This window comes from Diadema antillarum, unplaced genomic scaffold, assembly GCF_040938485.1.
Source record: "Diadema antillarum isolate AM-2024a unplaced genomic scaffold, OU_Dant_1.0 seq00000068_RagTag, whole genome shotgun sequence".
NCBI lineage: Eukaryota > Metazoa > Echinodermata > Echinoidea > Diadematoida > Diadematidae > Diadema > Diadema antillarum.
The window spans coordinates 601,614-745,483 of NW_027271167.1; the positions used below are offsets into that span (position 1 = coordinate 601,614).

Below are 143,870 nucleotides of genomic sequence, written 5' to 3' on the forward strand. Positions count from 1 at the left end.
TTATTTTCCATGTCTTCTCTTTTTTTCTTGAATCAAATTCAGTAAATCATGTTTGTACATACAAGTGTTGTAACTAAAGACATGTACATGTACTGTTGTGAAACAAAACGTTAGAACAGATAATTAAAAGGTGTTTTCAAAACGCTAGTGGTGTGTTATGTCATGTTATAGAGACCTTTTGAAGCCTGACGTTATTGTCCCTTTTTATGACGTCATGATTGGGATAACACTTGAATATTTTGTTATACGTTAACTGTATCCTTATCACGCAATTTCTGACGGTAGATTTTCACAATATTCTATTCCTTTGTGTAGGAGACGAAGTTACACTCACAATTATGTCACTGGAAGAAAATCATCTAACCTATTCAAAGCGGACATAAATTATACTGTATACAATACACAGAGAAAAATAATCAATGACAGAATTGCGAAAACGGGTGGTAAGTTTAAATGATATGTAGAGTTTAGAGATGTTGGAAATATCAATTGAATATGGTCGGAGTTTATTACGTTTATCTTCTTCAGTGCTTGCCACAATTTGCTGTATAACAGAAAGAGACATTTCTTAGAAACATTTCAAAACCATGTGCCCTCCGGTTAGATCATAAATCTCAAGTTTGCGTTGGGCGATTTGACGAGACAGTCCAGATAATCAGACTTCATGGTGACTGTAGCCGCTAAGTCAAATACGCTCAGCAAAAAAAGAAAGTAAACACTCTTCCAGTTCATATTTTTCACAGAAAATTTTGATGAAAATCATTGTGTCACATACCATTTTATAATGAAGATTATTTGATTGGCTATCACCTGATAGGTTTATACAAAGGGACATTTTACGCATGAGTGAACACATTCGTTTTTGCCCTCCAAGGCACAAAAGTAAAAATTGCAGAAATTTTCATACTGACATTAATTTAGGAATGCCCTTCAAGAAAATGATAACAAAATGCGATTTTAACACAATGAGACACATGAATGTGTGTGGGGAAATTGAAAAGAGAACAAAAGAATTTTCTGTCAACTCAATCTTTAAATGACATGGGAGTAAGGCGCAAACGTAATAAAACGAACAGAATTTTGTTATTTCATTCTTTAATAAAGTAATTTAAGAATTTCCTGAAGAATTCCTGAAACAAACTCAAGAACTAAATATTATTTCAAGTTTTCTTAAATTGGAATAACATTTCAGATTTCTAGCATTTTTGTTACCATTGCTTCTTCTCTTCTGTTTTTCTGACAGAAGATTCTTAATTTTTCTCCATTATTTTTTTCTTTATTTATCTTTGGAGGGTTACAGATTTGATTTGATTTCATTTGATTTATTTCTGTATTCAATTCATTCAATCATTAGAAACATTATTGAGATCATAGGTTGTTTTTTTTTTTCAAATTGATTTGCAATTCTTAACGTGTTGAGTTTGGCTTTTGTTCTCGTTGTTATATGAAAAAAGCACATACCCATGAATAACCACTTGTCCATTTTTGCATTTTTTAAAAAAATACTTTTGTGCCTTGGAAGAGAAAAATGAACGTGTTCACTCATGCGTAAGGTTTCCATTTATATTGACCAACTAGGTTAATGGCCAATTGAATTACCCTTTAACATGGTGTATAAAACTTTAATATTAGCCAATTAATCTATGAGAAAAATGAACTTGAAGAAGTGTTTACTTTCTTTTTTTTCTTTTTTCTTTTTTGCTGAGTGTACATTTCACAACTTAATTAAAACAGATGGCAAACCGGATCGGTGCACTTACATGAAAAGAGGTGTTTTGATAACAAGGAAGAAAAGAAAAGGAATTGCATGAGAAACAGTTAAGGAAGTGACGTCGAGATTATGAAATGAACTTTAAAAAGTTTCTAGTCTAATGAGTTTGTGTTTAACTACTTCTAATACTCTTGGTCGCAATTTTGTATCTGATCTCCTTCAGTGAGGCAGTGCTTATGTCCTGAGAGACCTGACAAGCCATAAATATTTACTGTTTCATATATGTTCCTTTATTTATGATTTTTATTCCTAACTGCTGCAAGGATGTATATCAAAATGGTTTTATCGGTACAACTGAAAACCAAAATTTGAGTTGACGGTTATTAATACATACATGCATTTGTTATCGCTTTACGAAATTCGGGGTTTCTCATTGCGTATATGAATGGATTCGCGCAGGAGTTGCAGAATGCGAGGACAATAAAGGCTTGTTCAAGTGGCGAGTATAAGAACGATTCCAAGTGAGGAGAAAGTAGGTGAACCAGGTTGCTCGTGGTAAATGGAGCCCAACATATTACATAAACAGCAAAAACGATGACAAACATGTGGAACATGCGCTTCCTAGCGACGACATGTGTAGACCTGGGGTTCGACTTCTTGAGTTCTTGAAGGTTGAGGCTGGACTGACGTTTGAGCGCGCAAACTGTCAGGGCTTGGCTCGTCACCATGGTGATAGTCGGGATTATGATGTAGAACGTGTACAATATCAGGGCTAAAGCGCGTTGCATACTGACAGACAAATAATTTGGAACACATTCCCCTCCTTCTACTTTCGGTAAGATAACCATGTCCAAACACATCGCACCTGCACAGAGCCATATGAGAAGGATGGAACGCATAACCCTCTTGCGCGTTACAATCATTTTAAACTTGAGTGGAAATGCTATGGCAAGATACATCTCGAGTGGTATCAGAGTTAGAGTAAGTATTGATGCATTGATAGAAATCCACATGAAAAGTGACGTATATATCACCTTACAATACAGATTTCCGAGCCACGAGGCAGGAACTCTAGACGCTTGAAACGGGAGAGGAATCATGAAGACGGACGTCAAAAAGTCGGCGACGGCCAGCGCTCCGACCAAGGTGTCGCTTGAGCGACGTTTGTGTCTTCTTCGGAAGACGACGTAGATGACTAGGCCGTTGCCAATGATCCCCAGCACGGCAGTTGTCATCTGAGCAAGGGTGATCCACGTCCAGGTCAATGACTGCCACGCCCATGTTGGCTCCACCCCTTCTATGTCTTCAGACTCACGAAGATTAACCTCATCTGTGGGGGTCGTTAAGACGTCTTTACTTTCGTAACTTTGAGTTACAAGTTCTTCCGTCAAAGTTGTTAGAAACATTTCTCCCCGATTCTTAAGGAGATGAAGATGATTTGGATGAGGAGACCCCACCGGAACGGTAGAAATCTTGACCGGGATGTCCACTGACGTGATACCGGCAGACGACAGAGGAGCAAGCGATGCACTTTCCTCCATGGGGTGTGTTTCGGTGTCCTTACCGGTGGCTTGGTAGTGTCCTCTTAGCAGCATAAACATAATGAAAACACGAACGATGCTCCCCGCCATATTCTACGAATTCTACGAAGGCACGCAGGAGTGATTACAGCTGACATGAAAATCAGAAGAAAAAAATATGATCATCAAATTTCATCTAGAAGAGAATCATAGTATACGTATTTGTGTCATCGTTCAGAAACCACATTTTGAGATAACTATTCGTATGTAAACAACAACATAATCAGCCGCCAAACGTCGACAGAAAAAAAAATCAACAACAACCACCGAAAAAACCCTTTCTTAATTCAATTCAATTCAATTCATGCTTTATTTCATTTTTCGAAAAGAACATAAACATTTCACTTTCTTTGGTAACAGAGAATAAGGTTGCATAGTCGAAACAAAGTAAATTGAGAAAAAAAATAATCGAGGAACCTTTGGATAAGAAACACGTTGTAATGAAAATTGACTGAAGTCATAAAGACGATATAATACGTAAAACATCGGAAGATGGAGGGACCCACTAAAAAGACAATGCTTGTAGAATGTGGGCCCCTCAAGTACAGAATTTCGATAGAAATTGATCTGATGCAAAAAGGGGAAGAAAGACTGGGAATAAAGTCAGGAAAAAAGTCTGGAAGCCCACTAAGAAGATAGAGTATCAAACAGACACACATACTCAGGCGAATAAACATAAAACGAGACTGGGACGACGAAACTAATAAAGAGGGACTCATAGACAAGACTAACATAACAGGAAGACAATACAACGGACAGAAAGGCAAATAGTAGACCAGCCAAACCTCAAAAAAGGCTCTAGATAAGGATTCGACGGCATTTTTTGTTAATGCTCCGTTCTCATACTGAAAGTCTTGCAAAAATACTAAGGAATAGCGTACGGCCGGATGTCAAGCGTACTTTTGCCGAAAAATGTCATTTTTAGCCCAAAATTCAGAAGCATGTAAAAAATCACGATTTTGATTTTTTGCTTGCATTAAATTCATATTTGAAAGATCATGAGTTTCAATTGTCCCTTTTAATGAAATTGCAATTTAAATGTGTTTCCTTAGCATTTGAAAAGGTCATTTTGTACAGCCATATATGGGGCTCTCAAATGTTTGGGTGTTGTTTTCTCGAAATAATATTCACAGATTAATTAACGTTCTGTAAAGTTTGTTTTTCCAAGGTAATTAGATGATCTTCCAAAAGTAATTTAATGTTTTATAAAACTACAAATGCTTCTTTAATTGAATGTGTCAATATCATTTCTAGTTTTCTTGAAGAAATTTTTACTTTTAATAAAAACTCTGAACATGTTGGAACTCAGAAAATGCATTTTCGAGCATTTTCCAGTAGCCCCGCGCGGCTTGTGTGCGCGCAAATACTTAATACGTGTGCGTACGTCTATTAGCTACAGGTAAAATCTCTCGCGCGAGAGCTTGAGCTGCATGCTTCGGTCGTTGAGTTGGAAACGTGGTGACTGAAAAAGGGACTATTTCCTTCGAATGTAAGTATAAATTAGTAAATAAATACATAGTTCTTTATTGCACTGTATAAGGGAACTTTAAAATCTGTTTTGATCTAACAGTTAGATATACACCTTTGATCTGAGACTTAGTAAATATCAAGGTTCGAGCGCTAGTAGAATTTAACGTTAGGCCGATGTCTTATGACTGTTTATAAAATGGGTTCAAGAATGTAGCCAATAGGAAGCGCTGAAATGAGACACACCTCCTTCCTTTACTTCAGTACAACTGCACTGCCTGTAATCCTGTGGTAGATTGCCGATCGTCTGTGCGCGCGGCGGCTCCTTTGATGAATTGCATGCATACGCGTACGCGCTGTCAATCCTGTAAACAACTTCTAGTTCGGGCTGCCGGCCGCGTGTTTTTTTTAGACGGCGCAGATTGGGGAAACTAAAAATCTATCGGGGACCCTATCCCTAAACCTAACCCTAATCCTAATCCTAACCCTAACCATCAAACCCTAACCCTAACCCTAACCCTAACCCTAACCCCAACCCTAACCCTAACCCTAACCCTAACCCTAACCATAACCAAAAACCCTAACCCAACGTTTTTCCCATAGGTTTAACACGCGCCATGCCCCAATCTGTGCCGTCTTTAAAAAAAACGCCTGCCGGCCGGCCGGCCTGTCTTCCCTTGTGCATAACATATGTGGCGTACGTACGTACGTATACTGTACTATACGTACACTTTGTACAGTACAGTAGACCAAGCGTTATGGGACCGGACGCGTACATGGAGTCACTTTGAAGAGCAAATCCAACGATTTAGCAGGTTAATTCTCACGCCGTTTTCAGAGTATGTTGTCTAGTAGGCCTATATGAGGAGTCTATATCAAGTCTTTAAGGTAAAGGGTGCATATTCTATGCAAAATAAGTAAGTTTTCATGCGGGTGTCCGGAAACCCAACCCCCCATTATACTTATACTGTATGTGCGGGACTTCCGCGAGTGCGACGTGCGTAAAAGTTAGGGACGAACATCTTCGGACGTCTTGACCCACAAAGGTACGTGAAAAACGCTGAAAAATGATGTTAGTTTTCGAATTTTCGACCCATTTTATAAAACAAATGATGCACAGGATTATTTCGTGGCGTTAGTGTAGGCGTAGCTCACTCTCGGGTATTTACAATGTAGTGCAACATGCACTCGGCTTCGCCTCGTGCATGTTTCACAATTGTAAATACCCTCGAGTGCACTACACTAACGCACTCTATCCTGTGCATCATTTGTATATTATAAAATGGGTTCAAGAATGTAGCCAATTGGAAGCGCTGAAATGAGTCACGTGTGCGTGCATTATTTTCTTCAGGTAAGCACTAAGAAGAGTCTCTCTTCCACCTCCCTGGCCTGACGTACGTCACAATGTTTTACACTAGCAGTGCGCACTCAATCAGTTGTTACAAGTGCGCCACGCGCTACTATACGCGCTGTCAATCCTGTAAACAACTTCTAGTTCGGGCCGCGGGCTGCCACAACAGGGCCAAAACCATTAAAAATGTACAATTCAGGTTTTGAAATTTTGAAAAAGTAAAGTTTTCTCAAAAACATTCCGACAACGAAAAATTGCTAGAGGATACACTGAATTTCAACTTAAACGAAAATGAGCAACAAATGTTGCAAACTTTTTATGTTCTGAAATTTGAAGCTGAACATGAAAATTTCACCACTGTAACTTACGCTACTACGCTTATTTTTCTTTGACCATATTCATTCTGTTTAGGGATGGACAATGCAACTATCCTTCTATTGGTGGATAGTTTCGAAGATATGACCAATCTTATTTCAATGTGCCTGCTATATTTTTCATTCATTTGATGAGTTACTGTAACCGTGAATTAAGATATTGATAGATATGATGGAGGTTGTTAACTATGTAATGTTAGATTGTTTCCTATATTTTTTTTATTCGTACACATAGAACTTGCAGAAAACTGCCAAATGATTTTAGATGGATTTGTCCTACACATATTCTCAAACAATCTCAGTAACCATATGACAAATGAAAATGTGACTGTTTAAACCTTGGTAACGTTTGTTACGCATATGAGTCACGTATGTTACATAAATATATTAAACACTAAAAAAGAAGATAAATTTTACGAGTTCTAATAAATATCAAGAGTACCAGCGTTGCAAGACCTTCAGTACTTCTGGAAGCAGATTTATTTAATTGCCGTCTGATGTTATCGTTCTTAGAGTATAATGTACCATACATTTGGCCTAATATGAAAAATTGGAATAAGATATTTAAATTTCAAGAGTTTATTGTGTCTGAATATTATGAGTTTCACTGCAAAATTACCTGTTGAAGTGCCCTGTTTAAAACCAAAGGAATGCATTTATATAAGAGTCACTAAAGACATTGTTAAGAACCCCTAAAATGTATCAGTGTGTACTTTTAAACAATTGTAACGTATGTTTCAAATGTTTCCAGATTGAAATATTTATCACTCGAAAGTGGAGATGCATTGGAAAGTGCATTAAAAAGGAATGATGCATCGCTAAACAACATTGCACAGTGTGAGTGCACAAGCTGGTCAGCACTTAACTGTTTAGCATATCAAAGTTTACATCAATAAGGTATATCAGGCATAAGAGTGAACAATGTGAAATAAATCACAGCGAGCCCATGAAGTTTAAAATGCAAACACCAGCACTGCTTTATGATTAATAATGCATGATTATCACGAGTTTCATTAATGAACCAACCATGCATTAGTGTTGCTTAAAACGTACAGATTTCTTGGCACATTATTCAATACAGATTTCTTAGCACATTATTCAATAATGTGCCATGGTAAGTTTTAAGCAACAATAATGCATGGTTTTGGTAATAGTCACAAAAATACAGAATTATGAACAATTTAAGAGTGGTCACGTAAATAGACAGCTTTCTCACGGTTTTAGATTGAGAGTATAACTGACCTATGACACACTAGTCGATAAAGACAACAATGATAAACACAAAAAGGCGCACCTTTCATAATTTGGATGCCCCCTTGTTTTGTTCTTTTTTTTGGGGGGGGGGGGAAGAGGCAATGGAAAAGGCATAGAAATGTTAGAAGAACAAATTGCAATTCTTCTATTTCCATTACATAGAATAAAAGTTCGGTGACATATAAAATGTCTTCAATGTATATTACATCATTGTAAAAGACAACTGTAAACTCACAATCTGGTATTTTTCTGCAAAAGGCAACTCTCAATAAAAGGTATAGTGGGTAAGCCAGTGTAGGAGAGAATAATGCAAAAGTGGCGAGTTGTATTAGAGTGAAATTATATAAAATTTGGTATAAGAGCGTTAGTATGACGCTTTCTTCTATTTTCTTGGTTAAACATCATATTTTCATTAATATCTCGGAAGAGTTTAGATTGGGTAGAAATTTTTATGAATGATTTTCGATGCATAAACAAGGAAATTTACATACATTTCATCCTTTCAATTTGATATCTACAAGCCAACACATTTATCCAGTACCTTTCATTGTAAAGCATACATAAGTATACATCATTAGCAAATTTTTAAATTTGTGAATCAATTTCCTTGTCAATCCTTGTCAATCAAGTCGACATTATCACCTTCCCTTTGCTGAGATCGGTTTAAGTCTTCTTTTATTTTCTTGCCGAAGGCTCTGTGCTTTTTAACTCTTTCATTTTTTGATCTGCGCTCTTGTTTTTCCCAACTCTTAAGATTTTCCTCAGGAACGTAATACTTTTTTACACGTTGTTTCTCGGATTTACTCTCTCTAAAATAAAAATCAAGCGAAAGTATTCACTCTTAACGGGGTGAATAAAAAAAGAGTGAATTTAGAGTGACCTCAGGGACCACTCCTAAATCTTCGAGTGATCCCTGAGCTCACCCCAAAATGAGTGAAAATGAACTTTTTTTCACTCAAAATTCATTCCAATTTTACTCGAAATTCACTCTTTTTTGTATTCACTCCATAAAGAGTGAATATTTTCACTCAATTTTTTTTTAAAGAGAGTAAGGAAGGCTTCTTCTCCAATCTTTTCCTTTTTCCTTCTTCAGTAATCGGCCTGAATCTTGGCTCTTGATTTTCCCATTTTGACTCCTTGGAACCCAAGGAGTAATGATAAGATTCCCTTCACAGAGAAATAAGAAACTCCGTACTGCAAATCAGTAATAAGATATTCTTACATAATTACGTAACCTACGTTACCTCTAATTTCAAGGAATGAAGTGTCACATAATGAATTTGGTAGACTACAATCACTATAACTTTGAAGTAAATGATATGATAATTAAAATGAAAACCATTATTTTCATCATTCATATATCATTAACATACATATTGGATTGATTTTGATAGAGTGATTGAAACCTACGTTACAAGGGTATTCAGGGCCTCATTGACAATGACTATCGCCAAAAAGAATGGTTAGTTCAAGCCTAAAAGTTAAATATGTTTTTCATCTGTTTATTTATGGATATTAGTCTTTTTTAGGATAAAGCTTTGGTGAAAAGTACGACAGTGTACATGCAGATGTAAAATTGAAACCTACGTTACCTTAAGTGAAACCTACGTTACAGCATTGGCCCTATGTTTAGGTACCTTAATGTTGTATAAATATCTGAGTGAGATGTAAACTTGTTATTCTCCTCGACAAAACAAACACCAAAGTACTTGCTTATAGTAAAATTGTACCAATATTTGAATTTAATTACGCTAAACATGACTTTGAAAATATGTATACCGTTCGCTCAGATACTGAGACAGATCTTGTGCAGTCCATTCCCTGTGAGTCGTCAACGTGATGCGCCATTTTATCGCAAGGACTGTTTCTAAGCAACTATGGAGTAAGATGGTTCTAGATAGCACTTTTTATCGATGAATGGTTGCAATGTTAGTGAATCTAATTAAGATTATTTTTTCGGGGGTGACGTATGTTTCAGTAACGTAAGTTAAATCTGACCTTCGATGTGACTTTTTCAAGCGATTAGTAATGGCTCATAATTGAAAACTCAGTGGAGAGATTGGGGTACCGTATGCTTATGTTTGGTATCTTCCTTGTAACATTTTCATTTTTAATTTTCCATAGCGGTGGTAACGTATGTTTCATTTCTTAACCATACGGTCTGAAACAGGTTAGTGCTTGAAGCTTTTTCTCTGCAGCAGATAACCAGGTGACACAACTATTGTTTACAGCATTGGACGAGACATTTTCTAAGTTTTTAGGACAGATAATTCACAATTTCAACCCCAGGGAATGTTTTAAAGGAAAACTTGAAATCATGGTAACGTATGTTTCACAGGCCTTTGCGACAATTTTGACTTGTAAAATAATTCAACTGAATAGTTTTCAATTACATTTCTTTTTATTCTAACGTGTAGGCAAATGGCTTAATTTGCCTTAGAACAAGTTTTAATGAAAAAAATCATGCTTTCATTTGCATAATAGTAACATATCGGCAAAACTATTAATTTGCGACATGCTGTTTTTGGCGGGTTTACCATCTTTATGAATGCATAACTTCCGAAAGAATCATAACTGGATGTTCACATTCTCGGCAGTTCTAGTTAACAATGTACTAACGGTAACTATTACCCGAAACTTATGACAATCGGTCGTTGCTTTATTTTTTCTTTGGTAAAACTATTGCGACAAGTATTTCACCAAATTGTACATATTTAGTGGTTTTGAACCAACAGCCGGCGGCCTTTCTTGTGCATAACAGTACGTGGCGTACGTATACTCTTATACGTACGTACAGTACTACATTGTAGGTGAGTGTGCGGGATTTCCGAGTGCGACGACGTGCGTAAATGTTTGGGACGAACATCTTCGGACATCTTGACTTTTGAGCGAGTGCTACATGTAGCTGACTGGTATTGACCCACAAAGGTACGTGAATAATGCTGTTAGTTTTCGACCCATTTTATAAAACTAATGATGCACAAGATTATTTCGTGGCGTTAGTGAAGGTGCGGCTCACTCTCGAGTATTGACAACGGTTGCAAACATGCACTCGGCTGCGCCTCGTGCATGTCGCACCATTGTCAATACTCTCGAGCGCGCCGCACCTTCACTAACACACTCTATCCTGTGCATCATTAGTATAATATCGCACCGATCCCGTGGGCATGCCTACCAACCCCCGGGCCGCCGCCCGACCGTGCCGGCGGTGCTTGTTAGTGGAACACCGATTACCAGTATTCCGTAAGGCACGTCTTGTCACGGTGCGAAAAGAGGCCTACATTTATCAGTCTACGTCTAGATTTAGGTGTCTTGTTCGTTCGATCTAGGTTTCTAATCTATGGCCTCATCACATGTAGTTAGACTGAATCCTCGTCTAACGTTAGGTCTAATCTATCTAACGGTTACACTCTCTCTAACTGTCGACATTTGCTATCGTTAGGGGTTACTGTTCAGTGTTAGATGTACATGTAGGCCTACGGCTACGCCTGTTATGCCAAACCCAAAACAATTATTCAATCGGGCTAGGCCCTAATCACAATAGCACTAGAACTAGTAGTTGTATAGACAGTACAGGCCCACTACTACTAACGTTAGATGTATTTGTAGGGCTAGAGCCAGGTCCAGGACCAGGGCAAGGGACTGTACGTAGTCTATACAGAAGGTGTACTTGACTAGATCTGCGAACGTTTAGAGTCTAATCAAATACCAGACCTGTATAAAATCTAGTGGGTCTGAAGTATAAATAGCTGGCGTCTAGAATTAGGATCTAACCTTAGTCAGGATCTGGGCCTCTGATTCTACCTAACGTTCTACCTAACGTTCTACCTAACGTGTCCCGGTATGCAGCCTACTACATTGGGATAAAGAACCCTTTGTTTATAATGTGAACAGTCATGTATTATATGTATGCATGACTGTCCCATTAAGTTATCCAGTTAAGTTTTATTCCCACTACATATGATTCTGATTACCTCACAATAATCAAGGAATATAGTTTGATATATTTGATTTCTTCCCTTTTTTGCGTATACATGACTACCTTTTCCGTGTTTGCTACTGTTTACTAAAAAAAAACCCGTTAACGGTGTTTAGTTGTCCTTTTTGTCCCCTACTTTGAAAATTTATCTGATTTGAGACTAGCAATGTTCAATTCTCATGTTACGACACGATTTGCGTATGTATGTATGTATGTTGTCTTTCTGTCCTTCTTTCTCTGTCATCTTCCTTATGTTTGTCCTCTCTCACCTATCTTCTTTTTCAGAATTCTATGTTTATGTGTATTTGCCTACTCGCTGTACGATTCGCGAAACCGGAATTGTTTGTGCTTCACCTACATGTATGTCAAAATATCTTTTACCTCAACCCCGGCAGTTGATATGCTTTCATTTTGGATTTTATGCTCCTCCTTATGGCTAGTCAACTCAATTCAGCGTTTGATTCCCTTAATGATGATGAACTCTATGATTTGTTTAGATGCTCCCCTACAGAATTAAGTCGGATAAATTCACGTTCTTCCGCTACTTTTGATAATCTCATTGCCAATAATGTTAATTTATCTTCGAAAGATTTATATGATGATTACGATTGTGAATATGATTCCTCCCATATTTCTTCAAAGTATGTTACAGTTGATCAATTCACAGATCTTGTCAAAAGTTTTTCAGAAAGTACATTTTCAATGTTACATCTGAATATCAGGAGCATAAATAAGCATTTTGATGATTTACAGATATTATTAGGTAATCAAATGAAAAAACAAATTTCTGTAATAGGTTTAACGGAAACATGGTTATCTTCTGATATTAATTTACCATACGCATTAAATGGTTATGAGTTAATTGTCAATAATAGAGTGAATAGGACGGATGGGGGTGTTGCGTTTTATTTATCACAGAAATTTGAGTTTACTGTTTGTGAGGAATTACAAATTATGAATGATACTATAGAGTCCTTGTTTGTGGAAATTTCCATTCCGCAAAATAAAAACATTATTGTTGGTATTGTTTATAGACCCCCAAGTTCTAATCCTAAAGATTTTTTGAGTTGTATTGTAAATTTATTGAAAAATCCCCTGTTGGTAAATAAAAATATTTGTATAATGGGTGATTTTAATATTGATTTGATTAAAAATGACGATAATACGTCACAAGAATTTTTTGAAATATTTTTGTCAGCCTCATATTTGCCATTAATTTCGAAACCCACACGTGTTACAAATCATTCCGCCACCCTTCTTGATAATGTTTTCACTAATGTATTGCAAATTTTAAACTCTTCTATTATTTTATCTGATATGACTGATCATTTCCCTATTATAGCGTGTTTTGATCTCGGGTATTCGGTAGATAAATTTGGTTTTTCTCCAACCAGACGTAGAGTTACACCAGAAAATTTGGCTAGCCTTGGTGCTAGCCTAGAAAGGACTGATTGGTCTAGTGTTTACGATAGTGATGACGTTAATATATCATTTAACAATTTTTCAGGGATAATTAGTAATTATTTAGATGAGTATATACCTAAATCAAAAGATAAGTTAGTTAATTATAAAACATCCCCCAGATTTCCGTGGATATCAAAATCTCTTCTTCGTTCAATCAATAGGAAAAATAGGCTATATTATAAATTCAAAATGGAAAAAACTGAGAAGTCAAAAGCAAAATAAACTTCCTATAGAAATACTTTAACTAAGATTATACGGTTAGAAAAGAGGAAATATTATATGTTTCAGTTAGAAAAATATAAACATGATATGAAGAATACATGGAAGGTTTTGAACCAGGCCATAAATATATCAAAAAAGAAATCAAATATTACAACAATAAGATATGGCAACAAAATATATGAAGATCCAAGTGACATAGCTAATATTTTAACTCTTATTTTTCAATGATTGGGGAGAATTTGGCTAGAAGGGTACCACAGTCAAATACGCATTTTTCAACATTTTTAGGTCAACCAAACCCAAGTTCTATCTTTTTTGTTCCAACTACGAAATATGAAGTTATTGATATTGTTACTGCAATGAATGACAAGCGAAGTGCTGGTTACGATGACATAAGTAATTTTATTTTAAAGCGAATTATATTTTCAATCGCTGACCCACTTTCACATATTTTTAATAGATCTATATCATGTGGTGTTTTTCCTGATTTTATGAAAATAGCTAAGGTTTTCCCTTTATTCAAAAAAGGCGATAGTTCTGATATGAGTAATTACAGGCCCATTTCTTTGCTTTCATCTTTATCTAAAGTTTTGGAAAAATTGATATTTAAAAGAACAATTAATTTTTTAACTTTTCATAACGTTTTTACAAATTCTCAATTTGGGTTTCGACAAAAACACAGTACCATTCATGCCCTTTTGAAGTTTATCGACCACGCAGCGCATACTATTGATAATCATTCCCATCTTATTGGTATATTCCTGGACTTCTCCAAGGCCTTTGACACAATAAATCATGAAATCTTATTTTACAAGTTGTCTCATTATGGGATAAGGGGGAAGGCCTTGGAGTGGTTCAGGAGCTACCTGCAAAACCGCAAACAATACGTATCTCTGAACGAGAACGTTTCAAGTCTCGAATTCATTAAATGTGGCGTCCCACAAGGTAGCTTATTAGGTCCTTTACTTTTTATCATTTATATCAATGATTTTTGCAGATCATCCGACGTGTTGTCAATTATACTTTTTGCTGATGATTCAAATGTTTTCTTTTCACATCAAAATCCAGATGAACTCGTGCACATTGTTAATTCCGAATTAAAAAAAAGTGACCCAATGGATAAGAGCTAACAAATTATCTCTTAATCTTTTGAAAACTAAGTATATGTTATTTAGTAACTCTACAGAAGTTTTACGTAAAGAGATTATTTTTGATGACATTCAAATAGAACGCGTATCTCATATAAAATTCCTGGGGATTACAGTAGACGATAAATTTTCATGGAGGCCGCATATTATTAACATAAGTACAATAATATCACGTAATATTGGAATCATTAATAGACTTAAGTTTCATATTCCATTGTCTTCTTTGCTGACGTTATATTTCTCTTTAATTTTACCTTATCTTAACTACGGTCTTTTAGCATGGGGTAACGCTCATCAAACTTTACTAGATAGATTACTGGTATTACAAAAAAAGGCACTTCGTGTTATTTGTGGCGTCCCGCCACGTTCCCATACAGATCCATTATTCACTAAATATAAGATTTTAAAAATTAAAGATTTGTATTTTTTTCAGCTTGGACAGTTTATGTTTAATTTCAACACAAATGCACTTCCCTGTATATTCAATTCAATGTTTGCAAGGAATCAATTTTTCCATAATTATCCCACCAGACAATCTTCTGAGTTTCATCTACCTCTTCTGAGAACATTATTGGCTCAGAATACATTTATATACACAGGCCCTAGATTCTGGAATTCATTAAGTAGCGAAATAAAAAATTCTCCTTCTTTGTATTCCTTTAACCGTAAGTTGAAATCCTTTCTGTTAAACCCTCTCTGATGTTCGTTTTTGTTAATCAAGTTCCAACAACCACAGAGTTTATCATCCAACCATCAATCAATTGATTTCTGAATTCATTAATTTATGAAATAGCCATTATAATTTCTACACAGCTGTATGCAACCACCGGCTGTTTAAAGAATTTCTTCAATTCCCTCTTCAATTCTCTCTTTCGTTTCTTTGATCAGCGTGTAGGCATTCTCCTTCTTTCTTCCTTCATTTCATTTTCCACCTTTCTGTCTAGTCGTGTCATGTTATTGTGTGTCTCCCGTTTGTTTCCGTCTTGTGTAAATCATACTTGTGTCCAGCATATACAAATAAGTATTTAGTTAGAGTTTCTTGAGTGGTTCACAATCTACAAGCTTGCTTTTTAGTGGACCTCTCAGTTCTCCTTTTTATCAACTGAAACAAAGACTTATATTATTTTGCGTATACATAAAATGTTACTTTATTATTGTATCATTTGATATCATTTGTAAGTTGTGTATACGATTGTGATAATAACCTAATTCATACTGTGTTGTGTTTTGTTGGAAAAAGGAGAATGAAATAAAATGAAATGAAATGAAATGAAAAACGTTAGAGGTGTCTAGTAACCTACTAGATATCTAGGCAGTTTTGTTATAAAGACCCAGCTAACAAGGCCTAGCTAGACCTAAGTTTAGACATCTAGAGGTTTCAAAATCTATGCATATGTTTTATATATCTAACGTTAGGCTAACTTTTGATCTAAGTAAAAGTTCACGTTAGATCTAACATTTCTAATTCTATCTTGATCTAACATTAGAATATCCTAACATTAGCTCTAACATTAGCACTAATACTAGTCTCTAGAGCAGAGTTTAAGGTTGACTCCACTCTTTATGGTACTGTAGACCTACATGGGTTTAGAAAAAGAGTCTAGGATTTAGGCCTAGGTGTTTTATATATAAAAGCTAGTCTACAACAAATAAGTCATCTTGCCATTTGAATATGCCCGAAAGAGAGAGAAAGAGAAAGTGTTCAGTCCTGACTGCCAACCCTTCCTAATCTGTGAATCATTTACATGTACTCTTCTAGTTTACAAATAGCCCGATCAGACGCTGTAAGTACGCTGTCGCGACGTACCTACGCACAGCGACTGGGCTGTGTATAATAGTTTACAAATAGATCTAGTCAAAAAGGAACTATTTAGAAATGTCTTTACTCATAAGTACCAACTTCTCATGTTAATATTTCATAGAATAAAGGATCATTTGAAAAAAAAATGTAAATATTACATTTTTAACGGATCGTTTATACTAACTCAATGAAACCTGAATATCTTTCTTCTTCTTTTTTAAATTTTCAAAAAGCTAAACAAAAAAAATCACATCTCAATAAAAGATATATATCTATAGTTATAATTGATTTGCGTGGGGAATAAAGAAAATTATGTCAATGCCAAGATGCCTTTTCAAAACAATCAAATTTCAGATTGTTTTTTTTTTGTTTGTTCACTGTTAGCTTATAATGCTCTGCTTTAAAGATGAAAAAAAAAATTATTTGAGTCATGTTGATTTCTGTTTTCAGCTAGATGTACCAACAAGTGGACAGACTGAGTCTTGTCTTCAAACTTCGCCAGAGAGAGACATATCCTGACTTGCCAAAATCTAAGCTCTTTCTACCTGCAACAAAGTGCAGAACAACCAGAAGGTAAGAAATGGTAAATGTGTGAAATATCTTTTAAATACTAAGTTACTAAGTGTTTGATTATCAAATGTATCAGTTAAGTGCCCAGTTGAAAATAATGCCAAATCTAAATACATTGAGTATTAAATATTCCTATTCCATTTGAATAAATTGTAACAAGCCTGTTTTCACTTTGACAGTTGCATTACAATACAATGTACAAGTACTTTGCAAACAAAGAGAGGAGAAGAATTTTATATCTCCATTTATATACAAAGGGGAGCAAATCTATGATCAAATGTGTACTCTTGTTTTCTTGTAAATTCATTGCATGTTCTATTGCAGAGGATCATATGAAAGAACAGTATTCTATCCACTGAAGAGGAGATGATATAAAAATCAAACATAAATGTAATCAAGTAAGATATTATATGTAATGGAATATTTCTCAACCATGTCAATTGGAAATGGCGGTGGCACAAGTGTTTAATGTGTGCACAGATGAAAATACGTCTGTAGTCTCAAATCAATTTACTTTCCATTATTATTATGTTGCGTAAAGTATGACGTAAGGGTAATATATGCTGTGATCTATTGTTCTTTATTTCTATCAAGGTGTCAGCAATAAATGGACATGCTGAGTTTGAGATCACATCCACTAGAGTGAGGGGGAGATAGAAAGATGTCTTGACTGCGATGTAAATGCCCTTTCCAGCTCACAAGTAAGTGTCAACGATTTGAAATTAGGAATATTGTCTCATGAATTCAAACCGATTTATGCAAGGAAATCATATCCTAATCCACATACAAATGAGAGCATGATACAATCAAATATGTGTGTACAGGAATTACAGGTGTCAAGATGACTTCCATCCTATATAATTCATTTTCAGTAAGATATGGCTTTAGAGCATCAAAGATGATAATAACAATGACATGATTAATGTATTACATGTAATACAAATTAATGTTGACAGTGACCTGAAGATCCAAAATCTCATACTAAGGGATTCATGAGATCATGATGATTAATTCTCTTTCATGATGAATGTGTTTGTTTTTGGTTGCAGTATAAGTACACGTATCTTGTTTCACTCATAAAAATGATAATTTATTTAAGTTTTCATTAATTATATTTTCGACCAGAATTAGCACAAAGTGGGCAAAATGGACCCTGCAAACCACAGCCAACTACGGACAAGAGAGAAAAAGAAAGACAGATGTCCTGACTACCAACTTCTAATCTGTGCATTCTGTACTCTATTTCGAAAAAAAAATACGGGAGGTAAGCAATAATGCATGTAAAATGTAAACCTCAAATAGGTTGGAATATTTTGTCAACCCTTTGACATCTTCACCAAATTTTTGACTGTCGATCGTTCATTGGGCAGAAAATTAATGCATGTTTTGCTAAATGAATGCAGTACTGCATCTGCATGTAGTCAATCACTCCAACAACCAAGATTCACATGAATTAACGCTGATTATTTATTTATTTTTTTTGCCTCTGTAAAAAGGGGGTTGCAGGAGTCTTTATGTTGTTGCAGTCATCCATTCCCACCGTGGCACATCTGTCCTATTCTCATCTTGCAATAACTTAACATGTACTCAGCAGATCATCTTCAAATTTGGTTTTATACAGAAGAGATAATTACCTGGACCTTTTAGCATTTTAGTTTCTGTTGTGACTTTGCTGCTGATTGTAAATTACATGGAAACCCTGATTTCTATTGACTGTAGAGCATTGCTACCATGGTATTGTATTTACCTTTGGATGGCAAAGTTACCATAACCTCTAATCAATTTGACTTTCATTAGTTATGAGGGTATTGATGTGAAAGGTCACGGGGTTATTATATGCACGAAAGTGTTGAATGTATCCAGTTGCAGTATCAGGCAAGCACTACCTTGAAATTCTTTTGAATGGAATAAGAAAAAAAGAAGAATTGGATATTTGGATCATGAAAATTTCCTACATTTTATATTTCGTTTTGTACTCACGGTTAAATTGCTACAATTAGGATCTACTGTATAAAATATACTTTACCGTTTTAAGGACACACTACATATGGAGGAAATCAAGTAACCGTTTATCTTTAGCGTAAATGTCACTGTGTCTTCACCAAAGATTAAAATGCCCATGTCACTTTCCTCATCAAGTAAAGACAGATACACCATTCTTTCTTTCTTTCTTTTTTTTTCTCTCTCTCTCTCCAGAAACAACCCTGCCAGGCAATCCGGTCGGCATCCAGATTCCGTATTAAGGATGTCATTAGAACCTGAACTTACATGTGGAATGCATCCATCTAAACTTCTCAAATGTATAATCACAATGTGCTTTCAGGACTATTATAGAAGTTGAATACATCTATACATATGAAAGACTTGTGTATATATTAGGAATTTCTACTAATCCAGATTAAATGCTTCTTTTCTAATCTTTTGTGTTCTTTTTTTCTTTAGTGATGAAGTAAAACAAGGCCTGATATCAAAATGTGCACAACACTACCTGGCAAACAGAATTTACAATATGATTTGATATAGATCTTCTTCCAATTTTGATTGCAGCATTATAGGGATTAGGGATGGTCTAATTTTGGTTGAGATGGGGGCTGAGATGGAGATTTTGTTAAATAATGAGAACCCTGTTATGAAATATTAAAGAGTAAACAATACCAAGAGGAATTCCAAATTTATTTGCTAAAAATTGGTTTTGAAAAGGCTGAGATGTACAAAAACAAAGAGGTCCTAATAAAAGGTGGCACCCACTTTTAATTATTATCATTCTGTGTCACTTATTTAAAAATTTCTTGGCCGTTTCAAAACCAACAACTTTAATCAAACAAACTTCAAATTACTCTAAGAATTTGATGTTCTTTCATATTTCATAAGTTGTTTTTAATTTGCTTGCAAAAAGTTAAAGTCTGAATCTCCATCTCAACCAAAACTATACCATGCCTTCGAGACTAACAGTTACAAGCCGCATACTAGTAGTTCATGAAAATTGATCTGTTATTTCCTTTGGAGCCCAAACGCCAACATTTTAATCCTGTCAGATTGGAATGTCTTTTGCTTTTGTTTTTATGGGGGGGGGGGGGTCAACAAAAGGGAAGTGAACTTTGCCTTTCTTCATCAGATGGAGGAAAATATAAGACATGTTGGTCAGAAAAAAGAAAAAACTGCACGTTGAAGTGCTTAAAAAGAGAAAACTTCACAAAGGAACAGTTGGTGAATCTGAAGGGAAATAGCACAGAGCATGTTTTTTCTAGGTTAAGATATAAAAGACACAAGTAATAGGTTTCAATCCAAACACCAAGTACAAGAAGTAGTGAAAAGAATATGATCTGGTCAAGATGTATGTTTAGCCAGTTTTTTTGTTTTTTTCACAAGTGCCATAATTGTCATGACGTTGGTAATACTGTAATATATGTTAGCTATTCAGGGCCCCAGCAATGTATTCTGGTACTTGGAATAAGGGAAAGTATTAGAAGGAAGCATTACCCACGCGTGTTGGAGAAGTGATTTCTTTTTTTCTTCACTGAGAGACGAATACTCAGTACAGATATCTTATCACACTGGTCTGCAGAACACAAAAATAATACATGTATCAGACTAAAAGTAGAATTTAAAAAATGTGGCAGTCATCATTCTAATTCAGTTGTACAGTGACGAAAGTTCAATGCAACAGTATACAGTCATAATTAGCTAAGATATGTAACCACAAACTGTGAAAAGATAGAGATATTGAAATATTGCCTAAAGAAAAAAATTAGTTTTTCCAGCTGGTGTAACGTTTGTGATGGTGGACACATAGTATATGTCACATTAAAAAAAAAATTGAGTTTATTAATGCAGTTAATGTAGTCAGCGCAATTTGTATTGTTGATTTTCAAAGTCTTTGGATGTATGTCACAGAGACTTGTTCATGATAAACATTTTCGCTGAGGACTCATTCTTTTTTAATGCTTTTAATCATTTTAGAAGATTGCTTTCAGATGGAATTTTTGTTTTTGTTTAAAGATATCCACAAATCGACCCTGAGGTTCTTTACCTTTCAAAACGAAATACTGTTGAAGACAAATGATTATTTATATTTTGCAGGATTCAAGCATGTTCTTACTGTGTATAGTATTTTTATCAGCATTTTGGTAACCAGCAACATAGATGTCAAGATCTGCTATTCTAGTAAATGTACGCTAATGGCAAATCATCATTTTAAAAAAGAGAAATTGCCTCGTTTACTGTTTACTGTATTTCATTGTGTGTTGATATAGTCCGTGAACGCTGTTTGAGACGGTGGTTGCGGGCGTGTGCACATTGTGTAGTACGTTTTGTTGGTTGACTGGGAATTTAGAGTGTTGGTGATAACTAAAATGATTTTTTTTTCACAAAGATGTGATAATATAGCAAACAAAAAAATCGAATTGCAAACAACTCATTTGTTGTACTTACATGTCTGCTCTAAGGACATAGAACTTGGCCAAGGATAAATATAATCTGCACTATAGAATGAATGATTTAACCGACTTAATGATGGGAAGGGGAAATGAGGCTGTTTGCATTGTACGCATTTCAATTCTACTTCCTTTTTACTTCTTGTTTTCTTTTTTGAGGGTGATATTTGCCTTACTTTTTCACACAAATATCTGGGATACATAATATTCTGATGTCGCCGAATAAGTGTGCGTTCCAAACAACGTTCATGTAAACAATCAACCATCATAAAAGAAACATTTAGTAAGTCTTCTGCGGGAGGATAGATCAAAATAAAATGCAAACACCTCGCCTTAGAACATTATAAAAGTAAAAGTGATTTAGTGCCTATCCCTTGCAGGGCTGCGTTTCAGGGCCTAAGAATGCAAACTATAGCATTGTATTGATAACCATGAATTCCCAAGCATTCTCGGGGGAAGGGGTAAGTATGCAGGATGGGAGATTTGGTATCGTAATTTCTCCCAGTAAAACGTGATTTGTTATCACGGTTTCCATGACAACCATTTCCAAACACAGTGAACAATATGTATATAACTCTTAGGTTTCATTGTTAAACATAGATTAGTTAGATGGATACATTTCTCACACACACAAACACACAAAAAAAAACATGTTTTAACACTTGCACGTTTTACAATCATGAATATTTGAAATTTTCAGGGAGTGACCTAATAATGATCAGTTGCCATGGTAACAACATTACTGACCACCCCTCTTTGTATTTTTTTTTTGGCAAATAAGCGCATTTCAGTCATATCAAGGTGCCACAAAGGGTTTTTGCAGTCAGCTATCCAACCTGTCCACTGACTTCGCCGATTATGTAAGATAAATACCTACACTCACTATAGCATGTACAATATATATGGGCCTACGCTGTACACTCGATTTTTCATTCAAAATGCGCGTCCAGTAAAAATACATCGTCCCATTTAGGATAACATAAAACGAGTTATCTTTCGCCTTATCGCATAATTTCTTTGCTGCATAAGATATCAGGACATATATTATATTTCGAGAAAATAAAAACTTTTGAATAGATTGATTTAGGTAGCTTAAAAAAACTTTGAAATATTGGTAGATTTTACAAAGTACAATTTTGAGTAAATCACGGTTTTATGTTTCATTGCGCCATATATGTGCGTGTAATATTCTACATTCAAATGTATATTAGTCAGGTTTTAAACTTGAAATGGAAGATTTCACATTTCTAGTTTGAAAGTTACTTATCAACCATTACTTATTTCGATAACAAAATAAAAATCGTGATTTTTGACATTCTTTCAAATTTTGGGCTAAAAAAGGCATTTTTCGGAAAAACGCGCTTGACATCCGGCCGTACGCTAAACTTCAGTATTTTTGCAAGACTTTCAGCTGGGAAACTTAGCATTAACAAATTTTGCCGTCCAAAGTAAAAAAAAATCGTCTTGGCTGGCCTACTAAAAACAGATCCAGTGATCCTCGACAGAATTCATTGAAAAAAAATGATGGGATGCGTGAAAAGGATACGGAAATATAGAAAAGTAAAGAGAAATAGATGCAGAAATGACATAAACGAAATCAGATCTACTCTGTAAATGTCTCAGGACCAGAGGGACGAGAAAATACGTGACAGTATATTATTTGTAATCCAAGTTCTTCGAAAAGGAATTGAAATAAGCCAACAGGCTACTTCAATTCTGTGGGATCAAAATTGCAATAAAGAAAACTTTAATCTTCTTTTAAATGAATATATAGAGGGGGCATTTTTTATATCATTATTCAGGGAATTCCAGTAATTTGGGCCAGTGTAAATAATTGTGTTCTTAGCAAACATCGTTCGTAAAAGAGGTAAATGAAATTCATTGGAGCGTCGAGTGGGATACTTATGGAATGATTGATTTCTTTGAAACATAGAAGCGAAAATGGACGGGAGTGAGTTGTTGCCGTACATGTACATAAATTGCCAAAATTATATAAAAACAGATCTTTAATTTTTAATAGCTTATTGGGGGAGAATAACAAATTTGAGTGGGAGGGTATGGAAGGATAACAGATGACACGGAAAGCTTTCTTTTGTAGAAGGGACACTCTATCCAGTAGATTCTGATGAGTGTTACACCATAATAGATAAGGCAATATCAATGAGGAATAGAACATAAGTAATGATTTTTGTGTAAGATACAAATTCATTCTATTTATAACGCCTATTACGCGAGATTGTGTTGGATATATTATAATCAATATGTAACTTCCAGGAAATTTGTCGTCAACAATAATTCCAAGGAATTTAAAATGTGAAACTCTTTCTAACTACATATCATTCAAAACTATAGCTGTACTCAGAGTTATATCAACAGTATAACTGAAAATCATATATTTCGTTTTGGGGGCAGTCAAGGATAATTCCTATTTATTGGCTCTTACCCAATCACTTACTTTTTGTAATTCAGAATTAACTTTTTGAACAAGAAAATTATCATCATTGTGGGCAAAAATACATTGGTATCGTCAGCAAAATGAATGAAAGAAAGTACTTCAGATGCCTGACAAAAATCATAAACATAAACAATAAATAGTAGTGTCCCTAATAAACTTCCCTGCGGAACACCACAATTTACTTCTCTTGTTACTGAATAATTGTCTTTGCTTGTAACAAACTGTCTTCTATTTTCCAAATAACTCTTGAACTACTCCAAGGCCTTCCCACGTTTTCCGTAATGTGATAACTTGTCGAGTCGAATATCGTGATCAACAGTGTCGAAGGCCTTGGAGAAGTCCAAGAAAATACTAAATAAATGAGAAAGATTATCAATATTGCGTGGGCTACTTTATCAATGAAATATAAAAGAGCATGAGTTGTACTATGCTTCTCTCGAAAACCGAATTGCGAATAAGTAAGAATATTATGCAACTTCAAATATTAATGGTTCTCTTATAAATGAGTCTCTCTAAAACTTTGGACAACGATGATAATAATGAAATTGGACGATAATTACTGACATCGGATTTATCACCCTTCCCAAATAATGGAATTACTTTAGCCAGTTTCATCTTATCAGGAAACACACCGTTAGAAATTGACAAATTGAAAATGTGAACAAGTGGATCAACAACTGAAGATATATAACACCTTTAAGAATAAAATTATCTATATCATCATACCCAGAACTCCTCTTGTTCTTAAAAGAAGATACAATATCAATAATCCCATGTCTGTTAGTTGGAGTAAAATAAACAGAATTGGAATTACGCTGGCCTAAATATTCAGTAAAATGATGCTCTGAAGCAGGAATATTTTGGGCGTAATTTTCACCTATCTTTGAAAAATAAGAATGAAAGCATTTGCAATGTGAACAGGGTAACTGATGGTTTCATCATTCAACTTGATATTGTCACTAACAGATTTTTTACTCTAAACATTCATAGCTTGCTTTAATACATTCCAAGTATTTTTCATATTAAACTTGTATCTTTGCAACTGCTTAAAATAATATATTTTCTTTTCAGAACGTCAAATCATAGTTAGAATATCTTCATATGAAGTGTATTATGTTTTGATCGCTCATTTTTTTTCCAATTTGTATCTATAATACAATCGATTTTTCCTGTTAATCGACCGAAGAATTGATTTTGTGATCCACGGCAACCTAGGTGTCTTTTTGTAATCCGGTTTATTTTTTTGTTTCGGAATGACATTATCCAAATGATAATTAAATGTCTCCACAAAATAATCAAAAGACAAACTAATATCATCACTTTCAAATACTCTTGACCAATCAACATTTTCGAGAACCGCATCAAAACTAGCCAACTTTTTGGAAGGAAAGGAAAAATCGAGGTCGATTTTTCCTGTTAATCGACCGAAGAATTGATTTTGTGATCCACAGCAACCTAGGTGTCTTTTTGTAATCCGGTTTATTTTTTTTGTTTCGGAATGACATTATCCAAATGATAATTAAATGTCTCCATGAAATAATCAAAAGACAAATTAATATCATCACTTTCAAATACTCTTGACCAATCAACATTTTCGAGAACCGCATCAAAACTAGCCAACTTTTCAGACGAAACTCTACGACTAAAGCTATAAGGGAGATGAAAAAGATTTAACATTATTAACTGAGGTTTTAAGCGCAAAATGAGTCATAATTGGATAATGGTCTGTCATGTCTGAAAGAATTATATAGGAATCAATAAGGGGTAGGGTATTACAAAACATATTGTCGATCAGAGTAGCAGAGTGATCAGTGACACGCGTAGGTTTCGAAATAAGCGGAAGAAAAGAAGAGGACAAAAATGTGGGAATGAAAGACATGTCCGAATGGATTTATACTTGATATCTTTCAATCATGTGTCATGAAGTAGATGAATTTATGCAAAATTACAAACAAGAGTGTTCTTGTCGACGGATTGAAATAAAATATAGAATGATGATGATGTTCGAGTAACTTGCATACTTATGAAAGTGTCATATTTTGATATGTATAGCGTTTATCGATGAAAAATTGATTAGAGTTTCGGGGTTGAAGCTATTGATCCCGTAAGCAGCGCAATTCTACACCGACATTTGTTATACAATTCAATTCAATTCAAAGTTTATTTCATTTTTCGACAAAACATAATTCTATTATATATTATTTCACTTCCTTTGATAACAGAAAATAAGGTAAACAGAACATTGAGTTATGGAAAGACTATACAATAATTGAGGACCTTATAGTAATTATATATTGTAGTAGAAACAGAAGTGGTAGAAATGAAGTATATATATGTATAACCTTGCTTAGAGTGCGAAAAATGGAGAGAACAACTGTAAAGACAGAGCTTGTAGAATGTGGGGCCCTCTGGAAAAGAACATCGATGGAAAGATTAATTGAAGCATCGTAAATACAAAAAAAAAGAAAAAAAAAGAGGAAGAAGTCTGGAATACAGTGAGATTCTGGAATCCCATTCACTTTTCTCTATGACCCATCGGGCGCCAGTCTCCGTAATGAGCAACGTGGGCCGTGAAGAGCCCTACAGAGAATTTTATCTAGCAGTCTAGTAATTTGGAGTAGCATAATGTCATTGTATGTTCTATGACAGTTTTTGGACGTAAACATTCCTTTCCTCGAGTACCTTTTCCAATTAAAATTTCGAAGTAAATAGTGTATAGCATATACTTACCGAGAGTTTTTGGATGCAAAGCAGACAGGTCCCACGGGTACACCGATGTAAGTTCATACTTACTTGCTTGGGTTATCGTATTTATACCTTTCGTCGGCTAAAATGAATGAATAAAATGAAATAGAAAAAAAAAATCTCAAAAGCGTTGTCATCATTGCGGAAAAACACACTGCGCCTGCGCATCAACTGTCCTGATATGAAAATTTTAAAGATAAAGTTTCCTTCGACGTTTGTATAACTTCACTCTTTCTTCCTTTTTTTTCATTTTTTTTTTTGGATGGCAATTAGGATAATTTTTGTGTTTACGTCATCATGAAGACAGTTTCATATAGTTTTCTTTCTTTTTTTCTTCTACTCCGTCCTTCCTTTCCACCTTTATTTCAGCATTTTAGGATTTTTCTTCCTTTTGCCACTCCTCGATATCTGAACGCCGCCTTTTCAAATTTAAGTTGACCTGATGTAATCTGCTTTCCAATTGTTTTCCTGCCTGATACTGTCTTTTTTTTCTTTCGATGTTTAAAACAAAGCAGATGTAGATATGCAACTACAAGCGTCTTAAAAAAGGTCAAGAGCAATCTTCACCTCTCAAATACTATTATGACTAAAAACGACCACTGTCTCCTTTGATCTATAATGCGATTAAATTCGAGCGAGGCAGCCGTTAGCTCGCTTTTGGCTTTTGTGATGGCAACGGCTTTGCAAAGATGATTTCCTTCATTATTTCCACGTGAGTCTAGCACAGCGGGTTATCCACTTTTTTTCACAATTCTGAAGTTGACCTTACAAAACCGAGAGTATATACGGAGAGAAAAAGCATTGATAATCTGGTTATTAACCTTTCTTATCCATTATAGCTGCTTTATAGAAATAAAGTAACTTCACAAATTACAACGTGACGAAAGCAAGTGTGAAGGATAAAAAGGAAAATAAAGAATGAAATAAAGAAATAAAAATTTTCATGATGACAGATTCAGATCCACCTTGTTTAGAAGCTACTTTTTAACGACATAAGGAATCTTTGTGTCGGAGAGTGGAAGAGGTTACATACTTACTAGTAAATGCGTGTGATGTACAAATCAAAATACAATACAAATGTTTCCAGACTAAACCATGTACAATTACGGTTTATTGAGAAAAATAGTGATATATCCTTATATTTTAGGTTTTATTGCAAAATTCGTATATGTATGATGTTTCGTGATATAACTGACCTACACATATGCATCAAATGTGATATCTTGAAAATTTTTTTAATCACTGTTCCCAATGGTAAACAAGACCTTTAATGGACATATAAATGAGAAAAATTATATGACAACATTCAGAATTGATTGAGTTGATTCTGAGCTCAAAATGATATGAAAAATATGTATGTAATGACTCTTGATCTGTCTGATATTGTTATCATTATTATTGTTATTATTATTATAATTCTTATTATCATTATTTCTTGTGTTTACACTACTACTACAATCATTATCATTGCCATCATTATTAATGTGTGTGTGTGTGTGTGTGTGTGTGTGTGTGTGTGTGTGTGTGTGTGCGTTGTGTGATCCTACGTCACAAAACCAGCAAAAGTCGTCAGACATGGATTTTCAGATTTTTAATGTTATACACATAATACGTAGGCCCTACAAGTGCTGCCCCATGCAGCTAACGGGGAGAGGGTGTATTATCATAAGAGAGGATTCCTAGTCGATTGAATACGTGGTCAGTGAGTGAGTTGACTATTTAAAAAGTTCACATTCACATAGCTTTGATCTGAGAGAAAGAAAATGGGGGGGGGGGGCGGAAACAAGGAAAAAATTCTCTTCTCCGTCTATTGACATATCGTATACGTACGCACACTGTTTTTCTATTGACACTTAATTGGACTCTGATTTGCTTGCATGATTCTAACAGGCAGTCAAGTTCACTTTGACATAAAATCAGTTGGAGGGGGAAAAAACACTGGCAAATCAACTTAATCTGACCCTTTATCAGGGAGAGATCAGGCGAAAAGATATGGAAGTCTCCCACGTAATGCTCTTCTACACTCGATGTTTTTCGGATTGTTCTTTATTCTTTGTTACGAACAAAGTAAAGTTCGGATTAGAATTGAGAAGTTGTGAAACTGTTCAACACACTCGCGATCGATTTCAAAGACTCTTTAAAGGCCCCCTGAGCTCGATCGGAAATAATCCACTCGCTTGAAAGACAGTGGGGTGCAGGGTCACCAGCTTTCTCGTATCAAACAACAGAGGGTGTGAGGCGCGTACAATTCCGTGTCGCACTATTGCATTTATCACATCACGGTATACTGCTTGCAGTTGCGGCTTACCAGATCAGAGACTGCACAGACGGAGTAAATTTACCAGGGACATGGTGTAACTACACTTTCACCATAACCTTGTATTCATTTATCGAGCTTTTGGATTAGAATTTGGGATGGCGACAGCAGACGATACAGTTAGTAAGTAAGAATGTATCCCCATACCTCTGATGCCATTAATTCTAGTAAGTCATTGAGTTGTACTACATGCCTGTACCAATGGGAGTGCTTACCTACTGTATTGATATACGGGCAGAAGGTTTGGTAATAATCATTCTGTTGTAGGCCTATATATCATACCTATTATGTTATGTATCATTTACCAATCTACGTGGTTTAAACAGCCTTGGTCTGGCCAAGATTTAATATGCCTTCCAAGTTGTTTTGAACTTGATTGTCATCGGTGGCTATGTGCGAAAAAAAAAACCAGCACATAATTAATTTTATAACTACCTATCGCATGTGCTTCATATTCCTATATGATGCACAGAATAAGATGTGAAGCATGAAACAATATTTCCTTCATTAAACACCATCAACGGACATTATACCAGACGACTCTACCCTCACAAACCACACCGTGCTTAACAGTGGCGTCATGAATACGCTTCTGGCTTTTAAAACAGAAGGTCTGGGGTTCGAATCCCGTCCGGTGAGTTCATCCGCATCCCTCTTGGCACAGGTATATATAAATGGGTACATGGCAATGCATGGGTTATTATAATAACAATAATGTGAGTGGCTCTCTTAGGGAGCATGATATTATTCACATTATCTTTAAGAATGAGGCAGGTGCTCATATCTTATAATAATTGTCTCCCGCTGACAGAAGTTTTGGTGACGGGCTCGTCGGGCTACATAGCTACCCACATTGTGAAACAGCTCCTGGAGGCCGGATACAAGGTTCGAGGGACTGTGAGGAGTCTAAGCAATCCAAAGAAAGTGACGCCATTGAAGGAACTCTGCCCCAATGCTGCCCATGAGCTGGAGTTGGTGGAAGCCGACTTGACCAAAAAGCAGGGATGGAAAGAGTGAGCTACTGCCATCATTGTATGATTCGTGTAACCACTGAGGAAAGCGCTTTTGACTGGTTATGATGCATTTTTTTTTGTGGGTATGTGCGTTTGTGCGTGTGTTGTGTTTGTGAGCGTGTGTGTAAGGGTGCGTGTGTTTGTGTGTGTTTTTCTAAGATTTATAGATTTATATAACTTTTGTACATATGGCATAATTTTTTGCAAAAAAAAATGTATGTTGAAAAAGAAAGTGATTCAGCAGCTCTCAAGTGTTCGTGTAATGAAGCAGATATTGATTGGCTTGATTAAGTTGATCAAGATATCTTTTTCTGAGATTTATGCAGAACTTTATATCAATTCTTATACATGGTATGGTACATGGTATTTTGGTTCATATTGATTTCATTGTAAAAATGAGCCTGATAGAATGTAATTCAAATTTTTAAAAAAGTCATTAAAAGTGTTTTAATGTGGGAGAGAACAATTATTTCATATTGTGAGTTGGTAGAGATATATCATCATTATTATATTACGAGTATCGAATAATATTGGGTTTGAATATTTTTGAAAAGTATGAGTGACGAATTTGGTGTTCCAGAGAGGTAGCCATGAGCACGGACGAGATTATGCCGAAAGTTTCCAATAACTTTTCTCCACTGGTATACGCTACACATGGTGGGACCTGAGTAAAAAACTACCGAACGTTACAATGAGGCAGATTGGTTTAATACACGATAGGAAACAAAGCGGGTTTGATATGACATTAGTCTATAGTACCAACAAGAGGGTTCAAGGTTTAAGTGGTTTATCAACAATTTTCCCCAGTCCAACCAGTGATTATGCGATGCAGGAGGTGTTTCATGTCTTCATAAACTCAAAAACTACCTGATTAGTTTAGTTACATATATATGCATGATAGGTGGTTGTGGTAGCAGTGATCAGGTTGAGATCTAGGAATATTCCCTCTTCAAGATATTGTCCATCAAGAGCAAACACAGAACACAGAATTGTCACGCACTTGTTGGCAGTGTGCATAGCATTTTTTTTTTCATTATAGCGGCTGCTGGTACCATAAAAATACTGCTCCACAAACAAGATACACAGTACGCGACCTCAGGGACAATAGCTCTCTATCGCCACTCGCTGTGACCGTGGCTTTGGACGTCCACTTTATAATCAGGTGCTATTTAGCGCGTCAGGTAGCAGATGATATTTACACAAAATAAAATAGCCCCCCCCCCCCGAACGTTTGTTTGCTTATTTTTTTTTTTTTTTTTTTGGGGGGGGGGGCGCTGATGGACCTGGGAGAAGGTCAAGTCACTGATACCCCCTTCCCTCCGCCTCCCCCTTTCCTACCCCACCCCCCCCCCCCCCGTCTACACGGGTAAAATCTAAGGACGGAATCCTTGAAATTGGTGGTGGGGGAGGGGCTGCAGCCCCCAGCACCCCCCCCCCCCGGTTCCGCAGCCGATACACACTTACACACCTACCCATTTTGAAGTATTCACCTTTGGTACACACCAGGCAGCCAGTGGTGTCAGGAAACAGATGCATTTCCTCTGCCAAAGGTTGCATTCATTGAACTAAGTTTGTATGTTGTTGTTTTTTTGTACAACACTAATGAAACCATACAACACTAAACTATACCTATTAGGCTGATTTTGTTGAAACTGAAATCAAGTATTTTAAAAGGTGTGTTTTGAATTTGATTAAATATAACTTACAAATGCCAAGTGAAATGATACATTGTATAATGATAAATGGGTCAAATATTATATGCGCTGTACTGGACTATTACACTCCATTAAATACTAAATTATCCCTCATGCAGTTCTATTTCAACACCACAGGTGGCCTTTGATTGGTGAAACAAAACGGCATTCGGGACAATTTAGTGTTTGTCGTTCTACAATCCAGTGTAGTGCATGATAGAGCATGCACTATTGTATAATACTAGTTGGTCACGTATGCGTTGTGACTGGTTAGTTTGTATATATCACGTGATCTGCTAGGACCTATAGACCTACGGAAAATGCATGAAGATGGAGGGGAATTATTACTAAAACAATTTGATTTTGATATAGCATAACTTACAGACGCCAAAAAAATAAAAGATATGATAATGGTGATAACAGAAACAATTAATATAGTATAATTCTTATCATTGTCATTGAAATGATTATTGAAAATACATAAATATCTGCAGTTTGTTATTTATCATTATATTCGTGTTTTATATATTTACATATATGCATATATATATATATATATATACATTGTATGTATAATCATATATATATATATGTATATATATATGTATAACTATATATATATATATATATATATATCTGATATCATTGAATAAGAGTTGATTACTTCTGTGGGACAGGAAATAGAATAAATTGATCAATTTGTTATACTTGTAATATTTATTCATATAGCTATAATGAGGTGGTGAAAGATGACATCATTGTCTCATTCAATGTACATCCTCCTTTAAAGTACATTGTTTGCTGGAGTTAAAGTAACTTCAAAACTTGTCATAATACATACAGTGTCATGCCATTTTTTCACTGTTTTTTTATACTTCGAGTTAACTTCATGCTAGGAAGGAATTTTCAGTCAAATTGCAAATAGGTCCTGCAGTAAGTCAGTGTATCCCACCAGAAGAAGTGTGATGATCTTATCTACTTAATTAAGAAAAAAAATCATTCATTTCAACCATTTATTGTCATATCATGAATATTAATGTTTGTATTTTATATACACCTCACTTCTGTATTCTGTACAATTTTACAAAAATTTTAACAAAAATCACCTTGTCTTAGCCATGTCTCTGTAATCCCTATTGCACTAAATTGAAGGCGTGAAGAAGTGTATGACATAATCAATATTTTTTCCAATACTCCTTGTATTTATGTGCATACAGGAGAATCTATCACTCTTTTCATTTAATCTCAGCTGTTGAACAGAATCGTTTAATTCTTCACGCAAGTAAAGACATTAATCAATAGTATCACTTTCAGTTTTAAGCAAATCAAATGACAAGCAATTAGTTAATGCAGTTATATCTACACCATTTACCAGGGAGGGATCCAGGAATTCCGTATAAAAGGGAGGCGCCTTTACAAAATTAATGGGGGCCCACGCGCCCCCCCCCCCCCATTTTTTGTTCGTTTTTATTTATTTTGTTTTACAAAAAAAAAAAAAGAGGGGCGCGCGTCCGTTGCGCTCCTCTATATCCGCCACTGATTTACAGTTGTTTGATGGTTATTGATGGAAGGCATATCGAAACTTTGACGCTAACCACACATAATTATAGGCCTACACACATATGCACACGCGCACACACAATCAAGCTCAGGCAACAATAGACAAACTAATGCACTCATTAAATTTGGTTTTAAAATGATGTATCAATGGCGTACAATGGCTAAAACCGGAAACCATAAAAGTATGAGTTGCAGACAATAGACAAGCTGTATTTATGTTACAGCATGCTCATAATTACGTTTCAGATGGAGAGCAGGGGGGGGGGGGGTCGGAGCTCCGGATATCTGCGGTTTTCTAGTTTCCTAGTTTCACGACCGTTTGAGGCTTTGGAAATATTGGCAAATATACTCCCATCTACGGACCATGACGAGGATACATGTGGATGTTTGGAAACTTGATGGAGGAGATCTCCATTGTGCTTGGTCAGATCCTCAACTACTACAATACCTTTCCCTTCCAATTTCCGTCTGTTCTTCAGGAACTTATTTTTGAATTTGTATTAACGGGGTTTTACAATGACGGGACATGGTGAGGCCTTCTATGCAGCACCGGCATGATAATGTGCTGGTGTCGGAAGATTGCTGATTACTTCGTCCTACTCGATGACACCTGTCGATATCCTGAGGGGAAAAACGGACATCGAGACGAGAAGCAACGTCGCACACAATGTTTTCAGTAGCTTCGTTAGGCGTTTCCTCGACTCCAAGGATCCTGATTTTGTTTCTACGGGAATATTGTTCAAGATGATTCAGACAACGTGTAAGGTCAGTGACCTTTTCGCTGGTGATCTCGACGTTTTGCTTTTAAAGCCTGCTGGTGGATGTCTTGGAGCTTTTCGTCGAGAGAAAACTCCAGTTCGTGTAGGGATGCCAACTTCTCTTCCAAAATTCCTCGAAAGCGATTCTCTCTCCTCTACATGTGCTGATCAAACTTTAGTCGTTTTTTTCCATCGTCATGGCAACAACAGACTCGACAACACTCATGGATTTCAAGGTTACTATCGGCAGAGGGCGCAAGGGTGTTTCCGCAGCCATTTTCTGGTTTCGTTTGAGGTTTTGTTGCTCCCACGAGTATCTGGCATTTTTATGTGTTTCCGTGGAGTAATAGTTATGAATTGGTAGCGCAGTTCAACTGACCATCCAATAATATGTAGGATATAATTGTTACAGACGCCTTGCACGGAATAAACATTCACTGTGGGCCCGTAGAAATACGGATTAAAGTCAAGACAGTCCGACAGATAATTGATTAGGTGGGACTAGGCAAATGTCCACATCCTGCCTTAGCATTTTTACGAAGGTATGAGGTAACTTCAAAATTCAGCTTAAAAAATGGCATGCATAGTGATTCTTGGTTTCTGGTTTAAAGGTGAATGCTTTATAATCAGACTACACGTTGTACATATCAAATATATAGGCGGTAAGATAAACATTGGATAAAACAAGTAAAAATTTGTGGCTTTCTGTACTCCTTCAGACTTTATACTGCACCACCGATCCACGTAAATTTTCAATAATGAAATTGTTTTTGGAATAAACAGTTATGGTTTATTGACAATTTTTTTTGATATCTCCTTATATTTTAAGTTCTATTGCGAAATGTTTGTATGTAGGATGTTTTGTGATACAACAGACCTACAGATATATGCATCAGATGTGATAAGTTGAACATTTTAAAAAAAAATCACTGCTCCCAATGGTAAATAGTACCTTTAAACTTGCCTCTTTCAGAGCCGTCCGAGGGTGCACGCACGTCCTGCACACCGCCAGCCCTTTCCCTTCGCAAAACCCGCGAGACGACGACGAGATTCTGAAACCCGCCGTAGAGGGCACGCTCACTGTACTCCAGGCGTGCGCAGACGTTGGCGGAGTTCAAAGGGTGGTGATCACGAGCTCTTGTGCTGCAGTCACTGGTACGAGAAAAAAAAATAACGGTGTTTTCACCATGGTTCCGTGTTGGCAGATGACATCTAAGGACTCATTTTTTCTACCTCAATCAATGACATCAGTGGCGATACATAAATATCACGATACCTCGATAATAAATCAAAACAATGTGATTATAGCTGCGATAAATATTTTGTCACGTGACACGTATTTCGAATAATTAATCATTAATGTGCCTCACTTAGAATGCAAAAATACGTAAGTCTTTGTTTTGCCTTAAATGATACGGTACTTTTCGAGCGGATATTACAAACGAAAATTCTTGGGAAAGTTCATGAGGACATCTCTTTGGTACGTGATAAAAGAATCAAACAAAACCAAGAAGCGTCTGAATCTATAGTAAAGTATTCATAGTCAAGTATCACTGTGTATTAATTTAATGACGTTTGTATGTGCGGGGTTTTTCGGTGGGGAGGGGGTGTTTGTTTGTTAGTAATTCAAGAGGCTAAGCCAGAAATGACCTGGCGTGATATCTCCTCGTTGTTGTTGTTGTTGTCTTGTGTTTGTGTGTGTGTGTGTGTGTGTGTGTGTGTGTGTGTGTATGTGTTTGCCCTTTTTTAATGGTTACTGATTGAAAGTGTTTTTTGTTTTGTTTTTGTTTTTGTTTTTGTAAACCACAGACATGGTGAATCCTAAGGGAACAGTACTTGACGAAAGTAGCTGGAGAAATCTCGAAAGCCCACTCAAGGACACGTACGGAAAGAGCAAGGCTTTGGCCGAGAAGGCTGCCTGGGACTTTGTCGAGAAGCTGCCAGGTGCGAGCTTAACACAGTCATCCTCGCCGAAGTTGATCTTGCATAAGTCGGAGATTGGCTAAGTCGAAGAAAGATTCTACCCCGCATGGATACTAACATGTTATGAATTCTATTGTGGAATTCGAATTCGAGAATTTTCCTCCGCTCCCGTGGAATTTGATGAAGGAGAGGTTGACTGTGCCATTTCTTCTCTATCGAGAATTAAGGAAGCACATTTCCGTGTATCTTTGTCACACAACTAGGCCATTCAAAACAGTCGCACATGGGAAGTTTACCATTGGTGCATGCATAATTGATATCAGAATGTATTTGATTTTTAGATGTACTTTTGAAGTCATTCATTGGCGAAATCCAGTTCTAGATATGCTGTCCCAGGGTAGAGGGACAGCTGTTTTAAAAGTTTTATGATAATCATAATTATTATGATAGTCAGAAAGTCTTATTTAGCAGAATCAATTTCTTTCGTGTCAGCACTATTCTCCAGAATGTCTTGCCATGATGTTAAATAGGACACCTAATTTTACACACCTTCATCCTCTGCATTTGCCTAATAGCTCATGATTTTAAAGTTATTTTCCTCCAATCTTATAGCAATCCAAAATACGAGAAATATTAAAATTATCTATGATAATTTTCAAAATTTACACATCATGAGCTAACTGTTGCTCCTTCATAGTATAAAGTTTGGGGACACAGCCTGACTGAAAATGTAAAAGAAAAAGGTCACATATTTATAGTTAAAAACCCAAACAGTTCCATAAGACGTCAAATTTTAAAATTATTGCCGCAATCTTTCCCGTGTCAGAGGGATCCAAATTTGAGCTGGCCACCATCAACCCGTCCCTGGTTCTGGGACCCGTGCTGTGTGGTACTCCCGGAACCAGCGTGGATGTCATAAAACGGATCATGGAGCGAAATCCACCCCTGCTCCTCAAGTTCAACTTCCCCGTCTGCGACGTGCGCGACGTAGCCCGAGCCCACGTCGTTGCCATGACACTGCCAGAAGCAGCGGGTGAGTCCATGCGTGGATAGGGGTATCAAGGACGGGTGATGTTTTGTAGTTCCGAAGGTTTAATAGTTAATCCGAAAATTAGATAAGGTTCGTAATTGCGAAAACTCGTTCGTACGCACCTTCTCTTCATTTTTAGAGTGACGAACCTCATTTGTGTTCTGATTTACGAACCTTCGGCATAGCGAACCTTATTTCATTTTCGGAATTTTCACAGACCTTCGGAATATCGCACCTTGGGAATAACGCTACAAGCAATACGACATATATTGATATTCGTATTAGCGAACCTTTTGTCATTTCTGGATTAACGGGCATCTAAGTATAGAGAATCTGTGTGTTTCGGAATAATGAACCTTCAGCATAGCGAACATCATCCTCCGGGACACAGGGCACATAAGAGTATGCCAGAGGAGACATATATTGTAGACAAAAGAAATAAATTGGGAGGGAGGAAATAAATTAGACCGTTAAAGTGCAGAAATTGAAAACTTCAAGACTACCAGCGAAGACAAAGGTAAGTGGGGAGTTGATGATAAAATGAATTTAATTTGGTTAGGTAAGGGATAAATCAAGATTGTTGCACGTTAAAAGTTTGTATAATAATAACAGTCTCATTATACACGCATATTCGAAGTTTGGAAACAGAACACTTTTTGCAGACTATCTTTTCTTGCTCAAGTTGGTTGTCCCCTGTTTTAACCATTACGTTTGTGAAAAAAAAAACTAGTGTAAGTAAAAACCTGACAGAGCTGTAATCGAAGTTTATACTTTGTTGTAATGACCTCAAAAGAATGTTCTTTGAGAGTCAGCGAAGTTTCAGGGAAAAATTAGAAATAAAAAAATTTAAAAACTTTTGCTGCGGTTGCCATAGAGTTTTGAATTTGTTATAAAACGATAGCAGCTGAGGACACAGTCGATCGCTGTTCCTTTCCCCCTCCCCATTATCTCTGTGTTATGTGTATCTGTTTATCTCTCCCGCTTTTCTTGATCAACTGGTACAGGTCACCGGCACATCGTGTCTCCCTACACACTGTGGTATTCGGAGATGTCGGATATTCTTGCCAAGGAATTCAGAGACAAAGGTAAAGGGGTCTTATTTTGCTTTACTCGTTTTGCGATTCTGTTCTCGAATAATCACATAACAATGCTTTATCGACAAGACAACAGCGACAGCAATTCAGTAGGTTTAACATCTTAAATCATAGCTTGCAAAAGCTTGATTTATAATTTGTATATTAATATACACTGTAATAACATTATAATAAATTTGCAGTAACGAATGTCAGATAACTTATCATTCATTCAAATATCACAGTGCGATAATCTTCAAAACTTGAAGCTGCACTCTACCTGGAAGAAGAAAGGTCATGGAAGTCAATTTGACGCGCCGATATCTTATTCATTTCTTTGCCAAAGCCCATTATTTAGGGGGAAAAGGTACCACAGATAAGCACGTATAAATTCTATGTTTTATCAAAAGCAATACACGACTTATCAACAGTCAGCGAAATATTCTCCCCCTTCCCCCCCCCCCTCCCCAAAAAAGGAAATCGTTTACTGATATGTGACTTTGGACAATTCTTGTTGTTCTGTTCCAAAAAAGCATGATTCCCCACTGTTAACGCCGAAACTATATTAGCTGGTGTCGTTTTATTTCTTTTTTCGGAGCTTGAACTGTTAGAGAAATTTCGACAGCAAACACTTAGCCTATATGAACACCAAAGGGGTAATTGTTACTTCTTCTAATTCCTGACATAACTTGAATAGGCCTTGTTGTCAATTCAGCATTTGAATGAATTGTTAATTTCACCAGAATCAACGCAGTAAAGGTGTTATAGAAAGTTCCATTCTACTCAGCTGTCCAGTGACATTTTCCTTGTAACGCTATATTGATGGGAATAGGACAATACACAAACTGATTCTCAAATACATGATACCAACAAATATTTCGTCAAACGGTCATCAGAATACAATCTGGAGTGAATAGTTATTGGTTCGATTTGAGAAAGTTGAGGAACGTGTTCAGTGTATCAGCATGCACGCTACACTGACCAAAGGGTAACCTGCAATGAGCAATACACATGTATATAATATAGCGTATTAAAATGTACCAAGTTGTGTAAGCCTACCAACATGCACATTGCATCAGCAAATTGCATCAGAAAAACAGGAAAGTGACTGACACCTTTGCTTGAACTCATCGAACCCACAGGTTATAAACCTCCGACGACTACGGCCCCGAAGCTCCTGCTCCAGGTGGCCAGCGTGTTCGACCGGGCCCTCAAGTACGCAGTCGCACTCGTTGACTGCAAGACAGAGTTCAAGGACACCAGGGTGAGAGTGCTATCTCCATGGTGATGACTATTATTGATGACGGTGGTGATGACAGTGGCGGTGGCGGTGGTAGATGTTGTTGGTGGTGGTGATGGTGGTGTTGTTGGTGTTGGTATATTGATGGTGTTGGTGCGTGGTGTTGGCTGTGCTGGAGGTGGTGGTATTGTTGGTGGTATTGGGGTGGTGTTGATGGTGTTGCTGGTGGTAGTGTTGTGGTGGTGGTATTGGTGGTGGTATTGGTGGTGTTGTGGTGGTGGTGTTGTGGTGATGTTGGTGGTGGTGTTGCTTGCGGTGTATTATGGTGGTAGTTTGTATCAATATCACTGAAGGGAATAGATAATGATGAAACGAATGGGGATCGGAACAATGATAATGAAAGTGATGCACAAATATTTTTGGTACTTATATAGCAAATAGTGTTCGAAACAACAGTGATAACCATCAGACTTACGATACTGACGATGATGATGATATAAAAACAACAATGAAAACAATAATAAATGCAAAAACATGAACAAAAGAAAACAATCGCTTTTCGTGGTGTTTTATAGTGGAGACTGAATTACAAGACATAAAAGTATAATCAGGTTTTCAATGTCATTTCAGTTCAGCACATCTTATCACTATTACGTTCTTCCATTTCTGTGCTATATCTCCCCGTTATTTCAGTGATTTGCTTCTCAATTTATGTATCGCAGCTTCGACAGGTTCTCGGCATTACCCCATACGACCCCAAGGACTCTCTGATCGACATGGCCTACTCCTGCATCGAAAGGGGGTTCATCGTCCGCAAGAAGGGTTACTTTAATCCCAATGCAGAAGGGGCAACCTCGAAATAGGAGGAGCATGAGACAATGTCAGTTACGAAGCGGAGCGCGCCAGCGGAGGACGAGAAATGAGAACCTTTGATATTATCAATTAATCTCTGTCGCCGTGTAGCTCACACTTCTGCTGTGTAGTATTATATATATTGTGCCTTACGAAATCGTGAAACTTGGCCTAATAATGGGTACTGTCTTTGGGAGAAGAAAAAAAAAGTCTCTGAGAAATAGCTTGCAACACATACAGAATATCTTCGAATATTGTATTATATAGAATTTACTTTCACTATGTACATGCAGGGTTTTATTAGCCAACTAGACGACTTGTTATGATCGACGTATGGAATTACAACGTTTCTCCTCTGCTCACAGATAACATAGTGTATACTCTTGAACCTACATAGTTTTATCATGGCATTTATGAATTGGTGATGTGTGATCGAGATTCGTGTGTGTGTGTGTGTGTGTGTGTGTGTGTGTGTGTGTATGTGTGTTTATTTCCTGAATGCCTTTGAAAAATAAGTCAGACCTTTTCACCCGCTGGTATTCATCAAAGGTGAACGCAACATTTTGGGAATCGAGTATTCAGCGTCATCTTTAGTGAGTGTCACGAACGCCATATGGATATTAAAGTCATTATTTACCGTTAATTTTGCAGATGAAACAAAAACCCAGCTCTAGTGCCTCAAACTAGTTCTAAAATGTGAGTCAGGGATAGAAACAACCAATGTAAAAAATTTGAATCAGTTCAATCAATGTAAAGTATTGATGAATATACAAAATGTGAACAGTATTTATAAAAAAATGTATCTAGACTAAACCGTCTACAGTTATGGTTTAGTGAGAAAATAGTGTTTACACTTTAGACTTTATTACGAAATTGCTATATTGTAGGATGTTTTGTGATAAAACTGACCTACACATATGCATCAAATGTGATATCTCGAACATTTTTTAAATCACTGTTTCCAATGGTAAACAGTACCTTCAAGATAGTTGTATACATTGTAAATCCTGAAAAAAATTTAATCACTTGTTAATGCAGTACTACAAAACATGTTTTTATTGTCCCAAAGGGACTGATAGTTCGAAAATTCAAGGGTCATTGTTGACTCTTTGTCAAGTGAATTCGATTTAAACTCAATTCAATTCAAATCTATTTCATTTTTTGACAATAATATATCAATACATGTCACTTTTTTTCGTAACAAAGGATAAGGTAAGCAAGACAATGTGAATGAAAAGAGTATGTAGAACAATAGTGAAACCTTATAGTAATTATGCACTGTCCTGAATACGAAAGTGATCAAAGTGAAGTAAGCAATATGCAATGCGCAAAAAATCGAGGGACCCAGTGAAAACACAATACTTATAGAATGTGGGCCCCTCTGGAGTAAGGAACATCTAAAGATAGAATAGTTTGAAACTATGATGATGTGAATCATCAGCTCCGCCGAGCCGCTTTCTTGATCATCCTTGTTGAGATTCCTCATTATCAGCTAGTAGGCATTAGCATTTACATCTACATTTACAATCACAGATATGCCATATTGTTGTGCTTCTGTGTTTGTTTTTTCTTCTGTCCTTCCTGTCTGTCCTGTACTGTCTGTCCTCTTTTGAATTTCTATATATTTTACTTTGGTAATTCAGAAAGTCAAAGATTTGGGCCGATGGCATGAGTTTTCACAGCATACGAGCACTGCTTTTTAGCGGACCAGGGAGGTGAGTCTCTTCACACCTCCCTGAGCGGACCCCTCATTTTTTTTTCTGTGAACATAGATAATGCAACAAAAGTCTGGTTTAAAACTATGTTTACATCTGTACATGTTTTCAATTCCTTAATCATTTTGAATTATTACTTTGCAGGCAACTATTGTGAAATCAAGATCATTTGTAATTCTCTTATGTTATGCTTTGGGAAAAAAAAGAAGGAAAGGTGAGAGTGAATTACATTGAATTGATTTGAACACGCGCGGATCATAAGAGGACTACACATTACAAAGTATCTAAAACTAGAGGATGAACAAGTGCGAAATAGTGAAATCGAATCAGTGCCAACGCGTTGTCTACATTATCAACACATTTGTATGCATTCAGAAATGTTAAGATTTTGTCGTTATATGGAATAAATACAAGTGGATATTGTGTTTCCAACACAAACATCAAAATAAGTTTATTTTAAAGTAGAACCTGTATAATTGCAAAAGTAACAGCATCGTTATTCGTCCGCATATTACTTGAATATATTATTTTTAGTACGACACTACTAAAGAAAGTTGAAATGTTCCAAAACTATTTTCAATGTAACTTCACGTGATGATGGTATCTCGAAAAAAAAAAAATGAGTGTACCTTTTGAATTCCGTATTTTCGTTTGTATTATGATGTATCTATGTACAATTAAGCATACTTCAGATTAGTTTAATGTGTCATTGATTTGTGTTCGGATCCCCACTTATTGTGGTCCGCAGATGGTAATCTTGGTTTAATTTTTTGTCTCTACCCGCATTGGAAAAAATAAATGTCTTTACCTTTCCCCTTTTTATAGTTGTTTTGAATTTTTCGAGTTATCTTATTTCATGTTCATGTAGTTATTTGCTTGGAGGGGATGGACGGAGTTGGCGTTGATGGTTAGTTCATAACGATGAATTAACAATTGATAATTCTGTGCCAATTACCCGTGGCCTTGTTCTGGAAAAAAGAAAACAATGTTTATATATCATGTTAATATGATGTGAGCGCATATATAATGTGTGTGTTAGTGTGTGTGAGTGTGTTACAAAGAAGGGTAGACCCAGAGAGTCTTATGAAATACTCCCTTCCCCCCCCCCGGAAAAAAAAGTACATTCCAGGCGGACATCATCATTTCCTTGTTGCGCGTCGTCAGAAACCAGTTCGTTGAATATCGATGCTATAAACCTCATTATTCCAACCAATCGGTGTATCGCACACTTGTCATTTTGAACCGTCAGCGTGTGACATCGCGAAATGGATGGTGCCGTGCTCTTTGGATCTCTGCTGGTAATCATGATGGGCTTGCTGTCCGCATGCTTCGCTTCTTTAACAGGTGGGTTAGATTTTATATGAAGAGTTTGATCGCAAAATGACTTAAATCCATTCTCGCTAAATTGGGGTATTTGCGATTAAAGTCGTTAAAAATAACAAATGAAATAAGAAAATAAGAAATATTCTTACTCATTACTCCAAGAATGTTCCTTGTAATGTAAACAAGTAAGGCATGACTGGAAAGGTTTTTTATTTTTCCGTATCTGATGCTGGATTTTAAAATGCTTGATGATAGCGCTTAATCCGTGTTTTGATTAAACTCTTCATGTCTTCTCTACATTGTATTTCGAACATTTAAGAAACAGCAACTATCCATATCTTAAAGTAGCCAAAAACCATTAACCGCATGTTTCGCTAATGCTGCTTTCCCACTTTCGTGCAATCCGTTAGGAACGCCACGATTGGCCATTCGTAACTGATTGAGGGAGTTTTGTTCAACTCATCTAAACTTTTTAACGTTTGGATACGAGGTGATGGGAGTCAATACGGGTTCGTAAGAGTTGGTACGCTTGGATGCGATATGATCACGATTGATCTATTTCGAGCAATGCAATCCGTCACGACCTGGTCTCCCGTTCAAATACGATCCGATATAGGATTGTCCTGATTGAGTGCACAATTGGTACCGATCTATTAAACACGACCATTACGATCGGAATCCCCGATTTGGTAAGTGCAGCTACGTTCTTATACGTTCCAATACTACTACCGCAAACCAATGTGCTCTGTTGAGATATGATACGATTATCTTTTACGATCGTTATCGAGACCATTAGAGCTACGATTGAACCCGAATGGGAATGTTATAGTCCGGCTGACAATGGATTTCATTGTTTCCCTAAAATTCTGCAGAGTAATTACAACCCACAACCATTGATGATGGTAAGGGTGACAAGTTAAGGATGATGACAACTCGACATTTACAGTATTGTGTAATACTATTACATTATCATCAGATCATTAGATCACATCATTGCCCCCTCCCATTCCCCCCCCCCAAGAAAAACCACCTAAATTTTAAGACAAATGTTTACACCTTCCTCTGAAATAGATGTGTGTATATAATAAGGATGAAATGGAATTTAAAAGGAGGATGGTATCTTTTTGTATGCGAACATAATAATGATAATTAATGGTTAATATACCCTCAATTAATAAGAAATTTGGCCGAATTGATAGTATTGCTTATGTGTTTAATTTCAAATTCGCATTGTAGTGTATCATGATGCCTTCTTTTTTCAAATTGCCTATCTCATGTCTATCTCCCTCCAGTTCTCTTAGATATGGATAATTGATAATTCAATTAGTGATAATGTTTAAATTACAAAAAAAAATCGATGAATATGATTTTTTTTTGTAAAGCAAAGAAAAGAAGCTCAAGAGACGTCAACACAGTGAAGTAAACTTGCAGAGAAAAGGACAAGTTCGGGACAGTCCATTCTCAACTTCTAATTATGACTATCAGTGACTTTACACGCACGACGCTGGAGTCGCCCAGCCATCTAAACGTATAGCACATGATTATCTTATGACTTGATTTCAAAACAATTATGGCGCTTAAGATGTTTTGCTTGGAATGATTCTGCAATGCACTTCAAATCAAGATCGCGGGGCGGGTCCTGGTTTGAGGACCTGGGTTGATATCAAATCTCCATCTCATTCTTAATTTAGATACACTTGTCTGGTTTGTAATTGATCCTTACGACAAAGTACTCTCTAAAAAAAAAAATCGAGTGAAAATATTCACTCTTAAAAGAGTGAATACAAAAAAGAGTGAATTTAGAGTGAAATTGAGTGAATTTTGAGTGCAAATGTTCATTTTCACTCATTTTGGAGTGACCTCAGGGATCACTCGAAGATTTTGGAGATATTTCGCGCCATGTGCTCCCCCCCCCCCCCCCCACTGTTCCTCTTTTAGCCCTTGTGAATGAAATATGATGGCATAGGTTCCAACAAATAAAGTGTAAATTGCGCGCATGCTAGACAGGACAAAAAGTTGACGAATGTTCTTCAGACAGACTGTTCGGGACGTTTCTTTTTCTGAAGTGAGCTCAGTGTTAAAGATATCTTAATCTTTTTTATCACAGTTATACGTATCATTACTGCTGGAAAGAACACAGTATCCCACAGTGTGAAACAACCTGTGAAACACAGTGTGGACCCATTGTGAACATCGTGTGCTAATCTGTTCACATTGTTAAATCCGAGCGTTTTAACACTGTGGACACATTCTCAATCATCAATTCACAGTGTGAAACCGAATGTTACTTTGTGAACACTCTGTGAAAAACCACACCACAGTGTGAAACCGAATGTTACTTTGTGAACACTCTGTGAAAACCCACACCACAGTGTGAAATCATCTTCACACTGGTAAATTCGAACGTTTTCACATAGCCAACAATAGGGAGCTTTAGATTTTGACGCGCGGACGTTTGAGCCGACGCTTGCGCTGGACGTTCTCCTCTCCCTGCGTCGTGTGGAAAAGTAGCTTTAGATTACGCTGGGACGCAACGTATAAAAAATAAAATCGCGCCCCCATATGATCAGTGCATGAAGAAGCTCTCTACGTCGCAAACTGTGCGGACGTGAAAATAGCCCAGTACGCGTAGTAAACAACTCAGGCGACGCAAGCTAAAAATAGATTGACTTTACGCGCGCTACTGTGCAAGCTCAGAACATGTTTTTTTCCTTTGAACGTCCGCGCGTCTAAAATCTAAAGCTCCCTATTGAACACACTGTGCGACCCTGTGTTCTTTCCAGCAGGGTCATTACAGCACGACAGGAGGAGACGAAAGAAGAGGCAACGCTGTAGAAAAAATATTATGAAAAGAAGCATGTATACATACGTGAGAAAAAAAGAGCGCTTTTAATAGAGCACCAGCGACTGAATCGTCCATATCCTCAATCTTTATCAAAACTCTTCAATTGATACTCAGATCTGTGTCCGGTTTGGCAGCCAGTGTCAGATAGTAAGCAATTTAACTGCACGTGAGTACCTCAAATTAAATAAGTACCGGTAAGTGTTACACTCGGCAAATGCTCCAATGTGTTCTTCCTTGTCTTTTTTTAACCCGTTTGTATCAAAGTTTTTTTTTCTTTGAGAGCAAAGTATCTTGGAAAGTAATACCCTTTGTCCGATTCCGATGCCTCTTTTATAAACTGTATGGATGGTAGTATATATCAACAAAGAAGGAAAATAGTAAAAGCGAGCTGGATCATCATGATCATCAGTGCCATTTTTTTCTTAGTTTCACTTGGTTACATTAATGAACGATGAATCGCTTGAAATAAAATGTTCAAACAAAAATAAACAAAGAAATGAAGGAACCTCAGAGCTATGAAAGATTCTACTTGAAAATGCATGTGAATAAAATTGTTTGTTCTTTCTGTCAAGCTGTAAACTATTCAAGGCCACTGTTTTTACATTAATCTCTTTTCTTATAGCAGTGAATATAATCCTTACACACTATCTTCCTTATAAATAGTAGTAAACGTGTTTAACTCGCTGAGATTTTGATTTACACTATTTAAGTACAAAAATCAGATGCACTGTTAAAATTTCACTTATTTTCGATACAATGACATGATGACAACAATCAAGGTAGACGTAACGATTAGTAGTTGAAATTATTTATAGAGCAATCGGAATCAAATGCGCTGGAGCGCTACTTTATAAAGTAGCGTAATCTTCGGCGCATTTGATTTGCTCCCAATATCTTCAAGTCCGATTGCTCTAAATAACTTCAAGTAGCGTAATCTCCAGCGCATTTGAATTCCGATTGCTCTAAATAATTTCAGTTACTAATCATTACGTCTACCTGGACTGTTGTCATTGTGTCTTTGTATCGAAAATAAGTGAAATTTGTCCTGCTCCGTGATTTTTATTGGTATTTATGCAGAGGTAGCTTGAACGCCAGCGTATCAACAATAGACCGAGGGGCATTGCGAGAACTCATCGGGGTGATTTCTTTTACAAGTCTGTCGTTAACTTCCTTGAAAGTTTAACAGCATCGGGCCGGTGTTCATTCTAATCCTATCGAAGTCAGATCTTTAGTAACTTGACCTTTTTTTTTCCTTTCAACCAAGTCAAAACATTTAGTAAAAGTCAGTGTTTCAATTGCTCATATAAGTAATTATTTCACTGTAAAAATTACCTTAGCAGAATGAATTCCTTGTAGAATCGAATTCTATTTGCAATGTCCAATCAATCACTATTGGTGAAATTAATTGCTTATATAAAGGAGAATGAAACCTCAATACATGTTGATTGAGTGAATGTAGCAATGATAGTAAAATACATCAGTGAAAAGTTTGAGGAAAATCGGATAATCCATTTAAAAGTATTTTTTAAAATAATTTTGGTGACGAGACCGTTTGATCAAAAGACTATTGCAGATCATGACATCACATATGCACTACGATATAAAGAAAATATAAAGAATATTCAACATATTTTCACTTTTGTAGCACAATGTGAGATCACTCGACTTACCTCTTACGTCATTATTTGCAGTAGTCTTCTGATCCAGCGGTCTCGTCGCCAAAATTTCAAAAATTCATAACTTTTAAACGGATTTTCCAATTTTCCTCAAACTTTCACTGATTTTTTGTATTTTACTAATATTGATGCATTGACTCAATCAACTTGTATGTTTTGGTTTCATTATCCTTTGCATGATAGAAATGAAAGAAATTAAAAATAAGTATACAATTTGGAGAAATGACACAACATGTGAACGAATTATGTCGTTTCATAGGTAGGACTGCCTGAATAATTGATTATCACTGGCAATATCAGCAAGTACTTTCCTGGTATATGGACAATAAACTTATGTTTCCTGTCGAAGAATCCAGCAATGGTGAACAGTCGGATATTGGTTTTTAATAATTTTACCAGTCTGATTATATAAACTGAAATAGTCAAAGTCCTATTTGATATAAGAATACGACTATTACTGTAAATCTATACCAAGTCTAGCAAAATAGTACTTATTCTGTTAAGTAATTTGATAAACCACCTTCCCCCGACTGAATTCTACAAGAGCGTGATTACAGTGCAGTATACTGGTAAAGGCGATGATCTGAAGTGTACACCTATCTTATCTCAAACTGTTTTCCTCTATTTAACTCCACATGAGCTTTGTTAAAGCGTAAAAACCCTACAGAAAGCCTGCACAATTATATTGGTATTTTAGTCTATATCATATTTATTGTTTATGCAATTGTTTTGCCTTTTGTTCTTTCTATTTCCATTTAATAATCGTGTTAAAAAAGTTACCTAAGCAACAACGCCATCAAAGTAATCGAAAAGGGCGCATTTGACGGACTTGGTGGAAGCCTCACAGCACTGTGAGTACGGAGAAGTTGATTCATTAAAAAAAAAACAAAGTTTGTTTGTTTGTTTTTTGAAGGAATAAAAACATTACGATACTACATACAACAATATGCGTTACTTTGTACTTTTCTCCTCCATTATGTCCACGATCTCATTAGGCTCTCCGAGACATAGGAGCGGTGGTAACTGATATATCGTAGGCCTTTTCTGTCTACACATTTTAAAACCAATGTAGTGACCACCAAGGCCTGGTAAATAATTAATTATTACAGCCGTCAAGAGATATTTGATATTATTAATGTCATGGAAAATATCAACACGCCTCAAAGAGAGAGAAAAAGGAGAATTTCCCATATAGGATTTGTTTCCTTTCTCTATTTTGTTGCAGCCGTATAGAACGGGCTTGTATGTTGAAAGTGGATGTTTCCGAAAGTATGAAATTATCATTCAACTCAAAGACTGGATGATTTTTTATCCAAGCGACATCATCCATGTATTAGATCATTGCAATTTAATATACAGCTGATATATATATAGAAGTTGAAGGACCAAAAGACCGAATTCATTGTTTGTGTGTTTGCTTTATCCATAAAGGGGATGGCTGCTAGTAACCGATCAGTGGGAATCAGTGGGAATGCTGAGGGATGATTGTTCCAATCCTTGTGGGATTCATTTAAGAGTACATTATATCATATACTGTTGTGTGAAAATTATTTGCTTCAGAACGGTCTCGTATTCAAGTAATGTGCAGATTAATGCCCCGTCACTTACCAGGCACGCTAACCTGGAAACATTAAACTGCACATTATTTAAAAATGAGACCATTCTGAGGCAGATAATTTTCACACAACAATAGATATATAATGTACTCTTAAATGAACCCCACAAGGATTGGAACAATCACCCTCCAGCATTCCCACTGATTCCCACTGATCAGTTACTAGTCATCCCCTTTAAGTTAAGCGCTCCCTCTTTCAAATCGGCCTTGTCATGACATATTGTATGAGTTTATAATATCTTCTTTCCCCGGGATCACCAGGATTATACACTGTAGGTGTCGCATTCGATTCCGTTATGAAAATGGACAAGCATGTTACATCATTGTGTTTCAGTTTTATGATATATCACGTACATTAGGCTATAAAAGCATACGGACAAATTGTCCTGACCCTTAGGTATTGTGCACGCATCTGTCCAGGCCCTAATATGAATAAGGAAGCATGTCCGTTTGCTGTTCGGACGCTCATATTTACGCGTCTAGACATGCCATGTATAAATAAGGAAGTATATCGGCATGCTGCCCATGTATTTATATCTGAACTATGTAAATTTCTTACTTTTTTTTTAAAATCATGGCCGTTGAAATTCTACACCTCCAACGAGCTCAGAACCGAGCGGGAAAGTTATTTTTTTTAAAATTTTTTTTTGTCAGGTTGGCAAACGCGAGCATGTCACTAGTCTTCTTGATGCGTTATACGCCGGAGCACTATAGAAAGGAAAACTATTTTAAGAATGATTTCGCTGTCTTGTAATAAAGTGTATCCATCAAAACTCATCTCCTTATTGGTGGGTGCACGTCACGAGTCCACCACCCACGAGTCCAACACCCACGAGTCATGCAGCCCATGAGTCCGACACTATATAGACAAACAAGGCCCACGAGACTGACGTTGCATCACGGGGCTTAATGCACGCACTCAATATGATTTTAACCTGGAGCCCCCCCCCCCCCCCCCCTTCTTTTTTTTCAATTTGCAGACCTGTGCGATTAAATGGTATGTAGACTCGTCCTGATATATCTATATATACACTCAGCAAAAGAAGAAAGTAAACACTTTTTCAAGTTCGTATTTTTCATAGAAATTTTGATGAAAATCAATGTATAAAAAATTCTACCATATCAAAGGTAATCTAATTGGCTATCAACCTGGTAGGTCAATAATAAATAACAATTTTACGCAAGAGTGAACACATTCGTTTCTGTAATCCAAATCACAAAAGTAAAAATTGCAAAAATTTGGCATGTTGCTTTTCATTTTCATATACCCTTCAAGATAGCAATGACAATAAAAGACCAGTTTAAGGCAATAAGAGACATAATGAAATAACAAAATAAGTTTTCGTTCTCTTTGTCTCAACGTCAAACAAAATCATAGTGGGAAATTTAAGGGGGAAAATCAAAATTTTCTGTCAATTCAAGCCCATGGCTTCAAATGACACAGGGAATATGAGCACAAAGATTATGAACATAATATATTTCTTTCATTCATTTAATCAGTAATTTAGAAATTCATGAGATAAATTCAAGAACCGAATATCATTTACAATTTCCTAATTTTGAAAAATCAGTCGTAATATTGCTTTTTCTCTCAATTTCATTTGAATCTAGATTTGACAGAAGATTCCTCATTCACCTCCATTATTTTTAGCCTTTATTGATCTTTTGGGCTTCAAGGACATGCAGAGATGATGGCTTTATTTTTGCAACTTAATTCATGTTTTTATTATGTTGAATTTATCTTTTGTTCTCATCGTTACATAGAAGAGCACTTAGGCATAGATGATAACTTGTTCATTTTTGCAATTTCTACTTTTGTGCCTTGGAAGAGAAAAACAGAGGTGCTCATTTATGCGTAAAGTTTCCCTTTTTATTGACCTTCCGGGATGAAAGTCAATGAAATTACCTTTCATACTGAATATAAAACATTAACTTTTAGCCAAATTTTATGTGAGAAATATAAACTTGAAAAAGTGTTTACTTTCTTTTCTTTTCTTTTTTTGCCGAGTGTTTATGGTATGTTTGGGGGTAAAACGTCTACTTTTTATGAGTGTACAGTTTTCAATACTTACTCATGTTTTACACTTAACCGCGCAGGGACGAAAAGTGCAGATATTATGCTTGATGATATATCCTCGCCTTCCCTTTGTGCCAGAGACCTGTCGAGTAATAAAATCAAGAAGATTGGAAATCATTTGTTCCGTGGCCTCGAGAACCTTCTGTGGCTGTAAGTATAGTCCTGCATTACTTTGTTTCTTTATAGAATTTGATTTTTTTAAACGTATCAAGAAATAAAAAAAGTCCGCTTCTTTAAAGGACAAGTTCACCTTCATAAACATAAGGACTGAGAAAATGCAACAATATTAGTAGAACACATCAATGAAAGTTTGAGGAAAATTGGACAATCGATGCAGAAGTTATGAATTTTTTAAATTTTTGTGTTGGAACCGCTGGATGAGGAGACTACTACAGCTTGTGAGTCATATGCGTACAACAGTATAAAGAAAATGTAAAAGAAAATTCAACATATTTTCACTTTTTTCGCATAATAAAAGAGCACTTGACTTGCCTCTTTCTAAAGGCAGGGGGAATAATATTACCCATAACATTTGTCGGTAACAAGTCAGGGGAATGTGTACTTTTTTCAAAAGATGGAATTTTGTGAAATTCTCTTTGTGTTTTCCTTATATTGTTGTACGCATGTGACATCTAAGTTATTCATACACTGCAGTAGTCTTCTCATCCAGCGGGTACTGCACAAAAACTTCAAAAATTCATAACTTTTGAACGGGTTGTCTGATTTTCCTCAAACTTTCAATGATGTGTTCTACTAATATTGCTACATTCTCTCAATCCTTATGTTTATGAAGGTGAACTTGTCCTTTAAGGATATAATGTAGAGAAACGGAAGATGCTCTTAAAATGGTATTTGATATTTCCACTATAACTAACTGAATTGACTGGGTTCTTTGAAACGCCATCACCCTCTGACCTACGAGAACTCTGTTTTTAGACCGGAATTTGCAACACCAAAATGTGACCCAGCTTTACAAAGCCCATGTAAGGTCGCAAGGGGTAATTTTCTAGTAGGCCGGAAATATGCATATCCAATTAACTTTGGCTACTTTGGGATGAGGTGTTTTCTGAAACAATTAACATTATAAATGTACATTAAAACTTTGAAAACAGTAAGCAGTAACTTTGAAACTTTGGCATCATCACATTAAATTATATTGTGAGCGGGCATAGGTCTACTATTAGCTAATATTTGCTTCTGTTATAACCTAACATTGATTTATTGGAACCCCTCCAATATTCCTCGTGCAATGAAAGAGCAGAACAGCGCACCTAAATAAATGCTCAACCTGAAATGTTGTTTGTGTTCTTTCATGTCTTTTCCATGTGCATTAATGTTATTGCGTCGTTGTTGTTGTTGTTTTTCGGCGTTTCCTAAACATCCAATTTTCATGAGTTTCAAAGCAATCCAAAGCGAATATATATATATATATATATATATATATTTTTTTTTTTTTTTTTTTTGGGGGGGGGGCAAAATTTGATCAAAATCACAAATTTATTTTTTTTTCGAATTTTGTAGGTTTGATGAAACATATTTCCAATAATGCGACATGTAATACAATTTAGGCTTATGTGCCTGTGTTTGAGATTACCATTTGTTTTGATATCCATTGACATTAACTGAAAATCTTCTAAGGCTCGGTTTTTACTTATGATTCAAAGTTCTTGAAGGACATCATCTCGTCAAGAAACTTTCCTATCATTTCATTACAAACCCATAAACAATATTCGGTGATAAATATCAAACGATTCATTCTTTTCTTTAGCTTGACAAAATAACAATCACATCTATAAATATGATAGTATTTCATTTCGAAAGTTTGAATTCATGATTGCTTGCCTTGTTTGTTCATCATTTACGTTATGTATTTTGTTCTTCTCAATCATTCTATTTTCTTCCGACTTTATTTTTACCGCCATAAACACAATGCAAAAATAATATTAAGTGATTTAAGATCACTGACGAGATGTATATTTCTAATTTCGAAAATGTATCGCAAAAGATTAGCGCTTGTGTTGGTGAATCAATGTGATTGTCGTTATGTAAAACTACTGTGAACTATTTTGGTTAAAAAGTGGAAATAGAATAATGACCTTTCCGGGAATAAATGGAAATTCACAAGTTTACTAATGTTTTTGTTGTTGTTTCCAACATGAGGACGCTGGCGAACAATGGTATCACACTAATAGAGGATCACGCATTCAGTGGCTTGGCACTGTTACTCTTGTAAGTAATTCATAATAATTTTGAAATAATGTCAATTTCTATATTTGTGAGCATAATGTGATCTTAAATTCTGTACATGGTAGTAAAAAAGATGACACTGACACTACTTTGTGAGTGAGTGTATGTGTGTGTGTGTGTGTGTGTATGTTGATAATTTCTTTGCTTACCATTAGGGCAACGTGTCCTAATTGCATCAATACATTTCGATTCTATGTCCCATTTTAAATTCCTCTGACTAAAGGGATCTTTCGGACAATAATATCCAAAGAATTGGTGGCAGGGAATTCGCCGGTGCCAAAAGAATTTCTTTCCTGTAAGTATTAAAAAGAAAATGCACAACGTATGTATACGTACATTCATATCAATATACGTGAACATATTTTATTCACATTCGAAATAACTATAAGGGGTGTAGTTACCGTCTGAGGTACATTTAGCCCAAACTGTCGGTAATTCTCTCCTGTGTATGTGTGTTTTTCCCCCTCTATTTCCTGACATGAAGTATATGTGAAAAATGTGCATGCAACACTGCGGAAACGTAAATAACGATCAGCAGTATCTTTGAAATCTTGGCATAATCATTAAAAGAACATCGTTGATAGTCTCGTCAAAGTTATCATACTCTGAAGGTTATGAGGCCGGGGCCCCGTTTTATGAAGAGTTAAAATTGATTATAAAGTTGATTTCAACTGTAAGTCTATGACAGACCGTGTAGTAAGGAAATTCAAAATCGATTTTATCTTTTGATACAACGGGGCCCTGTACTGCTTTTAAGTGACATAACCATGCGATACATTGCACCGTACTTAATGCAAACTTGTTTAAATAAACAGACGAAATGAAGTGGGGAACAATGTTTAAGTATTAAAGAAGACAGACAAAAATCACTGAATTAAACATTGATGGTTTCTTTCAAACGGAAGGCTCCTTTTAAAGAACTACATTACATCATTTGACTTCAGCGCCAATGACGGTCTTTTGGTAGAAGTATTGTAAGTATCCCGGCTGTATTTGTTTTTTAAAGAAATCATTGTCACGTTGTCATATGCTTATCTTTAGCACATCAAATTTTGTAAAACTATGGGAAAACGGATTATTGCTTTAAGAAGATTTAATATATATATTCAAAAATGGATCTTTTTACTTGCGCTTGTGTTTGTTACCTTCAAAAGTTGGGATAACGCAAACAATCATATATGTCAATGCGGACACCAGTCCCATACGCATTCAATTATAGTATAGAGTGTCTTTTTTTCTATTTTTTTAATAACCCTCTTATGAATGACCGCTTTTTCGAACCTACATATTAAACAAAGATATTCCATAAAGATTTCATCATAAAGATTTTCGCTGTTTCTCTAATCATACGAAAATAATCCTTCTCCTGCGATAAAAGACTGTATGTGATAATGGTAATTATCTATTATAATTATTCTACACTAATACATATAGTAACCGAGTCTTCTCTATCATCAATTTGAACACAGGGATATGTCGCATAATCGTATTTCATCTTTAGAGAGCGGGACGTTCAAAGGCCTGGACAGCGCTGTGGCGATGTTAGTATGTCTGTTTGCTTTAATTTGTATACTCTATCCAAACACACACAAACACACACACACACACACACACATATATACACATACACACATATATATATATATGTGTGTGTGTGTGTGTGTGTGTGTGTGTGTGTGTTTGTGTGTGTGTAAATATAAATGAAAAATACACACAACTGATTATGACGACTATATGACGTTTGATTACGTAAAACGTTGACATCAGGGTATTGGCTTACCTGGGTAATCTGTGAAATTGAAAACCTTCTGTTAATTTTCATGTGCATATTTATGTCCTCATTCATATAAATGTATAATTTATAAGGGCCTATCTCTTCTTTTTTATTTTCTCATCAGCTTTCTTGCAGATAATTGCATAACAGAAATCAAACCGGGAGCAATCCAGGGCTTAGGTAGACTGAAAGCACTGTAGGTATCAAAGATTTACATCTCCACACCAACTATACTTCATGATATGTATATTATGTTGACCCTATACAAATATGGTATATATACATATATATATACATATATATATATACACATATATATATACCAGGAAAGTGCACTACTAGTATATATATATATATATATATATATATATATATATATGTGTGTGTGTGTGTGTGTGTGTGTGTGTGTGTATGTGTTTTATATAAATAGATCACACCAGGACAGCAAAGAAATCAATATCTAGGGCCTATTAGAATTACCTATACTTAAACCAATTAAACCCGCGAGTATTTCAAGACTGTTATCTATAAAATTAACATCAACATGTGCATTATGTTTATATTTTGAGCTCCTCTTGTCCCTGCTCTAGAAGGATTCAAATTTTCGCCCGTAGATCATGTAATTATTTTGCAGAAGTCGGTTTGATTTGATTTGATTTTGATTTGATTTCTGAATTTCTTTTTCATACATAAATGAAATACAAAGTCAAATGAACGAACTAATTGAGCACAGTATAATTTGAATCTGACAGCTAAAATATTGATCTTTGATTCAGTGTCGTTTATAAAAGTCGCAACACCTGATATGTGGTGACGGTTACTTTACGTTGTACTCACTTCATCGTACTCTAACACGCAAGATCCGCACGAACACATGCCAGCGCAAACTTAAGTCTTGCATTGCCCATTTTTATCAAGCAAAAGAAAAAAATAAACAATCCGTACTTTTTAGATTAGCACGGAAATTACCTTAAACCAAGGTATAAGGACTATGTTTTTGGAACATGACAGACGCACTAGTAAAAATAAATAAATAAATAGATATAAAAGAATATCACACCTTTTTCATCTAAAAAAAAACGAATCATAACAACTCCACAAAAGAACACCAATTGCAAAATGTGTCAAATTGCAAGGTTTCGTACTGCTGGCAGTCCCATACGTTGTATTTGGTTTCTCGTCGTCAACTGCCATAATTTAATCTCAGTCATTAAGCGGGGTTCCCACTATCACGATTGGCGCCACGATTGAAATCGTGGTCTTAATCGTGCAGCAAGCGTGATGGTCTTATCAGATCGTATCAGATCTTAAGGTCAATCGTGGCAATCGCGTTAATCGCAGGAAAATTTTGGACGGTTCAAAAATTTTCTACGATTAACACGATTAGTTTTTGATCGTGATCATCGCATCAGATCGTCTAGGATCGTATCCAAACGCAGCAAATCTCTTCTAATCGTGCTTCTTAATCGTGTTGATCGGGATCGACTTTTTCACTTCACTTCCGCTTATTATCATTATTATTTTTTGCCCATTTGCTCTTATTTTACTCATAAATTGATTTATTTTGTATTCTCATAGGTGGTAGCCTACATCTTTAGATTATTATTTCCAAACGGTAAATTGTATGACGGTGTGGGGTTAATTGTCGTAATGTGTAAGGTACATTATCAAAATCATTTTTTATGACTTCATAGAATGAAAATTGTATTACAGATTTTTAGATGTTTTCATAAACTATGTTAATGATGTTTTCATTAATGAGTTGCTATTACCATTATACAGACACACAAAACAGGATATGGGATAACTTTTGTAACGAAAACAAAAAATGAGCAAAAATAAAATGGCAATTGTATGTCTGCACGTATTGACTGACGTCAGTACAAAGATGAGAATAATTTAATGAATCGTGCTTGAATGGGTACATATCAATGGCAAATGATTAATTTTTTAAAGTATATTACAGAGTTGTTGGTTTTTTTGGGGGGGGGTGCAGTATCCTGCTGTTTGTGTATTGTACATAGCATATAGTAATTAAGAGTTGTTGTTTCATCAGCCATCGTTTGACCCCTTTACATCTATTTTGACACTTTTCAATGTCTTTTTTGTATGTTTGGTAGAGCATAATTTTAGAGGAAAATTTTTATTTTCAACTCTCATTATTACTGCAAATGTAAAAGTGACCATTGTCGTGGATGTGAGATCACTCGTATGATTATGACAATGAAGATCACTCTTATTATTTTTCACAGTTAGTTATTCAATAAGTGTAGCAATATAACCCCTGCGAAATAATTTTGCGTAAAACCTCCTTTTTTGTTAAAAAGTGGCATCATTTTGATTAGGGAGTCACTTTTCTGTTATGTGTGTGTATCAGTTATGTTAAACATTGTTAAGTAAAACACTAAATCAAGCCGAATAAACCAAACTTTTGATAACCCATGAGATAACGACATTTTGAAATAAAAAGGCATATGATACATACACTTTGCGAATGTGAAATCGAACACATAAGCAATACTATCCATTCGGCCAACTTTCTTATATCGAGCGTATAGACATTATAACACATAATACTATGTTACATGATATTCAAAATGATCCCATCCTCTTTCTTAGCTTCCATTTCATCATATGATTATTTTCTTCATGTATTGGAGAGAGAGGTCATTTTGTCTTGCTGTTTTTTTTTTTCTGGGGAAGAGGGGCAATCATCTGATCTTATGTATTTGGGTTCGTTATTTCATTTTTGTGAGGGGGGAGGGTGAGCATGTCGATTTAATAATCTATTAATTTCTTTACGTTTAATATTAGACGAGGGAATATCTGAGGTTATGGCTGGCCTGGGTGCTTCTTTCTCTCTGATAACATAATCGTCATAAGCAACACTGCAAAGGTTACGTTGTCATCATCGTCAACCTGTCAAGCCTTGCCATCATCAGTGGTTGTGGATAAGATTAATAGGCCTAATCACTCTGCATAATTTAATCGAAACAATGAAATCCATCGTCAGCCGGACTATAATATTCCCATTCGGGTCCAATCGCGCCTTAAATGGGGGTCGCTTCTGATCCCGATCGTAAAAGATATCGTATCTTATCTCAGCAGCCCGTATTGGTTCGCGGTATTCGTAGTGGAACGTATCAGTACGTTGCTGCACGTACCAGATCGGGGATCCTGATCGTAATGGTCATGTTAGATCGGTACCAATCGTGAACTCAATCAGGACAATCCTGTCGGATCGTATTTCAACGGCAGACCAGATTATGACAGATCGTATCGCTTGAAATAGACCAATCGTGACCATATCGCATCCAAGCGTACCAACACGTATTGACTCGCATAACCTCGTATCCAAACGCGAAATTTCAGACGAGTTCAACAAATTTTCCACGATCAGTTACGAATGTCCAATCGTGGCGTTCGTAATAGATCGCACGATAGTGGGAACCCCGCTTCACCGATTGAGTTTACTTTGGCCAAATAAATGTTTGTAAGTGACCAAGATGGAATAAAGCACTAAGATACTTTCCCTCGAACATCTTGACAATCTGAGCCTGGATTAACATATTTGTAATGGACCTATAATGATTGATACGAAATAGGGCAGCCACAATGGGCAGTGCATACTATGAAAGTCCGAGTTGTCTCAATACTTTGTCATCTAGGGCACACGAGAGGAATGAAACCTGGCCACAGGCGGTTTCGTGTACAATGCGGAATGACAAATGGGTTTTCATCTAAGAATTGAAATAATGGCAGTAGATAACTTAGTGAGTTGAATGAACCTGCGAAAGCTGGTCGAGCCAGTCAATAACCGTGAATGGGCAAATGATAACAGAACATATAGTACCTTGTTATTCAGTGGAGAATTTCTGTCCGCTTGTCTGAATAAAATCGTTTACCGATACCAAAGATATGGAACAGAGCACAGAACATTCTCAGATGTACATGTTGTCTCTAAGGTCTCATTGGATGCTTCTTTTCACAGGCCTATGTAATAGATAGGGGCCAGTCACAACGGGCAATAGATGCTAGAAAAATTAGAATCATTTCACTACTCTCTCAAGGAGAGGGGCTTTAAAAAGTGGAATCCTGGCTGCAGGTGGTTTGGTGTATACGTATAATGCAGAAGACTAAACAAGCTATCACAAGGAAATCGGAATGTTGCCATGGTTGCTGGCAGTCAACAATAGTATTTAATGAGTTTAGTGAGTTGATCCTGCCAAACTTGGTGGACCCAGCGTTATCAACCTTGGCCCAAGTACGGGATGTATAATCACAATGTATTGTCATTTTAATTGATTATTCTTATGTCAGATTCAGTGGAATGTGTGTAAATAGGTGTTTGCAGAAACCAAAGATGAAATAGAGCACCGAAAACTGTCAGACGTCCATACAGTACCATACACAAATCGATATTTACAAATACCAGGGATGGAGTAGAGCATTGAAACACTCAGTCACATACTCTGGCTAGTGAAGATTCAATGAATGCATCTCAAATACGCTTACAATTTTTGTTGCGAAAGAGGGGCCAATCACAACATGGGCAGTTCAGGCCAGGAAAATCTGAATTGCTTCGTTTTTCTCTCAAGTATAATACGTATAGAGGGGTACAAAGAAAGGAAATGGAACTCGACTGCGTGTGTTTTTGTGTCTAGTGCAAAAAACAAGCAAAACAAGTTATCACCTATAAGAACTGCAATGTATATAGCCGGCAGGAGATAACAATGTTGCGGCGGAACTCGTTGGACCCAGAGTCGCTGACCTTGGGTCAATAGTAAAACTCCTGATGTGAAATCAATTCACTGTCCTCCAGCGGATTATTTCTGGCCTATTAAATAACTTTTGATCACACAAAAGATGGTTGGTTTCAATGCTAGCAGATACCACAGATAAACTCAAGCACTGAAACACCGTAAAAGTGTCATTTGGCAGAAATATACTTTGTAAAATCAATATAATATAACGGTTACTAAATCACTAGTAACAATCTGTCAAAATATTAAAATATATATTAAATGATTCTGCAATGAATCGTGCAATTTCCCCCCACGTTAGACCTGTTGCAGTGCAGTGTTGTCATCAAGAAATGTGGTTTCCTACCTATCGAAAATAGACAAGAAGTGGAACGTTTTCTCATTAACCTATTAAACTGGTCTTTCAGGGCTCAAAACAGGTACCCGGTACGCAATTCTGATGTAAATGTCGTTTAATCAAGTGTCAATTGACGACGCGAATTTTTACCCGAGCCTAAGTGTCGAAGGACCGAGTTTCGACTGATTATAACGTCAACTGGAATGTTTTGCGAGCTAAATAGGAGAAGAAAATAGAATGTGCGATGCACTACTAATGCTTCGCTCAAGTAAGGCATCTGACTATAGCTCAGGGCGAAAGTTCTGTGTATGTGTGTTTGTATGTGTGTGCGTGTGTGTCTGTGTCTGTGTGTGTGTGTGTGTTTGTGTGTGCGTTGGGCATGTCTAGTGAACTTAAAAACGGACATAGACGTTTGAGGTTACTGAAGAATATGGTTTATGAACAATAATAATGGCTTGCAAATCTATACTGCTACATCTACGATAAAAAGTACACCAATTTATCACTGTTTAAGACGGCGGCTACGATGATGATGTTTACGTGGATCAAAAATCGAATAAGATTTTTCGAGATAGCGTATTGTCATTCAGGAGACCCTGCATTCATTGCGTGACCTCCATTTTGAGGGGTATTGTGTCGGGGGCGACGAAACAGAATGGTACTGCATGGACCTGTAAGCCCAGACACAATCCATCTCATTGAAATACTAGCAGGGTGTGTGAGTTGAGTCCTCAGAGGCCGTTCAGTTTCCGTGTGAGGATCGCGCGCACGCTGGTAGCTCCTCGGGAAAACGCCTTCATCGCTCTCTTCGAAACTGTTTTTTTTTTTTCTCGAGGAAACTTTGAGAGAAAGAAGAGTTGATAATCATCATGGGCTTCGCAGACGACCGAACCACAATTTTTACGCTGGTCCTCACCATCCTCGCCGTGATAATCGCGGTAGTGGGCCTGATTCTAGGAGCAGTGAGTCTCTCCGGACAGGGTGGGGGTAGTCCGGTTAACATCTACACCTCCCAGTCAGCCAGCAGTACTTCTAACGGTAAGCTGCGGAACTTATGTTTTCAGAATAGCTGTGTTTCCCCCCTTCTAATCCTCAAGTCACCTAATAATATTTCACAATGTGAGTTTTAAGAGGACATGCGTTTTATAAGGAGGATTTCGGAATTCTATAAGCTATGAGTTTTTTCTTAAGTTTTTTTTTTTTTTAATTGACGTTAGACTGTTGGATTGTCCTGGTAATTCTCATCATAAACTGACCATAACTTCTAAAACTCACTCCGATGTCTGAAAACAAAGTCTGAAGGTTTCATTTCTTTCTAATCTTGTCGACGGACATGGTTGTGTGTGTGTGTGTGTGTGTGTGTGTGTGTGTGTGTGTGTCCAAAAGTCCTGCGTTGAATTTGCTTTGGGTCTTTTTCTTTGCCAATTTCGTCATTTGTAGACTGCTTCATGTAATATAGGAAAAAACGAGTGTTCGAAAATGTAAGAAATATGCAAAATGTTTGCATAATACATTTTTCTATCTATTTGATTTGTTGCTTTCTTTTCATCCCCATCACGGATGATATTGGGTAAAACAACATAGAATAATTGTGCAATCTCATGGCATGCATTTCTTTTGGTGCTATATGTGATAAGGTGAAATTAGATGAAACGATGCTTTAGACGAAGAGAACGGCTACAGCTTAGACCAATTAAGCTTGATGGTGTTAGAGCATATCGTGATGCTAAATCAACGAAGTTCAAGGGTTTGAGAAGAAGAGGAGGGAGACAGGAGGAAAGACTGATTTTGCTCAGCATAGATACGATTTCTTTAACCCATTTCTGTTCCAATGAGTCATATGTGCATACACTTTACACACACACCTATGGACAGGTAATCAATGTGGTATGCAGAGGGTTAAAGCCAAATCACAGTGATGCGACGTGATTTCTTATACATCGCCGTCACTTGTAAGTTGAGGAGCCTGCTATAGCCTTAGATTATTCAGTCGTGAAGTATTTTGATACCACCTATTCATTATCTCAATCTTTAGAACAAAATATGCAGAGCAGGAAACTGAGTTGGGGGAAATGACTGGACCAATGGCGCCAAGCTGAACACAAACTTTGTCGCTCATAGGCCAATTTAGCTGAAAAATCACGTGTAATCGTTACTCGTGTCCTCCATATAGTACTGCTTTATTCTTCCATCATAATCACTATATTGACAGTGCCATGGTCAGTTTGGTATCATCCTCATTACAACCATAGAAATTTAATCAGTATGATTTGCTTATAATGACTTGACACTTTAAACTTTTTCTTGCTCTCTCTCTTGTCAATGTCCGACAGGACAAATATGCACCACACATGCATTTCTTCTTTCCCCCTCATGTTCCAATGCTCTCTTTGTAAATACCCCCCCCCCCCAAACTCTTATCAAGTATCATTTAAACTATTTGCAAGCATATAGATTGTGTGCACGGGGGTTGCAACGATTTTCAAGCTTTAAGCTTATGTTGCAATTCCTTTGCGTGTTCGTTACCTTGAATAATGTAGCTCTCTTAGTGGAGTTGTATACTATCCTGTAACTGCTTCTTATCAATGTATACTTATTGTATAAAATACTGTCTTGGCTATATGAGATGTACTTGCATACATTTGTATGCATTCCTGTTTTGTGAACACGCATGAAATCTTCAATAAATAAATAAATAAATAAATAACCATTATCATTGATGTCAAACTTATCAATTTTGTGTCTATAATCATCGCTGTTGTCATTGCCAATCATTAATCTTATACTTATAATGGATAGATTGATATGACTGGCCTGAGCTCTCGAAGCTTTATTGTGTTTTCTTGCCAGTTTTATCGCTCCTATTGCAAACGATGGATGGACATGCATTCCTGTGAGATTATGACTTTGTATGTGTAAAGATGTACAATTCTAGGTATCGATCAATCTCCCATCCCCCTCCGTGTACATAAACACACACACACACACACACGCACACACACACTCACAAACACACACATCTATACATACATATCATAATTATGTGTGTATGGCCGTATATGTGATGTGCTGGTGTGTCTGTTTCTTATGATTTATGTATTTTGTATAAACGCATTTTAATTTGTATCTGAGGTACAGAGGGAAGAAATGAGAGTTCTAAAGCTTCTCTTAACTTCTCTGCTTCTCCATTTTCTTCTGGCTTCTAGTCTGTTACACAAAATAAACACACAGGAATGTGGAAAAGCGACAAAAAAGTCAAAGGAAAGATGTGTTGAATGCACCAAGCGTTGGGGCGAGACTTCCTTGCGAAGTCCCCTCCCCCTTCTTGGGGGGGGGGGGGGGGGCAGCTAAATGCATGCTACACCCTGTCAGCGAGATCAGGGAGGTGTGAGTTGTAGTTGAGTTGTAGTTGTAAGCTTTTCACCCCCTTATTTCCCCCTTTCCCTCAGAGGTACCCACATGATACAAGCCTAGTTTTTTGAGTGGGTACCTCCACTTTTTTTCGCAGAGTGTATATAGAATGTATGTATCTTTTTTGTACTGATCATAATGATGAACATGAACATGTTGTTAATCCTGTCTGGTTATGTATACTTTGTTACTCCCATGTCAAACTCATGATATTGTTTCTTGTACATTCTGTTGGAAAGAAAAAGTGAAAATAAAGTTTTAATTTGAATTAAATTTGAGAGTATCTCTCTGGCGAGAGGGAGCTCCAGCACAGAGGGTTTTTTTTTCAGATGTTGCATTTTACCATAAACGCAAACAAGTTGTCTGATGAAAAGGGCCTCACCCTACTCACTTTATGCACTTATAAGGAAGTACAGACAGGCCCTTTACTATAATACATTACGATTATGATACTTATTCATTCTCGACGATTAGACACCGTCGCACGGAATCGGGCTGAATGCCATTTCAACTTTTTTATCTTTTTTTTGTGGGGGGAGGGAGGGGGCCATAAAAGGCGGGTGCATTACAAAGGCCAACACGTCATGGTACGGTGGTTGACAACAATGAGCACGAACTGGTGTGGGAGAGAGATGAACAACCGCGGCGCACATAACACATCTGTCTATACAAAGAGCTGCAGTTATGTAAAAATTTCAGGGCTTCATCTTTCGTGTACCTGGGAGGAAGGATAATGGAAGCAGTCTTTCTTTGTTTGGAAGGTCACAGGGCAAATAGCAACAAAGGTGACGAAAATTCACCATCGGGAGCACTGAAAGACTTCATGCTCTCTCTTTAGCGAGGAGAACGGTGTCTGAGCATTTTGAATAGACGGACGAGGTCTGTATGGAGCTCGCAAACCAGGAATAGGTGTTGTGAAATAGAACCACTGTTGTAAACATGCATGCATCCAGTCAAGGCAATAATACACTTTGTATCGTTACCTATAGGAACGAAACGGGAAACGAAACATCACGCTCATATACTTTTTTTTTAGTATTCACTCTGCGTGACTATGAATTCATTTTGGTGGAATATGAGGCATTATTCACAGAGACAAAGGGTTCTAACAGAGGAAAGAATGCAGTGTGTGCTGAGAGCCTTTTGAGATACAATGATGCCAACATTTGTGCCCCCCTTCTTTTCCTGATCATCCCAAAGCGACCTGGCTCTGAGCCAGAGTTATGCTGGTAATTATGATAATAAAACAATAGTAATTGTAATAATCACAATAATTTGTCGGAGCAAATGCAACTAGGATGAAAACGATGAAGACAATCATTTAAAAAAAAAATGTTAATGATTGTAATAATTGTAGTAAATATGAAAATGATAATGGAAGGAACGGTTAAAGGGGCTGGCTAGTAACTGATTAGTGGGAATCAGTGGGAATGCTGGGAGATAATTGTTCCAATCCTTGTGGGATTCATTTAAGAGTACATCATACAATATATCTATTGTTGTGTGAAAATTATTTGCTTCAGCCATCCCCTTTAAGAGTTCAAATTTGGCTGTTTTTTTTTAGCAATTCCACATCGTCGTTAACTGAGACCGCACGCTACGCATTAATTTTCTTCACGTATTTCTGTATTTCAGACGACGATGCCAGCAGAAAGTGGTTGTTTGCCATCGGACATTATGACAACGTCGTCGAGTATCTGTAAGTTTTGACATGGTCAGAGTGTACCATCAATATCATCAGTTCAGACGCACTCACACACATTCAGGCGAATAGGATGTCATGAGCTGTTATGAACAATACAGTACCGTGACATTTGGACATTTTCTAATTCCTCATGATGAATTTCGATATCACTAGTCTCCAATCTGAACAGAACTTCTCTTCATTATCAACTGATTGTTCCTTTTTTATGATGTTATCAATAAAATTTGTCATTGAGCAGAGACAACTTTTGAGAGAGAGAGAGTTGTATGGTTGCCAAATTGTGGAACAAAAATTGGATAATAATAATCTGGGAGAATTGTAAGGAATTATGCTTATCATCACCTTAAGTAATTTCTACCGGTTTTAAAAACATGTTGAAACTGATTAATGTCCACGTTTGATGAAACTTCCCCAGTTCTTCTTGTTTGGCTTTATTTTATTCACCGGGGACAGTGACAATTGTGACAATTCACTGTATGCCATAATGGTTTTGCAGCGGGCGTTGAGCTAAACCCATCATGCCTTTGGACTGAAAGAGAACTATGTAAAATGAACTGCGATATGTTATTTCTGGTTTTTGATCTTCGGAATACGAGACATAACAGAATCACGTGTCGTCTCCCTAATTTGCATTGACAGTGACACCGACTCCTACCAAATCAAAGGTTACAATGTTGATGTCATCGATGCCGGTAAGACTGAACTTTCTATGATGATGGTGATGATGGTGATGATGATGATGATGATGATGATGATGATGATGATGATATATATATATATAACGGTCCATAGGGTGAATATAAGTCTGAAAACGAGGTACATGTATCTAAAGGGGAATTCGCTCCAAGGGGAATTTTTTTATTCCCCTTAAAGGGACTGTATAGTACTGGTTGATGTAGGGATTCATGTTTTGAACATTCCTAAGTGAGATAATGAAAAGCCTCTGATGAAATATGAAAGAGCATGTAATTTTAAGAAGGATTCAACGTTTATTTGATGAAAATTGGTTTTCAAATGGCCGAGATATCCCAAAAAGTGCTAATAATAAAAGGCGACATGCCACAACTTTATTAGGATCTCTTTGTTTCACCTTGTTTTTGGATATCTCAGCCATTTCAAAACCACTTTTCATCGAATAAACTTTTGATACCCCTTAGAACTGCAGTCCCCCTTATATCTCATGCGGAGTGGTTTCTGAATATCTCGCAAAATGTTAAAAGCTAAATCTACACCTCGACCAGAACTGTACACACCCTTTAAGGTTTTGACAATGTTTTTCAATGCCTTATCAGTGATCTGGGGCCTATGGGACTACTCCACAGTAAACACAGATGGTGTAGTGTGTGTAGATTGAGGACTGTACCACCAATACAATTTAGGGGAGATTGTCAGCCATGCCAATAAAAAAATAAAAAATAAATAAAAATGGCTTTATTGGATGTGCATAGAAAATGGGTTATTGGGTAGGTGTAGGTTATCTGCTTTTTCTCAAAAAAGTTGTGTTTTCTCATTAACATACAGTAGTGACACACACCGTCCGTACACGTTCACATTCGTATATTACATGAATATTACGTTCATATTCGTATATTACATGAATCTTTTGCAAACCTTTGAACAATATTATTTCATGAAATGTATACATGTACTTTGTACTATGTTTTTGATTTTCGATGATTGGAAATAAACTATGATTGAATTGAATTGAATGAATTGAATTCAGCGTTCCTGTAAATAAACGTTCGTTACAAATACTCTCAGCATTACCGTCATCACAGAACAGGAGGTAAAGTTGAAATGACGATGACGACGATAATGACGATGATGATGACTAAAATGACAACGGTGTGACCATTAATCACGATTATTTTGATCAACAATGCATTAGCCGCAGCGCCGTTGACTGTTCTCAAAGCTGTGCATGCATGCATGCCTGTAAACAGCAACAGTCTCCACGTATGATCATATATTTATGGGGGGAAAGTAACCAAAATATGATAAAACATTTTACACTTTTGTTATATTTCATCGTTTATTACGTAAAGTCTGCGATATCGCCGACAAGAACTGCGAGCTGGCGTGGGACATCTACGAGAACTGCTGGGACTCCCAGGCGGGCCAGCGCCCACGCGGAGGGCAGGGTCTGATGGGAGGGTGGTACGATGCCTGCACAGGTGAGTTGAAAAACAAATTAACAAACCAACCAACCAACACACTATCTCCATGACATCAAAATTAAGTCATCGACCCCTCTTGGCCACTGGCAAAATGGTTTCAGACTTTGCATAATGATTTTGTTCAAAGTGTTGTTAGAGTTGCTTTCCTAAATCAGCTTACTTACGATAGGCATGGATTTGAATAAACGAGTTTTCAATAAATTCATGAAGATCACCTATCTATGAAACTCGAGACTCATAAACCATAATTACCCAACGAAAATTCTATTCAGATCTCAAGGAACACGAAATAATAGTAAAGATGACTCTCCCATGACCCGGCCCAAGACTTAATGTATACTTGCATAAATTTTGTGTTACCGATTTACCTCACTTATTGATAGATTGAAATTGTGCTAAATCAAAAAGCAGTTTTTCTTTAAAAAGTTTTAGACATCAGTTGTCAGTCAAACGATACTTCAGTCATCCAATTTGATGTTCATTTTTTTTTGCAGTAATAGAAGGAAACGGTTTGTACGACTATAAGGAGGAGCGTAATTTGAGTAGTGACAAAAAATCGAATTAACTTGTAATGAGGATCCTGTAAAACATTTTTTAATGCGTGTGCGAGTATGGCTGACGTGTGCGTGTATGGCTGTTATATATTATCTATGTTATGTATTATGCTTCTTTGCAAACATTACATGCAGCCAAACCATACCTGAGGTCCTGTCTGATCTACATATGATAATATTATGAATGATTACGAGTACACCCCTGATGATATCGATAGATCCGGGCCCCGTTTCATAAAACTTGTTATCAGTGACAAGTTGTTATAGTTGTGACAAGCTACTGAAATCATTGTATCTGATTGGCTGAGGGCAAATTTGTCATAGATACCTCAAAATGTGGCAGTTGTCACTGGTAACAAGTTTTATGAAATGGGGCGCCGATCGTTAATTGTCTATTGGTGTGAATTCTGCAGGATGGTGGCAGACCAATGATCGTCTGCTGACGTACAGTTTCACCAGCCCGTTCTCCAAGCAGCGACAGGTTGGTGTGTACGTCAGACAGGGAAACCCGTCATCGGTTGCTAGCAACCCAATAAGTGTGTCAGGACTCAGGGTCGGCTTCCTGGACGGCTGGTTCTCCGACGAGCTCTGCCTGGCTCGGTATGCAGCCGCCTCCTCCGCAGTGACCGTTCAGGTATGATCATGGTGAAAGTTTGGTTTGGTTTGGTTTGGTGTGGTGTGGTTTGGTGTGGTGTGGTGTGGTGTGGTGTGGTGTGGTGTGGTGTGGTGTGGTGTGGTGTGATGTGATGTGATGTGATGTGATGTGATGTGATGTGATGTGATGTGATGTGATGTGATGTGATGTGATGTGATGTGATGTGATGTGATGTGATGTGATGTGATGTGATGTGATGTGATGTGATGTGATGTGATGTGATGTGATGTGATGTGATGTGATGTGATGTGATGTGATGTGATGTAAACATAAATACCAATAAAATATGCGGGTTATTACAAAACAGCGCTACGTTTCTTTTGAGATACGTAATGCATAAGCTTGCCCAACGTATAGCTAAATTTTTTGAGATATTTGCATATTTGATCAAAGAACGAACTTGAGTATAGACCCGGTGACGAGAATTGTGTCCGTCAATTTTTCACACCTGGGTAAGCATCCATTTTAGTGTTTGATATTGATTGCATTAACAACATCTTTTTTTTCTATCAATATTGTCAATACCAGTCTTGCTGTAAGGCTGATGTGCTGACAAGAACCAGTTATGATGACTGCATGAATAATCATTACATCACAGGGAATTGTCTCACTGAATTTAAAAATCAACATGCCTGTGTTATAGTGCAATGACCTTTTTCTACTAATGCCCAACGAAGAACTACGAACTGGCTTATTACTGACGCCTCGTTGGTCTATTTGTATTGTGCTTTGTTTTGTTTAGTTTAATATTCAGAAATTTGTATTTGCGGATAGATTGTTGTGAATTTTTCATGATTTATCGCGGGTTCTTTAATCTTGGAAATTGTCTTTATTTCTGTTCGCATGCAGGGAGCTGATCAGATCGCGGCTTCTAACATCGTACATCTTCAGACGCCGGATGATTTGATCGCCGCCCTCAACGACGGCAGGGTAAGAACAAGAAATGCTCTCATCACTATTTTTCGAGCTCACACTGGCCCACACGTGTAGAGATGAATGGGCCAGCCCCAGCCCTGCTCACTTAATTCGTACCAGAGACACTACACTACAATCTTAGAAAAAAACAAACAAGCAAGCAAGCAAATGAACGATAAATCAATCAATAAAAAGCGTATGAAAGCCATAAATCATAAGCCTGCTAAAACTAATTAGGTGTTGTTGATGAGGGTTAATACACATAAAAGAAATACCTCATTTTCAAGCTGGACACGCTGCTGGTGGAGAGGAGAGCGTCATGAGTAGCCTGTCACGTCATGAAAGGGCAGGATTCAAATTCCTGATATCCCGATCTCTAGCTTCCGAGCCTATAAAAATTGATATTTGTATCATGATATCATATATCATTCATATAACGCAACTAATTTTTCGTGCTCGGCCGGATAAGAAGAGTTCAGCGTGTTTTTAATTCCGCGAAATCAAGACATCAACAACTCTAAGTGGCAAGCAAAAGTATCCGCGTGCTTTAATTTTCGTGCTGGCTTGTCGTTGCGGGAAATGCGCGAAAACGTAAACACCAATATCAGCAACGAGCTTATACTTATACATTTCACTGATTGTAAAAATGCGGGATTTTCTTTTTCTTCTAGGTGACGGTCGTTTTCTCCATGGTGCTCCCACAACTCGAGACCTCCCTCATGCGCCTCACCAATGACGCCTTCCCCAACTACTGCGTGGTGACGGCGGAGAGCATGATGACCACGAAGCGCAACAGCGACTTCGTCCGCTGGTGGGACGACGCCTTCAACCGGCTGGTCGGCACCAAACGATACACGGACATCTGCAACAACATCGAGCGCGAGCACGGTGAGAGTTTGGCGATGGAATGGATATAATTTTCAGCTAGGTTTTCTTTTCATGTCACAGCAACTCAGAAAAAGAATTACACTGCTCACATAAAAACAAAAACACATCGTTACAACATCTATGCAACTATAGTATACTTAATCATGACACGAAATTTGATGAGTATCTAAGATTTATGTTTAAAGAAATGAAATTGAAATTACGATGATATCAAGAAAACTGCACTCGATGTATTGGCAAAGGTGTGACATTTTGTTTCATTACATTGAATGGATACACCAAACTCCTCGACGTGAGATGTATGTATGTGTCAATCTTCATGCCTCTGTCGAAGATATCATAATAACTGATATCACTCTGTAATCACGCACCTGCCAGTACAGATGAAGTTGGTATTTAAAGGACGGAGAAGGCAAGCTACCAAGACCGCAATTTAATAGGTTATGATAATGGGCCATTTACCCTTTGATATAATTATAGAGTGTCAAATTGACGGCACGGCCTTGATAGTCTTTATTTTTTTTCTCAAAATTGTGGGTTCATTTCTTTCTCCAGGCTATCTGATTTCATACGTACAACATTTCTCTTGGGGAGTAAAATGTAGAAAGTAGGGTCTTTTTTGTAGCTTTTGGTCAGCAGTTTTTCAAACGATGTTTCAGATGCCAATATTGTGATTTGGTGCATAATTAAGCATCAGAAGTGCTCTACATGACATGGCGGAACGGCATTGAATCAAAATTAGCAACGGAGGTAAAAGGAATGGAGGAGGCCAGAATGTAAGAACCTATTTCTCCAAAACTAACTATAGCTGGGGTGAATACCCAATTCAGAATATTGAACGAAAGATTCGGATGTGGGATGCAACGGACAGAGGTGGAAGAACACATCTGAATAGGAAAGAAATGAAGGTAATTAGAAATATCGAGTAGAGGTCAATGAGAATGGGTGACAATCTATAAAAGACCTATACAAACTGAACTAGATGGCAACTAAGAATAAGAAGGAAATTTGAACCAAAAGAAGACTCTTCCTGTCAACATTAGCTGTCTTGCATCATAGAGTTCCTTTTCTGTCTTGATTTCACAGGTGACATTCCTGGAGACAACTCGGCCACCATCTGCGTCGACCCTTAGACCCCGATGTGACGATCCTAAAGAAATATATCGAGTAGAATTAAATGCCCACTAGAGTTTGGGCACTAATCCTACACTTTCGACACCCTCTGTCTTTCCAGAGATTACTTGGTACTCAGATATTATGTGTGTCAAGTTCATGATGTTTCATGAATGCCATCTAGAGATCGTTTTATAACAAGGAACATTAAACAAGAACGTGATTAAAAAAAAAATCAAATTATTAACACACCACAGACGATAATGTATCATTATCACAATCATAGACACATACTAAAGGTATTATGGTTAGTCGTGCTGAAAGATGCATTTCTCTTTTTTATTTCTTCTTTTTCCTTTCACTTATGGACTGAAATGGGTAGGAAATTTGAACAGGAAACTGTTTGCTTGTTTATTTTTTTTTTCATGAATGTGTCGGATATTTTTGGGCCTTTCGTCTCTCTCTCTCTCTCTCTCTCTCTCACTCTCTCTTCTGTTTTAACTAGCATAGTTAACAGCCTTTATTGGCATGCTTTGACGGTGTTGAAGAAATTAGATGGAAATTTTGTACATCCTATCTTTAGCCTTGAATATTGGTTAAATGAAATTATTGTACTTGTAGATCGAATCCCAACACAAGCTATAGGATCACAATGGTTGGCTTTCACCAGTGTAGTACCCTCAGATTAACACGTTAAAGAAATCGTTAAAAGAGGAATGTTAGAAAAATATCATTTGCAATTTTCAAAGAAGTGCTATGTTGAAAAAATCTTTTCATTTTTTTTGTGTGATTATGATGTACACAATGAACAGCATATTTCATACTGAATTAAAGCCTGTCCAACGCAGAAATGTTTACTCGAATATGGCATTTTCATTAATTAATTTGTTTATACATTTTGTGATACATGTTTTTCGTGTGGCGTGTGACGATTGCCAGAGTGTTACTAGTGATGTGTTATCAACCCATTGTAAAGGATTAATAATAATCGCACTGTATTATGGGCAAGCGTATTGAGGGCGTGTCAGTGCGGGACAGTGTATAAAACACTCGACTTTCAAAACAGAGGTCCCGAATTCGAGTCCCGCCAAGTGCTTGAACGAGATTTTTGTTTTGTTTTGTTGCTTTTTTTCCCCATGACATGTATATATATATATATATATATACATTGTATATATATATATATACATATATATATATATATATATATATATATATATATATATTGCAAAAATGTAGCAATAATAAAAGAACTGTCGGCATATTATTATGCAAAATTATTGCACATAGTATCAAGACATTGTATGAAAACATCGAAATAAACATATAAAGCAATTTCATTTTGAATGGATTGACAGAGGAAACATCCAAATTCGAGTGAAATGTTAAGAAAATTGGAATGCGGGGGAGCACCTTAATAAAAAGTTTACGTAGGAAGTAGGAAGATAGCCCCAGCAACATAGAATAAACTTTCATCAACGTTAGAAATCTTGCCACTCACAATATAACAACAATTACTCAGCGTAAGTGCATTATTGATTGCTGTTGACGATGTGTGTAGTGCAGTGCAGAGTTAAGCGTTTTCATGGTTGATACTGGTGAGAGCGCCGGTACCGGACGTAGAACAAAAATTCCCCCCAAGCTGACCAAACAAGTTCTTCCGTCCTGAAACATTCACACACTACGAAGGAGAGAGCAGTTGTGGATAATCTGTCGATTACTAGTATTATGTTGAGTGACTGAACAGGGCGCCAGCCAAAAACATCTCCAGGAATGCGCATCGGCTTTCTGCCGGGCATGGATGCTCCACATCACATAATTTTCCGTCATTAGTCTCTGCCATTATACTTCATAAAGTTTTGGTGAGGTATACGTACATACATGTGTGTGCGGTGTGTGTGCGTGTGTGTGTGTGTGTGTGTGTGTGTGTGTGTGTGTGTGTGTGTGTGTGTGTGTGTGTGTGTGCGTGCGTGCGTGCGTGCGTGCGTGAGTGCGTGTGTACGTTTGAAAATACTCAGGTCGACGTCTACATGTGTTTAAACAATGAGTTATATACCTCGGCATTATATAGGGTTGATATACTTCTGATCACCCCATAAGAGACAGACAGGTACATCTGTTCTGTGCTTCCAATTATTATAATATTGTCAATGATGATACGATCGTGATGATTAGCCTAACGATGATGATGATGATGCTAATAATAATTATGATAATAACTAGTTTTTGTGAGCCTATCATTAAAGGATATAATCATACCTGTTTTATGAAAATTTTCAGGGTACTGAAAATGAAGAGAGGTCTGCGGTAACACCGTCATGACCATGTATAGGCCTAATACATACATGTATGTGTTTTGCAAGCCAATTGAGAGGACTGTTGTTTGGTAAAAGGAGACCCTAGAAAGACTAGAGACAAAAGGGAAGCAACATAGTGAGTGCGTTTAACACGTTTACAGTCGAAGGGAAGCGGTGAATCGGAAGCTGAGGATGTACCGAGGGAGACGGGAGGAAAAGAAACATGCAGGGATCGTTGTACAAGGAAGAAAAGAATGAGAATCGGGTATAAATTACAGGCTTCTATTTTGGTTGAGTCCACTCGTATAGTCATTACGCACTGTTGTGTAAAAGCCTTTCGTAAGTGTGATCACCAACGCCTCAGGGATGGATTGTTATAAGAATCGATTGAATAAAGTGATTAAACTAATTTACCAATTCGAAAGCAGCAATAAGGGTTTTAGAAGAATAATACAGAGTCGGAGGTAGAAACCTAAATATTCCATCAACTTAGAACAGATTTTTATCTGTAGACGGAGTCACAAAGTGCTAATGATTATAATGGCACAAAAAGCGCAATAATAAACATCATATTTTAGCCTATCCTCAGCATAGAGCATAACATGTATTCAAAGCAAGCGGTCTTCAGGTCGCTTCTTTGACCTTCCTTGGCAAAAAAATAAAAATAAAAAAGGATATTCGGCTTTAGAAAGTAAGCATTACAAGTGGACGAAATATAGCAAGTCAATCCATTTGTTGGATGAAGCTGATTTTGCCTTGTGTGTAGGCCTATATATCATTTTTTTTTTTTTTTTTTTTTTTTGGAAAAGGCCTACCTTGATCCTTGGTTTCTCTGTAGGCCCTATGTAGTGCATTGTGGGCATAATGATTTCAGATTATGATGTGTCAGTTCAAAGCTGCTGTTGCACTGGGGGAAAAAAGAAAACATGCAAAGCTTTATTTCAACCTTATCAATTTTAGATACACTAAAATACTCAACTAAGTGCACGGGCGCGTGCAAATCAGTCGTAAAGGAACGAGATAGGCTACCATATTTTTGTAAATGCGGGTTTTGTTTTGTTTTTCTTTAAAAAAAAAAATCAGTGTACTCTGGATGAGGTCAAAATTGTAACAAATAAAGCCATAACACAATCTTTTAGCGTGTGCTCAGGAACTAAACGAATTATAGTTAGCAACGACTCATCAGTAGTACACGCCCACTACGAAAGTCATTCAGACCTGTGACAGGCTGAAAGTTTGTGTCGGAGGTCGCCAAGAGTGATATCGCGCGGTCGTCGAACGATCTGTCATTATTAGACTCTCTATACGGTGTTTTTTGATTACTGCACACGAACTGCCCAGTGTTGTAAGGCAGTCCTTTGTCAATAATCTGCACTTTACGACTGGTCACATCTTTTGCGATCGTGTGTGTTTGTGGTCGAAGACGACCTGGCTGAGGATCGATCATCATGAATGGTGAACCGATAGGTCACGTTCCAAGCGAGTGTACGCTGCTGTGTCAGACTAATTCTACAGATTTCTCTTAATACTAGGGTGTACTACATTTATTCTGTCAAAATGTCGGACCCAGTTGTCATCGTTTCAGCTGTGCGGACAGCAATAGGTAAGGATTTTTAATTGGATAATAGATAGTTATGCAAATAGCTCTACTGTGTCGCTCTTCCAGTGATGCTCTCAACTGCTCTCCATGTTGGAATAACTTGCACAGTCCCATACGTTAACTCTGAGTGCAGGACGAATCGAGTAAATTACAGGCAGAGTAGCGTGTAACCGCAGCAGCGACCCCATACGGACATTGTATGTTACAGCGCCCCGCGACGGGGTTAAGTAGCGTGTTGACCGACAATTCGACAAGTAGGCCTATGTCTAATTCCGCGAAAAACTTCTTATTATGATAATGACATTTGCTGGGTCAGTTTTCGCTTCTTTTTCGCTTCTTTAAAGAAGCGAAAAACTGACCCAGCAAATGTCATTATTATAAATGAGAAGTTTTTCGCGGAATTAGGGTCTACTTGTCGGTCAAAGCAAAGAGGTTTTATACACACTGGAGTTTCAACTGGCTGTAATTATTCAAACAGTTGCCAGATTTCTATTGATGTACAAAAGAACTCCACAGGTGCACTTGTGCCTTTGAAGATTGATGTTCCAAGCCGCCGTCTTGCTGAGCAATCTGAAGTCAGAAGATTCATTTTGAATGTTATCATAATGTTGGCCATATTTTGCTTATTCATTTATTAAATGAAATGAAATTTCAATTAATGATAAAGCATGTAAAACAAAAGTCATTTCCGTCCAGAAATTTGCACAAAAGAGTGAATCAGAGCTGTATCATGTGAAAATGTTTGAAACTGTACCATCCTAGAAAGCTGGTTTTATCATTTTTCTGCTTAATTTCCACAAGTGAAAATAATATGGAATAATTAATAATCTTCAAGTATAATTCTTTATTGACAGATATATCAGATTAGTGCCGGGGTATGCCCAGTTGAGTAATTTTCATCTTTATTTCAGCATTTTTTGCTCGATTTCTATTCGCGCATCCTCGTGTCTGTACCACCTATATTTTATGAGAAGGGATAGCGAAAAGTAATTACCATCACAAAGACATATCTTCCTTTGAAAGTGGCTGGTGATTATGCAATGAGACACGAGTCAATTGTCTTTGTATCTGCGTGGCAGCCCCTGTTTGGCACATGCTTCAAACATTTTTGAGCGGTGGCTTCGAACATCTAGCAAAGGGAATAAGACAGTTGTGACTCCATTCTCTAGAACCTCCTTGGTCAAAGCTAGGCCTAACCGCGGGCCCGGCGCGGGGCACTGTACGTGTGTTGGTGTCGCTGCTGCAGTTAAGCTAACCGAACAGCGTGGGCGTTAGGCCTAGAACATGGTACTTACTACTACTGTTACACTTACAGTAAATCTTACACCAGACAGCTGACAGGCTACAGCCGGCCTCCGGCTCACGTCACTAGTATTTGTTAATTTAATTCGGGCTCTTTTTTGGGGGGGTTTTTGTTTTGTTTTTGTTTTTTGCTGGTATTGGTTAGGCCAGTGCAGTGGAAGTTGCAGTAGAACTGGTCGAAGCGAAGCTAGACCCAATTTGAATTAGCAGTGACTCATGATTATAAACTTGCTGTCTTTTGTTTAGAAATATCAAACAGAATCTGAATCAGAGCACAATCTGACAGTAAATTGAATAAAATTTTTAATGAGAATTTTTGTCCTGAAAAAAGTATAAATGACACCCTTGACTATGCATAGCCATAGCTATATGCCTGGGTCTAGACCCCTGTTTGTATTGATTCTCTTTGTAATTGTAAGTTCATACCAGCTTTATCCCATCAAGATTTCTTTTTTTTTTTTTAAATTTAACTGGATCTTCTTCTTTTCCTCCCTCCATTTATGTCAGAGATTGATGATCCTGATTAGAGTGCGTCACAGATAGGTGATCATGTTATCAAAGCTAGACTTATTTTTGGCATAGACAACCTAACTATACACAGGCAGCCCAGTCACTGTAAAAACGCTACAGGCCTGTACAAGGATGGTGCACACGAACAAAGCGAACACAACGCAAACATGCCGATCGCGTTGGGTTTTGATGCTTGACATCATTTTTGTCACCTCAAACTCAGTAAAGACAATCTTCATTAATTATACTTCATGTCTATGTTATTGATATTGACATACACAATTTACAACTTACCTGAAAACGAAGATTATATGTAGCATTTTGCCATAAGGCGAATGGTACATTGTCTTTCACTTGCGGCCATTTTGAAGTTAATCAGGAGTTCATGCGATGTACTGTCCACACATTGTTTTCATTTATCAGTTTCCAGACGTATTCTATATAGCGTATGCCAATCAGCAAAGCTAAGAAAGCATTCTATGAATACCAATTCGCAACCAAAAACTCAGCAAGGGTTGAATGTAAGAAATCCCTTGTTTCCCACACACTTTTGTCATCGGAGTACCACATACAAGCAGGAGGAATGCTTTTCATATCAAATGCTTGTGCATTCTGCACCATTTTCTGTTGCAGGTAGCCTGAATGGAACCCTGTCTACCATTCCGGCCCATGACCTTGGAACCGTTGTCATAAAAGAAGCCCTTCAGAGGTCAGGGGTCAGTGCCGGCGATGTGTCAGAGGTCTTCATGGGTCAAGTCTTCACTGCAGGCCAGGGTCAGAACCCGGCCAGGCAGGCCAGCGTGAATGCAGGCATACCTGTTGAAGTAAGTTATGATTGCAGCAACTTGTCTTGTCTTTACCCTGCAGTTACATTAAGGTTGGAAGTCGTTTCACTATATATTCATCAATTTCTCATGTCCCAAGTGAACTTCTCTGAGCATTCTCATCCATGTAGAGTCACTCTTATCAGAACTGTGAATATATTTACAATGTATTTGGAGTATAGCAGAGTAGCATAGTGCATTGATTTGCACATGCATAATTATTTCTATCTGACTTTGTTATGATACATTTGAAAAAGAATATGAGACATGTAGTCTGTTTTTATATCTAAGAGCGATACTGGTATGTTAAAGTCATCTAGTAGCACATCAAGAGGTGACCTTCTCTATGAAGGTGTGAAATTTGTGTATAGATTTCGCAAATATTGCAATATTTCCTAAAGCCATTGACAGTACATTGTACATGTGTAGCCTTTTAACAATTCATGACAGCCACTGGTGCATTACTGTATTTGTACTTATTTTCTTTCTTTTCTCCTTTTTGCTTTGCCTTGTGTGGTTCTGTTTTGATTCGTTTTTTGCAGGTACCAGCAACCAGTGTCAACATGCTATGCGGGTCAGGCTTGCGCACTATAGTACTTGGAGCTCAGGCAATAATGTGTGGGGATTCTTCCATTGTTGTGGCAGGGGGACAAGAAAGTATGAGCCAGGTAAAAAGAACTGTTCATTTGTTACCATAAAAAGTCTCATTCATACAAAGAGAACAGTATGACTGCAAACTTGGCGATTTAAATGATGCATCATATGATGTACTATGTTAGGTATCTTTTTTTTTTTTAATCCGAATGATCTACATGATTATGTACATTGATCTCAGATTACCTTCCCCAAATCTCTTGAATTTTAAGATGGTTCCCTTGGAAATTGCATTCCCTGTGGAAAATATGGACAAGCAAACACTTTATTGACGTTGTATTAGACCTGCTGTTCTTGGTAGAGAAAATATTGCAAGGATTATATATTTTGTTTATGCTTCTGCCTTGGAAGCTACAGGAGGGATTATTAAATTGTTTACACACTCAGCTCATATTCTCATTGTCACATCAACACCCAGTTTTTATTGGGTTCTTTCCATATGCTTGTTGGCCAAAAAATTATGTGTTGGTAGACAAAAGCTGCAATAAATAAAACATACTAATCCAGCAGTGATGGTTCATGGCTTGTTTGTGGAACAAACAAGCCACATAGAAGGGGCCCCATAGAAGGGGCGACATCTCCCTCCCAAACCCTCCCCCACTCAGTCACTTTGCTCCAGCAGGCCTCCCAGACACGCCGCAAAATCACATGCCTAGCTGCTCTCCGACCGTAGCATGTCTGATACTGGATGCATCAAGTTCATTTGTCGTGTCTCTGTCATAACATGTCCACAGGCTCCCCACGCGGCACACCTGCGCTCTGGCCTCTCGTTCGGTGACAAGCCCCTGGTGGACATCATGGTGCATGATGGACTCATGGATGCCTTCAACAACTACCATATGGGAATTACAGGTGGGACGGAGTTTGAGCTTTGTATTAGATGATAATGATTATAGCTTTAATGCTCTTAATGCGATGTGCCTAAGCTCCAGGGGAAAGACAAGAAAAGAAAGGAAAAGAAAAATGAAAAAATGAGACATAATCATTGTTGAAAGTACAAATTACTTGAAGAAAAAAAAAAAGGATGTGACATTCATCAGTATGTAACAATAAATGGGCTGGTGATATGATTAGCTTTAGGTTCAATACATTGACTAGAGGGGTAAGCATTTATGGTAAAAGGTGATTTTTAGAATGAAATGATTCTACTCTTGGGGCTTCTCGTATATGAATGTGGATATCATTTCATAACTCGGGGGCAATAATTGCAAATGAGCATTCTCCATAGCATGTCTTGGTGTGAGGTCTGGGAAAGCAGTTGAAGGTGGGCAGCAGCATTGGAGCGGAAACATCTAGGTGCAGAAGAAATTGATGAGGATTGAATGGAGGTTAGATTCTGGAGGCACGAGGGGGCGTGATTATGGATAGCTTTGGAGACAAGTAGGAGTAGTTTAAAGACAATGCTTTTTTGTAGTGGCAACCAATGAAGCAAATGGATCTCACAGCTCTCCTCGCACCACATGGACCCCACCCCACTCCTCAATCTCCACCTCACGTGCCCCCCGACCCCCAATTTTTACTGTCCTTTTGCCCATGATGCTCTTGATGATAATGTAAACTCCAGTCATTCCTCAGAAGAGTGTATTTCTTCATTCAGTGCTCTGGCTTCCAGGCATGAATGATTCAGGCTACAGGGAGTGTACATATTAGATAAGAATTGTATGAAATTCTTCAGATAAAAGTTACGCAGGGCCGAAAAGCATTTTGATACCTTCTTGTGAAGACGAAGAAGACAAAAAAAAAAGAAGAATCCTTTACTACCCAATGAGTGTGTTTTACTTATAAGCAAGCTTTATCCCATCCATGACAAATCAGGAGTTGGACTACACTTATGTTGGTAATGTTAAAGGGAAGGTACAGTATTGGTGGAGATGAGAATTGGGCTTTTAACTTTTTGCGAGATACCAAGAACACACTTATGATATAGTACAGAGCATACCATTTTAAGAGGAATTCAAAGTTTATTTGATGAAAATCGGGTTTGGAATGACTGAGACATCCAAAAACAAAGTAAAATAAAGCGATGGTAATAAAGTGTGGGTCCCACACTTTATCAGAATCTCTCTTTTGAGATATCTCAGCCATTTCAAAACCAATTTTCATCAAATAAACATTGAATTCCTCATAGAATAATAATATTAACATGCTCTTTCATATTTCACAAGAGGTTTCTCATTATTTCGCAAAAAATGTTAGAAACCTGAAATTAGGTCTCAACCAAAACTGTACGATCCCTTTAAAGGGATAATCATGAATCATGGGATGATGAATTTGTATTCAATTACATGGTGTCACAGGATAACCAGTATATTGTGCAAATTCACATTTTAATATCTATCTGACTTTTCCACCAATGTCTTGTCTTGATTCATGGATGGAGCACATGAAAGAGCTTTCAAAACTCTGTCAGATTATGTCACAAACAAAAATTCAGTTTTAGGGCAAAATATCATACCAAGGCCCTTCTGCCAGGCAGGGGATGACTTACTGTGCTCTTGGACATTAGTGACTGAGTGAGTGACATGTTGCTTGTCCTTCCAGCCGAAAATCTGGCCAAGAAGTGGGAGATCAGTCGGGAGGACCAGGACTGGTTCGCTGTGAGTTCCCAGCACAAGGCCGAGAAGGCACAGAGCGAGGGCGTCTTCGCGGCGGAGATCGTCCCCGTCACGGTGAAGAGCCGCAAAGCCACGACGGAGGTCGCCACCGACGAGCACCCGCGGAAGGGGTCGAGCCTGGAGGGCATGGCCAAGCTCAAGCCCTGCTTCCTCAAGGACGGAAGTGGCACCGTCACGGCAGGCAATGCCTCAGGTACTTCATTGATCAGTCCCTGAAGTAGGACAGCAGAGTTTCTCACTGGCTGCTGTAGATTACCTTTGTGTTGTGAATACATGTATTTAAGGGAGCCATGCCCATGCAGACATTCATTTGTCGAAAATGCAGCTTATTATATAAGCTGAAAACAGGTCTGTAATATATTGAAATTAATGACATCAAGTAAAATACTGTAACTTGACATACAGAACCTAAATACAAAGAGATGAAATTTTACACTGAGGAAAAAAACAAACCAACAGATACATTTTTTTTTCAGCTTAATGAAATCTGTAGATATGTTCCAAATGAGTGCATGGTTTGGACAGGGTAAAGCCATTGCATTTCAACAAAGATTGCACTTTACAAGTACTTTAAAGGCATTATTTACTATTGGCACATGAAACAAAAACCCAGCTTTAGTGCTTCAAAATAGGTCTGAGATGTGAGCTAGGGATAGAAACAACCAATATAAAAAAATTAATTAGGATAATCATTGTTAATAGTTGTTGAATATACAAAATGTGAACAATAGTTATGATAAGATTGTTTGTAGAATAAACCATCTACAGTTATGGTTTAGTGGGAAAAATAGTGATATCTCCTTTTTTTTAGGTTTTATTGCAAAATTTTTATATGGTAGGATGTTTTGTGATACGACTGACCTACACTTATGCATCAAATGTGATACATGTGTATCTTGAACATTTTTTTTTTCTCAATAACTGCTCCCAAAGGTAAACTGCCTTTAAAAGGATGTCTCTTGAATTTATTTCCCTGGAATAAATGATGGAGAGGCATCTTCACTTGTCACTTTCATGCTTCTGTGTTTTCTTAGATGATCTTGTGTTGATTTACTCCCCAGGGATAAATGACGGAGCAGCAGCCACAGTCCTGATGAGCCTCTCGGAGGCTCAGAGGAGAGGGCTGACCCCCCTGGCAAAGATTGTCTCGTGGGGTCAGGCTGGGGTCGACCCTGCCCTCATGGGGTCAGGACCCATTCCTGCCATCAAGAAAGCTGTGAGTCTTGACTCCCACAATTGTTTCCCACTGAAAAAAGGATGGTACACTTTTGGTTGAGATCGGGGAATTCAGATTTTAACTGTTTGTGAGATAATCAGAAACCACTTATGAAATATGAAAGAACACACATACAATTCTAAGAGGAATTCAAAGTTTATTCGATAAAAATTATTTTTTAAATGACTGAGATATCAAAAAACAAGGTATAAAAAAATAGGCAGTCCTAAAAAAAGGTGGGTCCCACCTTTTATTAGGACCTCTTTGTTTTTGGATACCTCAGCCATTTCAAAACCAATTTTCATCAAATAAATTTTGAATTCCTCTTAGAATTGTATGCTCTTTCATATTTCTCAAGAGGTTTCTCATCTCTCAAAAACATTGGAAACCTTTAAGCCTCATCCCAACCAAAGCTACACCATCTATTTAAACCTGGCTATTATTATATCAATCGCTCAGAAGAAAGGAAAAACAATATCAGCAAGCACCCAAAATTTTATAAATCTATGTACAGTAATGTTCCTCAAGCACAGACATGGCTTGTTTCAGTATAAACTCTCATTTACATACTCTATGATGAAATATGAACAATATGAAATTATGATTTCACCAATTTCAGTTCTCATGATTTCTTGGAAAAGTGATGGGAATTGATACCTCTCTTCCAGTAAGTTGCTAATACAAACAAGGAAATGGTGATAATGAAAGCGTCCCAAATTTGTTACGGACAATTGTGATTTGATGATTTGAGAACAAAACAATGTGTCTTATGAGGCCATGACATCATCACTTCATCAAATTTGCATCTTGTTTACATATCTGACTATGAATATCCACCTAGGTGTTCTGAGAGTTTATCTGATTATGAACTTTTTACTCGGCTTTCCTGCTTTTTTATATCCCCATCCACACATAGTGTGTATGGGGGTATATAGGAATCACTTGGATGGCATACCATACTTTTCACATCTGCCAAATTTCAAGTTAAGTGCTCAAAGACTGATGGAGTTAACTAGATCCACACATGACATCCTGAACTCTAGTAGTCTCCTTATCCAGTCATTACACTACCAAAACTTAAAAGATTAATAACTTTTGCATCGATTGTCCGATTTTCCTCAAACTTTCACTGATATGTTTTACTAATGTTGCTGCTTTCACTCGATCCACATTGTTCTTTGGGTTTTGGTTTCCTGTAAGCAAAAAGAATCTGTACTGATGTAAGATAAACATGACTCGATCATTATAACTTCTCCTCGTGTATGGTGCTTGTAAAACAGAAAGAGTCAGCACTAATGTAAGATAAACATTACTAATTATTCCTCCTTCTGTAGCTGGCCAAGGCTGGTTGGAGCACCCAGGACGTTGACCTCTTTGAGCTAAATGAAGCTTTTGCCGCTCAGTCCCTGACAGTTGTCAAGGAGCTGGGAATAGATACTACCAAGGTTAGCTCTTGATTATTTTGCAGTGTTGACATAGTTTGTCATTATTCTCTTTTTTTTTCCATTTTTCATAGTAATCTCTTCAGGAAGCAACATTGTGTTGATTGTTACAAAACAACAATGCCCCTGGTCATTATAATTCAAAATGCTCAAGAAGTTTTGTATATAGATAAGGCCCTTAGTATACACAGAGATAGAGATTGTTTTGATCAGTGATTATTAACATCAGTGTTACTTCTATTCGCTCATATCAATCATGACCAATATTTCATTCATCAAACACTTTGAAACAATTTAAAGTATTCATGTATTTGAAGAGATCAGATGTTAGTGGGATTTTGATGAGAGCTTTAGGAAAAATGGTCGATTGCAAGTTGTTGAGTAAATTTTTTTGCATGTCAAGTGTAATCAATACACCTCCAAACATCTGGGTTTCTCTTGGCACTTTCAAGCATTCATTTGATTTGCATATACATGTATATATTTTGTCAGAAGTTTTGCTCATTTGTGCTTTCAAGAATTTATGGAGATTTCCATACGCTACCAATTAGACATGGTCAAGACATTTCCTTGTGAGTGATATTTCCTGACACCTGAAGTGTCTTGAATAATTGCGTCTTGTGTGAACAGATCACAGCACTACAATAATCATGATGTGAACATGACCCTTGCTCAAAGTGATAAGCAATTGAGGATTATTTTACTATATTATGGCTTGAAGGTACTCAAACTAGATATGGCACTGAAAAGAAATGTACAGATAATACTCCGATATAGTTGCTATTAAAAGTGAGAACACAACCGGATTACAAAGTCAACATGTGCCATGTGTCATCTGCAGCCAAAGTTTTGTTGAGATCAGTAAAAGTACAAACAGAGAAACAAAAAAGATGTAGTATGAGAACTTGAGCATTACACAATTGGAGAAAAATCAATCTACCCTAACAGGTTACATCATCACGTTTTGTTACTGTTGTCATTTATGTGTTTGTGGTGCCAGGTCAACATCTACGGTGGAGCCATTGCCCTAGGACATCCACTGGGGGTGTCGGGTACCCGAGTCGTGGTGACCCTCCTGAATGGCATGAAGAGGACCGGGGCCAGGAAGGGTCTGGCGGCCCTCTGTATAGGAGGGGGCATGGGTATCGCCATGTGCGTGGAAACCCTGTGAACTCTTAACGCGGCAAAACTCTGATCGGACTGAGACGCATCATTTCTTTTATACAACACAGAAGCGGAACGAGTGTGTCAAATCTCCTTAAAGGACACATTCAAGTCCCCTCCGAAGATCTGTTGGTTTGATTTGTCATGGTATTCTTGTATCTTATCGTAAATTGTATTAAAAAGTCCAGTTTGACAGCATCATGATGGTAATTACAAGGAAATCCTGTTATAACAGGGACCGCTGATCTGACGTCATTGTAACCAGTCCCTTGTAAATGTACTTAAAAAAAGAGACCAGCAAATCGGGATCTGCTGTATTAAGCGGTATCTTGTTGTAAGCAAACTTATTTTAATGTGGTTTCCCTGTAGTTGATGGAATGTATGCCACTGTCATCATTATCATGGACTTTTCAGCGACAGGTTATCGTTCTTGGAAATATCGCGTGACATATGTGACAAAACACCACTAATACAGTAACTGTAATGTGTGTGTGACATGCTCCACATCCAGCCAGCTTCTCATGAAAGTGCAGTGCAGTTACATGCGCTGATGTGAATACGAACCAAAGATGGCCGATTGTGACTAACATTCCCCGATGTGCAAATATTCCCCAGAATCTTGCACACAAAAATATATGGTTGTTGCAGCTGACAAGTGTTACGATCTTGCTCTGATGATAATTATTATGTCGTATAAATTGTTCCTCTTCCTTTTTTTTTTTTATAATATGTATCTCAGTATTTCATTTCCAGTAAGGCCCTGTTACCATGGTAAAGGGAACCAAACCGTACCGTACCCACCCCAGAGAAGCGCTCAAGTGCTCCTAAAGTGTACCGTACCGAACTGTACTGAGCCAAAAGTAGACCACTTCCCGATTTGTTCCAAAAGCGTACCAAAGCTATACTAAAAGTTCACATGTGAAGAATGTGCGTATACACACATACGTCATAATGCAAAGAGTTCATTCTCTTTGTCCAGGACATCTGTAAGTAGTTTAATCAGTTAATTAATTGAAGCGCACCAGGTGGATGACCCTGTTGCTACAAAATGCGTGACCTCCTCAAAAAAAAATTCATAAGGTATGCTATCTCCACAGAGTGCTCGAACACTCCAAATCAGTACGATATGATCTGCTTTGGTTTAGTTCGCTTTGTTTCGCTTAAGAGCGCTCAAACGCACCCCCTGATTCCGCAGGAGGTCCCATGAAAACTTCAAATATCTCTTCATAGTCTGACAAGAGGATAATTATAAAGATCTTTTTGATGAGGGAATTAGTTTTGCCCATTGAGAATATTGGCACCGCTGCTGTTGTCTCCATCAGAAATACAAATATCCGTCTCTGACACAATGTGATGGTACAGGGTGTGCACAACTAGGGAAATGTGGTGGTTGTGCGGCAGCTCAGACCAAACTAAACCAGAGCAGATCAATTCCGTGTGCAAATTGCTGAGGTACTCGCTGATTCATCTAATGGGGACTTCAAAGAGAGGTCAATGACACAATGTGTGTCTCTGACACAATGTGATGGTACAGGGTGTGCACAACTAGAGAAATGTGGTGGTTGTGCAGCGGCTCAACAGTTCTAATTGGAATACTTTGGGCCGAGCAGTAGTTTGTTTCTTTCCAGTGTAGCTTAACACACACTTCTTTTAAATGGGTCTGTTGCTGTCGATGTCATTAAGGAAAAATTTATTTGTGTTGGGAATGAGTATGTACATATGTAATTCTGTCTGCAAATTGCTAATTTAAAGTACCTGCTGATTCATGTAATAAGGAAGCTCAGCAGACAATGGGGACTTCAAAGAGAGGTCAATGAGATTCAAGAATAACATTTACTGCTCTTATATATATCTATTAACGAGTGTCTTTATGTTTGAAGATGTATGACAAATGCTGCTTCACTTGGTGTATAAGGGTACAGTGTACATGTGTATACAGTACCTCATATTTAACAGTAATTTATATATCTATGTAGCACCTTTTCAGCTGGAATACAAAGCACAAGATATAAAGGCATATTTACATTTGTGGTTTTTCATTGTTCATCCATGGAGCTAGATGGAGCTACAACACGTAGCTCTGTAGTTCATCTTGGCAGTTGCAAAACTGAAAAATAGAAAGTACTGTGGAAATCATGAAGATTACTCAAAGTCTCTATTGCATCACTCAACAAGTACACTGTATAGAGTGGACTCTGCATTGTGCAGGTGCATCAAGATCATTTCATTGGTCCAAAGGATTTACAGCAAGAATCCACTGGACATGTACCAGTATGTGTTTAACACAATTGTACATATATAATATCATGAATATTCATAGTTGCAGGAAATGTACATATTCCTCAGTATTATGGATTTAAGGTGGCCTATGTCAACATATTAATGCACAATGGTACGTGTATAAAACTGTCTGCATATCAGTCTACATAATATAGTATATATTACACCATGTACATGATGATATGAAACTGCACAGGTCATGGTACCATGTATTAGTTGACATAATGCACGTTGCACATCTGTACACAACACATCCCATTTCCCTGTACATGAATATGATACAAAATGATCAAGCATTTGACCTATGTTTGTTTGGCAAGTTCTTGCTAATTCAATAAAAAACATGTACTAATCTGTGCTGAAATGATGAGTCTTGTTACATGTGTTCACTTTTACAAAGTATGATGTACTGTACACACACACACACACACACACACACACACACACACACACACACACACATGATATATACACATGAAGACACACATGGGTCCACAGAAAATAAAACAGAGTCAGTTACACGAGTATTTCAATGCGATAAGGTTTACTACACCCTATATAGTGAGCATAAAGTTTATTCTTTAACAATATACATGTACAAAGTGCTGATTTCTCTTGCATTCTATGCGATATAAATATTCGGCAGGAGCATTAAAAGTGCTGTACTCTTCATGTTCGTTTCCCGGCTAAGCCCAATCCTTATTGGCCTTTTGTTGTTGCTACTGCAGATTTGTATGTTTTGTGTTGGCTATTCTCCCCGAGAACATAGTGGGGCTGCCTCCCCCATCACACTCCCATCCCCATCACGGGAATGCGGCCAATATCCATATTGTGATTGTGCTGTGTCGAGGGGTGGATGAAACATAGCAAAAGACAAACTAAGGGATAAACAAGACTGCCAACCTGGGCAGATTAAATCTCGCGTTTATTGGTTTCATTATGTTTTCAACAAGCAAAAATTCAATGCACTCTTGACAAAAACGTGGCATCTAATAGCTCGGCTCGAGCCATTGTCTATTCAGTGTTATAATCATCAAAATGAGTTCATTGCTTTCGTAGCTTAATTCCCTCTACGTTGAAATTGATGCTGCTGGCCTGATCTTGATTCCACATTCTTTTTCTTCTTTTATTTATTTATTTTTATTTTATTTTATTTTTTTGAGGAGTGATGGAATCATAAATCAACATATCTCGTTACGCGCGAAAGAGGAGATCCCCTTTGGAAAGGATACTTTAAATCTTTCAAATCGCTTCGTCCTTGTTCGACATGGCTTACTTTTTATTCATCTATATACATATATACACTCAGCAAAAAAAGAAAGTAAACACTTTTTCGAGTTCATATTTTTCACAGAAGATTTTGATGAAAATCAATGTATTATATACTAGTACCATATTAAAGGTAATTTAATTGCCTATCAAGCTAGTAGGTTAATACAAAAGGAAATGTTATGCATGAGTAAACACATTCGTTTTTGTCCTCCAAAGCACAAAAGTAAAAATTGCAAAAATTGACATGTTGCCTTTCATTTGCAAATGCACTTCACGATAACAATGACAACAAAAGACCGGTTTAACGCAATGAGAGACATGAATGAAATAGCAAAAATAAGGTTTTGTTCTCTTTATCTCTTTATAACCTCCAACAAAACCAAAGTGGGAAAGTAAAAGACAAATAATAATTTTCTGTCAACTCAAACTTCAAATGATATAGGGAGTAATATGCATAAACATGGTTAAATGAACAGAATTTTTCTTATTTCATTTTTTTAAAGAATTCACAAGACAAATTCACGAACTAAACATTATTGACAATTTTCTAATTTGAAAAAAGAAACAACTAAAATATCTGTCATTTTTGTTAATTATTGCTTCTTTTCTTATTTCATTTGAATTTAGTTTTGACAGAAGATTCCTCATTTTCCTCCATTATTTTTAGCCGTCATTGATCTTTTGGGCTTTAAAGATATCATAGAGATCATAGGTTTATTTTTGCAAGTTAATTCATGTTGCTTTTTGTGTGAAATTTGTGTTTGTTCTCATTGTTATATGGAAGAGCGCCTACGCATGAATGACAACTTTGCTCAGTTTTGCAATTTTTTACTTTTGTGCCCTGGAAGAGAAAAACAAAGGTGTTCACTCATGCGTAAAGTTTTCCTTTTGGTTGACCTGCCGGGTTGATAGCCAATTAAATTATCTTTAATATGGTGTATAATACATTAACTGTTAGCCAAATGTTATATGAGAAATATAATCTCGAAAAAGTGTTTACTTTCTTTTTTTTTTTGCTGAGTGTATATATATATATATATATATATATATATATATATATATATATATATATATATATATATATATATATATATATAAATGCGAGAGAGTGGAAACAAAAAGCTCCATGCTATTAGTTTCCATATTTTTACTAACCATGATGAAAGTGAGCCCTGCGAACGCTCGACTTGACTTGATTGAAGATCACTTTATTGCAAATTGCAGTAGCACTACTTCATATCACTTCGTTTCGATGGTTCGTGCGGTAGGTTGTCTAGCAGGCCAAACACTGTGATTAATCAGTTTCATCAAAGGCTGCAGCTTGCTAGAACGTTCATCATCAAATTTCCTCTCCCGTATGATCAAAGTTTTTTATTACATTTCATTTCATCTGTGTGCGTGAATCAAACAGTGGAAAATGAATGGTTTTCAAATGAATTTGGTGTATGCATATGTAGTCAATCCATGTATTTGATTTTGCCTTTTTTGCTTTGGTTTCAGGGTCAAACAAGCAACACAAAAGAACTGAGAATATTGCTTCCAATTAAGGCTCGTGTCTTTCTCCTAAGCTATGTCTGACTGAGCAACAGGTGTACCTGCTGTGTGTGGTGTCAGCTAGTGGAGTGAGTGTGAGGGGTTCGCATGCGTAATGTCGGGATAGTGAGTGTAGGAGTATTTTGGGCGTTGATGGTGCGAAGAACTTGAAACTTCCATCCAGGCCTTAAACATAAGATTAATTATTACACGTTGTATACTCATCTTCTTTCTGTACTCATGATCAGTGAATATATATATAGGCCTATATCTAAATACGTACTCATATATGCATGAATACGCTTTGAAGGCGCAGGCTTCGATTTGATAGTAAATCTATCCCACACACCGGAAAACTCGCATCTATCGCACTTAACGGAAAAGTAAAGATCTTGTTAAATGAGCCATGTTCTTTTTTTAAGGACTTGCTAAATGTGTGAGAAACATTGTTAGATCCTTGAAAATGCGACTATATCAAATTCCTGAAACCTGACCCACACGCTACTTCACCCTGATTTCCTGTATTTTGTTTTTTGCACTTTATATCAATAGCCATATTATGGTTTTATTTTCAATCTGTATTCAACCTTTCCTAGAAAAATTACGGGGCTGACATTGGTATTCTCATACCGCCGTCTCTCTGAAGTCGTGAACACCGTGCAGTCCCCATCTTTACCAGCACCTTCCCTTATTAATAGTTGATTGTCATTTTCGTTTTGTACATGTCGTCATACCATCTGTCAATTCAGAAAATAATTGTTGAAGCGATCCAGCAGCATTGCTAGCCATGTGATGAGAAATATTCTTTGGGTTGAGGCAAAGCAATGACGCTGGTCTTATCGCACGAACGTACGCGTTAATTAATAAAAACGGCGGCACTTCACTGGAGTCAGCACCGTACACTGTGATAGATCATCGATTGCATGGCAATCAAATAAGGTACTGTAATTTCTTTGCATTGGTTTACTGGGCATGCGCAATAAGAAGGACCAATGGTTTGCGACAGGATAAATGAGAGGAGATCGAGGGAGTAATCATCAATGAGGTTTTGTTTTCCATGCGCAGTCAAGTTCAGCTCATGCAGTCCCTGTGATGCAAACATCATGCGGCTGATTCTTCCGTTCTCGTAGCAATTCTTGCTGAAAAACAGTGTGGAAATGCCATCGACTGTCATTCGCTTCTGGATTAAGTTGGTTACTGTCGTTTCGTGATCGTGTCCTTTTTTTTTGGGGGGGGGGGGGGAGGGGGGGGGAGGATTTGACTTCCCCATTCTACCTCCAGGATATCCATGTGGAACACTTCGTGTTCTGGCGTGACTGGTAAGATATGTCAATTACGGATCTCTATACCTGGTTGGAGAAAGAGGAAGAATATGGACAAGCAATCCCCAGTAAAACCAGAAAGATAAAAGGTGTTTAATATTGTTTGTTTACTGCTTTCTTTTTTCTTTCTTTTTTGTGCTCAATTTCTTTATGTGACTAACTAAAAGGACCTTAAATATGCAACTCAAATATGTTGGATGTGCTTGTGAAAATGACTGCTGAATGATTAATCGTTTCTATGAGAAGAAAAGCCACATGGCCAGTATGTTCTGAGCTTATTAAAAGCACAGGGTTCTAATTATCACTGTTGCAAACGCAGTTTATCAGTTTTACGAAGGTTGTTGAGCGTATCTCAATACGGAGAGAACCCGTCACAGCCGTTTGAAGTGCGGTGGTCATTTGCATGCATTTTATTTCAAAAAGTATTGACTTCTAAAGTGAACCCTACGCTGCCGCTACAATTAAATGTTCCCCATATATATATATATATATATATATATATATATATATATATATATATATTTCATACCATTTGTTTCCTGTAAACCTGAAAAGAGTAATCCTTCTGAGATTTTATTGAATTTGTCTTTCTACATCCCTACCCCCTTTCTCTATCACTCCTTCTTTCAGGGCACCCAGAGAAAACTCCGCTGGTCAGATTTCGTTCCATCAACGCCCAATGGATGGAAAATGTAACGTAGCCTTTTGCGTCAATGTGAGAGAGGAAATTAAATCTTTACAAAGTGTAATGTGCTTCTCCACAACTTTTTAGATTCGCTGTATCACAGAAGAAACGCTCTGGTTATTTGGTCGTGCTCGATCTGATTGACTTAATTTCATTTCACACGTGTGCTCGAAGGATAGTATTTGACTTTACCATGCAACCAGGACAAGAAAGAAGCCTTGCTTTCACCGAGTCTGTCTTATTTTCCCATCTAGTTAGTCGTCTAAAGACAGAGTTTGAGTTGTGAGCAATCATCATTTTGTTTCCATGACAACGGATTCCTTGTTCTTTCAGGATGAATGTTGCAGTTTACGTCGAGAACATGAAACCAGGCTGCTGCAGCAAACCATCTTTGGAATAGAAGGAGGAGACGAAATGTGATAGGTACTGTCATTGTTAGAGCAACTCTCGGAAAGTAAATCAAATATTTGCTTGGTTAGCATCAGGTGTGTTCGACTGCCCAAATCATCCAGTCGAGCTAGGAATATGAAGTGAGATGGTTTGCTGTTTCATCGTCGAGAATCAAGTCTTTTTGATGTAAAAAAAGAAAACACTGAGACAACAAGATGATTTCTAGCAATCCCACCACTTGTTCATTAAGTCGTCAGATTCGTCGAGATGTTTGTCGAAAGTACAACACCGCCTTGGTCATTGTAATCTTCGTCGGTGGCTAAACAAACTCATCTCCGACGCTAGTATAATGGAATAGTGCACAATTTTGGGGGGCTATGGTGTATATTAGTATGAAAGTCTTTGTGTTTCATCTATACCAAAGGCAACAACAGTGTTGGAGATGCTAACTAGAGAGCCTACCACTCTTCCATCATGTTAACCGACAGGGTATTGGTTAACTTTACTGCAAACGACAACCACGATCCCGACGAGAGTGGAACTAGTCTTATCTTCATTTTCCAGGGACTCGTCATATTCGTATTCGCCGTGCTTATTATCGCTACGAATGTGCTCAACATCGTGGTTATTCCTCGCCTACCAGACATCAATGACGCAAGCAAGGTCTTTTACAATTTCCTTTCGTTTGCCGACCTCATTCTCGGCTTCGTTCTCCTCCCGGCGCTTCCCTCAGCCATAGTCGGGGACTGGCCCTTCGGCGAGGTATTCTGTAAGATCTGCGGGTACTGTATGACGCTGGTAGCCGGTATCTCCTCGGCAAGTCTACTGCTCCTGAACTTAGATCGCTACTTAAGCATCTCATCACCGTATCGCTACGTGGCCTTCATGAGTCGTCAAAAGGCGTTCATAATTGCCTTCAGTCTCTGCCTTGCGGAAGCTCTTCTCCTGCTTGCGTTTCTCTTCGTTAATCCTCACGGCGTGGACATCGTTGACTACTCGCCACTCGGGGCTTGTATCATGTCCTTCAGTGAGCCAACATTCATTCCATACTCCTTCGTCATTTTCTCTCTCTGCATCTGGCTGTTCGTACCCATCTCATCCGCCATTTACTCAAGAATTGTCTGCATAAGTAGACATCACATCCGTCGCATCCAGGTCCAAGAGCTGACTACACTTGATAGGCGTAAGTCATTAAAGCGTGCCACAAAAGACGATAGTGAAGATCAGCCAGATATTGGGAGCGAGAGCAAGCAGAACAAGAAATCTACCGGCCACCGTGCCTTGAAGATGACCATCATGGTGACGGGTACCTACGTTATGGCCTGGATGCCGTTCACTATTTGCCAGTTGTATGTCGCCATGGTGTGGCCAAAAGAAGTCTCTGTGGTTATTAGAGTCGTTGTATGCTGGCCGCTCCTGATGAATCCACTCTGTAATGTCGTTATCTATTCAGTGACGAAACGCTCATATCGCATCTGTGCCAGGAACATTTTGAGGAGCTGCGTAAGGTGTTCGCTGGCTGATATGAGGAGCGCGTCTCCTCACGAAGTACTCTCTTGATAAGATATCGCCCATCCTCCATACAAGGAATCTATGCATGGCTCATGGACTATGGACATGGTTCATTAGGCCTACACCTGTTCCTGCATACAGAAACATTTTCCCGCTTGATTTCGATCAAGAATTAGTGTTCACTTAAGTTTTTCAAGTAAACACACTGCCGCGTAAGTATGTATCTTTTTTTTTATTTCGTTGAATGTTCAAACACACCAATAGAATATTCATCTAACCTTCAAATTTATAACACATATATCAGGAAATAAAAGTTCCCGTTGATCTTTTATGTCGGCAACTTTTTTTTTAAATTTTCTTTGTGGGTTTTGCATATTTGTTGACTTAAACAGTTCCGTCTAATCTTTCCCGAGTGCAAGATACGTTCAGAGTTGTTTGTTTGTATTTATTTCCGAAACTGTAAATTATATACAAAATGAGCAGCGTTGAACGTGACATTATTAAGACATGACTCAAGGGTGAAGTATCAAAACACAATAAAAAACAAATTGACATGTGAAAATGATATTAGTAACAGTGGATAACCCATTTCAAATCAATCCACATGATAGATCAGGGGGGGGGGGGCGTTTCATCAACGAGTTCGTCGGAGATTTTCACCAACAAATTTGCTATCAGCCAATCAGACGCAAGGATTTCAGTAGCTTTTAACAGTTGTCAGTGTAAATCACTGACAAAAAGTTTTATGAAACGGTCCCCTGTTCTTCCATGGGTTCCAGGAGTCACCAATTCAGTGAGTACTAATTTTACTTTAAAAAAAGTATACATGGACTCTATGGGTTAAAGGCTCTAAACGAAATATGAATACTCTGCTTTAAAATGGCAACCAATTTGAGGAATCGATTTCCAAATGCAATCATATCAATGCAATTTGTCCCTTTTTCACTCTATTACTTAGCGATGAAGAGTGCATTTTTTAAAACTGAATATGTTCAGTTGATATTCGTTGAAAATTTGCAGCTCTTGCTGCATGAAAGGGCGGTAGTGTACGTAGATTTTTTATAACATTGATAAAACACAATGACTTATATTTCCCTGCTCCACTATGTACATATCTAGCCATATGGTTAAAGGCATATACATTAACATTACTATCAAGATCACTGCAGTATTTCCAACTAGCATTCGATTGAATATATAAATTCATTAATAAAAATCCATTGTTTCCTGACTAGTCATCTCATTATCTTTGGCAATCGACAATGAGAAAATGAGTAATGGTCCTTTGGAAACACTTTTAGAAGGATCCAAACGTCAGCATCAGAAGTCACTTGAAATAACTGGAAATGAATCACATAACAATGTACGTGTACTAATGTCGGTTGCACTGCCGAGCTCCACGAATCTTGACTGTAGTATATCCGGTTCAGGACACATTGGCAAGCAGGCATCATATTCTGTTCAGAGGGATAGCTTAGTAGAGAGAGAGACTAATGTCGGTAACATTGTAATCGTTGGGAGATATGTTTACTAAAGATAGGGTTATGCTAAAATGAGTGGCTAGTTATAGGGAGATATGGGCTTTTCGACAACGTAGGATCAAAGTCGCCATCGACAGTGACTGTTTGTACAATGGAGAAACATCTCAGTACTCTTTCACGCTCATATGAGTGGAACAAATGAAAATTGAATAATATCAATTGACTAGGATTTCTCCGAAATCCTATAAAAGTCAATTAAAAAAAACAAGGAAGGTCTTGAATGTGAATTTCAACAAGAGATTAAAATACTGCCTAGAAATAAAACTATAACTTGATGGATTTTTTTTTTCTAAGAAAACGAAATAAAAAAGAAACCCTATTATGTAGAATGGATGAAATTGTAATAATTTGAAGGAATACCTTGGTTTTTGTGTATTGAAATTGGATTGGCTGTAATATATATATGTATATATATATACAGTGTATATATATATATATATATATATATATATATATACATTATAAACAGATAAATGTAGGTAGCTTAAGATTTGAATGTTTTATAGATAGGTTCCAATTTGGTTAAAAAACGTTGATTCAGTAATTTGGATTTTTAAGTTATCATTATTGTCATTTGTTTTGAGATATTCATGATGTATGTATGTATGTATATATATATATATATATATATATATATATATATATATATTATATAGACATGCATATATGTACATATATATATATTTATATATATAATATATATATATATATATATATATATATATATATACATGCATATATATATATATATATATATATATATATATATATGGAACCCCTCTTATCCGGACAAGTCGGGACCGGGGCTCATCCGGATAAGGGATTTGGCCGGATACGGGAGACTCAATGCTTTATACATGTACATATACATACACATGTACTGATGTAGCCCATTGTAGTACCACATGTAGTAATGTGTATACTGCAACCTTTTCATTGTTACATTTGGGGATGTTTGGGGATGTTAAAATGTCTGAAGGTAAGCAATTTGGAAGGAAATTTGATGTAATGTATGTTAATCATGTTGGAAGTAATGTGTAATTCATGTGTGTTTGTGTAGGAGTTCTCAAGGAGTTGGGAATCCCCCTTTCCTCCCGTAATTATAAAAAAAAATCACGGCGAGATTGCGTCCGTATAATAGAGAGATCCGGATAAAGGGAGGCCGGATAAGAGAGGTTCAACTGGGTATATATAAGCCTCAATGGCTTGTTATGTACATACATTTACAGATTGAATTACTATATCAATATTCATAGGTAGAGAATATTAACTGCATTAAGTTTGGTTATTAACTCTCTTACAACTCTACCACGTGTGACAAGCTGAGTTATATTCTTTTTCTTTTGGATTTGTATGCAACTATCTTATATTCCTGCATGAATATCTTTTCCGTTGCGTTAAGAAAGCTTCTTGTATTCTATCAAGTGCTATAAATACGTTTGATGTGCCCTAATAAAAGAAAAGGTCCCCAGAATCTCACCTGTCGTTGTGAGGGACACTAGAAAAGTTGAAGTAGAATTTAAGAAGATGCAATTTTGCCCCTCCCCATAGAGAAGAAATAATAAAAGCGAAAAACTTGTTAAATGCAGTGCATGGGGAATCTGCATTCTTTTTCATAGCTTTGTGGTGTCTGCATTCTTAATCATGTTGACTGGATGATAATAATCTATATGTCATTTTTTTTTTTGCCCGAAAGCTATCGATTTTGGGAGATTTCGTCGACATTATTATGGATTTCGATTTCACCACGGCGAATACTCGAAATTCGAAACTTGAAGCCGAGGAATAATTGCACAATACCATTCGCACTGACATCAACAAAGAAAGTAACGCTGTTGCTTGCAAACATTGGTAAATGCCGTAAAACAAACTCTTAGTGATATGAGGTAACGCCTATAATTACAGAGGACGTGACTGAAAGTTTGCGACGATGCATTGACTTTGAGATGTAGATGAGAGATACTTGTATAGCTTTCCTCGAGGTAGGCCTACAAGTCGAAACTCCATTCGACCAGAAGGAAGAGTTGGACCAGTATAATTCTCGAAGAAATTGCTTAGTATTTTACGGGATCAACGAGAATGTAAACGAAAATACAGAAGAAACTGTGATTAAGTTGTGTGCTGACAAGCTTAACATTGCCGTCGATTCAGCAGATATTGAGAGAAGTCACAGATTGGGCCCCAGTAAGAAAGAAGAAAACCAGGGAATGATTGCAAATTCACGAACTGCCGTAACCGAAACGAAATCTACAGAAATCGCAAAAATAAAACCCAACGAAATTCAAATCTAAAATGGAAGAGGCATCTGCGTACATGATAGTCTTACAAAATCTATAGAACAAAACTCGCAATCAAATCCATGTACAGCAACCATAACAAAGTATTATGCACCCAAGATGGCCGAATTCTTGCTATTCTAAAGCACACGAAGAAAAGAGTTGTCTTCACAAAGGATAGCGATCAGCACAAATTGCTGCCGCATAATCCTTCAGGCGCAGACGACGGAGTTCAATTTGACCTCTACTAAATAACAACTGGATCTTTTTAAGGTCAAATTTTTCGAGTCGTGACTCGCCTCTTGATTGATTCACGTTTTGATGCACCTCGTCTACTTCAAGATGAATCGCCTGGTATTTTGCTGTCGATTGAGTATACTGCAACGTCGCGTCGTCTGTCCATCCCAACTTTCACGAATTTCACCAAGGAATAGCGCCATCACCAGAGCCTGTCGGTAGCCATACCCAAGCTTCCTCCGGATTGACTCTGAACTAACTAAAAGATTCCCTGAAATACAAATGCGTGTTATTTGTGTTGATTTATGATATCCTCAATATCACTTTTGCGGTGAAACGAATATTTAGAAACATTCCATATATTTTTGACTAATTTTTCTTCTATTTTCTTCAGATTACTTAGATACGCCTACAAAAAAAAAAAAAAAAAACAGCTTTCCAAACCAATATTCCTGTTGTGACCTAATCTGTCAATCACTGCCAGTGTATTGATATGTTTAACAAAAGATATTATGATGCACCGGTGCCAGATAAAAATGTCAGAGGTAAAAACGTCAGAGGTAAAAAATGTCAGAAGTGAAAATATCAGAGGTAAAAATGTCGGAGGTAAAAATGTCAGAAGTAAAAATGTCAGAAGTAAAAATGTTTGCGATGAAGAATGCAGATTTTAAACTGAATAATTATATTCATTGAAAATTTGCAGCTCTTGCATGAAAGGGCGATAGTGTACGTAGATTTTTTTATAACATTGATAAAACACAATGACTTATATTTCCCTGCTCCACTATGTACATATCTAGCCATATGGTTAAAGGCATATACATTAACATTACTATCAAGATCACCGCAGTATTTCCAACTAGCATTTGATTGAATACATAAATTCATGAATAGAAATCCATTGTTTCCTGACTAGTCATCTAATTATCTTTGGCAACTGACAATGAGAAAATGAGTAATGGTCCATTGGGAACACTTTTAGAAGGATCCAAACGTCAGCATCAGAAGTCACTTGAAATAACTAGAAATGAATCACATAACAATATACGTGTACTAATGTCGGTTGCACTGCCGAGCTCCACGAATCTTGACTGTAGTATATCCGGTTCAGGACACATTGGCAAGCAGGCATCATATTCTGTTCAGAGGGATAGCTTAGTAGAGAGAGAGAGACTAATGTCGGTAACATTGTAATCATTGGGAGATATGTTTACTAAAGATAGGGTTATGCTAAAATTTCAGATGAGTGGCTAGTTATGGGGAGATATGGGTTTTTCGACAACGTAGGATCAAAGTCGCCATCGACAGTGACTGTTTGTACAATGGAGAAACATTTCAGTACTCTTTCACGCTCATATGAGTGGAACAAATGAAAATTGAATAATATCAATTGACTAGGATTTCTCCTATAAAAGTCAATTAAGAATACAAGGAATGTCTTTGATGTGAATTTCAACAAAATATTAAAAATACTGCTTAGAAATAAAACTATAATTTGATGAATTATTTTTTGTAAACAAAACGAAATAAAAAAGAAAACGAATTATGTCAAATGGATGAAATTGTAATAATTTGAAGGAATATCTTGGTTTTTGTGTATTGCAATAGGATTGGCTGTGATTAAAAAAAAATAAATAAACAAATAAACAGATAAATGTAGGTAGCTGAAGATTTGAATGTTTTATCGATAGGTTCCAATTTGGTTTAAAAAACGTGGATTCGGTAAGTTGGATTTTTAAGTTATCATTTGTCATTTGTTTTTAAATATTCATTATATATATAATGTATGTATATATATTTATGTTATATCAATTGTATACGTATATGTATATGTATAAACATGCATAAGCCTTAATGGCTTATTATGTGTATACATACATTTACAGATTTATTACATAAATATTCACAGGTAGAGAATAACTGATATGCATTAAGTTTAGTTCTTATTTCTCTATAACAACTATGCCACGTGTGACAAGCTGATTATATTCTTTTTCTTTTGGATTGGTGTGATTGTTAATTGCATTACACAACGTTTTCGTAAGTTTGAAACCCTACCTTTTTGTACTGGAATTATATTCCTGCATGAACATCTTTTCCGTTGCGCTATAAGAAAGCTTCTTGTATTTTCAAGTGCTATAAATACGTTTCATGTGCTCTATAAAAGAAAATGTCCCCAGAATCTTGTCGTTGTGAGGGCCACTAGAAAGGTTGGTGTAAAATTTAAGAAGATGCAATTTTGCCCCTCCCAATAGAGAAGAAATAATAAAAGCGAAAAACTTGTTAAATGCAGCGCATGGGGAATCTGCATTCTTTTTCCTAGCTTTGTGGTGTCTGCATTCTTAATCATGTTGACAGGATGATGATGTTCTATATGTCATTTTTTTTTTGCCCGAAAGCTATCGATTTTGGGAGATTTCGTCGACATTATTATGGATTTCGATTTCACCACGGCGAATACTCGAAACTCGAATCTTGAAGCCGAGGAATAATTGCACAATACCATTCGCACTGACATCGACAAAGAAAGTAACGCTGTTGCCCGCAAACACTGGTAAATGCCGTAAAACAAACTCTGAGTGATATGAGGTAACGCCTATAATTACAGAGAAGGTGACTGAAAGTTTTCGACGATACATTGACTTTGAGATGTAGATGAGAGATACTTGTATAGCTTTCCTCGAGGTAGGCCTACAAGTCGAAACTCCATTCGACCAGAAGGAAGAGTTGGACCAGTATAATTCTCGAAGAAATTGCTTAGTATTTTACGGGATCAACGAGAATGTAAACGAAAATACAGAAGAAACTGTGATTAAGTTGAGTGCTGACAAGCTTAACATTGCCGTCGATTCAGCAGATATTGAGAGAAGTCACAGATTGGGCCCCAGTAAGAAAGAAGAAAACCAGGGAATGATTGCAAATTCACGAACTGCCGTAACCGAAACGAAATCTACAGAAATCGCAAAAATAAAACCCAACGAAATTCAAATCTAAAATGGAAGAGGCATCTGCGTACATGATAGTCTTACAAAATCTATAGAACAAAACTCGCAATCAAATCCATGTACAGCAACCATAACAAAGTATTATGCACCCAAGATGGCCGAATTCTTGCTATTCTAAAGCACACGAAGAAAAGAGTTGTCTTCACAAAGGATAGCGATCAGCACAAATTGCTGCCGCATAATCCTTCAGGCGCAGACGACGGAGTTCAATTTGACCTCTACTAAATAACAACTGGATCTTTTTAAGGTCAAATTTTTCGAGTCGTGACTCGCCTCTTGATTGATTCACGTTTTGATGCACCTCGTCTACTTCAAGATGAATCGCCTGGTATTTTGCTGTCGATTGAGTATACTGCAACGTCGCGTCGTCTGTCCATCCCAACTTTCACGAATTTCACCAAGGAATAGCGCCATCACCAGAGCCTGTCGGTAGCCATACCCAAGCTTCCTCCGGATTGACTCTGAACTAACTAAAAGATTCCCTGAAATACAAATGCGTGTTATTTGTGTTGATTTATGATATCCTCAATATCACTTTTGCGGTGAAACGAATATTTAGAAACATTCCATATATTTTTGACTAATTTTTCTTCTATTTTCTTCAGATTACTTAGATACGCCTACAAAAAAAAAAAAACAGCTTTCCAAACCAATATTCCTGTTGTGACCTAATCTGTCAACCACTGCCAGTGTATTGATATGTTTAACAAAAGATATTATGATGCACCGGTGCCAGATAAAAATGTCAGAGGTAAAAACGTCAGAGGTAAAAAATGTCAGAAGTGAAAATATCAGAGGTAAAAATGTCGGAGGTAAAAATGTCAGAAGTAAAAATGTCAGAAGTAAAAATGTTTTACCTCTGACATTTTTACCTCTGACATTTTACCTCTGACATTTTTACTTCCGACACTTTTATCTCTGACATTTTTACCTCTGAAATTATTACCTCTGACATTATTACACCGAACCGATGCACCTTCCCCTCGACTCGCCCTCGCCATGTCTTTTGTTAGTCACATTAATTACACAGAAACAGGCAAGTTATGCTGAGTCGAGGGAAGGTGCATTCCAGTGTCTTTTGTTAAACATAATTATCAGTACTTTAGCAATGATTAACAGATGAGGTCACAACAGGAATATTGGTTTGGAAGGATTTTTGTAGGCGTATCCAAGGAATCTGAAGAAAAATAGAAGAAAAATTAGTTTAAAATATATGAAATATATTCGTTTCACCGCAAAAGTGATATTGAGGGTATCATACATCAACACATATATCATCAATATACATCAATACATACACATCCGCGTACATAAATAATTCATACACACAAATCTATTTGTACGCGCATGTGTATGTATGTATAATAAGAAGTGTGTTAACGTGTAGAAATTGTATTTAAATTTTGGAAGTTTTTTTAATGTTGTTGGATGGTTAAAAAAAATGAGTATTTGTATATATGTGTATGTAAGTGTATACATAAATATGTATTGTATCACATGAGTTTCTGTGTGTGTGTGTGTGTGTGTGTGTGTGTGTGTGTGTGTGTGTGTGTGCGCGTGTGTATGTGTGTGTGTGGGGGGGGGGTGATGGGGTGGGTGTTTTATGAATAAGAGAATACTGAAATCACCCCTGGATATAGTGTGACGACAATTTCTAGAAATTCAAATTCTAGTATAAATGAAATCTCCGGACAATTTCTGGCCAGATGCCAATCGTGAATGACTTGGTATTTGTACAGACTCATCATGGTTGCAATATAGATCTCCTTGTGGGATCATGGAGAGGGAGAGAGATCGATGACTGTAAAACGTATGTCAGTTAGCTCATTTTTTACTTTGGAAAAGTACCAGAAGGTGAAGAAAACACAATTAACGCGCGAGTGACCTACATAGGAAATATGGCACACGGCTCGACGCAAATGTAACTTCCTTGGTTGCAACGGAGAGAAAGGATTGCCCCGTTTCCATGACGACAAGAAAGCCTGTAGTGCAATTCCATTTCAGTGAAGGAAGGAAATCGGACGGATGAAGTTGTAGAAATTGAATGGACATCTGACTTAGAAATAGAAAGTTAGTAACTTGTTCTTTATTTCATCTTACAATGCTTTCATTGAGTAGTGATGTTTGGGGCGACTACATATTCATATCTAATGTTGAATTATGTCAACTCAACTCAATGCTCTCCAATAAACTTGTACATGATACATATCGTTAAGAAAATGGCATATAATCAAACAATTGCAAACCTTTCTCCTTTAAGAGTCATTGTTTTCCACATTATAACTTTATGTAGGCCTATATCATGAAGATGGCAGAAAATTATATAGTGCCAAAATTCGAGAAGAGATACCCAATCGACCTTAATGTAAAAGTGATGATGTCCTGTGTGTATCAAGGTAAGTTCATGTCTGCGCATTGTATATATCGACGTTTAAATAAAGTGTGCAAAAGTAACCAGAAACTCGTTAGGAGCGAAACAAAGTATGAAATAAGTTCGAAAATAAGTTTTCCTCCCGCTTGTTCAGAATTGATTGGGCTGATCTCGAGTCCTTGAATGTTATAAAACACCACTGTGCGATGTCGAGATATCGACGCACTCACAAAGAACCCCTTCAGGTCGACCAAAATTATATCGACTGTCGACTAGAAATTGGCGAAGGCAACAGAGAATATCAAACGTGCGTGCGTACACGCACATACTCACACACACACACACACACACACACACACACACATACTCACACACACACACACACACACACACACACACACACACGCACACACACACACACACACACACACACACACAAGATAAGAGTCTGCTGTTGTTTGGTTGATTTGCATCAACAACCTAAATCTTTTCTGAGTCTTACACATATATTTCAAAGGGATCGTATAGTTTTGGTCGAGACCCAACTTCAGGTTTCTTACATTTTCTTTGTGAGATAATGAGAAACCTTTTATGAAATATGAAAGAACATGTAATTCCAAGAGGAATTCAACATTTATTTGATGAAAATTGGTTTTGAAATGGCTGAGCTATCCACAACAGAGCGATCATAATAAAACATGGGATCCACCTTTTATTACAATCGCTTTGTTTATGGATGTCTCAGCCATTCCAAAACCGATTTCCATCAAATAAACTTTGACTTCCTCATAGAATCTATTTCATAAGTGGTTTCTTGATATCCCTTAAAGTAAAATTCATGGGGACCTGTGACAGTGTATTCAGTTATAGGGCCTACAGTAGCAACTTTTGTCTTCTGTATATTTTGTCTGCATAGAGGAAAATTCAGACTTTGAGAATACAACGTATATGCAGGAGAGATTTTGGCATGGAAGAGGTCAAGCTAACTGAAGTTCACTTTCTAAAAATGTGAAGGTAGTGTAGAACACTGGAACTGTATGAAGTGCAGTTCACAATCAAGATCAAGGTGCAGCAGAATACGATGATCGTTGCATTTCAACCTGGAACAAGTTTATACTTTACCTGCCTCTATTCAAGTGCACATGCACTGCAACTCCCAATTCCTATTAATAGCAATTTAAATGTGTGTGTGTGTGTGTGTGTGTGTTTGTGTGTTTGGGGTTGTGTGTGCATGCATATACACGTATCATTGGAAGGCCAACTTGAACCTGTGAAAAGTCAACATGCTTTGTGCGATACAATGTACCGAGGGTTTGTTTGTTTGTTGGTTTGTTTGTTTGTTTGTTTGTTTGTTTGTTTGTTTGTTTGTTTTTCATGAAGAACATATTCATCCCATTAAAAATACTTTACACGAGTCCTTTCATCCAGTGGGTGATTTCATACATGTTGGGAGACAGTCCACATCAGCAAATTCTGCATTAGTCACAGTCCTCGGAACAGAAAAAAGCAGTACAATGTACAATGTATCAAATTTTAATCCATGTAATGGCATTGGTATACATTTTTGATTACAGTATTTTCATCTTAAAATGCTGCCTATGTTGTGCTGTAATTTGCCAAATTTGTGATAAGGTGGTACATGTACAGTTTATGTGTGCGTAGTAAACTTGTGCAGGTGACAATAGTGAAACTTGTGAATGTGAATCTAAAAAAAAAAAAAAAAAAGAAATATATATATATATATATATTTTCATTTACAGCATTTCACTAGGTCCTGCTAAAAAACAAAGGTACAAAGAAACAAAATTAAGTGGGATAACATTTTTTATCTGTTCAATCAAAAACATTTATTTACAAGCTAGTCAGTTCAGTTTGAGCTGATCTGTTACAAACAAATTCAAACATAAAATACTTTGGACTCAAAACTCTTCCCTGGGACAAATTTTCTCTTGACCGTGACAATACTATGAGAGATCTCACACACGGCTCTGACCATATCTCAAACAAGTCCTTCTTGTAATGGGGCCCTGTGACATATTATAGTACACATACTTCTTTAATGAATGCAAATCAGTAATGTGCAATGAATTGAAATGCTTTTAGGAATACTGTATTTCACCAATTGTGGCCATCTACATATTGACAACTGAAAAAATAATTGATGATAAAAATAATACCACAGTTTTATTTGCATGAAACCCAAAATTATACAAGAAAATTGAGGAATACATGCACATTATGAATCCTAAATAAAGTCATATGAATAAATCTTTGAAATCAATAAAACGACCTCAATTTATGAGAAACAAAAGCACAGACATCAAGGAGGGGAATACACATGTAAAAATTGGTGGAATACGTTGTATCTATGACTACGAGCAGCATGTTTTAACCCAATTGTCATTGCAGTGTATCTACTAAAGAGTACAACAAAAGAGAAAAGGCACCATTTTTGGAAAGAAAAAAAAGTGAGAACAAATCATTTTGATTTAACCTCTACAAGTATAAGTTTAATAATGGCTTCTACAAGTACATTTGACTGCCACATACACTAATCTCACACAGCTCTTATGCTGGCCATTCAAATCTACATTCATAAAGTGGAATGCGTTTGACGTGCAGACAGCCATTTCTGATTTTCTAGACTATGTTGCATCAGTGCCTCCTGTCACAGTGGTGATTTTTATTTTCATGTAAAGCTGCAGTAAGTAGCTGTTTTTCCCCATGTCTCGTGAACAAAAAGATAAAACAAGACTACCGTTGAAACAAAAATATCTAGAGAAATGTGTTAACTTCTGAGAGAAAATATCGTCGGCTGAGAATGATAAGGGCGTTAAGTTGCCACAAAACCCATAGTGTTCAAGACCACTTAACGCCCTTCTCATTCTCAACAGACGATATGATCCCTTGCTTGTATACTTACTGCCTGAAATATAAAGTTTTCGACATCTCATGATACTCTACCATGAAAAAGTTGAAATAGTAATGTGGGCACCCTTTTCTTTCAACATTAGATTTTCCAAACCAGCTACCAGTAATAAACATGACTGACCAAGGATTGTGTTTGGATTCTCCATGCGGTGCTTGCAGTACATGCTCACTCAAATTAAAGTGAAATCCAATTGCACATACTGTACATGGGAACAGCCTACTGGATATATGAATTTAGTAGCCATAACTACTAGAGTACATAACGCACATTATGCAAACAAAGCTCAACAAAAATGTGCAAATGGCTCTTTTCTCACACAATATACTGTACATGTATTCTATAGTTTAGCCCCACTGTCAGTACACAACTTTTGTCCAAATGGCATAAATATGCTGTAGGTTCTCTGTGAGAAAGAAATTACACTGATCATGTGATATTATAGCCCACAGGAATTCCAGTCTACATCATGACAATTACAATGTAGTTTCTGCCACTGCAAATACCTTTACAACAAATTTCATTTTTTTCATGTGACTAAAAAAACTCAAGTACAATGTACTAAAAAAAAAGAAGAAAAAAAAAGATATCTAGGTGTTATGAAGACTTAACTCTAATTGGAAAGATTTGAACCACACTTTTACAGCGCTGCAGTGCAAACTGCTACAAATTGAAAACATAATTGGTCAAATTACTAATCATTAATCCAACATATAGTACAGTGGCACAACATATTCTCATTCAGCATCACACAAACTACAAAGAAAGAGACTGGGAAAGGAAGGAGAGACTAATCTAGGTCAAACAAAAACACTTTACAAGAATCATCATCGTCCCCAGGTATCTCTCCTGCCCATACTGCGTCCTCCCATACCCATGCCCCCTACCATGCCCAGGCCTCCCCCAGAGCCAGCTCCGCCCCGCGGCGGTAACGTGATGGCGATGTCGATGTAGTCGCCGATCTGAAAGTTCTGCGACACGAGCGTCACGCTGTCGTCGGGCCCCTTGCGGCCCGAGCACGTCATGCCAATCTCCTTCATGCGGTACGTGGCGCGGCGGGTGTCGGGAAACACCATGGCGAAGTCAAAGTAGGTCCCCCGCCTACGGGCATCGGGGTTGACCTCCTTGACCAGGCTGGACAACTCCTTCAGTGTGGCGTCCATCCTGCAGGACAAAGAGAGAATGCAAAATTAGGGGACATTAGGGAGGTATCCCTATACCATGTGATGTGAGTCAGTCATTGAAGGACCGGAGCAGCTTGTACTGTACAGTCCAGCTCTTATACTGGACTGACGGTAACAGCCACTTGGAGAAATTCTAATCCTACTTTCACACACCTGTATTCTAAAATGTCACTTCTAATTATTTTTGATTCCAGACAAAGATGACCACAGAGAGCTCTAGCTCCACCAAAATATTTTTAGTGTGCCACTACATTATCTTCAAGTACAACATAATGATGCTTCATACATGTACTACCAAAGTGTGGCAAGGTTGGCATGGTGCACATAACTGTTTATGTAACAAATGCTTGCATCTTTTTTTAAAATATATTTCTTACAACTGATGGATGTCTCTATTGTTGCAAGGTACAGCTGGAAGTAATTCTTACCATGTGTAGATTTGAAGTTCATTGGCTGGGACGGTCCCTCTCTGAAACTCCTCAACCCTGTGGTGACGATTGTTGTTGCAGAACACTCTCAGCAAAAGAGGACATGTCTGGAATGAATTCAAACAGCATTATTTAATGCACTGTCATTACACTGTACCTTCATGTCGTGACTTTCTTCTTACAGTGTTCTTTCCTCTATGTAGAATGATTCCAACATTTGTGCGTTTTTATACAGTGATACACTGTACTAGTCTGTAGTAGCCACTCACTTTTTGATGGGATTTGATTACCATATTGGTACTGGTCTCTGCAGGAAAGCGGTAAATTAATTAAGGCCAGCAACCTGTGGCAACCCAGAAAAAGTTCAACATCTCCTTCACAACAACGAACTCAGCTGCATATCAAGTCATTTTTCCAGATGCTACCAGGCTTTGGAATTTCCCACTGCCAAACCTTGTCATTACTACGGTACACGATGTAGCACGTTTAGGCTTAGCATTACATTTATACGTTGTATTGTACATACATGTATATTGTTCAAGCAGACGGTGCAAATTACCAAAAGGTTAGGCAGTCCTGTTTGAGCTAAAAATGATACATATTGATATTTAAGATTACAGAAATGTATTCTGCCATGTTTCAGCTTTAATAATGCCAGCATAAAACCAAATTCAGCAATCAATATTGAAATAATTGCCATTAATACTGTCTGATGCCTACAAAAATTACACAATTACTGATTCATACATTGTACTCATTCCTACTACCTGATACGTATGTATGCCTAGTGCACAGTATGCAAATCCTCTGCTGAAATTAGCCAGCCACTCTGGTGGAAAGCTTACATGTACACTGTACATCTGACACAATGCTCTTGGGGTTGGGCCCAGTCAGTTCGAGTTACTGTAGTTGCAAAAATTTGAAAAATCAAGTCCCCCAAATCAATCATACAGTTTGTATGTAACTCTGCGTTTAAACACAAGTCCTATTGCTGAAAGGACATTTGATTTCGTACACAAATATCAAACGTTAATTTGATTCAGAATCAAATGCAACTTAAGATACTTTAAAAATTCATGACTTTTGAACGGATTGTCCGATTTTCCCCAAACTTTCACTGAAGTGTTCTACTAATATTGTTGCCTTCACTCAATCCACGTCCACATCAGCTGAAGGTGGACTAGCCCGACCAGACGCTGTTAATACGCTGTGCGAACACCTGTCGTGCTATGTACAGCGACTGGGCACGATGAAAATGCTTCTTTATAATAACCTTGTTTTAAACGTTTATTCAAATTATTAGCTCTATTTCGATAAAACTTAAATTTTTGGCAGTCAGATTCGGAATCGGTTTTTCTGAACTTTTTTCTGTAGAAATCACGTTCATGGGCCAGCTTTATATATTCTTCTGTTATCCAAGGGACTCCTCTTTGTTTTCTTCTTAACTGAGATAATCGGAGCGTGCTGGTCTGTGTATAGTTAAAGGTGCACTTGTCCTTTAAACTAAACTAAAGGGTAAAGCACAGAAAACCTGTCACTCTGTTTGAAAAGGAGCACATAGTTTCTGAGAATATTTCAGGAGACATAGGATAGACAATACAATATATTATCAGATTGGGACAGAGTACTAGTTTAGAGTCTACACTGACCACACTCTACCGACTATTCTACATTGTACAAACATTATCATCACCATCGACTGGCTGGATTGATATTGTTTCGTACCCGAGAATCACCCACACAGCAATATCAGTACATGGGACTACACATCAAACAACAAACGTGTGTCCATAAGCAACCACCAGTACAATATCTAGCTTAATACGTAGAACCAAGATAAATTTCTGTGGAATAAAGGGTCCTCTAAAATGTGAATTTCAAGCGACTATAACGTGTTACCTTTTCTCTATCTATAGGATTTTCTGGAGGTGTGGGTTTGTTCTCGACTTCAGTAATTCTTGACACCACATGAGACGCCATCTTCAACTACGCCGATGAGTAAAGTTTTGTAGTCTTGGTTCGAGACGGCCAGAAAATCCTTTTCACCACCACAGCGATGGCAATCAGTCTCTCCTGATACAGTGACGTCAAGTGCCAAATTCCTCAGTTGAGTTCAAATATTAGTAACTCTTGTTTGGAACGCAGACTATGGTAGGGTGCTGGGGAGTCGGGTGTTTTATTGGAACTTTGGCAGTTATTGTGGAAGCTATCGACTTATAGCCGTTAGTGTGAATCACAATCATAATTATCTCTAATGTTAATAATTTATTACTTTTTTATTTTTCTCCATTTGCTTGTCTTATTTTCTTTCTATCTTTCTGCCTTTCCTTCTTTCAGGAAAGTATCCTGAGTTCCCATATCCTGTTATACCACGGTTACTGACTTACGTAAATAAAATTATTATACTGTAGGCCTATGTTTATAACCATCCTAAATTTTAGGTGGAACTCCAGCTCATGTTAGAATACTTTGAATTTCCAATTTCCCATTTCTGTTTAACATGTTCAAGTTGTTCAAGTAATATCACAGGGATTTTTTTATGTTTACATGCATTGACATATTATTTTGGAGTTGGTGCCTAAATTTAGAGTGATATAGGTATATTCGCAATTCCAAACTGGATGTCCTGACTGCCTGAGACTTTGAGTAACTATACCTTCCGTGTGTCCCAGACTGTTGGGGAAAATCGATAGAACTGACAAGTATGAAAATAATACATTACCGGTAATACATTATAATTGCACAGTAAGTGCAATAATCATTGTCGTAATTTTACTTTTACTTTCAAAGAACAATGAAGGTAAGAAAACTCATTATAAAGCTTGATATATATAAATGAGCAAGTCAAACAAAATTAATTTCAGAGCATTGCTTGGGTAATAAATGTTTTAGCTATCATTTCACAAGGTATAAATAATCTGATAACATTAATTGCTGGGATGTCTGTACAAGTTCTTTTTTTTATTCAAACATTTTCAGTATATACATTACAAAATAATCCAATTTCAAATGACTGAAACACATTTAAATCTATCAATCCTTGACATTTTGAATCCAAAAACAATCAAGGTTTTTCGATAATATGTTATATAGACATAAACTCACATTATACAGTTAATACATGTTTTCATATAATAATTATGTACATTCATTATTCACGAGTAGTGTTCATTCATTTGATGAAGTCTTTGGAAGAGTTGAAATACAGCAAAATCTATAGTGTGAAATAAAAAGATTAAAAATCGTCATCAGATATAATAATTGGCTCTTGAATATGACCTATTTGGGACAAAGATGCGGGTGTGCGTACGCGGGGAGTGGGTAGGGCAAAGATGAAGATGATGACGATGATGATGACGATAATGACAGTAATTTAGGAACAAGTCACCTGATGGCCAGAGTGAACGTCACGAGTTCGACACCCACGAATCATACAGCCCACGAGTCATACAGCCCATGAGTTGGACACTATAGGCAAATCAGGCTCATGAGGCCGACACCAGGCACACAAGGCTCATGAGGCCGACACATTAAGCCCCGTGATGTAATGCCGAACTCGTGGGCCGTTTTTACCTTTAGTGTTGAACTCGTAATATTTAGTGTCGAACTCATGGGCCTTGTTTGCCTAATATCAAACTTGCGGACCGTTTTTGCTTTAGTGTCGGACTCATGGACCTTATATTCCTACTGTCAAATTCAAGGGCTGTATATAAGTGGGCTGTGTGACTTGTGGACCTTTTTTTCAATTTTTAACCCGTGGGCTGTATGATTCGTGGGTGTCGGTCTCGTGGGATGACCCCGTTGGCCTTACACGATATTCAAACGCTAGACATCTTTGTACTGCATTTTGTTCTTATTGTCACCGTGATTATACATGTACCACTTTGTAAGACTGTATAAGGATAAGTGAATGAACCGATGAACTGTCCCAAATACAATGTATGCTCAAACACCAATACTCCTTTGAGACCGTGAGACCAAAGACACAAGGAACTTCATTCATGGTGTCCGATAAGAAGTACACAGTCTTTTATGAATAGTAATAGTATACATTGTTCATTAAGTTCGTATAGCACATAAAAAGGGATGGACTCCTTGTTCAGTGTTTAGTAGGCCGGAGCTGTTCCTGGGTAAAAGGTGTCCGGTACGGGTAGTCCTCCTGCACCTGTGTCGACGGTAATCGTCGGACTGTCCACGCCTATGGGTCCAGAACTGATCGGATGCTCGCTCATGGCTCGCACGTTGCGGTACTGCATGATGGCCAAGCCGAGACTGAGAAGATAAAGCTGCATGACCACGAAGCCGAGAGTCTGCTCCAAGAGATGGTGGTGGTGGTGGTGGTGGTGGTGGGGGGGGGGGGGGGTGGGGGGAGAGAGATTTAAAAAAAAGTTAGAGACCAACGGACAGACAACAGAGAGACGAAGATCATTCTGTGAATAACGTAGTTTTCATGACTTCAGTTCTATACCAACAGTTATAATTTTTAGTCACTTGTGACCCAAGAGAGTGAGGGTTTGCTTGTAAAGATCAATTTAATAGAATATAATTTCAGTCTCGTTTGGAAAATAAACACCAATGTCTGATTATATTATACCTATTGTATTTCATTCCACTGTCAATACAATGCAACGGGCAGATGAAATTCCGCAGCTATATGGTTACATTTCAGTTTCAGTTTGTTTGTTTTATTTCTCCACTTGTATACAAGTGAAATCATTATGACAAAATCAACAATTTTCACATCAAAACAAGAGTATTCAAAAGATATACAGTGAACTCCCGTTATAACGAAGTCTTTACGATCGGCAATTTTCTTTCGTTATATTGAAATTTCGTTGTAACCGGATAAATAAACAATAAAGAACAAAGAGCGGATTATTTTGCGGCCTGAGTTTTTAATTCGTAATTGTGACCGGAATTTTGTTATAACCGTGTTCGTAATTGTGTTGTAGAACACGTACAATTCATCGTATCTTAGGGTGAAGGGGAGGAGACCGTTATCACTACATGTATCAATATTATTCAGTGTATTCTATATTGCTATTAGTATTATGAGCAAACTCTTGGTGACTGCGTTCAATACTTACAGCGCCTGCGCCGTGCTTCGCTGTGTAACCACGACTTGCCACAAATGAAGAGGCAACAAGCAGCGACATTATAAAGACCGTGTAAAATACGATGTCCTGTAAATAAAAACAGCAGAAAGAAAACTTTCTATTTATCGGAATGATAATGCTGGAAGAGAAATGCTGGAAGAACATCTTTGATATATTTTTCATCATTGCCATGAGCGCTGGCTTTAGATAGTAAGGGTTCAGTGAAAAAATACTCGGCCTCCTTATTCTGTTTCTATATTAATATCAGGGCCATGATCACATAATGTGTGAATGATTTCCTTGCGTAAGTTCAATTATTCAATAACAACTATAAATATGATATGATATGATATGATATGATATGATATGATATGATATGATATGATATGATATGATATGATATGATTTGATTTATCCCATGGAGGAAATGATGATAGAACAATGTATATGAAATCAATTCAATTCAATTCAATTCAAACTTTATTTTCATTTTTAACAGAAATCTTGACTAGGACAAAATGTTATTGCATACTAAGAAAAAATGTAATTGTATAGTGATAACCATTGTAATCCAGTTATGTTTGTTTCTTTTCTTGTGTGAATACAAAGTGGAAATAAATTCAAATCTATCAAACAATCAATTAACTTATAGGATTGCCTTTAGCTTCTACATTCTTCATGTGCTTCTAAATAACTTTTTTTTTTTAAATTATGGCATGGAATCAGGAATGACGATGGACAAAGAGTGCAAAGATACCCGTTATAACTGATATTTCAAGCACTGAAAAATTGTTAACAACTAATAAATGAAAACGTTCGGCAGTCACTGCTGGATTCAACAACATCAACACCCGGAAATTTAACGCTGTGTTCACATAGCAGTCTAAGTTTTATCGAGATCGGAAATTTGGAAGTTATGACATTTAAAGAATAACAAGTCTTTGCATTATTATCATTATACCAGTAAAAATCTAAGTGCGGATAAATTGGACGATGACATTACAAAAAGCGACAAAAAAAAAATCAATATTCTAGTGCACAAAAATGCAAGATTTATGAGGGCAGATAATATTATCATCATTCTCATATTACTTTGATTTGAAATAGCGATGGATCTCACCATACCGTCTGTGACAGTCCTTAACTTTCTTATCCTTTAATGCAAATGAAAAGTTATGATAATAACTGATTTGATTTATTTGTTTCTTTTAGGTAATACTTACTGCATTTATCATGATGCGGAACAAGAACATTATATAGATGATGACTGGCGGAGGAGGGAACATACCGAATGTTCCACCCGAAGGGTTTGAAATGCTATTGAGGGAGGTTATAAGTCCCGAGACGAAGTCGAGGGACTTATAGCCTCTCGAAATAGCATTTCAAACCCTGAGGGTGGAACGTTTGGTACATGTTCCCGACAACAAAAGTCATCATCTGTTATATTATATGGGTTAGTCAAATACGTCAACGTCAACCACCAGCACAACGCACTCGATCACTCGCTCGCGCAGAGCCACATTCACTGCGCGCGCGGTGCTAGGCCTTCTGTCATTTGTTACGTGAAAATGTTTTCCCATGGGAGAACATTCACAAGAATGTTCGCCCATGGGCGAACATAACGAATGTACCTCCATCACGTGACTGTGTTTAGCCAATCACCTTCCGGTATTTGACTAACCCATTTAATATTACAGAGTTGATGTCTCTTTGAAAGCTTTAAAAGAATGCGAAAAAGACCCGAAGGATTTCATTAACCTCATGAAACTCTATTTCAAATAGCGTCATAATGCATAATGTGAACACAAACAATTATTCAGTCGACTATATTCATATGACAACGCTCTTGCATGCATGGTGCACTCACTATTAACAACCATGGGAGATGGATTCTGTATCGGAGGTGCGTGATCTCGCCGATATAGAAGCCGAGGGTGAGGAGGAAGACGAGAAAGGTGATGGCCATGAACACGGCATAGCAGCCGGAATTATCGCGTCGGTCTTCAGCCGCGATCACGGAGAAAGCCGTCAACGAGTAGAACTACAGACGGAACAATATAATAGTAATAGCAGTAGAAGTAGTTGTAGTAGTAATAGTAGTAGTAGTAGTAATAATAATAATAATAATGATAATGATAATTATAATAATAATAATCATCATCATCATCATCATCATCATCATCATTATTAGTAGTAGTAGTAGGAGTAGTAGTGGTAGTAGTAGTAGTAGTAGTAGTAGTAGTAGTAGTATAGTAATCATAATGTCTTATTTACCCAGGGCAGTCTCTTCAATGTTTCCACTGCTCTACCAGAGGGCCCTGCCAATCATACCCTAGCGTTGCCAGGTATCCATTAACACACCTGGGTCAAGAGGGACATGGTGGGTAAAAACATCTTGTCCGAGGACGTGATGAAAGCGCTGGGCGGGATTTGAACTTGGGTCCTCCAATTGGGAGTCGGAAGTCTTATCCACTATGCCACAGCGCCCAAGACAATGACATTCCCTAGGTCAACATCCAACTAGTTAGCATATTGCAAAGTGCTCTGTAAATAGCGTCATAAGGCAATTTTGAAAGAGATGACAATTCGGTTGGTGGTTAACTATACTGTGTGAAAATGAAAAATAAATTATATGTTGTGACATGCATGCATGCCTGAGCCCACATTTAAACACTGACCATTTTTCTATGATTAAGTGTTCACGTATGAATGACTCAACTGATCATTCTCATATTCAAACCTAAGTTAGTCGAAGAATATAGAAGTTCTCGATCAAATCATTTTGTTCAAAACCTCTTCGTTACAAATCTATGCTGATTTTGTTGTGCATACATATAGAATTCTCACTTTGTATATAGGAAGAAATTGATTCACTCTGCCCTTTGAGAATGTGTGAAGCTGGCCTAATAGAAACTTTTTGATTCTTGCAAGGAGAGTAAGAAAAATTATGTCTTTTGAAAAAGCTGTTATTTCTTATAAAGACCCGGTATAGGGTGGGGGTTCATGGGTCGACCTATTCATTCGCTGCACACCAGGGTACATTCGAAAACCATACGTACAATAAAGTGATTGTGTGTGACAGTCGACTCCAGTAGAGATTCTTCGGCTGTGCGTACATGCACTTACACAGAGATTAAAGGTCCAGTTTACCTTTGGGAGCAGTGATTTTAACAAATTTCAAGATATCACATTTGATGCATATGTGTAGGTCTGCTGTATCACAAAACATCCTACCATATACAATTTTCGCAATAAAGCCTAAAACATAAGGAGATATTAGTATTTTTCTTAATAAACCATAAATGTAGGCGGTTTAGTCTGGAAATATTTTTATTATAACTATTGTTCACATTAATATGTATTGAACAAAAATCAACATCGATAATACGGATTCAAATTTTTACAGTGGTTGTTTCTATCCCTAACTCACATTTTAGAACTATTTCAAAGCACTGATGCTGGGTATTTGTTTTATCTGCATATGGTAAATTATGCCTTTAATGATAAAGCTGTATAACACAATAAACTACGGAGATTCTCGAATATATCCAACTCCATGGTATCCCCACGCTCACCGGGTCTTTAACGTCATTCTTGCACGAAACATGCAGTGTCACGCAAATGACATGACGGTCACCTGACGCGGCTGATATCCCATGGTATAAGCCATTACTAGTATATCATTACCTGGCTTAATCATCATTTAGATGGCTTGTAAGCAAACGTACAATCTGTAGCTTTCGGTAGTATTTTTCCCCCTTCTGAGCTTGTGGAGCATACAGAAATCATCTCTTATGTTTTTTCCTCTTTGTTTATTTGTTTGTTTATTGTTGCGTTTTATGGGAGTCTGTCTTTTAGGGGAAGGAACATGTTGCACATACATATTTGTAACTGTTCGTATATACGATATTAAAGTCATGGCCATGGACTTTCAACACTGCAATGTGTGAAGTGATATTGATTTTTTTTTTTTTTTTTTTGCTGTTGTTTACGTTTGAAGTCTGTTCTTTGGTATGGCGTCATAGTGTGTTTTTTTTCTCTCTCTATCTTTTTTCCTATTCCCACGCCTCTTTGTGTTTTTAAACAATATCGTACAGCAAAATAGACAATGAAGCTACATGTGCCTATGTGCAGTATAGCCCAGAGTCCAACAACGAGTCGGTTATGAAAGCTAATGATAGGTTTATAGCCATTCGATTGTTACCAAGGATTGTAGTAGTAACAATGTAATGATACAACCCTTACTTTGCACCCCTACCGCAGAAAGTCTGTGTGCCTCGTTTTTTATACTAATTTCTACTGCCACGTTGTCACAGTCATCGTGTTATTTTTTGACTCATAACATGACAATACTTCCCGACAGTTTTAATCACTCTCTCTTGTCTTTTGTCGTTTGTCACTATTATCATAGCCTTGCCAGACCACAGAGTAACACAACATGCTTTCCATCAAGAAATAACCAGTAATGATATCATAATTTATGTGGTGAAACAAATTATTATAATCGTCTGCATGAATGGCACGTTCGGCAACTTTGGCACATCTTCAAAGAGTGAAACAGAAGAAGCATTTGCTGTACGTTGTATGTCGATTCCGCGATGTGGAAATTGTTACATCAAAGGTGGCATGATTTGTTGTGTCCTGCATTCATTGTTATCGCCATTTTTTGTTTGTTTTTTACTTTTGGTGTTGTTGTTGTTAGTGTTGTTGTTGTTGTTGTTGTTTTTGTTGTTGTTGTTGTTGTTGCTGTTGTTGTTGTTTTCGCAATATAACATTTCAAGTCTTAAAGGAGAGATCCGGATAATTTTCAAACTTTAGCAATTGAGCAACTATAAATTGGTTATACTGGCTACAGAGTTTCAGACTTTATAGCGATTTGGAAGAGGAATAAGAATGTTTTCAAAATTTATTACAAATCTCAATGAACAAGGATGATGACATGGCAGCTTCACCATAAGAATGCATGAGTGGGGGCTCAAGGAAGCAGAACAAAAGATGAAAGCAAGCGTAAATTCTACACAGATAAACTTGTTAAGCAAGCGGTATTGTGATAGAATTACTTTGCTACATAATTATCTGAAATAATATGTGAGCCTGCTATGTCATCATCCTCGTTCAGTGTAATTTGTTTTGGGTTTTTCAGAGTATTAGTTTCTCTGCTCAAGGACCACGATGAATTCCACAATTCGATACATGGAGCAGTCGAATGCTGTACTACATGATGTGATTTTATGAAATGATCGTCTGGTCTTCTCATTTAAACGTTCTGTATTGGGAAAATTTGAGTGCTGAAGTGAAAATCTGCAAACGTAACCAATCAAGTTGGGCAAAATTAAAATCTGCGTGTGTTTATGTGCGTGTCTACGTGTGTTTGTGTGTGTTTGTGTTGAAAATATACTTGGGAACGACGGTAATATGTCAGTTGACTTACTGTTTCTATGAAAGCGAGAACGCCCTGGGGCGATTTGAAGAAGGACGAGTCGAAGGTCATGGGCATCTTCCTCGAATTCGCCGGCGTCATTGTCTTCGCAGGCATCGCCTTCGACGTCGCGATGTTGGTGATGACGACAGGATCTGGTACTTTATCTTCCATCTTGACCAGGTATGGTGGATCCGCGATAATGGAGATGTACTGACCTAGAAGAAATTAAGAGGTAACACAGTACTAGTGATAATTGATTGATTGCATATTGCCAAACTGTTTTCTATGTAAGATATATAACATATATATATATATATATATATATATATTTATATGTTATATATATCTGTCTCCCTATAGCCAAATCGTCTTCTCTCTCTCAAATAAATATTATATGCAAATATACAAAACACACGCGTACCGACATATCATATGTTGGTGTCCTTCTCTCCTTTCTTATATTCTTGTTCTGTTTTTTTTTTCTTCTGTTTTTTTCTCTTTATCTCTATCTCTTACTTTATCTTTCTATATCTTACTTGACTCGAACATTTACATATCGTAGTTCATTGTTTTCATATAATATGTCGATATGTTGATATTTTGTACTGGTTGAAACATTTTAGTGGGGGGGGGGAGGAGAGAGAGAGAGGGAGAGGGGGAGAGAGAGAGAAACGGAGGGGAAAAGATGGAGATTTATGTGTCATTAAGCTAGAGACAATGTGTGTATTCTAAATTGATTATTTCAATGTGCTTTGTAATGAATTGCCCCAAACGAACATACTTTTTCTCAACTTCCTTAATTGAGAATCTTCTCTTTCTTTTACGCTCATTTTAACTCGAAGACGCCGTGAAGAAAAAATAGAATTTGCATGTATATGAAAGTAATTCACTTGATATTTTTGATAACTATTTTTTTTTTTAGTTTCTCGACAAAAATGCCTTGTTTGTCATTTGTCAAAGTTGTCAGCTAAACATATTTAAATACACATTTAGTCTTAGTTATTATTGTGGCAAGGATTTTAAGTGTCCCCATAAAGACATATGATATGAAAAATTATGAGGATAAGAAAAACATCAACAACATTGTTTGTACTTCATGTGGTTGCCTTATATCCTTATCGAGATTATTTTCACAATGTCGACCTGAAATCGTCAGATTTCAAACGACATTTTCCGTGACAACATTATACGAGCGTACCGAGAGCTGATGTCACGTATCAGAAACAAAATTATGATAGGCTCTTTCACACATCTCGTATGGATAATGGTTTTCAGAAATCGATTACTGCAGTACTGGAATGCAATGTTCAGGAAAACAAAAACCTACGATAAGATTGCTGGAACGAAATTATCACACCTTCAGTCAGTTCTGGATTAATTTCTACCCCAAGTATGATATTCTTAGCTAAAGTAGAGACGTGCGTATATATATTTCGTCTTGTATAATGGATTCTTGATGATAGAATACGGAGGAAAGAAGCTTCTTTAGCAGCAGTTTTCTTGGCCAGGCGAACGTCCCATCAAGGTTATAATGAGACAAGACTCGTGCCAATTTTCAGTCATAAAGAGTGCTGATGGTAATGATATCCTGTCGAAATTACTATATATCCGGGACATCTGCGTGTGAAATCTATAGGCCTACATGGACCCATCATGCATGTTTGCCCAAAAATCATGATAAAAAACAACAACAACAATAAACAAAAGCAAAAAGACAATAGGAGAAGAAATGATTTCAGGTTTCATAGTGGTTATTGGTCATACTCATTTCCCTCGGGCTAACACACTGTCCCATCAGTGGTTGGTGCTGCTAATTGAGAGTACCCTGTGTTGTGTTATCGTTGCACGTAAGATGGACTACCCAGGAAATGATTAATCAACGAACATGTGCTCCCCGATAGCGTTGCCAAGGATACTGTTATCGATCACCAAAGTAATGTTTCGCTATAGTATAATTTCTAAAATTGTGTGAATCTTGTACTGTGTATCTCTTTGATTTATTTCTCCGGCGGGAGTTAAAAGAGAGCAATAGTAAAGATAAGCATATAAATGGAAAGATACATAAATTGTTTCATAAGGAAATTAATTTAGTTAATCAATAAATGAATTATCAAAAAGAATTAAAGACAGAACAAATACTGATATTGCAAATGAATAAGTTAATAAGTATAGGAATAGATAAACGAATTAATAATGACATTGATAAATAGAAATAAATACATTGGTGTTCTGTACAAGTTACAATTTCTTCCACAGAATATTTTAAAGATGCTGTATTATTCGTTTGTTTCAGTTCACATAAAATATTGTAGTATTGTTTGGGGTTTTACTACAAAGAAAAATATTGATCGTATTCATAAATTACAGAAACGCAGTATTCGTTTGATAACCAACTCTTCATATTTAGCTCCCAGTAAGCCATTATTTCTTAAGATGAAAATTTTACCTGTTCAAGAATTTATTTCTTTGGAAAGTATGATTTTTATGTTTAAAGTTTCCAACAATGGTTTTTCTGAAGTATTTCACAACCATTTCACTTTGAATTGTTCTATACACAATTATAATACCAGGAATGCAAAAAATATTCACACACCATTAAACCGGATTTCAAAAACTCAATCCTCCATTTTTTACCATGGCCCTATTCTTTGGAATACTCTTCCTCCAACACTCAAGAGTAGCAAGATCTTACGTCAATTTAAAAGGCTTTATAAAAAACATATTTTTGATGAAATGTATCTGAAACTGTAAGTATAAGTATGCATTGTTTCCACCTCTGTCTCTTTTCTTCTCTTTTCATTGTATCTTTGACATTTGTTTTATCAAATGAATTTGTATGATAATTGTTTGTAGGGGATCGTTTCCAACAAGCCTCTTGTGTGCTTTCTATGATCCCTCCATTCAAAATGTATAAATGTTCTAAGGCAATTGTATTTTGATATTTGTAGATGTTATGTTTTGATATGGAAATAAATGAATGAATGAATAAACATTTAAACAAATCAAGATTAAATAATCTTTCAGCGTCTATTTCAATCATCATAATGTCCTGCTGTCGTACTAAGGAATGTATCCTTTCGTAAATCACTTCTACAAAATGTTACGTTAACGTGCATGTTAGTATGCCTATATACAAATCTTTTATTCATCCGCTGCATAGTTCTTAATTGTGTCGTCCCCTTGAATCCATGTATAACAATTCTAATTTTTTTTTTCTCTCTCTCTTGGAACAAATATAGTTTCGTGCCTGGAGTCATGCAGGGTCGCAAATGAACTTAGTGAATTGAGGTAGATTAGTTTTGATGGTGATTATGTTGATACATGGCAAAAAGTTGAGAATTTCAATGAATAACTTGTCTTTTATCCCCGAAAGGACTTACGAAGAATACGGCACACATCAAACATGATTATTATTTTTGTTAATTCTTTGTAATTCTTTTGTAATCTTAATGAATGATGCTTACAATACCTATACATTAACAGTCGAATAGTCAGCTGGTCGTATAAAGGGTATTTGGTTTGAAAAATATTTGCACCGTTAATGTCTCCTCTCTTTTGCATGTACAAGCAATCGTCTAACACCAATTAGGTGCATGACATCTTGCTTGATTTCAAGTAGTGTGCCAAATGGCATGACGTCATAATGGAAGAATCTGGAAGAGACCATGCAAGATGGGCATGCTCGTTGTGGTTTGAAGAAACGAGTTACAATAATGTGGCAAAGTCTACATCGCATTAACATTCATTGATTCGTGGTCATACACCCTTCTTCTACGTTCCAAATCAAACCTCTTTAAATCTTTAACCAAGTGGAAGTTACCCAAACCGATTCCAAGATTTCAATAACCTCCACCCACCCCCACCCCCCTCCCCCAAAAAAGGGAAAAAAGAAAGACCTCCAAGAAAGGTGTTTTGTTTCTTCCGGCATAGAGTAAACCTGGAGAAGGTTCTGGACAATAAAGATTTGACACGAGCTTCTGTGGGGCGCGAGCGTCGGGCGAGCAGGAGGTCATCGTCTCCTCCCCCATGAAACCGCCACGACGAAGACTTCTAATCCATCGCAGGATGTTAAAGTTATCCATGTTGAGAATCTCGACGTGCGCTGAAGCAGCCGAGTTGCTGATCACCATCGATATTCTAATCCTTCATTGTCTGCGGCCTTATTCCTTGCAGTCAACGTAGGCCTAATTAAGAGATAACTTCCTATGCCTCTAATCCTTCCTATTCTTAACAGCTTTGTTCGCAGTTCTCATCTATATCGGCGATCTTAAGTTTTTTGTGAGTCCAGCAGTTTTAAGAGCGTCATGCGTTTCCTATTCATACCCTGGAATTTTTGTTTCCATGGAAACAGATTACTATAGCAGTTATATATTGCAGGGTAAGAACAGCCGCGGAGGGCCGGATGAGAGCGCGAAGCTGCAGTTGCGGCTATTGGATGGGACGGATTAAAACAGACAAGCAAACAAAACAAAAAAGCAAAAACAAACAAACAAACAAACAAACAAACAAGGAAGCAAGCAAACAACAGACACTCCGACGAAACAAACAAAACGTGAACAGTGATAGGTGATACTTTCTGCCTTAAATAGTTTATATCAAAGATTAATATTCTCTCTCATCAAAGTATAAAGACTATAGACCTATCATAATATCATTGTATAGTCATCGTCTGATAATACGTCATGATGTCGTTGATTTTGATTTTAAACCAAGGGCAACTTTCACTTTGCACAGGAGGTTGGAAGTTAACCGTGCATGGCTGGGACCAGGGTATTTTATCTGAAACATCAGATTTCTTGCTTAAATCGATTTTTTTTAACTGTATAATTTACTACCTTTTTATTCATACAGTGTGATTGTTGTGTGCATGTAAGAATCATGAAAATCAGTAAAAATCAGAAAACTCTGCATGTCTTGCACTATGTGATAGAGCTATCATAGCAAATTTGCTCTTTTTTCCCCCTCACCTACAACGTAAACCGGCTTTCTACAATATTCGGTATTCCTGACGGAGTTTTTGTTGCGACACAGTATACTGTTTATATGGATAGTACGTTTCGGTGTGCAAGGGGTCAAATACTGCTTGAAAACCCAGTAGAGAAGGTCCCTGCTTACACAAGGAAGATGATTAAAGTCCTTCGTAGGTTTACAAATTGTGTGTCCAAGGAAGATGACATTTTCGTTAATCGTCATCAGACATGGAAACAAAACTGGACAAATAGCACCACAGTCATCTCGACATTCTCAACTACAGCCATTTCTGTTTTTGTTGCTGTCAATTATTGAAGCGTGTGTTATCAGAAACATCGTCAAATCAATGATAGAATATAGGCAAATTCAGTTTGGGTGCTGTTTTCTATGGTAATTTCTGTCTAACTAGGGGCTTCAACTATGACTAGCTATATGCATAACGATGATTTATGTAGGTCTACTGACATAGCAACGACCATGGACCATTGCATAACCCATTGAAAGTGCTTTTGTTCTTATTTGGAAGCCCCCCTCCCCCCCCCCCCAAAGTTATGGCCACCATAGTTACAATCCTCTGAAGTCGGATTCATCCCTATCATAAAGAGAGGGGGGGTGAGATAGGAGGACTGTTTTATGAATACTTTCATATTGGAATATGTGATACTAACCCACTGGAGCTTTTGCACTGCCGTCCGCGGACTGCCCGATGGACAAAGAATCACCATTTACGAAATCGGGCAGCTCGTAAGAGGCAGTCCCGAGAGCAGCACTGTCCCTGACGGAATCCCTGTCATTCCCGAAACCGTTCCCGCGATTGTCAAGATATTCCCCTTCATCACCTGCAGTGCTACCCGGGCTGCCGTCGCCACCACTCCGGACAAGCCCGGTATTAGCTTCCTTCAGTCTGGTGGCATGTGTCCCGAGCAATGCGTTCAAGTTGATGGCATTCCCGAGATTATAGACTCCTCCATTCCCCGTGACATTCTCGTATCCGGGGCTGCAGTAATTCTTAAGCCCCATATTTTGTTAACATCCACAGACACTAAGATGTACACACACACACATGCACACAAGAGTGCAAGTACAAAGATCCAATGTCTCAACCTCGTAAATTCAGCGTTGTAATTTTTATCGAAACACTGCTGAAGTTCGTCCGAGCATGATAATCACAGAGCGTCGGGAGACATAACAGACGGAGGTCCTTATCGAGCGATCGATTTGGGTGCGAGTGATCTAGAGCTTTATTAAGACTGATTACAACAATGAGCGTGAGTAAGGCGTGAGGTCAGGGCGCTGACTGCCGTCACGCCGCAAGCCGGGCAGGCCAACCGATGACGCTAACATCAAGTGTCTTCAGTCGAGGACAATGACGTCTTAAGTTTTCCCCCTCGTTTTGCCGTCGTACTCTTTTCTCCTCACCCATACTGACCATTCATACAGTAAACCGAACCCAAGTTCTGGCTTCTCGGTCTGCTTTGTTCTTTTTTTCATTCCATCTTTTCTTTGTTTGTGTGTTTGTTTTTCAATATGATGTTTCTCTTTTTTTTTGGGGGGGGGGGTTGGGGTTGATGGAGTTTTTTTCAAGAAATAATTGAACCCATCATAATAATCTAAGGTAGACATGTTCCTAACACCCTGCAGCACACACAAACATGCACACACAAAGACACACACACAAATAAAAAACATAATGCACACACACAAACATAATGCACACACACACGCACACACACACACACACACACACACAATCTGATATATGCATTGTTCATACTCAAGAGTGTCTCATTCAATCAAAGATTCCCGTAAACATACTTCAGAAGATGTCAAGTCACTCTTCCATTATTCAGGTATTTAACTTCTATTATTACTTCTTTGGCTCGATTCCAGCTATATAAACCTCTAGGTCTCCTGAAATCTCGCATAATGATGTCAATAACTTATTAAATGCTCTCAGTGAAAATCTGATGTTTTATACAAAGGTGAAAGAGACGTTCATTTTTTAAATTATTTGTGTGTTTTTTTTGTTGTTGTTGTTGCTGCTGCTGTTGAACCGTTATTCCCAGTTTTATAGTTTTCCCTGTGTTGGTATTTGACCGACTCATAATTGTGTGATTCAGATTAACGTGTCTACATCTGATACTTGGAAATGCTATGTGATACGACGCACATATTTCCATGCGCGATTCACGGTTTATAGTGGAAATAATGAATTCTCTTTAAGTGTGTTTTCATGACGCATTTAGTTGATGGCCAGGAAGCCAAATGATCGCCCGTATTGGATTTTGACGCGATTAAAAAAAGGAGCAAGAAACCACGAAAAGATTAGCGATCTTAGGGGGAGGGGATGTTTTTGTACCCTCTCGACACGTGGCGAACACAAGGCGGGGGAGAGACAGGAAGCTAAGAACGCGCCAAATAGCTGTATTTTCCCGCCCTCTCATCTCATGTAACAATTTTTGTTTTTAGTTCTTTTTCCAATGCTCGAGAGAAGTGAAAGTATCATTTTGATAGTGTTCGCGGCGTATTCGTTACCGTTTTGAAACAGTACCTCATAAAAGTTTAAATTAAAAAGAGAAACTGATAGCTGTTTTCTGTCTGATTTTGCTGATTAGAGTTCGTTCCTAACACTTGACAGACTTTAGTCTCGATAATTCCTTGGATGTAGAACAAAATACAATGTATAGTATAAATTTTCATACTTGACGCAGAATGTTTTAAATGTAAAAGGCTGACGACACATTTTTATTAATGAAGTCAATGTAAGTTGAAATAAGTATGATCTTATGTTTTATATGTTATGTTTCTTCTTCTTTTGGTGTAATTAAGCAGGCTAATTCTAGCATTTGATTATTGTTAAAGTATATTGAGTAACGTAAATTATTTTACAGTTTGTAGAAATGTTTCAAAATGTAAGATTATGTATGTTATGGTATAATTATGATATATTGTAAGGCGCTTAGAAACTTTGTAGTAAGCGCGGTAAAAATGTGAATTATTATTATTATTATTATCATTATTACTAGTACTGTTATTATTAATGATAACAATAATAAGAATGATTATAATAATAATAATAATAATAATAATAATTTTATTATTATCATCACTATTACTATTACTATCATTATCATTATTATTGTAAAATCCATGAGCTGCGTAGCTGAATACTTCAAGTATCTCGGTAGACCTTCCTTTCTTTCCAAGAGATTCACTCTCTTTGAGAGATAACGGATGTGAATTAAAACTATTTTTTTTTAATGCAAACATCACACAAGCACCGTGAAATTTACTTAGATCATAATGTCAGTGTTCATAATGTAGAGAGTATAATCATTGTAAGTATCTAATTAGATTTGTTCAGGTTGAAAAATGATGTAATATCGGTAGGCCCTAATAATATCAGAGATACTCATAGCCTGTCAGAACAATGTAGAATTTGATAAGTACGATCTAATACAACGCACGTGACGTCAACGTCACGAACACGTGACCAACGGGAAATGAAAAGATTATTACTAGCTGCAATATCATACAAATCACCAATGATTGTTTGGTTTAAAAAAAAATAAAACGTTGAAGACAAACAAAATATGTAACTTTGTTCTCTCATGTTCTCATAGGCCTACAGATCAACATTAATTGCAACTTGGGCCCATGGCACATTCAGGTAAAATCCACACATGCAAATTAAACATATTGTAATGACCTCGATAATACCTGTAATAATAATAATAATATTAAAGATAATAATAAGATTATTAATATTGTTATTATCATTATCATTATTATTATTATTATTATTATTATTATCATTATTATTACTATTAATATTTTCAGTATCATTATTATTTCATTATAAAAACCACTTTTTCAGTTTTCTCAACCGTTCCGTTCATTGGTGTGTCATTACAATTCAATTTTTTTTTTCAAAGGGCATATTTTGCTTTGGATGTATTCCGAAGAAAAGGAAATCCGTTAAATTTTTTTGGTGTATTTCAACAATCAATGAGAAACCTACAATGCAATTCTCTCTGGATTTTTTTTTCATTACACTGTTTCTTGTCAAACTGTGAACCTCTGAAACTCCTTAACCTTATTTTTATCTAAAATCTAGCAGTTTGTTCTCTTCTGTCGGCCTGACTTAAATCTGCCGGGTTGACTTAAATCACTTATTTTTATCAATCTAGTCTTATATGTCTTATATAATAATCTAGTCTTAGGACGAAGTTTCCCTTTAACCTTTTAAAGTCAAGTCGGGCGTACAATTAGGCCTATAAACTTGTTACATTTCCATTTTCTTTCTTTCTTTCTTTTTTAGATAGAATATCAAAGTGTTTACATGTATATAGGCCTACGTATATTGAATTTCCCGCCCATTTTAGGTCCAGGCCCACAAGTCGTCCGAACAAGAAACTTGAACAAGATATCACAGCGTCCACAAAATTAAAGGTCAAACAGGAATTAAAGTAATCCTATATCGGAGGTTACGGGAACGCCTACCAAGTTACTACAAAGAAGACAGCCCACCATGCTGTTTTTGATGCTTCATTTTTTCTTTCTTTCGCGATACATTCCTGAGTCGTTTTTTTTTTTTAAGTATCATTAGATTAATAATCGATGATAACTCTTTCCATTGGGGCCGTGTACATTTCTGTATAATACAGTGCGCTATTAGCCAAATGACTGCATTGTGATCAAGTTTCATGATGTATTATAGGTGCCTATAGGGTAGTGAATTCAGAAGAAACAAAAGAACAGCATTGAATCTTGCATAGAAATTAATTAGCCAAACAAAAATTGTTACTTTCCTGTTCAATAATAAGATAAGAAGGAGACCCCCCCCCCCCTCTTGTGTATTCTTTGTTTGATAGTTGGTTTCTTTGTCAAAAAGTAGTTATCTATGCACCTGAGCCGGGTTTTTGAAGACCAGTGTATGAAATCTATATAACTGAAACATAGTGACATTTATTTTGTAACCATTGGTATTAACTTCAGTAGCACAATATGCTACAGGGCCGACTATACGCATTGTGCTGTTCATCGTGAATAATCTATTATCATTTTTTTTTTATCAAGATTGTTAACATCATGCTCAGTATACAGTATTCTACAGAACAATGCACCTGAATAATCTTGTGTTACATGTATTGTGTCATGAGATGTAGTTGCCATATAATGATATGGGTGAGATAACACAATGACAACCAACAACTGCGTCTTGGAAATAGCTTCTCATAAGGTGCCAGAAACCATATTAATAATGACTGTGTATAGATAATGAGTGATTGTTGATATCATAATCTGTTGATTCCGAGTACCTTCGTGGGGTGCTACGCAGGGAGCATTTGGCAAAAACGCCTGCTTTAAAACACACACACACACACACACACACACTCAAGTCATGACCATTACGAAATGCTGCTCGTGTGACCCACAATCGATCATATAAAAATCATTTTCTACTTATAGCAATTATAAAATTGTCTAAGAATCACTGCAATCTGATTGGTCAATTATGATTATGCATTGATTTTACTGATCCGCATTGAGCCATGCGTCTGGTAAAATTCAAACGCATGGCTCAAGCTTTGGATTGTAGGTGTATACGGGAAGCATAACTGGAAGGAAAAAAATGAATTTCATGAATTTATGGGTCCATTTTATAAAACGAATGATGCACAGGTCTACTTCGTGGGTAAGTGAGAATATTATTGCATGTCGTCGTTTAACTTTGGAAACAGTCTAAAACCCACTCGCTGCGCTCAACAGTTCCAAAGTTAATCTCGCGCATCCAATTCTCACCGATCCACTCTGTCCTGTGCATCATTTTCTATTTCAGAATGATACATGTATTATACTGCTGATAATTTAAAAGGAAAAGTCAAGAACGAATATCGCTGTATGAAAATATCAAAACTGGAGACAAAGACGTTGCAATCAAAGATTAGAATACATATACATGAGTGAACGAAGTAGACGATCGCGATGGAAATAAGAAACAGCAACCCTCTAGTGACCTTGATTACTATGACTATGCAAATAGATCTATGTAGCCAATCCCCCCCCCCCCCCCATCCCATCGAATTAATCATATTCAGGTGCACATCATGCGCGATAACTTCCTAACTTTTATAAGCTGTATTTACCTATTTACAAGAAGACATTATGATAATAGTTATACATACAGATAAAATGATGAGTTTTCCCCCTCTTGAGTCCACATGTAAATACATTTTATTATATCGGTCCCAACAATCAAAAGGGCGTGTAATAGATTACGCACAGGGCTAAACAAAAAATGAGAGTAATAAAAGCATCAACCATTCTTATTATAAGGAAAATAATCATACCTTGTGAGAGTTTGCCGTTCTTCGCTGATTTGTCGCTTGAAGCATGTATCCTTTGATAATTGTCAAGAGAAGATGATCAGAACTGTTTTCAGGAGGAATTCTTGGAAAGTAGACACACGAAGCATCCAGCAGAGATTAATGTATATCGGCCAGCATTCTCAAACGGGCTCCAAATTAATCATCAACACTCTCTACATTCCCTGAAATATACGCTATACTAGATTGCAGGACAGTGTTAGGGAAAGAAGATGAAGAATAAGCTTATTAAAGAGTATCATCCGACCTTTGCTCCCTGTTCCTTTATCCTTGAAACTGGCCAAAAAATAAAAGACAATCGTGCTAACCGTAAACATATACATACAATCGCCGATTGTACAACGAACTTGTTGTTTGTTTGTGTTTTTTGTGCTCCCGTTTAACCTTAAGACGTTTATTCTTTCGTTCCCCATGATTATATTATGTAATTTCACCACTATCGTCGTAGAGGTGTGATTTAAATAGCAATGACTTTATAATGGAAGGGATAATAGATGAAACAAATTTGACCAAAACATGATAATAAACATGACCACGATGACGGCTAAATTTCTTTTGTAAGAGTTCTGAGAAGACGTCATCATTGATTCTTCCAATTTTCATTCCCCCCCCCCTCAAAAAATGAAAAAAAGAAAAATGATTACCGACCGAAGTCATTGTCTTATGAAAATACGTAAAACTTTGAAATCCCGTCCCATTCTCATTTTGTCCAACTGTACTGCTTGTCAATTCTACCTCCACTCCGTTTTAATAAAATTCAATTCTGAGCTTACAGGATTGTTTTCTGCAGTTTCCGTTCACGTGATCGACTTATTGGGCTCGTTTATATCACGGTCACCCACACTCATGAGATTCATCTACAGAGTACTCAGTTTGCAGGAATTGCAGTTAAGTTGTTTCGTTCATTTATTATTTAGCAGGAAAACAATTGACATAAGACACAAATGACCAAATGACGTACGGGAGTGTCACGCAATCTTTCTGATTTCTAGGAGATTACACAAAGTACAATGTTTCTAAGCCAGCATAATGGGTGACTAATGTCCGATGTGCATTGTGTTATTAGGAACACTCTATAATAGTACGGGTTTCTGTCTAGGTGCCTAATAGTCTTGCCATATCTTAAACAGATACTCGCGCGTATGATTTGTAACTTCCGCTATGCTTTCCGCATAATGTGGTCAGTTCATAATGACTCAGGTATCGTGTCGGTCCTGAAAGACAATGTAGTAGTAAGAATATGAACATCTTTTCTATAATATGAGGATTCCATTCACGTACCGACGATAATCCTTTTAACCCTTTAGCAACCGAAGATTCCGTACATGATTCCTGAAAGGTCGATAGCAATAATTACTCTTATTTCGACAACTTTCTAAATTATGCAAAATAGCTCACTGCATGTTTATTTTCGTCTGTCATAAGTCACGTTAGTTTAAAAGTGTATTAAGACTTTACCAAGAGAACGGTGTGTCACAGAAGTAAATTACATATATATATTTTATATGAAAACAACAAATGGTAAAGCATAAAACTATAAGAAAAAAAAAACGGACGGGCGGTTTCATTGACTAATGGGTTAAGACCTAGCCTCATTTCTAGACAAGTGATACTTCTGTGAGATCTCGCAGTCTTGTCATGAGTATTAACATAGGTTTGACACAATCACACGAAGAAATATCAGTTTGGGGGTCTGAAATCCAACCTGTCGAAGACTACTGAAGAATAACATTATTGTTGGGAAGGAATTTTTACATTTCAGACATAGAATGTGGAGAAAGAGAGCAACAGAGGGCGACCTCACTGTATACGATAGGTTTCATACCTTTACGTTCTTATCTTTCTTTTTAGTACCTTTCTCCTTGCTTCGATGAGAGGGAAATTACTCCTATGATTAAGTTGACAAGCAAAGAGACTGAAACAAAGAAGAAGAGTAGAATCAGATCAAAACTATAAGTAAGTCACATTTTTAAAGGCGTTGATTGTTACACGAACTTAATTGTTTCATATAATAATGTTATAAAATTCGGAGCTGAAACGGTCTGACACACTACCGGTCTATCTGATATCAATGTGTCTCGGTATTGGGGACAAATGTGAACGGGATATAGCAAGTCCCTTTCATACCCATTGATTATAAATTCTACAATAATGTATTTGGCACACGAGAGTCCTTCTCTATAAAGCGGTGGCTATACGGTTACCAGTCGTAATACCAGTGTCTCGTAAATGCTGGTATATCTGTACCCTTGGTGCTGGTAAACTATAAAGCTGTGAAGGCATGCATGCTTGTCAGCTGCAATAACTCTGTGTGTCGACAGCCCTACTTGGCAATCTACTTGATATGCTCAGCGATGGTACTTGCTTTAATGGAATCGAACTTTATTGGAGTAGGGCCTAGTGAAAATCCGCGAAACACACGCAAGGGAGGAGATTGAAACTGTAAGTTGCATTTGGCAATATTACTTGTACATCCAGTACTCAGTGTTACGATACACGTATTGACAGTACTGATTACTTCGTTTAAATGTTATCCATACTGAAATTGCTGAACTATGCAGCCTATACAAGTTTAAGGAACTCGAGGCTTGTGTGTAAGCACTGAATAACTTCCTTAGTTTTAGTGCCAACGTATAGATGAATCCAAACTATAAACACGCGGCAGAAACGTTTTCACAAGAGACTCGCTAACACCATAACATGATGATTTATGTAGGATCTCAATCAACTGAAGATGATTCTCCGTCGGATTTTGTTTGCAATGGTCAGATCCAGAGACCTCCCTTGCAGGGACCTACTCATCATTATAATCACTGTATACCCACGAACTTGCCGACTGTAATATTTGTTGTATAAGCTTTGCTCATTTTGCAAGTTCCTTTCGTATTCACAGTTCACTGTTACTTAAAATACGAACATGACAAAGATGAAATATATTTGTATGTCATGCCATACAGAGAATAAATCAAATCAAATCAAATCATGTGATGTGTTAATTATATCTACAGGATGTATTATCATATTTTGGTTGTTTGTCGTTTCATGTACGTTTTCGTATCTACTCCATTGTATAATGATATGCCTTTTCACATGTTTTTGCAAATGGTTATTGTTACTTCGTAATAAGTTTGTATCATTTCGATGTGAAAAATAAATGAAAATAAATGAAATGAAATGAAATGAAATGAAATAATGCACACCTAACGGTGGTATAGAGAGGAGCTGTGAAAAGGATTGTATTGTTTCGGAACATACGCGCACAGAATCATCAAGAAAAATCTAATGAACAAAATGTGCCACATGTGCAATTATGTGCGGTACATAATCTAAGATTTTTAGTGATCACCTCGGACACATTCAGGTCGTCCGTCGGTCATTCGACCAGGTGTATATCGGACAAGTCGGATCAGTACAGACGACATTATGAACTCAACCGTGTGTGCGGGCTACCAAGAATACCTCGGTCCGGATAACATGTGGTTCTGGATCTACCTCAGTCTGTACATCGTTTTAACAATGTTGTCAGGTATGTCAGTTTGCCTATACATACTTTATCGTGGGAACAGATTGTTCATAACAGAGGTAAAATGAAATTTTGGAGAAAAAAAACTAAACCTAGCTGCTTCGAGCAATTTTGGGTGTGTTTAAACCCGCTCCCGTTCTCCTTTTTCTGCGGAGTGAAGGGGATGGATGCGTGACATAGTTTATATTGCTCTGATGTCTTAAAGTGAAGATCTTGGGTTTAAAATACACCCAGAATGTGCATCTTTGCACAAGATGATCTAAAGCTGTTATCTCGCTTTCGATTCCGATATATCGTGGTTGAAATAATGGCAGGGTCCTCTGGGAGAATAATGCTTAAACTGCAGCGACCTTGTACATGTACTTATAATAATGATAATAATGATGATGACAATAATAGTGGTAATAATAATAATAATAATAACTACTTTTATCATTATAATAATTATCATCATCATCATCACCACCATGATAATTAACATTATTGCTGACACTAGTTTTTCCTTCTTTTCCAAGGACTGTTCTCTGGTCTCACCTCAAGTTTCTTCGCTTTGGACGTGGCCAAACTGCGAGTGACCACTGAGGGCAGCATGACAGCTCGCCAGCGCGTGTACGCGGCTCGCATCCTCCCGCTCGTCCGGCGTCCCTACCTCCTCCTCGTCACCCTCAACAGCGCCAACGTCTCGGCCATCGTGGCCATGCCCATTCTCCTCAACGCCATCGTCCACCCGGCCCTCTCCATCGTCATCTCGGCCTTCACTGTGCTCATCTTCAACAAGTAGGTGACGCAGTATTTACAAAAGCCAGTGCATGAACACCAGAAAGCATGTAAAAACAATCAAAGATATAAGCATGACAACGTTCTCATACTACATCCAAAACCTAAATTTATTGGTGAAATTTTCGATGTCATTTAAGGTTTAGACACTTTGGGTTATCCGTAGACACAAAGCGGTCAGCTAGCCCACCAACGTACAGTGAAGAGAACCACGTCACTATTATGCGCTATGTCTGAACCATGTGTAGTAATTACGTGAGAACAGATGATTAATTTCATTGTTAGATAGTGAATTGTTAGATATTGATACATAATGCTTATATCAGGATTGTCAGCATTGCTACAATTGATAGGATCGAATGTTGTTCTGATTTTCTTCATCCTCAAAAAACGCAGCTGAAGTCATCGCGTGTAATTATGAAAAAGAAAAGAAACAAGAAGACATTAAGAAAGGAGGTAAAAATACAACTAAAAACATGACTACAAATCACAATAAAATAAAATGTATGTAAGCGAAACAACTCGAAGAATCCTTTGGTATGAATTCACGGGCGTCTGCTGATACCTTGTATGTTTAGATTTTTTCAGTTTAAAGACAAATTGCAGGTTGTATTTTTTGTTTTTGGTATATTTTTGGCAGGCTTTTACCGCAGAGTGTCAGCGATCGACATGGATTGGCTTTGGCGGCAAATACAATATGGTGAGTACGGTGACCTACATGAGAATTATATTCAACCTGTGACGTCACACCCTATGGTCAATTTCTACTGTTTAAACTGAACTGGGACAATGTAGACTAGATTGTGGAATCATGATATCACTTACGAACTGAAATGTATCTTATAATCACACTTAACGCTGGACTGATTCACTATAAGGAAACTCTCAAGCATGAGAGCGAGTGACTTATCAGCAACCAAACATTGTTACACGTGTGTTCCAAAACACACGTGTTTTCTCATTCTGAGTGTGGTCCATAATGACAGGACGCCTGCCGAATGTTTTAACGTCCTTTCAAACTTTAAGAAGTCCGTAAAAGTTTATTAACCCTCTTGAGATCGCACCATCAGTTAATTTCATAATTGTTTCTGTAATGCATGCCTCATATTGACAATGCATCTTCATGGAGGGACATGCATCCGTAATGTTGCTTCTCTTTTTGGGACTTTGGAGTCTTTAGAATCTGATGACGAAGTCAAACAAACATGTGCGATCAGTCCTGTGAAAGCAGATTGCACACAGGCCAATACTAGAGTGGTTGCTTCCTGTAGGTTTGCAGACCTACGTAAGAGAATAAGTTTAACAAAGAATTACCCTCTACAGATGAGAGATATTAATGAGTGAAGATTGAACAGCTTGGCGAACTGCTTGCGAAGACGCTTAATAATTGTGGGCGTCCCTTCTAACCTCGTCCTCAGGGTGACGTACATCGTCCTTGTACTCTTCTTCGTTATCGCCTGGCCTATCTCCAGACTTCTAAGGCTGATTCTCGGTAAAAGAAGGGATGTGTTCTATCAAAGATCGGGTAGGTTCGCTTCTTTGGCAATATCCTGCATTTCGGCCCATCATAACGTTTAAAACTAGAAAAATTTCTCTCACTTTGAACACACGGTGATTCCTTTTGCTGTTGTCAAAATTGTAAAATAATACTTTCAGTGTTGAAAGAAAACAAAAAGTTTTATTTAGCCGTTATCATGCCCCCAATTGAAAAAGACTTACAAAGTGACGATATGATTCGATTCAGCATTTTGGAGATGAGCTGAACTTATTTTCGAATTGATAACTCGTGGAGTAGGCTACATCATTAGCATACCGCATCACTGACATCATTCACTATGTGGGCAGAAAACTTGTAGACGTGAGACGAGCCATCAAGATATAACGCAATACAGCCATTAGAGAACAAGAAGGAAAACCAGACACCATTAGTTTCTACCACAATAACAAGAATTCTAAAAATTATGATTATGATTATAAAGATGATTATGATCATCATCACCATCATAAACATCATCATCATAATAACCCTATACATGTATAATAACGATGTTAAGAATGAGAACAATAATTAAAATGATAAACAGGAATAAGAATACTATTGAGCCTGATGAACCATTATCATCTTCACATTATCAAATCGTTTAAATCTTGTAGAAACCAGGAGAGCTACTAAACACTATAGTTGTTAAACAACATTTACTGGCCGTTACGCCTGTTTCAGAATTAAAGGCGCTGATGGAGTTGCAAATGATGTCACCAGACGCAGTAGCGGAAAACCGGAACCTCACGCAGGACGAAGTCATAATAATCAAGGGCGCCCTCGATGCCGAGAGCAAGGTAGCGAAGGATGCCATGATTCCCCTCGACGACGTGTTCATGCTCAATTACGACGGCGCCTTGGATAGAACGACTATGGATAAGGTTTGTCCGGTGGCAGCTTTATTGTTGTGGACGGTAAAACGGGGGGAAAGTATTTAGCCATAAGAGACAATGAGTACTAATGACAGAAACCGTTTTTATCCTTAAAAAATCAATGTTATCATAATCATTATTTTATCATTATCATAGAAGTATCACTATCATTTTAACGATGTAGATCTTGATTCATCGAGGTAGTATGCTAAAAGCGTGGAAATTAACTCCTGTTTGACTTAACTTACTTGTGAAAATCACGAAGAGAACAACAAATTCATGACTCGTCCATGTCACTTCTGCAGCTCTGGCTGGCTGGCGAGCATTCACCCGTGATGGGTGAATGAGCAGTGTTACCGCCTGTGTCATTGTTTGTCCGTCGATGAATTTTCCATAAAGATTCAATGATTACTTTTTGGTGATGATCCGATGCCTTGGTCATGATACAGGATTTAGACAGTGAAGATATCTACCATAATAATATATCTAAAAATCTCGCGTTATCCGGTGTCAATTCTCTTTCCCTATCTCACGCATAGATCACCTCCCAGAGTTATTCCCACGTGCCCGTCTTCAAGGGCGATCGCCAGAACATCCAGGGTGAGTTCGTCGTGAAGAACCTCATCATTCTCGATCCCGACGACCGCGTGTCGATCTCATCAGCGCTGGAGCTTTACGGTCGGCGGCTACCCTCGGTGGTGGCCAGCAGACCTCTCTACCATATCCTGGACGAAATGAACGCCGGAAAATACCGTGTTGCCGCGGTACATGACGCATCTCGCGTAAGAACCCGAACAGTACCATTCATTTTTTAAATTCATTAAAATAAATCTTAAAAGGAAACACTAACTTTTGTTTAAGTTAACTTTGAAAGAAAGAAAATATATCACAAAACAGGAACGCTGACGCTTCATCGAGATAGTACATACATCAGAGGACATTTGAACGGAATTTGAAATTTGCAACCGTTATTGGTAACAATTGCAGATGCAAATTAAATGATGCGACGATGCCAACGACTAATAACTCTTCTGCCACTGTCTGCAGGTTTGTTCATGATATTGTATTCAAAATCATTATGGTCGATAATCTTACAGCTATAATCCCTCCCCTATATAGGTACTCTCTCAATAATCTGATGCATGTTAAGCACAAAATGTATTCTTTTGGTAATTGACAAGGCAATTGTCAGCTATACTAACGGTCAGATTTTCATGAACTTTTCTCTCAAAGAGAATCGTTGGCATACTAGCAATGCAGAACGTACTGGATGAAATTCTGGGACAGAGACGCTCCGCGCCGAGTGACGGAGATCCCGGTGAATATTCCACGACGCCGAGATTGAGCCTGGTACCATCGACGCAGCTTCTACCATTAACGAGAGAAGGCGCCGTCGATCAAGCAGCAACTGGTGGTACCAGCGTTGCAGATGCAGCTGCTACCAACAAGGTATGATATGATGAAATACGTAGTATTACCCTTGTCGTTGCCATCGGTCACCTGTTCGAAATACACAGACAGAGACATTTGAGTTTGTGGTACAGAGAGGGTAAATTGCACAACGTGCATGTCAATCGTATGATCTTTAGGTGACGATCCATACCAGATATGCCTTCCGCCGCCAAAGAATTTGATATTTACATTCAAACACCATTACATTGCAAGTCGATCGGATAATTAGGACTCAAATGCCTGGGACAGATAGGAAGGAAGAGGAATTCGTTAACGAGTAAGAGTTATGTTCTGCAGGCGACTCTCGCTATAACGAAGTACTCAGAACCAGAAGTTTTCTTTTGTTATATCGAAATTTCTTTATGACCGAACAAATGAAGAATACTAGATAGTAAGTTTAGGTCCTGAATTTTCATTTGCTGTAAATTTCGTTATAGTGCGGTGCTCGTTGTTGCAACGAAATAACCTTGTTGTATCCTATTACAGGGAGTTCCCTCACAACTTGTAAGGGAACCCCCTGTAATAGGATACAATAAGGTTATTCTGTAACAGGCCACAGAAAGCTTCCTTTAAAATATGTTGACAAATTTAAGCCATAATTATTGATATTCATGATATTGAGGACATTATAGTTAACATTGATATTCATGATATTGACGACATATAATTATGTCTGCCTCTCTTCCTAACTCATTCTCTGCGACACAGAAGCGCAGACACAAGCTCAGACATAATGCTCACACATTCAATCATTATTTATATTTTCTCTCTCTCATTTCTCTCACCAGATGCAGACTGCTGAGAGCACCCCTCTCCTTGGGTTAGATTAACTCTTTGAGTCCCGTCGACATGTTTATGATAATGCAAAGTCAATAGGAATAGGCTGATGGACATGAGAGGATTAACGTGCACGCGGTGCCAAAGGTAGCTGCAGCTGCACACCTTTCGTTGGATCGCATATACCCGTCTCCTGTCCACAAGCCATCAAAATGTAGAAGAGGGCTTATGCAGAGTGGAAGACATTAGATGGATGTGTAATTTGTATCTTGTTGGACAGGAGCAGTTAAGCAACGTATACGGCATACATAGGAGAATTCACTTCGAGTGAAATATTATAAACAACTACTTTGATCGTCAAAGTTTGTCCATGAAATACTGCGATCATCTTGGTCACATGACTGTGAGGCCAATATTCTAACTAATACGCTGAATGACTGTTGTTATTTCATCTTTTTAAGAAACAAAAGGGAGTGAAGCCCGTCTACTTTTCTCATCAAGCTTACGAGGGTGATCAAAAGGCGCTTTCTCGGTTTATGTGACTAGAATAGAAGGAGCAAAGTCGAGTTCGTATCTTTTCACTCTCCATCTCTCTGTCACGTCGAAGACGAGAAGGCGATCGAGAAGGCGACATCAACTCGTGATAAGGGTTCCGCGTTTAGAAGCCGAGAGGGTGTTCCGGACAAGAGGCGAGAAAATGTACTGTTGCAACTATACAACTCGGCAACTTGTTACAAGGAGGGAATTAAAGGAGAGACGGCAAGTTCTGAACTCGAAGGAACACGATTTTGCCTCCTCGTCTAACTTTACATCGGCCAGCATTAGCAAGCCAATCTCTCACGCTGAAGATTTAGGCGTCCACCGTCCATTATGAGCATTAGTAAGAAAATGTGGTACAATGTGCAAGGTTGTTTAGAAAAAAAAAAACATGAAAGAGAATAAGCTCGGGTGTTTTTTTTTTCCATCAAACAACAGATGGGATTCTGCAAACATGTAGTTTGGAAATTGTGTCATAATAATCACTGATAATAAAAAAGAAATAAATTCCTGAAGTTAATTGAAGAATGGTTCAATCACAGACTAATCATTATATTTTGGTATAAGTTGAACTTACTCGACATGTTGTTCCTCCAAAGGGGAAAAAAATGTAGATTATCGTCGCATGAATATGCATTGTTACACCTGTCTAGTAAAAAAAAAGGGGGGGGGGAATAAAATAAAATAAAATGAAATAAACAGTAAAGAAATTCTGTCTACTTGTAGATGATTACATTTGTGTGCCCATACAATTGTCGTTCTTTGCTTCATGCTAACCCATTCGCTCGCTTTTATAGCGTTACATAAATATTTCATTCTGCAAATATCTATCGTTGTTGATGCTGTGGGTGTGGTCAAAATAGTAGCTAATAAAAATAACAACGACGATAATATCGATCATATCAATCATCATCATATATGTCATTGTTATTATTATCATCATCATCATCATCATCATTTTTCATCTTACCAATAGGCAGCCCTATTATCATTGTTATCATCACCACTATCAGCACTATTATCGTCATTATAACTTAATTTTTAAAATTACATGGTGTATCCTTTTAGTTGGAATTCCCCTCCTTTGAACACTGAACAGTAATAAATTGGCATTGTTGCTGCTGAAGTTAGTTTTAGGCATCCTCGTTTATTTCAGACGACTTTCTACAGGCAGCAACTACATGTAGGGGCAAGCACAGTGGTATTACCGGACGCATGGTATTACCGGACACGCACATTTTTGCGTACTAATGACATTCTGTACGCGCGAGACTTCGTAGAGTAGCCTCACAGAACTTTGTGTGGACCGAAATCGCAAAAAACACCACATAAAAATGTGAAAACACGAAAAAAATCACATTTTACCTCAAATTTATAGTTGAGTACCGACCCGCACCTCGTATATATATAGTTAATATTGTAACAAAATTGGGTTTGCCCCAAGTCAATGGTCAACAGAGGGCGGTTGATACACACCCTTAAATGTGTCCAATATACACAAGTACATTTAACACAAGTTACCCAACTCAAGTTCACCTGCTCAAGTGCATGCACCTCAAGCTTTTGTCTGAATGCACTGAGGCATGTCCAGTGGACATTGGCTGTCAGTGACCAAGCCCCGAGGGGATATAAAAGGGGGTGCATGCGCTGGGAAGGGGTAGTTCAGTTAGAGTTGCAGTTTTGCAGTTAGTTTTTAGTTCGATGCAGTTGGAGTGGAGTTGCAGTTTTGGAGTTGCAGTTCCAGAGTTTGCTTTTTAGTATGAGATAGCCCAGCAGTTCAGTTCATATAGTTTTTAGTTGTTCAGTCAGTTAAGTTATGAGTCTGTGTCATTAGTAGCCCATTGGGAATTTGCCTGTGTTGTAAACTACATTCATCAGGACGGAGCCGACTTGGTCTTCGTGAATAAAAGACAACTTTGAACGGTATGTATCCTCTTGGATAACTTTGCATTTCTATACCATTGTACATCGTACGTTTGTGATGATGTCATTATGCTCGAGTGTGAAGTGTGAAGTGTGATGTTGGTAGACGGATGCTGGATGCGGTGAGCGCGAGATGTTGACATGCCATATACCATATACTTTGGTGGAACTCTTGCCAATGTGCACTACAGGTGTGTGTGTGTGTGACCAATAGAAACATGACCGCTCGGATGTTGGGGAACAAAGGAGCAAGGAATGAGTAAGACTCCAGAGCCTTGTATACAAACAAGCCCCGACATAAAGAACAGCACACAAAGAAAAGACTTGACACACACCAAACCCAAACTTCCTAAACACCTATCTTAAACAAGAATCGTCACATTGGTGGCAGCGGTGGGATAATGGCATGTTAACAATAGACTCCCACACCAGCAGAAGTTTACAGCTTCATGCACACTATAGCACTAAGCAGCTCAGTTTTTGAGCACCAGTACGTACAGTATAACTGTGCCAAATACCAGTATAAAGTGCCTATATGTGCAGATCTAAAGGAAGTTCCAAAAGAGTGCTTTGGATGCAAAGCAGATGGCTCTCAATGATGCTAAAATGAAGCTCATGATATAGATGCCAATAGCCCTAGCTCAATGAAGCAATATAGATCTGTGTGGCCAGTAGAATTTGGCAGACAAGAGAAGTAGAATGTACAGAAAATACTAATGTTGCATATAGTGACACAGAAAAACCCAGAACTCATGAGCAGCGCTCGCGAGCAGTTATAAAACAGTGCTCGTGAGCAGTGCTTGTGAGCAAATAGCAAACAGTGCTCGTGAGCAACACTTGTGAGCAGTTAGCAAACAGTGCTCGTGAGCAATGCTTGTGAGCAATTAGCAAACAGTGCTCGTGAGCAGTGCTCGTGAGTAATTATAGCAAACAGTGCTCATGAGCAGTACTCATTAGAAATTGGCAAACAGTGCTCATGAGGAGATTAAGAGAAACAGAGCTTGTGAGATATGAATGAGATGAGCAATTTATGGGTAGATACACCATATATTTGCAAAGCCTATCTGGTAATACTTATTGTTTGCGAAGATAGTTCCATATATCACAACACTGTTCGAAAGCAGTGTATACCAAGGTACGACAGTTTCTGACTATGAATGATTAGACTACATTGTACCTATTATGGCTCAAAGTAGAAGCATATTATGAATTGCTCTGAACTGATGCATAAAGAATCTGAAGAACCAAGTAAGCTTACATCATAGCTGAGTATAGCTATATATATGTCCAATTTATCAGAAATACGCTAGTATGCAAGCTCATAAACATTAATGAGTCAAGTATACATCTATAGACACAAGCATCTGAATTCTACATAAAGTATATGTAGATGGCTATGAGAATATTTCAGTGCTTATGATACCCATGTACGTGCTTACCTCCCTTGCATAGTTACCTGCACATACAGTCCGGTTGATATTTTCTTTTATGATGAGAATGTATATGTTGTATATGTCTACTGGGTTATGAAAACTATTCTATCTTGGAGTTACTATTGTACATTGATGCATTTGTACCTAGAACAATAGCCTAGTACTGGATTAACCTCTAGACTTTGACTTTATCTACTGAGAGGGGTAAAAAAAAAAAGAAATCATGGATTCTCCTGGGGTAAGGGAGATGGAGATAGAGAGGGAACTGGTGAAATTGAGGGAGGCATTAAATCGATCAAGGATGGAAAAGGAATTGTTGGAATGGGAAAAGTCCCATACAACAGAGTCTCCATCAAGGATTGAACAAAACAGAAATGCTGAAAACCCTCTGCCAAGAGACAGTCCCACAGAGACTCCTACCCCCAGACCTGAAAGACAAGGTGAAATATTCCAAGAGGTAGATTCTGAAGTGAGGTTCAAGTTGCCACAGGCAGCGAAGACATATAATGATAGAGACTATTCAACAGCCGAACGTACATTGCAGGTGAATAGAAATCGCTTCCTCCAAGACGCAGGATATATGTCAACCCCAGTAGCACCCACAGTGGTGAATCCAGAACGAAACACTGGAGACAGAATTACATCACATATGTACAGGGGAGATGCATTCATTCCGAATCAAGGTAAAGGCACAGGGATAGGAAATGACTATCCGCACTACACTAAAGCCGGTGGTGAACCACCATATACACAGACCAGAATGCA

The 143,870-nt window shown here is 37.3% G+C and overlaps 6 protein-coding genes across 7 annotated transcripts in view; 5 read left to right on the forward strand and 1 right to left on the reverse strand.

Annotated features, from left to right (window-relative positions):
• Nucleotides 1-28,866: 28,866 nt before the first annotated feature.
• LOC139725890 (uncharacterized) lies at nt 28,867-40,748 on the forward strand. The gene is made up of 8 exons (XM_071636968.1): nt 28,867-28,994; nt 29,683-29,884; nt 34,870-35,051; nt 35,706-35,840; nt 36,646-36,852; nt 37,854-37,934; nt 39,065-39,186; nt 39,885-40,748. The coding sequence occupies exons 1-8, from the start codon at nt 28,970-28,972 to the stop codon at nt 40,023-40,025; spliced, it is 1,095 nt and encodes a 364-aa protein (XP_071493069.1). The 5' UTR covers nt 28,867-28,969; the 3' UTR covers nt 40,026-40,748.
• A 20,507-nt stretch (nt 40,749-61,255) lies between these two features.
• Nucleotides 61,256-71,824, forward strand: LOC139725909 (uncharacterized). Its single transcript, XM_071636986.1, has 8 exons — nt 61,256-61,428; nt 65,446-65,496; nt 66,142-66,194; nt 67,548-67,676; nt 68,647-68,867; nt 69,738-69,818; nt 70,475-70,691; nt 71,778-71,824. Exons 1-8 carry the CDS (start codon nt 61,256-61,258, stop codon nt 71,822-71,824), a joined length of 972 nt encoding a protein of 323 aa, XP_071493087.1.
• A 3,834-nt stretch (nt 71,825-75,658) lies between these two features.
• LOC139725891 (acetyl-CoA acetyltransferase, cytosolic-like) lies at nt 75,659-85,466 on the forward strand. Its single transcript, XM_071636969.1, has 8 exons — nt 75,659-75,704; nt 78,147-78,337; nt 78,880-79,005; nt 79,726-79,843; nt 81,533-81,799; nt 82,668-82,822; nt 84,157-84,267; nt 85,265-85,466. Exons 1-8 carry the CDS (start codon nt 75,659-75,661, stop codon nt 85,433-85,435), a joined length of 1,185 nt encoding a protein of 394 aa, XP_071493070.1. The 3' UTR covers nt 85,436-85,466.
• A 6,317-nt stretch (nt 85,467-91,783) lies between these two features.
• On the forward strand, nt 91,784-94,480 carry LOC139725892 (beta-2 adrenergic receptor-like). 2 transcript variants are annotated; one of them, XM_071636970.1, is made up of 2 exons: nt 91,784-91,924; nt 92,466-94,480. In XM_071636970.1, exon 2 carries the CDS (start codon nt 93,385-93,387, stop codon nt 94,468-94,470), a length of 1,086 nt encoding a protein of 361 aa, XP_071493071.1. In that variant the 5' UTR covers nt 91,784-91,924; nt 92,466-93,384; the 3' UTR covers nt 94,471-94,480. The 2 variants fall into 2 exon arrangements, with proteins under 2 accessions (XP_071493071.1, XP_071493072.1); XM_071636971.1 differs by having other exon boundaries at nt 91,789-91,832.
• A 13,128-nt stretch (nt 94,481-107,608) lies between these two features.
• LOC139725893 (histone deacetylase complex subunit SAP18-like) lies at nt 107,609-110,373 on the reverse strand. Its single transcript, XM_071636972.1, has 3 exons — nt 110,293-110,373; nt 108,394-108,500; nt 107,609-107,945 (listed from the first exon to the last, which is right to left on the reverse strand). The coding sequence occupies exons 1-3, from the start codon at nt 110,371-110,373 to the stop codon at nt 107,609-107,611; spliced, it is 525 nt and encodes a 174-aa protein (XP_071493073.1).
• A 23,321-nt stretch (nt 110,374-133,694) lies between these two features.
• Nucleotides 133,695-143,870, forward strand: part of LOC139725910 (uncharacterized) — an 11,071-nt gene continuing 895 nt past the window's right edge. The window contains exons 1-8 of the mRNA XM_071636987.1: nt 133,695-133,797; nt 134,310-134,571; nt 135,212-135,271; nt 135,990-136,096; nt 136,793-136,992; nt 137,523-137,765; nt 138,217-138,432; nt 139,224-139,255. Coding sequence (XP_071493088.1) covers nt 133,695-133,797; nt 134,310-134,571; nt 135,212-135,271; nt 135,990-136,096; nt 136,793-136,992; nt 137,523-137,765; nt 138,217-138,432; nt 139,224-139,255 — 1,223 coding nt within the window. The remainder of the gene's footprint in view (nt 133,798-134,309; nt 134,572-135,211; nt 135,272-135,989; nt 136,097-136,792; nt 136,993-137,522; nt 137,766-138,216; nt 138,433-139,223; nt 139,256-143,870) is intronic.

Bases quoted from the DNA above. Each gene is read 5' to 3' on its own strand.
- LOC139725890 (XM_071636968.1), top strand. From the start codon at position 28,970: ATGGCGACAGCAGACGATACAGTTA. The intron at 28,995-29,682 runs GTAAGTAAGAAT...TCCCGCTGACAG, and splicing joins GACAGCAGACGATACAGTTA to AAGTTTTGGTGACGGGCTCG. The intron at 36,853-37,853 runs GTGAGTCCATGC...CAACTGGTACAG, and splicing joins GACACTGCCAGAAGCAGCGG to GTCACCGGCACATCGTGTCT.
- LOC139725909 (XM_071636986.1), top strand. From the start codon at position 61,256: ATGGGCTTCGCAGACGACCGAACCACAATTTTTACGCTGGTCCTCACC. The intron at 66,195-67,547 runs GTAAGACTGAAC...TATTACGTAAAG, and splicing joins TGTTGATGTCATCGATGCCG to TCTGCGATATCGCCGACAAG. The intron at 68,868-69,737 runs GTATGATCATGG...GTTCGCATGCAG, and splicing joins CCTCCGCAGTGACCGTTCAG to GGAGCTGATCAGATCGCGGC.
- LOC139725891 (XM_071636969.1), top strand. From the start codon at position 75,659: ATGTCGGACCCAGTTGTCATCGTTTCAGCTGTGCGGACAGCAATAG. The intron at 79,844-81,532 runs GTGGGACGGAGT...TTGTCCTTCCAG, and splicing joins CTACCATATGGGAATTACAG to CCGAAAATCTGGCCAAGAAG. The intron at 81,800-82,667 runs GTACTTCATTGA...TTTACTCCCCAG, and splicing joins CACGGCAGGCAATGCCTCAG to GGATAAATGACGGAGCAGCA.
- LOC139725892 (XM_071636970.1), top strand. From the start codon at position 93,385: ATGTTAACCGACAGGGTATTGGTTAACTTTACTGCAAACGACAACCAC.
- LOC139725893 (XM_071636972.1), bottom strand. From the start codon at position 110,373: ATGGCGTCTCATGTGGTGTCAAGAATTACTGAAGTCGAGAACAAACCC. The intron at 108,501-110,292 runs GTAACACGTTAT...AATTCATTCCAG, and splicing joins ATCCTATAGATAGAGAAAAG to ACATGTCCTCTTTTGCTGAG. The intron at 107,946-108,393 runs GTAAGAATTACT...TTTGTCCTGCAG, and splicing joins GAACTTCAAATCTACACATG to GATGGACGCCACACTGAAGG.